Here is a 127,895-nt window from a genome sequence, read left to right as displayed (position 1 = left end):
GGAGAACATTCCTGCATTGTAGGGCTCAGGACAACAATACCTCAAGGACCACCTCTTTCTGAGGTCACCTTCAGAGGCCCTCCTGCACAAGGGGTTTAGAGGGTGGCAACATGAGAACAGGGCCTTCTCTGCAGTGGCTCCCTGTCTGTAGAATGCTCTCCCCAGGGAAGTTCACCTGGCGTATCCCTGATACACCTTTAGGTGCCAGGCAAAAATGTTCCTTTTTAACCAGACCTTTGGCTGATCCGAGTTACATCCTATGCCCTTTTAAAATGTGTTTCTTGGGGGGAGGGGTGGCACTACAGTCATACATATGTTGCTTCAGGTTGCGTTTTTTCCAGGTTGCAGACTGCCAAAACCTGGAATTACCAGAACGGGTTACTTCTGGGTTTCGGAGGTCGCGCATGCGCAGAAGCGCTAAATCGCACTTTGCGCATGCGTAGAAGCACCGAATCACATCCTGCACGTGCACAGATGCGCTGCTGCGGGTTGTAGACGTTGTGGGTTGTGAATGTGCATCCTGCATGGATCACGTTCGCAACTCTGAGCGTCCACTGCATTGGGTTGTTGTTTTTATTTTTATTAGGTATTTTGTTTGTTTTATATCTTGATTTTATTCTGTGAACTGCCGAAACCCCCAGGTATAGGGCGGTATATAAATTCAATAAATAAATAAATAAAATAATGATAATGATAATAGATGACCCTTGGTGTCCCTTCCAACACAGCAATTCTATGCTACTAACAATAGGCTGGGAGGTGGGGGCTGTGTGTGAGCGAGTTTTGGCTGATGCCGGAAGCTGGAGACATAGAGATGTGGCTTGCTTTAGGGTGGACTTGGGGCTCCCCTGGAAACTTTACTGGGGAAGCAAGATGTGTTGTGGTGTTGATACTGTGAGCCCCTGCATCCTATGCTCAGGTTGTAAATATGTGTGCATAAAGCCATATATCCTGATGGAACCACAGTCTCTGATGGCCCATTGTTGTTCACTGTCTTTACTTGGATGCAGTTGTTGTGGGGATGCTTATCAAATCTGCATGACCTTAACAGACTGGAGAACTGGGTGCAAGCTAACAAAAGCCTGTAAACATCTGAAAACCTCTTTAAAAAACAGCAGCAGGATCTTTTGAAATCGACCCTCAAGTACCGCAGATGGCAAAACATCCAGTCTTACAAGTGTAAAAGCACGTCTGTACTTTGGGATAATAAGTTTGTGTAGATATGGGGCCAGAGAATCAAAATGGAGAGGTGGAAAATGAACATACCAAGGGCAGAATTTCCTTATAGTGACCAGGTTGTTCTGATGCTCGATATCTTTTAGACGTTGACCAATTAGACTTTTTGCTTTAGTGGGGCCCATAGTGAGTAGGTGTTGTGGGGATGCGTGAGTTGAATGTATAAGTGGAGAGATGCCTGTACTGTACATAGTGTGGTTCATGCTGGACTGTACACACAGGTTAACTATTAGAGATCTGTTTAACATCCTTGCCACAGATTTTTGGACACATTCAAACCATACATTTAAAGTGCATGGCTTCACTAAAGAATTATGGGAGCCATAGTTTAAGGATGCTCAGAGCTGTTAGGAGGAGAGAGACTCCATCAGGCAAGGCCTTTTCCCACCTGCCTTGCCCCACCCCCTGGCCCTCAGTCCTCAGAAGGAAGCTGGTCCTGGAGGAAGAACTATGAGGGGAGAGACTCCATCAGGCAAGGCCTTCTTCCACCTGCCTTGCCCCACCCTCCAGTCACCGCTTCTTAATTTTTATTTTATTATTTTATGCACTGTGGCTTGCCGTTGTTTCATTGCTTGTACAGTCATACCTCATGTTACGTTTGCTTCATGATACGTTTTTTCAGGTTGCGTCCCATGGCGACCTGGAAGTACCGGAAAGGGTTACTTCTGGGTTTCACCACTCGTGCATGCGCGCCAAATCGTGCCATGCACCTGCGCAGTTACGGCACTTCAGGTTGCGGGCTTTTCATGTTGCGAACAGGCCTCTGGAAGAGATCCCATTCGCAACCAGAGGTACCACTGTAGTTTCGAAATTATTTATTGTAATTGTTAAGAGTGGGTTTCTGTTTAATTGTTATATGATGATGTTATTATTCTACACTATTCTAATGATTGTTGAATGCTACTTTATTTTATGTAGATTACTTATTTTAAAGCCATGTTTTATTATCACATTTTTGTATTGCATTAGATTGTTATAAGGTATACATTCTTTGTCTCTTCAGCTTGTAAACCGCCTTGAGTATTGTAAGATAGAAAGGCGCTATACAAATTAAAAGTGATGATGATGATGATTCCCCTCTCAGAGCTACAATTCCCAGAGTTCCCTGGGAAGAGGGACTGATTGTTAAAGCATTCTGGAAGAATGAGGGTGAGGTCTCCTAATAACTCTCAGCAGCCTTAGCAAACTACAGCTCCCATAATTATTTTGGGGAAGCCATGACTGCTAAAGTGGTACTGTGGTGCTTTAAATGCATGGTGTGAATGTGGCCTTTTATTTGTATTTCTGAAGCATTTCGGCTGGAACAAATGACGCATGCCCAAGGGATTATCAAGGAGTCGGCCATCACCCCCCAAAACAAGGACAGAGAACAGAAAAGGCTTTGTCACACTAAATATCCCTCCCTGTGTGGGGCGGTGGGGGTGGTGGATAACAGACTCACTAATTATAGCCATTTCCTCCTAGCATCTTCCTTTGTTTTACTCCTCTTCCACAATTAGCCTGACAAACACATGGCCTCCGCAATTCATTGAAAGTGGCCTTCGTGGAAATCATTTGCTAGAGGAAGAAGGAGAAATCCCCTGCCCCACCCCCCACCAGACTGTACAGGGTGCCCTTCGGTTGGCATTTTAAAAGGTCCCAGAAGGCCAGTCTGTTGGGGCTGGAAGATGACAGTTCTTAATGTCCCAACCACACAAGAAAGAGAAGGGGACGTCTGGCAAAGTGTGCCCAGCGGCAAAGATGGCAGAAACTGAGAAATATTTGTTTGAAGAAGATCAGAAGGCTTTTCACTCACCACCTCTCGCCATCACCATACGAGCACAGAACAAAATGTCCACTAGACAGAACCACTGGTACTCTGCTCCCACGTTCTGTTCTCAATGGGTCTTCGCCAGAAGCTTCCAAGAAAGCCAGAAGATGGGCTTATTGGAGCTTTTCCCAACCTGGTACCCTCAAAACATTTGAACCAAGCACTTCCAGTTGTGCTGGCTGGTGAACATGGTAGTCTGGAACATCTGGAGGGCAGCCCAAGTTGGGGAAGGCTGGCTTAATGGTATGTCCCCAGAATCTGACACTCTGGGATCACCCACACTTCTGTTTCACTCAACGCTCCCCACCGCCCGGAAAACCTGTAGCACTGATGATTTAGCAAATACCCTCATTCAGCATTTAAGAGCAGGTTTTCTGGGGGAAAGCAGTGAGCCAAAGGCAAAACTGATCAGACTTGTGCTTAGAAAGCGCTCTTTTCTACACTTGAGGTTTGGCCCCATGTGTTTCCGCTGACTGAAGTTCAGCATGTGGCTATCACGTGACAGTATGTGCCAATATGGACCTTTTAAGTGGTTTACTGCTGTAGATCAGTGCTTCCTGAACTTTTTCTGCTCACCACCCCCTGCTTCCATGAACTCATCTTCAGTGCCTGCTACCCTACAAAAGATAGTAAAGGTAAAGGGTAAAGGGACCCCTGACCATTAGGTCCAGTCATGACTGACTCTGGGGTTGCGGCGCTCATCTCGCTTTATTGGCCAAGGGAGCCGGCGTACAGCTTCCGGGTCATGTGGCCAGCATGACTAAGCCGCTTCTGGCAAACCAGAGCAGCGCACAGAAACGCTGTTTACCTTCCCACCGGAGCGGTATCTATTTATCTACTTGCACTTTGACGTGCTTTCGAACTGCTAGGTTGGCAGGAGCAGGGACCGAGCAACGGGAGCTCACCCCGTCGCGGGGATTCAAACCACCGACCTTCCGATCGGCAAGTCCTAGGCTCCGTGGTTTAACCCACAGCGCCACTAGCATTTGTACGAACAACAAAATTCAAAACAGCAATAATTAATAGCACATTTATTCAAAATCCAATTAAAACTAACAAAATTCAACAAAATTGATTAACTTTATCCAGTGATACCAGCTTTTCAAAGTGTGATAGTTCTTTGAGGTCCTTTCCAACTCTACCTCCAGCACCCCTTGCCCCCTACCTGCCCCTTAGCAACCCCCTAGTAATTCCACTGCCTCCCCAAGGTGTAGATCATGGCATCCATACAGCTGCATAATGTGTGTGTGTGTGTGTGTGTGTGTGTGTGTGTGTGTGTACACACACACACACTTCAGGCACCAGGCCCATTGGCAGACCAACTGTGCCCTACTAACTTTGGCAATGGTGATGGATGCTCTTTGCAGCCTTTGTGAGTTATTGGTTTAGACTTTAGAGAAAAGGAGAGGAAGAGAGGAGGTAATAGATGGGTATGCATGGTTCAAGGAGAAGGGAGTTTTTGTCCTGCATTGTTTTAGAACTCCTTGAAGACATCTGGAGAAGATGAATGCCGGAAGATGCAGGACAGACAAAATGAAACAGATTACAGAACCATAGGAATTTTAGAGTTGGAAGTAGTCTAAAGGAAAGGGTTATCTAGTAAAAACCCCTGCTTTGCAGGAATGCTAAAGAATATCCAACTAAGTTCTTCTCATTGAAATTGATGAACCCAAGTTCACGGGCATTAACTTCAATGGCTTAAGTAGGGCCAACATTGGATACAACCCAAAGCACTTCTTCATACAGCACGTATTTAAGCTATGGAATTTGTTCCCATTTGATGTAGAGATGGCCACCATCTTGGATGAAGCAGGCCCGCCAATTGTCCCTATTTTCCAGGGACATCCCTGATCTAGAGAAGCTGCCCCAGTTTCTGATTCAATCCTGGAATGTCCCACTTTTCCTTAGGATGTCCCTATTTTCATTGGATAAATGTTGGACAGTATGGAGTTATCCGACCCCCCCGAGCCATCTGAAGGCAATCCTGTATAGGGAAGGTTTTTTTTAATGTTTAATGTTTAATTATGTTTTTATATATGTTGGAAGCTGCCCAGAGTGGCTTGGGCAACCCAGTAAGATGTGCAGGGTATAAACAGCAAAATTATCATTATGGAATGGGACGTCCCTTTTTTCATCGGAGAAATGTTGGAGGATATGGATGGAGACTCCATGATCACTGCAAAAGGCGACAGCAGTCACAAAATTAAAAGATGCCTGCTTCTTGGGAGAAAAGCAATGACAAACCTAGACAGCATCTTAAAAAGCAGAGACATCACCTTGCTGACAAAGGTCCATATTGTTAAAGCTATGGTTTTCCCAGTAGTGATGTATGGAAGTGAGAGCTGGACCATAAAGAAGGCTGATCGCCGAAGAATTGATGCTTTTGAATTCTGGTGCTGGAGCAGACTCTTGAGAGTCCCATGGACTGCAAGAAGATCAAACCTCTCCATTCTGAAGGAAATCAGCCCTGAGTGCTCACTGGAAGGACAGATCCTGAAGCTGAGGTTCCAATACTTTGGCCACCTCATGAGAAGGGAAGACTCCCTGGAAAAGACCCTGATGTTGGGAAAGATGGAGGGCGCAAGGAGAAGGGGACGACAGAGGACGAGATGGTGGGACAGTGTTCTTGAAGCTACTAACTGAATTTGACCAAACTGCGGGAGGCAGTGGAAGACAGGAGGGCCTGGCGTGCTCTGGTCCAGGGGGTCACAAGGAGTCAGACACGACTAAATGACTAAACAAACAAACATGGATGGAGGAGGAGGAGGAGGCTATCAGTGGCCACTAGCCATGAACACTATGTTCTACATCCACCGTTAGAGACAGTAGGCTTCCAAATACCAGCTGTTGGGAATCACAGGTGGGGAGACAGCTGTTGTGCGAGGGTTCTGCTTGTATGCTTCTCATTGGGTCACCTGGCTGGCTCCTGTAAGAACAGGTGGCTTGACCAGACAGGCCTTTGGCCTGATCCAGCTGCAGAGTTCTTCTGGTATTCTTTAACAACTAGCAAAACGTGTTCCTTGATGCCAGGACTTCAGCTGATTTATCCTCATAGCAAACATATGAAAAGATTGCAGCGCTAACTAAAACAAATGAAACGAAACACAAATTGTCCTTGTTGCTTTAGCAAACAAGATTAGACACTCCAGACACTAGTGCAGCTGAATAGGGAATAAATACACAGAGGTTCAGCTGTGGCATATACCCTACTTTCCTGGAAGGACAAAATGATCTGTTCTTCCAAGGCAGGCAAGGCTGTTGTGTTTCTCTGAGCACTTTGTGGAGAAGAGGGCAGGATCCTGGAAATCTTACAAAGGCAATGTCCCTGCCTCCAAACACACCCCTAACATGTTGATTCTCACAGTTGGGAAGGAAGGATAAAGAAAAGACAACAAAATGAAATGAAAGAAGCTATTGACAGGACAGCTTTGTTCATCTTTTACATTCATTCGACTGTTTTGGGATTAACCGGATCTTTTTTTTATGACTGGCGCTGGAGACACAAAGAGGGAAAGGTCACCAGGCAGCAGACTTCATGGAAAGTGAACAAAAAGGGTGAACTACAGGTTGCACTGGCCTAAGTTAGGTTAGAGTTTTTGTTTTTTAAAAAATAACTATTGATCTTTGAAAGTAACAAACAAAAACACTAGTTTACAGTTATTCATACAATTAAGAACGTAAGAAAAGCCCTCCTGCTGGATCAGGCCAGTGGCCCATCTGTTCCAGCATCCTGTTCTCACAGTGACTAACCAGATGCTCACTGTGGGAAACCTGCAAGCAGGACTTGAGTGCAAGTGAAGCCTCCCCTCCTGTGGTATTCAGATATTCAGAAGCATTGGTGCCTCCAACTGTGGAGACAGAGCCATCATAGCTAGTAGCTATTGGTAGCATTATCTTCTCCATGATTTTGTCCAATCTTCTTTTAAAGCCATCTAAGCTGCACAAAATAAAAAAATTCCTTCCAGTAGCACCTTAAAGACCAACTAAGTTAGTTCTTGGTATGAGCTTTCGTGTGCATGCACACTTCTTTTAAAGCCATCTAAGCTGCACAAGTGAGTTCCATAGTTTAAAAGGGTAAAGGTAAAGGGACCCCTGACCATTAGGTCCAGTCGCGGACGACTCTGGGGTTGCGGCGCACCGAGGGAGCCGGCGTACAGCTTCCAGGTCATGTGGCCAGCATGACTAAGCCACTTCTGGCGAACCAGAGCAGCGCACGGAAACACTGTTTAACTTCCCGCCGGAGCGGTACCTATTTATCTACTTGCACTTTGATGTGCTTTCAAACTGCTAGGTTGGCAGGAGCTGGGACCGAGCAACGGGAGCTCACTCCGTCGCGGGGATTCGAACCGCTGACCTTCTCATCAGCAAGTCCTAGGCTCTGTGGTTTAACCCACAGCGCCACCCACGTCCCTTAGATACCTATTAGGTCCATCAATTACCATATAGCATATATTCAACACCAAAAACCGACAATTTGTTGTTGACAAAGGACAGCTGGACATATAAAGGGCCCCATTACCTTCAGGAGCTTAGGGCCACATCAAACCTAAATCCGACCCTACTTGGGACTACACCTCCCCTCAATGATGGGGGGCGGGCGGGTGGAATTCACTGGAAACTATGGGATAACTGAACTGGTGTGAAGTCATCTAACAATCTTGCAAACAAATCAGAACCAATGCACTGTGAAAACTTGGTGCAAATAAAGCAGGATATAAATAATCAGAAGGTGACTAGGCAGGGTTGCAAGTGGGATTTTAAAATATACGGTTTATATATATAGGGAAAAGAAATTTAAACTGTTGGGAAGCAGATTCTAGGGAGGATTTCTGGAGGCTTTTGTTTCCCATATGTGTTTGTGCTGAAGTGCACAGCTGCCAGTTCTAGAAAGGCATTCCAGTCTTGCCTACAGGGAAGGATCGAAAATCCTGGCTGCTGCGAGGGGCTGGTGTGAGTCACACTTACAGGGAACTTCTAGTGGTTAAAACCAAAAGGGCATAAGGGCATCCACAGAGGAAGTGGAACGGTGTGGGGTGGAGAGACCCATAATTCTGGATGGGGAAGTGGAGAACCAGCTGAGAGAGAGAGAGAGAGAGAGAGAGAGAGAGAGAGAGAGAGAGAGAGAGATTCTTTGCCTTTGGAGTGAACAAAAAACTGGGGAGATCCATCGTGCAGGAAACGATTCTCAAGATTTTGCTGACATACGTTTTCCATCACAGGGTTTCTGCAGTTTCAGGGAGTGATTTATATCAGAAAAATAATGCAAAAGGGGAGGGTGAATTGCTCTTCCCCTCTCTGCCCCTGCCCTGATCCAGTTCTCTGCGCCCTGCTACCGCCACTTCTGGTTAGAATGAAAACACTGGGAGCCCGTCTTGCAGCTCCTGTGTCTCGCCTTCATGCAAGGAGCAGTGGTCAACCACTTTTTCTTAAATAATACATTTTATTGGTTTTAAATAATACGTTTTATTGTATAATAATTTATTATATAATAATAATTTATTGTATAATAATTTATTATTTATACCCCGCTCATCTGGCTGGGTTTCCCAAGCCACTCTGGGCGGCTTCCAACAGAACACTAAAATACAATAACCTATTAAACTTTAAAAGCTTCCCTAAACAGGGCTGCCTTCAGATGTCTTCTAAAAGTTTGGTAGTTATTTTTCCCTTTGACATCTGGTGGGAGGGCGTTCCATAGGGCAGGTGCCACTACTGAGAAAGCCCTGTGTTTTCACAAAACACAGCACATGTCTCCTACTGGAACAATTATTGACCAACTACTTAGAGCAGGGGTAGGCAAACTAAGGCCCGGGGGCCAGATCTGGCCCAATCACCTTCTCAATCCTGCCCGCGGACAGTCCGGGAATCAGCGTGTTTTTACACGAGTAGAATGTGTCCTTTTATTTCAAATGCATCTCTGGATTGTTTGTGGGGCTTGCCTTGTGTTTTTACATGAGTAGAATGTGTGCTTTTATTTAAAATGCATCTCTGGGTTATTTGTGGGGCCTGCCTGGTGTTTTTACATGAGTAGAATGTGTGCTTTTATTTAAAATGCATCTCTGGGTTATTTGTGGGGCATAGGAATTGGTTCACCCCCCCCCCAAAAATATATAGTCCGGCCCCCAACATGGCCTGAGGGACAGTGGACCACCCCCCTGCTGAAAAAGTTTGCTGACTCCTGACTTAGAGCAGAGGACACCCCATGCTCTAACCTTTCGATTTCCTGCATGGAGTAAGGGCTTGCACCAAGAGGTGGCCCACCAGCCTCCCCCAAATCAAAGCTTCTGATTCGGCTGGTTTTGCTGCCAACTGAGCCTGATGCCACAGGCATGCCTGGGCCACCATCAAGGCACCTTGAGCAGCGCCCATTTCATGGACTGGCTGGATGCAGAGGAACGGTGGGAGGCAGCCACGGGGGAACCCCCAAGGGAGGGAGGCTCAGAGCCAGGGGTTGGTGGTGGGATGATGATGAGTGGTCACAGGGACAAGAGGCAGCAGACTGGGGGGAGGAGGAGGTGTGGGAAGCTTAAGAGGCAACAGGGTTTAGTGATTGTGGGGAGTTTGTGGCAGACAGTAGTCCAGAACCAGAGGCAAATGGGGAGGCTGGAGAGGAGGGAGGCCAAGTGGGAAGAGAAGAGTCAGGCTGCTGAAGACGTCAGGGTGTCCCCCCTTCTGCTGCAACAAGCTCTCCTCACTCAGAACCAGAAGAATGAAGAGGCCAGAGCAGAGACAGAAAAGATGTCAGAGTCTCAGACTGCTCAGGAAGGAACCAGCAGAGGAGGAGACTTAGGGAGCTGTGGGAAGGTCCCCACAACTGCCACATAAGGGCAAGATCTACTGAAACACATTGCTATGCTCATTAGACCTGGCCTCCTGAGCTGGCCTTGTTTCCTTGAATAAAGGGTTAACTTCACGGATGCTGTGTGATTTATTGCTGGCCTTCTCCTGGCAACTGCTCCAAACAACCACAGCCCTGGGCAAAACCCACCTTGAGCAGCACCCAGCAGTACTTCCATGTAGGGCTGGGAAAGGCCACTGCATGAGATCCTGGAGAGCCACTGCCAGTCAGTGCCATGAAGAGTATCTTGGTGATGGGTGCAGCCATGACTGGGACCCACTGGGGCAAGCTGCGGCTAGGAGATGGGAGTGTGGGGTTGTGGAAAGTACACACGGGGTGGCAGAGGACGGTGTGGGGGTTAGTGTGCAGGGACCAGAAGATCAGGTCAGGACCCTTCATCAGAGCCACAGAGGCCCCCATCTCCATGCTCAAGGTGGGCTCTGAGACATAGGGAGCAGCAGGAGATTACACTCTGGGAGACTGAGGCAGGCAAGGGCCCCCAGCCCAAGTGGGGCTCATTAGCTCAGGGAGGTGGTGTGTGATTCCCCAGCTGGAGTGGGCTCACAACCAGTGAGGGTCACCTGCCTCGCTCAGCCCAGATGCTACAATCAACAGGGAAGATAGATAGAGAGATAGATAGATAGATATAGATGGATGGATGGGTGGATGGATGGATGGATGGATGGATAGATTAGATAGATAGATGATAGATAGATAGATAGATAGATAGATAGATGATAGATAGATAGATAGATGATAGATAGATAGATAGATAGATAGATAGATAGATAGATAGATAGATATAGATAGATAGATAGATAGATAGATGATAGATAGATGATAGATAGATGATAGACAGACAGATAGATCTATCAACAGGCAAGGTATAAAAGGGAAGCAGAGGCTCTCAGTCTGCTCAACTGCCCATGTTAATGGAACTCGGCTTGGCTGCTCCAGGACTGATACAGGACTGTGCTTTGGGTTTGACTTTGGACTGCATTTCCTGACCGTTGAACTGCTGACTTGACATACTGTTTGCGTTGCCATAATTTGAAGAGCAAAAAAGAGAACAGCCCGAGCTGCTGCCAACCCGAGCTGGGGAAAGGGGTGCATGGGCACGCACTTGTGGGGCTACTGCCACAGCACCTGCACACCTCCTTCTCCAGCTTGGCCTGGCAGCAGCTGCAGCATACAGAGCAGTCCACAGCCTAGCCTGTGCCTGAGCCGCCTGCGCCCAAGCCAAAACACCCCCCCAAAATCTCGGACATTAAAATGTAAAAATCCCCTCAGATGGGGCTGTTGGCCCCCCAAAAGAGGACATGTCCGGGATTTCCCAGACATATAGCAGCCCTACATACTGTGTACACCAGCAGTACTTGCCACCAGGGGGTACAAGACAGTCAGAGTAGACCAATCTATGCTAAACAGATGTCCCCAAAGTAGAACTTCACTCCCCACTTGTTCCCGATGTAGATCTTCACTCCACCCTCTTCTTCACTGATGGGTGAGGGACCATTTTGTGGTTCTCCTCAGGTGCCAAAATGTCCTGGGCCAGCCCTGAGCGGCAACAACAGCAAAAGCATTTACTGCCTGCATAGGCAGTTATGAGCAATGGCAGAGAACAGGGATGCTTTCCCCAGCCTCTTCAATTAAAGGGGAGAACACCCCACGGATCCTAAAAGGCAAAACTGGGCAGGGAGTTTAACAGGGATGGACACAAAAAATTGGCCTGTCTTTGGTTAAAAAGGGATGGATGGTTTGTGGGCCAGGTGTTTGTTGGGGCAAGGGAGCTGTCTGGCAAGCAACTCAGCTGTCCGTGACCTACAGCAGATCAGGAGGAGAAGAAAAGTTTGGATTTCATATCCTGCTTTATCACTACCCGAAGGAGTCTCAAAGCGGCTCACAATCTCCTTTCCCTTCCTCCCCAACAACAAACACTCTGTGAGGCGAGTGGGAATGAGAGACTTCACAGAAGTGTGACTGGCCCAAGGTTACCCAGCCGCTGCATGTGGAGGAGCAGAGACAAGAACCCAGCTCCCCAGATTACAAGACTACCCCTCCTAACCACTGCACCACACCGGCCAGTTGCAGCAGTTTCACAGGACCACCCAGATGCCTCTAAAACCACTTTCCTCCATTGCTGACCCTGTCTACCCACATTGCAATGTGTATGTTGAACCCACAAGCCATGCACACTCCCAAGAGGCGAAGGATCTTTTGCTGGAGTTAAAAAAGGGCACCTGTTATGAATATGTGTCCCCGTGTTCAGCCTTCCACCCACCCCCCAAAGAATTCACATACCAGAGAAATAAAGGAAGCATAGTTTCCTGAAAACTTGCATGAAATGAAAGTGACAGAGTAACTGGGTGCAGCCTTCAGACAGTAATATCACAATATAAGCAGGCAGCACATCACGCAGCACAGGCACGCCTTAAGGTAAAGAGTGAAAAAGGATCCCTAACCCTCTCAGAAACCTAGAGAGCGAATGTGACCATTTGCCATTCTTCCCTACCAGAGATGTTAGCTTAACTTTGCCAGCAATGCAAGATTTGTGTGCTGACCTTTGTTTTAGGCATTAGGAGCTCAGGAATTTCCCCACGCCACCTTTTATTTATTTATAAAAAATATTTATGGACTGATGTTTCATAAACTGCTGTTTTCCTTGTGCCTCTTTGGGTTGCCCCCTTTCAGAAATGGACCAATGGCATTTCTAAGACTCTTCCCACTCAAAAGAATCCTAAAACAGCTGAGAGACACCACACATAGCATTGGAATATCACAACGTAACACAAAACTTCTTAATTACAATGCCTGGGCCACTAAGAGTAGAGCCTACCGAGTCTTCGGAATAGGCTCGGAATAAGTTCGGAATAGAGTAGTTGCTTTGGAAGACGAATGTGAGGCATCCGCACAACATGACCAGTCCAACGAAGGTGATGTAGAAGAATCATTGCTTCAACACTAGTGATCTTTGCTTCTTCCAGTACAGTGGCATTAGTTTGCCTGTCTTCCCAAGTGATGTGTAAAATTTTTCAGAGACACCGTTGATGGAATCTTGGTTGGAGAGTTGGAGATGGCATTTATAAGTGGTCCATGTTTCACAAGCATACAGTAAGGTTGGTAGTACAATAGCTTTGTAAACAAGCATTCTCGTTTCCCTGCAACTGTCATGGTCCTCAAACACTCTGCACTTCAATTGGGAAAAAGCCACACACACAGCGCTCAGTCGATGCTGGATTTCGGCATCAGTGTTGGCCCTTGTGGGAAGATAACTGCCCAGGTAGGAGAAGTGAATGACATTTTCCAGCTTTACACCATTGAGTTGGATTTGTGGCGCTGCCAGAAGGGTTATTTTGTACTTGCAGTTGCAGCACTTTGGTTTTTTGAATGTTGAGTGATAGGCCAAGCTTTGTAAGCTTCTGCGAAGATATTTAGGATGGTTTGGAGGTCATCCTCTGAACGCGCCAACACTACGTTGTCATCTGCATACTGAAGCTCTATGACAGAAGTTATGGTAACCTTACTCTTTGCTTTCAGCCTGTTCAGAATGAAGAGCTTTCCATCTGTTCAATATTTTTCTCCTATATATATATCTGTTCAATATACAGTGGTACCTCGGGTTAAGTACTTACGTAATTCGTTCCGGAGGTCCATTCTGAACCTGAAACTGTTCTTAACCTGAAGCACCACTTTAGCTAATGGGGCCTCCTGCTGCAAAGTTCTTAACCCAAGGTACTATTTCTGGGTTAGCAGAGTCTGTAACCTGAAGCGTATGTAACCTGAAGCGTATGTAACCTGAGGTACCACTGTATGTTTGCTGTGTTCGACACAGCAAAAATAAAACAGCATCTATGAAGGTAAACGTTATTAACATACCAAGTTCCTCAGTAACCATTCACTCTACCCAATTCATTGAAATGCAGAGCCCAAGACACAGAAGGTGACCCTGACCTAAGAATAGGGATGCAGACAACCAGAAGCAGACCAGGGTGTACACAGTTTCATATACAGGGCCTAAACCCCCAGGCCAGACCTTTCCATAATTGTGCTGTTTTCCGATCTTGTGAGGGAAATCCAGGATGGCGGGGCGACTACAGTCCAGACAATACCTGTGGCATCCACCTTTTATACCATTTATTCCCCTTCGAGACTGTGCGCCTCTTAAAGGGATTTCTAATGGTTTCAGGGGATTGGGCTGTATGTAGCTCAGTACCAGGGCACCTGCTCTGCATGCAGAAGGTTCCAGGTTCAATCCCCAGTGGCATGGACGTAGCCAGGGGGGGGGGAGGGACGAGCAGCTGCTCCCCCCTAGATCAAGTAAAACAATAGAAATACTTAACTAACTGGCCAATCACATCAGTTCTGCCTGCCTAACAAAAGTCCTCCCCCCACAACAAAGTCCTGGGTGCAAGTGGGAAATAGACCGGTTCCCAAAGTGTTGTGGGTCTGGTAGAGACATCCTGGCGGAATTGGTCATGAGTGCTATGCCAAAGCAGACTGACATGTCCCTAATAGCACCTCCCAGCAGTGAAGAGCCTTCTCTGAGGTGTGTGGGATTCCATCACATGGTGAGCTGGCCCTATCAACTCTGTCTCCCATCACCAAGGATGTGGACACGGCTGTGCTGGTGCAAACAGACTTGGCAAACTCAGCCTGCTCAGAGGAGTGCCTGCTAGCTTGCTTTCTCAGTTCTGTGGGTGCCAACCATTTCAGGAGCAGAGATTTCGGGGAATGTCTTGGCTTACTCCTGGCCATGTACCTCATCGGTTGCGGCACCCATTGACCTGATAGCTTTGTCACCTGACTTATGTACCCACGTGACTTGTGCATTAAAACAGGGGTCAGCAAACTTTTTCCAGCAGGAGGCTGGTCCACTGCCCCTCAGACCTGAGGTGTGAACAAATTCCTATGCCCCACAAATAACCCAGAATTGCATTTTAAATAAAAGGACACATTCTACTCAAGTAAAAACACCAGGCAGGTCCCACAAATAACCCAGAGATGCATTTTAAATAAAATCACATATTCTACTTATGTAAAAACACACTGATTCCCAGACCGTCCACGGGCCGGATTGAGAAGGTGATTGGGCCCCCGGGCCTTAGTTTGCCTACCCATGCATTAAAACCTTCAGCCAAAATTGGGGGGGGTGTCCCAGTAAGGTATGATTGCATCTTGCATGGGGTGGGGTATGTTCCAGGGATGGCACATAAATGCGTTTACTCAAACTGCTCCCATGCTTGAATCATTCCAGAGCTTGCACACAAGTGAGCAAGGCACAGTGAAGGGGCTATGCTGGGAAAACCTGGCACACACAAAAAAACCCCAAACCTTTTAAGCTCTCCAACTTGCATACATTTAATTTTCTCAATTTCAACAGGCTATCTTCCAACCTGGCTGGAAGAATGCAAGCTAACTGCACACAAGATGTGATCTTACTGTACTGTGTCCTCCTGGGAGGCCAAAGTCTGACTCAGAGGCAGATCTGTAAAATTCATTGCCTCTGTCTCCACCTAGGGAATCTCCCCCCGCCCCCTCATGTTTATATTGTTGTACGCTGCTTCAGTGGCTTCAGTCTGTGAATCAGTTTATAAATATGTGAAATAAATCTAAAAAGGTTAATCAACCCCATGTGGCCTGTGTGCTAATGCTGCTCTTTAAAACCTAATGTATTCTAAGTGGGACAGCAGGGCCCTCTTGTGGACCAAAGTAGGACATTTCTGCAGAAACTTTGGCCACATCAAAGGAGGTGCCCTCTGTGCCAAGTTTTAAAAGCCCGTTGAAAACTTTTTTAATTCCACCAAGCTTATGCAGGAAATAGCACTCCCAAAATGGTTGACTGATGTGTGTTTTTAACACACATTTTTGCTTTAAAATGGCTTTTAATTTTTTTCTACAGCTTTTATTGTGTGTGGTTTTAATCTTTTCAATGTTGTAAACCACTTTGATATGTCTTGTGATTTAGCACTATATAAATACTTTTATTAATAAATAATAATGAATGCTCTTAGGTGAGAAGTCACACAGCCCACTCTTGCTGCCTTGGGACCATTTGTAGGTTGTAAGGCCCTTGGGACAGAGACCTGCACCCTGCAAGTTTTGTTGTTTAGTCGTTTAGTCGGGTCCGACTCTTCGTGACCCCCTGGACCAGAGCACACCAGGCCCTCCTGTCTTCCACTGCCTTCCGCAGTTTGGTCAGACTCATGTTTGTAGCTTCAAGAACACTGTCCCACCATCTCGTCCTCCGTCGTCCCCTTCTCCTTGCGCCCTCCATCTTTCCCAACATCAGGGTCTTTTCCAGGGAGTCTTCTCTTCTCAGGAGGTGGCCAAAGTCTTGGAGCCTCAGCTTCAGGATCTGTCCTTCCAGTGAGCACTCAGGGCTGATTTCCTTCAGAATGGAGAGGTTTGATCTTCTTGCAGTCCATGGGACTCTCAAGAGTCTCCTCCAGCACCATAATTCAAAAGCATCAATTAGCATGATAAATAACAGTAACAACAACAGTCACAACAACAAGAGCAGCAGTAATGGTTTCAGGCTCATTTCAGCTTTTATTTGGGAGGAAAAAGGAACCAACAATCCTCCATGGTCACAGAACATTTAAACAAGTGTACATGTACATACATGAAGAACTTCAAACAAGTTACCAGTAAAAAAATGCTACATACAAAAATGGCATACAAGTGTTCAGATGTAAACCTATTTGGGGAGGGTAAACATATTTGAAGAGGGGAGTCACATAGCATCTTAACCACAGCCTGGGTAGCTCAGGTGCTTAGAACATAGTGGTGATAATGCCAAGGTTGCAGGTTTGATCCCCGTATGAGACAACAGCATATTCCTGAATTGCAGGGGGCTGGATTAGATGATCCTCAAGGTCCCTTCCAACTCTACAATTCTGATTACAGGGGGGAGGGATGCTCTTTGCAGAGACATCCCAAGTCAAAACAGCAGTGGTGAAAAGTGGACGGGATTCCCCCAGCGTTGGTAAAGGTAAAGGTAAAGGGATCCCTGACCATTAGATCCAGTCGTGACCGACTCTGGGGTTGCGGTGCTCATCTCACTTTATTGGCCGAGAGAGCCAGCATTTGTCTGCATACAGCTTCCGGGTCATGTGGCCAGCATGACTAAGCCGCTTCTGGTGAACTAGAGCAGCGCACAGAAATGCCGTTTACCTTCCCACTGGAGCAGTACCTATTTATCTACTTGCACTTTGACGTGCTTTTGAACTGCTAGTTTGGCAGGAGCAGGGACCAAGCAACGGGAGCTCACCGCCTAGCGGAGATTCGAACTGTCAACCTTCTGATCGGCATGTTCTAGGCTCTGTGGTTTAACCCATAGCGCCACCCACGTCCCTCCCCCAGCGTTACATGTCCACAAAACCCACTGTAGCTGCCATTGGTTTTCTGCCATTGGTGGACGATCAGTGATGTCACAGCATGTCTGTGGACATTCTATTTGGAGTGTGATGGATATTGGGTAAGTCTGCCCATATTCAGCTTCTCGTTTTGCCAGGCTTCCATTCCACATTAGCTAGCAATTTAAAGAAAAGGTTGTCATGGAAACTCACCTGCCTTTCAGTTTGAGGGTCTCCCACTATGGATTCAAACGAGAAGAAATGAGATTCTGACTCAACAGCAGGAATAACTTTTTGACGGAAAGAGCTGTTTGACAGTGGAACAGACTCCCACAAGAACTGGTGGGCTCTCCTTCTTCGGAGGTTTTTAAGCAGAGGTTGGATGACCCTCTGTCCTGGATGCTTCAGTTGAGATTCTTGCATTGCAGGGGGTGGAGCTACATGACCTTTGGGGTCCCTCCCAACCCTTAGTATTCTACAGATGCTCTTATGCAATTTTACTTAATATCCACATGTTTTCACAGAGCAATTCCCCCCCAATATAATGCATCTTTTGTATGTTATTTTCACTAATAAGTGCATTTCTATGTATACTTCTTCTCGCTTTGTGCATCTTTGTAGGCAGTCCTCAGCTGGAGAACTGCGCTTTGCAAAATTGGGAGAATTTAAGAGTTTTGAAAGATGGCTGTGTTTTGTTCACAAAATTATAGAGTCATTTGGTCCAACCCCCTGCAAATAGCCGGTTAAAATAACTAGCAACATAAAATAAGCCTACTCCATCTATGTCCTGGAGAAATCCAGGCTTGCTTGAAAACCTCCAACCACCTGATATGAAATGAGAAGTTTATTAGCTGCAACAGCTCAAACAATCCTCCCATATAAGAGGCAGTATAATCCCCAATGTCGTCTGCTTGGCCTTTGCTGTGACTCAGCAGAGATGCTCTTATGAAAACAGGCACAGGTTTAGGAAGGGGGTTCAGAGGTTTGCCCAAAGCCCAGCCACAGCAAAGGAGGAAAGAGCACTCTGCATGAACTCAGAAGTACTCTCCCCTTAAGCCAAAGAGTGTTGGGGGGGCTGTTTCCCCAGGCACATTTTTGGGAGGAGGCATGACCAGGTGCCCCCACAACAGACTCCCACTGGAGCCTGGCTCCAGTGTGCACCTAGCTTGAAGCTCTGCTCCCAGGTCAGGACTGACCCGGGGGTGGACCCTGGGGTGTGTGTGAATGCTTACATTCTGCCGCTGGGTCCAGTATGGAGTACATGCGGTTCCCCCAATGTGGAATGCTTGTCAATGAGTTGTAGATATTCTAAAGATAATTGAGTTGCAGGTACCCTAAAGATAAATACCATTAATCTCCTTTCTCACGTCAAGGAAGAGACTTCTAACCATGGGAAACGGGTCGGACCATCAATACTGGAGTGAAAGCCCCAAATCCACATCCACACTCAGTGGAATGGAGTCATAGGGCAGGAGTTAAAATAAAAACACCAAGCACCACCGGCATTTCCGGTGGGTGGGGTGGGGTGGAACAGCAGCTAATCCAAATCTGGATCCTGAAATGGGTTGGGCTGGAGCAATGCAGGCCTGCACATCAACGCTCCTTTCCCCAGCCGTCAGGAGAGTAAATTGCACCCAATGTCATGATTTCAGGCCTTGGCCACAAGGTAAAAGGGATCCAAGGCCCGATGGCGCAGGGGTGAGAGCAAGGTGTAAGTCGCCACCTTGTTTGCGGCTGCACTGGATCCTGCAAGCTGCTTGCAGCTGGGGCAGGTGGCTCCCTGCAGCCCTGCACAATGTCCAAAGATGGTCTTAGATGAAGGTGGAGTCCAGCATGTTGCTTTCGTGGTGGCTGTGAGCACGCGCTTCAAACAGCTGCTTGATCAGAGCAGACTTCTCCAGCTCCAGCTGGGTGATCCGCTCGCTTTTGTCTGTCACCTCCTGCGGGGTAAAGGCAGAGTTAAGACCACCACATGGCTGGGGACAAGTGAAATCTGTAATGACTGAATGGGCCAGGGATGTGGGGCACAATATTACGATGGTGGACTTAATAGCAGACTCACCATGGTGAGCTGACGGTTCTGCTCCTTCAACATGTTGAAGGCCTGCTGAGATCCGACGAGAGGAGGGGAGGTCGTGAGCGCAGAGGGTGGCGCATGCCCCATTGCAAAACTGGGGTTCAGTGGCTAGAGACAAAGAAAAGCGGTTTGTTCCCGGGCTGCATGTGCTTCGCACTCTCTCTCAAAAAGACAAACCACCACCATTTTCTTAATGCACTTCACCCCTCATTCTCACACACGAGAAAGTCTTTAGGTGACTCCTTGATCTGTCAGGGATTACTTAGCTGTGATTCCTGCATTGTAGAGGGTTGGACTACATGTCCTCTTGGGTACCTCCCACCTGTACAATTCTATGACTGACACCTGACCAAAGGACTCCTGACCATTAGGTCCAGTCGTGGCCGACTCTGGGGTTGCGGCGCTCATCTCGCTTTACTGGCCGAGGGAACCAGCGTACAGCTTCCGGGTCATGTGGCCAGCAGGACTAAGCCGCTTCTGGAAACCAGAGCAGCGCACGGAAACACCATTTACCTTCCCGCTGGAGTGGTACCTATTTATCTACTTGCATTTCATGCTTTCGGACTGCTAGGTTGGCAGGAGCAGGGACCGAGCAATGGGAGCGCATCCTGCCGTGGGGATTCGAACCGCCAACCTTCTGATTCGCCAACCGCCAACTCCTAGGCTCTGTGGTTTAACCCACAGCGCCACCCGTGTCTAACTAACACAGAGCACAGTTAAACTGTGCAACTCCCTCCCACAAGAGGCAGTGATGGCTGTCAACCTAGATGGCTTTAAAAGAGGATTGGACAAATGCATGGATGAGACTGAGCTATGGCAGCTCTGCTCTGCTTCCACAGTCACTGGAAGCCACAGGGCCCAGAGGGTGCTCTTTTGCCTGGGTCCAGATTGAGGGTTCCCACAACAGAAAAGGCCCTCTCCTTTGTTGTCACCTGGTGGGGAGCACTCTGAATGCCCCCAGTGATGTTTGCTAGAACATTAAACCGCCAATGAATTTAGGATGTGGAACTGCAATGCCACATGAGCGAGATGAATAAACCCCCAGCAATAAAAGTTAATGGGAGAGGATTTACCCCAGCAAATTATTTGTCAGAATTACAAATAGCCAAATATAGACGGTCATTTACCCTTGCTAGATTGAACGTGCTGCCATCTGCCTTATTGCAGGGCAGATTCGAGGGTAAACCGTACGTGGAACGAGTCTGCTCCTGCGGCTTGATGGAGGTAGAAACTGTCTCTCATGTCTTGTTACGCGGCCGTTTCTACAGGTATATATGCTCGGTATTTATCACTCCTGTTATACAAAAATCTCCAAATGGGTTCAATGTCTAAAACTCCTGGTAGAGGACAAGGATCTGGAGATTATGCTAAGGGTGGCCAAATTCTGTGCGACTGCCATAAAACTTATTTATTATTTCACTAATTCAACTTAAAAGGTGAAACTAGTGTATGAGATCGACTCATGACATGCAAAGCGAGATGTGCTTCTACTTCTCAGAGGTCCAATCTTGCTTGATTTGCAGTCCTTGTTTTGCTGATTTCCTTGAATATTCTAATTTTCTGAGATGGTTAATTTGGGGTTTTCATAAACTGTGCGCCGTGATCATCGCAATGATAACAAATAAAGGCTTGACATATCTCGCTTTGCATGTCACGAGTCTATCTCATATATTAGTTTCACTTTTCAAGTTGGATTACGGAAATAAAGGAACTTTTCCACGATATTCTAATTTTTTGAGTTTCACCTGTATACAGTACCACAGTTCAGGACCTGCTCTCGGACAGGAATGATCAAATTACCTTAATAGTGGCTGAATTTTTGAGTGCTGTCCATGTAGAAATACTGGGCCATTATAAAGAGATTTAGTGGTTCTTAACTGATCGGTGATGTGTTAGTGTTGCATTGTATTATTTGTGCAAATTGATTCTCTCTGGAGTTAAAGATCTGACTGGGACAAACCTTGTTATGTTGAGCTTGTATTTTGCACAATTTGTATACGGTGTCTGTTTGATAATGTGTGGTTTGCTATGCCTAATAAAGGATATTAATTAATTAAAGAGCCCTGCTGTGTCAGGCCAATGGCCTATCTGGTCCAGCCCCCTGTTCTCACAGTGGCCATCCAGATGCGCCCCCCCCCCCCATGGGAAACCTGCAAGGAGGAACTGAGAGCCTTCTCCTCTCCTGTAGCTTCTGGTGTTCAGAAGCATTGCGGCCTCAAGAGTATGAAGGCAGAGTCTAGCCCTCAGGGCTAGTAGCCTCTGCTAGCCCACTCAGGACCTAACAACTCCCACCACTCCCACTTCCTTGGCCCTGGTCGGTGCCGCAGCTCTCACCTTTGCTGAGAGAGACAATAGCTCACTGAGGTAGTGATTCAGCGCTTGCAATTTGAGCAGGAGATGGTGGCTCAGAGTGCCCTCTGCGAACAAGTCCTGCGTGAGAGAAAGCCAAGGGGGAGAAAGCAATATAAGAGAGCAGCCAGGCCAGCCGTCAATCCACAGGAGCACCCCACCATAGCTCCTTCATGCCTGCAGCCAGCACCCCCAGATAGCAAATAATAGTAGTAGTAATAATAATAATAATAATAATAATAATAATAATAATTTTTATACCCCGCCCTTCCCGGATCAGAAAACCGGGCTCAGGGTGGCTAATAACAAATTTAAAACACTTAATTATAAAAGCAGCATAAAATACAGTATTAAAAACATAAATAACAATAAAATTCAAAATTCAGTTTAGGGAGAATAAGCATTAGATAATCCCCAGGGCTAGCTGGCTGAATTGGTCCTACTTGGGCCTGCGAGGAGGCCAGGGGAGAATTAGCTGTGGGGTCTCAGAGCGGGTGATCTTCATAAAAGGGGAGGGGGAGGGAAGAGAAGGGAAATAAAAGATCAGGCTGAATTCAAATTAAAGGCCATGCGGAATAGCTCTGTCTTACAGGCCCGACGGAAGGAGGTTAAGTCCTGAAGGGCCCTAGTCTCATGGGGCAGAGCATTCCACCAGGTTGGAGCCATCACTGAAAAGGCCCTGGCCCTGGCGGAGGATAGTCTGACTTCTTTAGGGCCCGGGATCTCTAAACTATGGTTATTCAAGGACCTTAAGGTCCTCTGCGGGGCAGAGCAGGAGAGGTGGTCCCGTACATACAAGGGCCCTAAGCCACAAAGGGAAATGCAAGAAAGGATATACCGACTCATCATCAGGAAGAATTTTCTGATGGTGAGAGCTGTGTGACCGTTCCACACGGTCTGAAAGTTCTGCTCTCCTTCCTTGGAGAGCAAGCAAGGAAACTCACTTAAAAAAACAAAAGCAACCCAGCAGCAACCTGTTACTCACAATGTGAACTCTGCCGCTGCCCAGCTGCTTCTGGCGTTCCTGGAGAGCATGGATCTGCTGGTGGTACCACTCGCGCACCTTCTCCACCAACTCCAGCCCTTGCAGCAATAAGTCCTTCTCCTTCTCCAGCTCCTTCAGCTGCTTCAGCTGCCAAGACACAAACCCCAGGCACAGGCAGTGAGTCCTTGCTCACAAAAAAGGCCACCATAGTAGGACCGGCGGGGGGGGGGGGGAGGAAACATCTTGTACATAGTCCCTACTGGGTGTGACCTTGGGCCAGTCGCTGCCTCTCAGCCTAACCTACCTCACAGGGTTGTCATGGGGATTAAATGAGATGGGAAGAACCACAATACGATACAATAATCTTTATTGTCATTGTCCCATACAGAACAACAAAATTGAAAAAATCTACATCAGACTTTCAAAAACCAACAAGCCTGCTATCCCAGCCTGGTTAACCCCCTAAAAACTCTGATATCCCATAATTAAATACACCCACAGAGACTACCTTAAAAGGTAAAGGGACCCCTGACCATTAGGTCCAGTCGCGGACGACTCTGGGGTTGTGGCGCTCATCTCGCATTATTGGCCGAGGGAGCCGGCGTGCAGCTTCCGGGTCATGTGGCCAGCATGACTAAGCCGCTTCTGGCGAACCAGAGCAGCGCACAGAAACACCGTTTACCTTCCCGCTGGAGAGGTGCCTATTTATCTACTTGCACTTTGACATGCTTTCAAACTGCTAGGTTGGCAGGAGCAGGGACCGAGCAGCGGGAGCTCACCCCGTTGCAGGGATTCAAACCACCAACCTTCTGATCGTCAAGTCCTGGGCTCTGTGGTTTAACCCACAGCGCCACCCGTGTCCCTTACACTGCATTTAAAACCAAAATCACATTTGAATAGAAACTGTTTCTCAGGCGGCTAGACCTAGTCCACGCATGCTGCCTTGAGCTCCTTGGAGAAAAAGTTGGGATAAAAATGCATTAAAATAAAAATTAGTTAAAAGGGGTTCATTTCTGATTTCTCTTTCCCCTCTTATTCCAGTTCCAGAATAATTTCCAAGGTGGACTCTAAGCCACACATCTCAGAACTTGGTAACAAGTCCTGGTTTGTGACTTCTAGGGGTTTTCCTGTGCCAGCAAGCACCCCACAGTGACCCGTAGCCTTTTCATGTTTTGTTTTCCTCGTTGAGTTTCCATTCTGGAGGAAAGAGAAATGCAACGACACACAAACACCAGCCGCCACTCCAAGTCCCATCTTTTTCAGCTAAAAACTCTGTGGGGCCACGGGTTCCACATTTCACAGCCCCTACTCTTGACTTCCAATCGTGTTCCAAAGACTCAAGTTGAGCAGAGCCTGTGTCTAGCGCAAGAAAACCATACCTCCGAACTTGCTCTAAAGTGCTTTTCTCCCAACACTCACTGTCACCTGCCTTCCACATATTCAGCTTGAAACAAATTTACAAACATGAGGACTACAAGCTTGGTTTTTAAATGAAAACAAAAAAGCAGCCTTCCCCCCGCCCCATGAAGTGCTGCATTGAACACTGTGCTGCTCTGTTCCCTCACATTGCATGCATGCAGACACCATGATATCTAGCAGCCTTTATTTTTAGAGGTTACCTACACCCTTTGCCAATGTAGATGCTGTAATTCTAAACACCTGGAGGGATTCATTCCACAGTCCTCCGGGAGAGGTAGACCACACCCTTCTGCCAGCAGGACTTTCTAGGTTCAATTTCTGGTTGAAGAAGATTCAGCAGAAATTGATGGCAAAGCCTCGAACCCTGGAAAGCCGGTGCCAGCAAGGGCTCCCAGAGCATGCCTTGCATGCAAGAGACTGCAGTTTCAGATCTGCTGCCAGTCAGTGTAGGCCGTACCAGTGGCGTAGCGTGGGTTGTCAGCACCCGGGGCAAGGCAAGTAATTTGTGCTCCCTAACCCGTGGATTTTAGCACTCGAGCCAGGTAGGGGCAGAGAACTGTGAGTGCGAACCCCCCCCTAGATGTTGCGCCTGGTGCGGCCAGCCCCCCCTGCTCCGCCACTGGGCAGTACTGAGGTAGGTGAACCAACAGCATGACTGGGAATAAGGCAGCCTCCTGTGTTCCTGATCCTTTATCCATAAACCGCCTCCCTCCCTCCCTCCTTCTGCCATCCTGACCCCCAAATCCAGAACCGATACCAGAAAACCCTCAAGGCAGCAACCCCAGATTACAATGATTTTCAAATGATTTGCATGCACAAGGTGAAGCACCCGCCTTCCTAAGCCCACGTGAGGCAGGACATACCCACAGGAAGAAATCCAGAGCTTTGGGACTGTGGAGGCTGCTGGCCAGAGGCACGACGAGGGTGCAGTACGCAGCCAGGGCCCTCATCCGGCTCGCTCAGCCACCCGCAACAGAATGGCCTTCGTGGGTGGAGGTGGGGGTGATTGCCATGGCGACGGGGGGTAGAAAAGGCCAGCATCCCCAAAGCTGGCAAGGGAGCATCGAGCCTGCAGCTGATCGAAGGTTCCCCGGGGGGTGGAAGGGAAGAGAAGATGGGGGCAGGGAAGGAGAACCAGCCACCTAAACAAGCGAGCAAGCGAAGCTGTCTTCCCCCACCCCCACCCGATCAGCCTAGCTGCAATGAGCTATGAGGGACGCCACGAGGGAGATCAATGCGGATCAGAGCAAGGGATGTGTATGTATGCCTCCTGCTCCTTGAAAGCAAACAGGCAGCCATTAAACATGCAGGAGGTGCTCTCCAGATGGGGCGATTTGATGGAAGAGGGGTGAGAGCGCACCCCCCCCCCTCAGAATCTGGGGCAAAGACAGGTCTCCAATCTCCTTTTCATTCCCAGCCCTCCTCATGGGGTCAACATCGCCCCCTTTTAAAATCCACACACATATTCAACTAGAGAGCAAAGAGAGAGATTTGAACAGAAAACCCTATAATTGAGATTATCTCCCACTCCAGTTTATAAGTCAGCCCCAAACAAACCCTTAGTTCAAAGCCCGGGTTCTGACAATTCTCCAGTGGAAGAGAGTTCCACAGATCTGAGGCTGTCATGAGGTTTGTTGACCAGGGGGCTCAGCATACCAGTGAGAAGGACAAGGCTTTAGGCCAAAAGGTTGGGGTGGCGGGGGGGGGGGAACCTTTCTCAGCCAGCAGCCTCATTATCTTTCTGCAGTAGATTTCGTTCTCGCCAGTCAGCACAGCTATCTCTAATTGAAGTCAGTAGTAAGATAAAAACCAGGCCTCAAGCCATTTAGGACTTTATATGCTTGCACTAAATTTTGAATTGGGTCTGGTAGCTCACCGGAAGCAAACACGGTACTTTGAGGACCAGTTACGCACAGCGCCATCAGGCGGTCCAACTTACCAACCTAGCAACTGCATTTTGCACAAGCTGCAGCCTCTGGACTGTCTTCAAAGGCAGCCCAGCATACAGCACAGTGCAGTAGTCCAGACAGAAGCGGTCAGGCTATCCCATCCCAGGAACAGCCACAGCTGCAAGTCAGCCTATGCTATCACTTGAGATATCACTTGAGACTCTAGGGACAAGATGGAATCCAAAAGCATTCTCAGACTGTGAATGTGTTCTTCCAGGGTGCTGCAACCCTTCCCAGAACAGGCTATGCGCCTAATTTCTGGACATAGGAACCTCCCACCTACAGCACTTCCATCTTATCAGGATTCAGTCTCAATGTACTGGCACCCATCCAGTAAGTCACTGCTTCCAGCGTTTTCAGAGCTCCTCCAGGTGACAAGAGCGAGCCGGCAGTAATCGCATCATGCAAACTGGAGTTGCCAAAAACACAACCTTCACAGACATGGCAGAGTGTCAGGCCTAACAAGCAGAGCATCTCATTCCCGGTAGGTCCTGCCCCCCGGATCAGTTGCCATGTCTGAAAATCCCTCCCTTCCCACAGCCTTCTGACTCCCCTCCTCTCAGGGGCTTCCCCCCCAGCAATCTGAGATTGCACCTGTGTGCAGCCAACCTCTGCTCTCTGCCCTTTTCATGTCTCTTCTGGGTCTAGGAGACCAGAGGGGAGGGGAGCTTGTCACAGCAGGAGGGGGAGACCCCCTGGCTTCTTCACCCACCTGGTTTCTTGGCTTCCCTCCTCGCCAGCCTCTGCTTCTGGACTTCCTTCTGCCACAGACTCACCCTGCTCACTAAACCCTGTTACCTCTTCAGCTTTCAACACCCGGTCTCCTTCTTCTTGTCCCTATGACCACTCGTCATTGTCCCACCAACAATCTCCAGGCCCTCAGCCTTCTTTCCTTGGGGGTTTCCCAGCTGGTGCCTCCCACCATACTTCTGCGTCCAACCAATGCGTGACAAGAAAGGGCTCTCATACCATGCTGTAGTCCACCCCGCTGGTGATGGTGTGTCTTCTGTGCTCACCACGGCCTCTTGGCTGCCTCCGCACTTCTGCTACCAGCTTGGAGGTGCTCTCGTACTGAGCCTGCCCTGCCAGCTTTCGGATACCACCACTGCCACCTTTGGTTGCTGTAGATTGGAGAGAAGTGTGAAAGGGGAAGTGATCCAATTAAAGCCATCCTGGATCTCCTCTCCCCTGCTCCCCAGACCAGGAGGAGAGAGGGGGGAATTACCAAGGAAAAACTGCTTCTAGTTTATTTCTGCCTCCCTCAAAGCTTCTCTAAAATTCAGGAAAGTATGCCTGCAACCCTATAGCTACTTTTTATCATTTATTTCCCTCTATACAGTGGTACCTCGGGTTAAGAACTTAATTTGTTCCAGAGGTCCGTTCTTAACCTGAAACTGTTCTCAACCTGAAGCACCACTTTAGCTAATGGGGCCTCCCGCTGCTGCTGCGCTACCGCTGCACAAGTTCTGTTCTCATCCTGAAGCAAAGTTCTTAACCTGAAGCACTGTTTCTGGGTTAGCAAAGTGTGTAACCTGAAGCGTATGTAACCCGAGGTACCACTGTACTGTATTTTCCAACAGTACGGCCACAGTAACCGCAGCATGAGGATGGAGCAGCAGGCAGGTGAGGAAGGAATGCAGGTGGCAGGCAGCCTAGGTGAGCAACTGAAATAGGTGTGATGCATAAAGAAAGGTGCTACAGAGAGCAGTTTGGTAAATGTGTGGGGAGGGGGCTTAGGCTGCAAACCCATAACCACTAACCCAGGGGTCAGCAAACTTTTTCAGCAGGGGGCCGGTCCATTGTCCCTCAGACCTTGTGGGGGCCAGACTATATTTTGAAGGGGAAAAAAAAGATTGAACGAATTCCTATGCCCCACAAAGAACCCAGAGATGCATTTTAAATAAAAGCATACATTTTACTCATGTAAAAACACCAGGCAAGCCCCGCAAATAACCCAGAGGTGCATTTTAAATAAAAAGACACATTCTACTCATGTAGAAACACGCTGAATCCTGGACCGTCTGCGGGCTGGATTGAGAAGGTGATTGGGGTCGGATCTGGCGCCGGGGCCTTAGTTTGCCTACCCATGCACTAACCTCAAAGTAGCCCACTTTGGGGCCAATCACAGGGCTTTTGTGAAGATAAAATGAAGGTAGTGGGTAGACTGTGCCTTAGGCTCCAGGAAATGCATTTCTCAGTAGGCAAGAAGCACAGGGTTGTGCAGTTAGGCTGCGATCCACCCAAAAAGTATACTAGCAGGTAAGTATCATTGGACCCATGTATACATTCTGCAAGGTAAGCATGCATTAGCCTCCTTTATTAATCTACATTCTTATCCCATCTTTCCTCTACGGAGCCCAAAGTGGCACACAGAACTCTCCCTGCTACCTCAATCCTACCCTCCTCACAACAGCCCTGCAAGGTACGCTAGGCTGAGATATCGCGCCCGCCACAGAGTCACCCATAGCCAACTGGGGATTTGAACTGGGCTCTTCTCCATGGCCCGTCTGTTACCACCGCAACACCCACACCGGCTCTCTGTTAGGGCAGTTACTCAACGTGAAGAGGGAAAGGGATTCCTCACATGCTCAGAGGCACTTCTGTGCCCGCGAATTAAAAGTCATGGGTTCTCAGTCTTCGCGGGGAGGGCGAGACCCTTTAGCCTCCTGCGCCTTACCTGCTCTCTTGCATTCCGCCGGCGCGCTGGCGATCTTCTCCTGGGACCGGCAGGCGCACTCGCCGGCGCCGCGTCCGCACCCCCTCTCCGCTTCTCCTCTGCTTTTCGGAGCAGGGGCGCCGGGGCGCCCGGGGCCTTTGTTGGCGGGGCCCGGTGAGGTGCCTCCTTTGTCTGGGCTGAGGAGCGAGGATCTCAAGCCCAGCACGAACCGCTCGAAGGTGAGGTAGCCGCTGGCCGGGGCGGCTCGCCGCAGCCCTTCCAAGACGCCCCGGGGCAACTCCCCAGCTTCGCTCCCTTGCTGCAGCCACCGGGACTCGATCTCCCGCAAGTGCACGTAGCCTCGACGGCGGTCGTCCAAGATGTCGAAGAGGGTCCGCAGGCTGTGCAAGAAAGCCTGAGGCAGACCCTCGGTAGCGCTGCCGCCGGGCTGCGAGCGCCCATCACTTCCGCGCTCAGGCGCCATCGCTGCTCCCGAAATTGCTACACCAAGTTCCGAAGGAACACAAAAGTTATCTTCCGAACGTTCCAAAGAGTTGGCTGGAACTCCGGTCTGTGACGTCAGCGACACTGGCACCAAATCTTCCCGCTCATTGGCCGGCGGCTCAGCGCCCTGGAAGGGGATTGGCTGAGGCGCTTCGCGAGCTGGTTTGATTTCTTCGCCTCCACGCGTTCGATGCCCCCCCTCCCTCAAGCAGCTTTAAAACGATACTTTTCTCCCTTTTTTCTACATTCTCTACAAAGAAGCAGAAATGGCCCCTTAGCTCCCCCAGGACTAGCCCCGGCTGAGTGATCGGGACACTCAGACGCATGGCTTAAGAAACCTCTCCTGCTCCCGATCCTCAAAGCGACTGCTAACACAACAATTAAAAATACTTATGTATCAAACATTTAAGAATCGGATGCATAGAACAAGCACATAGTAAAACATAAAATGTGTTCATACAACAAGAATGAAAAAAAAAGCCCTGCCACACAAATGAGGGTCCCAGAGTTCTCCCTTCAAAAGGGGATGGTTAGTTGTTGCGCCACTGCTGGGCGGGAAAGGGCTCTCAAAGTACCGGTACCTAAAGAAGAGCCTACTGGGTCAGGCCAGTGGCCCATCTAGCCCACATCCTGTTCTCACAGTAGCGGATCAGACGCCTGTGGGAAACCTGCAATCTGAATCGAACACAACAAGAGCCCTCTGCCCCTATGGCTTCCAGTACTGGTATTCTGAAGCGTTGCTGCCTCCAGCTGTGGAGTCTGAGCGTAGTTGTTATGACTAGCAGCCACTGATAAGCCTCTCCTCCTCCATGAATGTGCCCAACTCACTTTTAAAGCCATTCAGGTTGGAGGCCATTGCTATCAGTTGGGTGAATGAGTTCCAGACTATAACTATGTGTGAGGAAATACTTTTATCTGTGCTAAATCTTCCAACATTCAGCTTCATTGGATATCCACAAGAGAGAGTGAGAAAAACCTTTTTTATTTCCACTTTCTTCACGCTATGCATAATTTTATATGCCTCTTTCACACCACCTCTTACTTGCCTTGTCGGATCAAAGAAGTCACTAGCGCTGCTACCTTTCTTCATAGGGGAGTCACTCCAAGCACTTGATCATTTCGGTTGCCCTTTTCTGATCGTTTCCCAACTCTACAATACAGTGGTACCTCGGGTTCCAGACGCTTCAGGTTCCAGACGCTTCAGGTTACAGACTCCACTAACCCAGAAATACTACCTCAGGTTAAGAACTTTGCTTCAGGATGAGAACAGAAATCGTGCTCTGGCGGCGCGGCAGCAGCGGGAGGCCCCACTAGCTAAAGTGGTGCTTCAGGTTAAGAATGTTGTTTAGTCGTGTCTGACTCTTTGTGACCCCATGAACCAGAGCACGCCAGGCACTCCTGTCTTCCACTGTCTCCCACAGTTTGGTCAAACTCATGTTAGTAGCTTGGAGAACACAGTCCAACCATCTTGTCCTCTGGCGTCCCCTTCTCCTTGTGCCCTCCATCTTTCCCAACATCAAGGTCTTTTCCAGGGAGTCTTCTCTTCTCATGAGGAGGCCAAAGTATTCCAGCCTCAGCTTCAGGATCTATCCTTCCAGTGAGCACTCAGGGCCGGTATCCTTCAGAATGGATACGTTTGGTCTTCTTGCAGGGACTCTCAAGAGTCTCCTCCAGCACCAGAATTCAAAAGCATCAATTCTTGGGCGATTGGCCTTCTTTATGGTCCAGCTCTCACTTCCATACATCTCCACTGGGAAAACCATAGCTTTAACCATAGCTTTAACTATTAAGAATAGTTTTGGGTTAAGAACAGACCTCCAGAAGGAATTTAGTTCTTAACCCGAGGTACCACTGTATTCTTTTTGCAGTGAGGCCACCAGAACTGTGTACATGCAAGGAAGCAGGGTTCACCTGTGGTCCACTAAAGTTTACGCTATCATAGATGTGCTAGTCTTTAAGGTGTTAGCATAATTCTTTGCCAGAGACTTGCGTTGTGCTGGAAATCTAACCAAGGGAGGTCTGTAATGCCAGTTCGCTCTTCACTGCTCCACCCTGGCATCTCTTGCCTGTGAGACAGGGTGCCCCTTACTGAGACCCAAGGCAGCCATCCTGGGGGAACTGTCAGCAAAAAGGTCACCTCCCGGCAGTTCCCTGCTCAGTGGAGGCTGGTCCACTAGGCAAATGGGGCCCTGTCCCACCAGCGTCAATCCAGGGGAAGACCCTGGCTACCACCTTCCTCCTCTCTGATCTCAGAGTGGCCCTTGCAGAACTCAGCAGGAAGGAAAATGGGTTTAAAAGCAGACTTTGGCTATACCTGCCATTGGTTTTAGCCTGTCCCCATTTCCCTGGATAGTCCCCGGATTAACAAATATGTCCCCGGACAAAATCCATCCACGGATTTCATTTAACGTCCCCGATTTATATTTTAAGTGTTGCAGATTTATTATTAGGGAATGAATGTTGTGTGATAGGTTCAACGGCACAAGACACATCATATGGGGACTTCTGGTTAGGCAAAATGGCAGGTGCCAAGGTAGCAAGCCGCTCCTGAAGCCAGCCAGAGCCAACTGCACTGCCAGGCTGGCTCTGAGCTGCTGAGACTGCCGCTGCTGCTGCCACTGCCAAGGGAGAACCGGGGACGCCCAGCGTGTCAACTGGGGGAACTCCGCCCCCCCCATGACCCAAATTGAGCTGGGAGGGAGAGTGCCCGGCCGACTGCCCAGCAGCGCTTCGGGGCCAGGAAAACCCCAGAGCCGACACAGGGAGGAGGAAAGGAGAAGGAAGAGAGAGGAAGAGAAAATAGAAAAAAAGAGGGGAGCCCTTACCTTGCCGCACCACTGCCGCTGCTGAGGAGGAGAGGTAGGAGAACACTGGGAGGGCAAGGACACATGGCCGATCCCAGGCCCGACATGAGCCTCTCCATGGCAGATAGTGCTACGAGGGAGCAGGCAGGGCCCACAGGAAGGCCATGCGACAGAGGAGACCACAGAAGAGAAGGTATTACTTCTTCTTTTTTAATAACTTTTTTTCTCTTAAAAAAAAAGTGTCCCCAGATTCTTTGAAAAAAACCTGGTAACCTTATTCTAGCCCACCTACTGTTGACCTCCTCCCTTATACCTTTCCAATTTCAGTATATGGTAGCCATTACTGGGCACTCCTCCCTTGGCTGTCCAATTCCACACAGCAATTGGGTTGGTGGTTGCATTGGTTCTAGAAAATAATGGAGGTGGGGGGAACTTACAGAAAAAAACACAGCTGTGGATTTTTTTTTCTACCTCTCTCCCTCCTCATCACTCTTAATGAGGCACCGTGCAGTTGTGTAAGCTCCTCAAGGGACCTGGTTTTTGTTTTGCCTCTGTTGACTCCTGCAAAGCAATTTATCTCCTACATTGATGCTGCTGTATAAACAATAATTATTATTATTTTATGCCCTTTTAAAATGTGTGTGTGTGTGGGGGTTATTTTTATGATGTATTTTGTGGTTTTGTATTCTGATTTTATTTTGTGAACGGCCCTGAGACCTCTAGGTATAGATAGGGTGATATATAAATTTAATACATAATTTAAAATAATAAAATTATTTTTATTAGGTTACTGAACTAACTTTCTGCCAGTGCAATCACAGTTTAAAACAGCAACTTACAATTCAACAGGCACAAAAGAAGAGCCTGTTCAAGGAAGCCAATGGCCGATTTAGTCTAGCATCCTGTTCTCACAGTGGCCAACTAGATGCCCCACTGCGAAATCCTCAAGCAGGATCTGAACCACTATATAAAACTCCCCATGCATCAGGTGCATTTTGCTACTGGTTTTGCAACTATGCTGAGATTTCTGGGCACCATGTTGGTGACCACAGTTTAAAAACCTCCGTCTTAGTCTAGGGTTACCAGACATCCCCGGTTCCCAGGGACAGTCCCCAGATTTGCAAATCTGTCCCTGGACAAATTCCGTCCCCAAAATGTCCCCAGATCTGCAAATCTGTTCCCGGGAAATGTGGCAGCGGCAGCCTCAGCAGCCCAGAGCCAGGCTGGTAGCGCAGTTGGCTCTGGCTGGCTTCAGGAGCTGCTTGCTGTCGTGGAGCCCACCATTTTGCCTCACCGGAAGTCCCCATATGATGTATCTTGTGCGCAACCCATCATACGGAGAGGAAAAATGGCGGGCGCCACGGCAGCGAGAAGCTCCTGAAGCCAGCCAGAGCCAACTGCGCTACCAGCCTGGCTCTGGACTGCTGACTGCCTCTGCCACCACCACTGCCAAAGGGGAACCAGGGACGTCCAGCGGTACGGGTCTCCTGCCCCCTTCCCCTTTGTTTTGACTGACTGGGGGAGGCTCGGGAGTCATGGGCGGGTGGTTGTTGCCCAGTTTCTTAAAAACTCTGCGCATTTATGTTTCACAGGGTGCGAAAGAAGGGCTTTGACCTTTATACAATATGCATGTGTGCTTCAGCCCAGGGTCTTTGGCCTCACCATCCCCACGACTGACTCCCTGTTGCTACTTAGCTTCCCCCCCCCCAAAAAAAAGTGTCCCCAGATTCCTTGAAAAAAATCTGGTAACCGTAATTTAGTCCATATTTTATTCCATTTCCACTACATGTGTTTCACCTTCTTGCATACTGGGACAAGTGAATTGTTGCAAGAGCAAGATACAGTCAAGCAATGTAGCTGAGATTACAGAGCCATAAAATTGTAGCATTGGAAGGGACCCTGAGGGTCCTCTAGACCAACCCCCTGGTAAACTGCAATCTGGAGCTAAGGTGCCATTTTGCGCTTAGCTGATATATCTTGAGTCTCTAGCACTGAGAGCACCAGAGCCCTCTCCCCTCCTCTGGCTTCAAACAACTGGTATTCAGAAGCATTCCTGTCTCCAACTTCCTCCAAAATCTTTTTTCTGACCACTTTCTCCAGTCCATACCATCCAAAAACTTCTATCATGTCACCTATTTACTTGTCTTTTCTCTACACTTCTCTTTTCTGTGAACCACCCTGAGACATTCAGATTTGGGTGGTATATAAATTAAAAAATAGTAATAATAGTAATAATAATAGCACACCAAAAAGTCCCAAACAATGCAACATTTCCTCAAAGAGGAGTTGCTCCACCCCTTTGGTCATTTTGGTTGCCCTTCTCTGAACTTTCCCAATACCCAACCCTACAACATCCTTTGTACAGTAATGTAAACTACATAGAGGGAAGAGGCAGTGAGGTCAATTCAGGGAACAGATTTTTTCTTTCGGGCCCATTATACCTGGTAAACAAGCATAAAGGTATCTAAAAGACAAACGTGAAATAGTGCTGTTTCCATAGAGGACCATAGAGCCTTTGGAGGAAAAGTGTTCGTTTGCTATGAAAGAGGACAACCTGCTGGAACAAGGCCGTTTTCTTGCACAGTACACGCCGTGCTGTGTTTGAACATCCTGCGGTGGAGCCCGAAGGTGAGGCTGCCAGGGAAGGGCGGGGATTGGCGTTACTAAGACCATTCCGTTAGAGCCTCCGGTTTCTGCAGATTGGTAGAGAAGAGGCTCTAAAGGGTGGTCTACTCTAGTCCATCTCCCCGCAATGCAGGCTTCACAACTAAAGCATCCCTGACAGATGGCTGGAACTTCCAGCGGGCAGAGCGGGCGCTTTGCCTCCAAAGACTCCAGGATCAATCCTTGGCATCTTCGGCTAAAAGGATCCGGCTGCAAGCCTGGAAGTATCCCCAACCCGCTTCGAGCTGAATGAGGACTTATGCATAAACATACACAGCGTTACGCTGCAAGTAAGCGGAATCGCTTCAGCTCAGACAAACAAGTTCGAAGCGAGCGCCCAGTATAGACAGCTAACAGTTTTGCATCCTCGCGGGAAACAGGACGTAGAAGCGGGGGCGTTCCTTATGCCTGGGGGCGGGACTGCGCGCTGGCTGCAATTTCCTCCAGCCATTCCTCTCCTTCCTCCTGAGGCCTGACTCCCACCAGTTGCTTTTTTTAAAGTTTGATCGGTTGCAGTTTTGTTTTATTCCCCGCCCCCTCTGGCTAATGGAAGGGGAACCCTGCGTGGTTGGAAGAGTGCACGCCTGAAATCAGTGCGTTCAGGCGAAGGGGGGCGGGGCGGGAATTTGGAAGTGACACGGGTTTCCGTGCTGTGGTGGTTGCAAGTAACCGACCTTCACAGGGGGAACTAGGTGGAGGCGGCGTTCCGTTTCTTCCCGGGGAACGTTCCACAAACTTTGGCGCGCGCTCCCCAGGGACAGTTTTGTAGCTGCTGCAAATTGCAAAAAGACTCTTCCCCCTTTGCAAAAGCTCAGCGAGCAGCGCAGAGAGAGGAGGTGATGGCGTGCCTGGAAGAGGAGATCCGGGCGCGGCTGGAGCGTGCCGGCCAGTCCCACTTGCTGCGCTTCTGGGACGAGCTGGACCCGGCGCAGCGAGACTCGCTCCTGGAGTCGCTGGCGAAGCTGGACGCCGAGGAGCTGGGCGAGCATTGCCGGAGGGCGGCGGAGGCCTGCGCGCGGGAGGAAGAGCCGCGCCAGGAGAGACTGGGATGCCGGATAGAGCCCGTCCCTCCAGAGTTCTTCGGCAGCGTCTGCAGGAGCGACCCGCGGACTTTGGAGCAGTGGGAGGAAGAGGGTAAGGCCAGGAGAGACCTGGCTTTGGGTAGCCCTTTTGACCTCTGGGGGTTGCAGGTGGAGGAGGATGAGCAAGCAGTTGGAACGTTGTGGGTTACTGTGTCAATTTCTCGCTGTGGAACCTCGGCGCAAAGGTAGTCTACCTGAGACTGCCGGAGGTTGGGTGCGTGTGGTTGTACCTGCCCGCCTATGTGCGCTTCCCAGAGGCACCTGGTTGGATAATGATGGACCTTTGGTCCTATCCATTAGTGCTTTAACTACGTTTTAATTTTCAGAGAGTGGGCGTGTGGAGAACGGACTACTGTACATTATTGGTTCTGTTCTTGTAACCCCGCCTTTCCTTGGTCGGTCACGCCCACTTAATCAGACACACCCACAGACACACCCACCAGCCCCTTTGGCCGCACCTTCTTCGGCAAAGGCCGTTTTGGAATACAGTACTGTAGTGGACGACATACAAACCGGCATATTTTTCTTCTTCATTGTTCCATGTAGAAACAACCTGAATAAAGAAAGGAAGATTGCACAACTTTCGCACACAGTAAAATAAGTTTTGTGCCACCTAAAATTGTACATTTAGACACCAGGAAACTGTTCCCTTGCATTGTCTGTGGCCCCAAATGCAGTTGTTGGGTAAAACATTTTAAGGAGTGATGCCCCCTGTAAGCCAGCCTTCTTCCTCCAGCTTGATAATCTCCTGTTGCCATTGGTGGCAATATTTGGCTGGGGCTGTTGGGAGTTGTAGTCCACCTGTTTATGAAGGGCGCCATGTTGGCAAAGCCTTCAGTGTTTGCAAAATGCAGTTTGGCATGCCTGGGTGCCGTATGTTGTGTGCTTTGGGGTGGGCAAAAACTTGCCTTGGGTGCTGTGCAAACACCAGTTCTGCGTTCAGAGTACTTGTGCACCTGTGCTACATAACTGCTCAGAGGTTTTCTGTCCAATAATCAGTACAATATTTAAATTTTGTTAAAGGTATTAAACAAAATTTAAATATTGTACTGATTATTGGACAGAAAACCTGAGCAGTTTACAAAGAGACTTGGGACTGAGGATTCCAACCAACTGCCTAGAAGACCAAAGAACCTCTGGGCATGTGTAGAGATGAAGTAAAGCACACTCTGACATCATCAGGACCTAGGGCTACTAGAGGCTTTGCCCCCTGCCTCTAAGTACTAAGTACAGTGGTACCTCGGGTTACATACGCTTCAAGTTACAGACTCTGCTAACCCAGAAATATTACCTTGGGTTAAGAACTTTGCTTCAGGATGAGAACAGAAATCGTGCGCCGGCGGTGCAGCGGCAGCGGGAGGCCCCATTAGCTAAAGTGGTGCTTCAGGTCAAGGAGAGTTTCAGGTTAAGAGCTGACCTCCGGAACAAATTAAGTACGTAACCCGAGGTACCACTGTACTAAGTAGTACTGTCTGGGATTGCTTTTTACCTTCTCCTTCCCAGTTCCTTTTCCTTTTGTGTTGTATATTTTTGGTGGAAAGTCTGAGGGAAGAAACAGACTTAAGCTGCTTTGGGCACTTACGAGTTGGAGTAAAAGTACTTCAAATAATTTAAATTCCTAGGCATTGCCTCAGTTTTTCAAGCTTCTTCTGGAGCTGTCAGACCTGTTCAGTGATGAGGGGAAAGAAGGCAGCTGGGTCCACAGAAATTGCAGCATCGCCCCTGTGCCTCTTTCAGATGATTCTTGCTTGGGGTGTGGGTGGGGGGCTTTCGGGGCCCCAAAAGAGCCTCTGGCCCTGTGCACTGTCTCCAAGGGCAGCCACCCGGACTGCAGTTGATAATCTCTTAATCTCAGGGTCTTAATCTCAGGGTTGTGGGTTTGACAAAAGATTGGGCAAAAGATTCCTGCATTGCACTAGACTCGACTGCCCTCGTGGTCCCTTCCAAGCGTGATTTGAACGAGATATATATTTCCTCCAGTGATTTTTCTCTTGTCTCCTTCAAGGGCTCCGTAAGATCTCCCAGAACAAGGTGGCTGTGCTCCTTCTAGCTGGAGGGCAAGGAACACGCCTCGGGGTGCCTTACCCGAAGGGCATGTATGATGTGGGGCTGCCGAGCCGTAAGACCCTCTATCAGATCCAGGCAGAGCGGATCCGCAGAGTGGAGCAGCTGGCTGGTGATAAGTTTGGAACTCGCTGCACAGTCCCTTGGTGGGTCGCTGGCTCCTGGGTCTTAAGGCACTGGCCAATGGTTCTTGTGGTCACTTGGTGTCCCAGAATTCTTTGCTGTTGATCCTTTTGCTGAGTGGCAGGGTGGCTTTACGCCAATCTGATGTCCTCTTCTTGGAGCCAGTGTGGTGTAGTGGTCAAGAGCGGTGGACTCGTAATCTGGTGAACCGGGTTCATGTCTCCGCTCCTCCACATGCAGCTGCTGGGTGACCTTGGGCCAGTCACGCTTCTTTGAAGTCTCTGAGTCCCACTCACCTCACAGAGTGTTTGTTGTGGGGCAGGAAGGGAAAGGAGAATGTGAGCCGCTTTGAGACTCCTTCGGGTAGTGATAAAGCGGGATATCAAATCCAAACTCTTCTTCTTCTTCTTGGTTTGCAGTGTGACTCCCATTGGCAAAGTCTGTTTAGACCAGGGGTTGGCAACCTTTGGCCCATGGGTCACAACCAGCCCACGGGGGTCATTTTACTGGCCCCTGAGCCGCCCCCGAGCTGAGCTGCCCACTTGGCGAGTCCCCGCCTGCTGTGCTAAACCGGTGCAGTACCGAGCTGGGACTCGCTTCTGTAACGCCGGAAATCACATCTGCGCATGCACAGACGCTGGAAATTGTGGGCGGGCGATCCGGCCCACGGAGGGATCTCCGCTGGAGTGAATTGGCCCAGGCGAGGTAAACCTTGCCAATCCCTGGTTAATCATTTAACTAGGATATTTACAAAGCTCCAAAAATATCAGGACTGTCCCCTGAAATCTTTGTCAGATAATCAGCTGAATGCTAATCAGTTGGTTAACCCTACATAAATTTGCATGTAACTGAAACAGTACCTCCGGAGAAGGGGAGAAGCACATTCAGGACTTTTCACTTTAAGAGGAGAGTAAGAGACGCAGGTGGCGCTGTGGGTTAAACCACAGAGCCTAGGACTTGCCAATCAGAAGGTCGGCAGTTCGAATCCCCGCGACGGGGTGAGCTCCCGTTGCTCAATCCCTGCTCCTGCCAACCTAGCAGTTCGAAAGCACGTCAAAGTGCTAGTAGATAAATAGGTACCGTTCCGACGGGAAGGTAAACGGTGTTTCCGTGCGCTGCTCTGGTTCGCCAGAAGCGACTTAGTCATGCTGGCCACATGACCTGGAAGCTGTACGCCGGCTCCCTCGACCAGTAAAGCGAGATGAGCGCCGCAACCCCAGAATCGGCCATGACTGGACCTAATGGTGAGGGGTCCCTTTACCTTTACCTTTAAGGGGGTGACACAATATAAGTTTATAAAACGACATATTCATGGTGTGGGGAAGGTTTCCCTCCCTCCCTCCCTCATAATACTAGAATTCATGGACATCCAATGAAGCTGAATGCTGGAATGACTTCTTCACTCAGCGCATTGTTAAACTGTGGAACTCCCTCCCACAGGAGGCAGTGATGGTGACCAACTTGGGTGTCTTTAAAAGGGGACTGGACAAATTTGTGGCGGAGGAGAGAGCCATCAATGGCTCCTAGCCCCAGTGGCTCTGCTCTGCCTCCACAGTCAGAGGCAGCAACGGTTCTGGACCAGTTCCTGGAAGCATAGGAGGGGAGAGGGCTTTGTGCTCTCAGTCCTGTTTGGGGTTTTCCCACAGGCATGTGGCTGGGCCCTGTGAAAACAGAGCTCTGTTTAGGGCTGGGCGATACCTGGTTTTTAACATTGTCATATACCACCACCTAAACATCACAATGTGTAAATATATCACAATAGCTGAAATAAGGATGGAGCTATGTAGAGGCATTGGTTGGCTTCACGTGGTGTGTGCCCCCCCCCCCCCCGTGATGTGATCTTTGCATGGCACTGCTGTTCACTTCTGTGTTTTTGAATTTTTTGTGCCTGTCCTTGTCATGCTCGCTTGTCATGCCCTGGGTGTGCCCAACTGCATAATAATAATAATAATAATAATAATAATAATAATAATAATAATTTATTTATATCCCGCCCTCCCCAGCCAAAGCTGGGCCCAGAGCAACAGTAAAAGTAACACAGTTTTCATAAAATCACAATCTGTTAATTGAAATTCATTCTAAAATCAATTCAGAATCAAATTAAAGGCAGCCATTGGGCTAGAGTTCTATGAGGATTACCAAAGGAGGGGGTCAGATTGTGCCTTGGCCAAAGGCCTGGTGGAACAGCTCTGTCTTGCAGGCTCTGCGGAAAGATGTCGAGTTCCACAGGGCCCTAGTCTCTTGTGACAGAGTGTTCCACCAGATTGGGGCCACGGCTGAAAAGGCCCTGACTCTGGTTGAGGCCAGCCTAACCTCCCTGTGGCCCGGGACCTCCAAGGTGTTTTTGTTTGAAGACCGTAAGGTCCTCCGTGGGGCATACCAGGAGAGGCAGTCCCATAGGTACGTGGGTCCTAGGCCACATAGGTATTTAAAGGTTAAAACCAGCACCTTAAACCTGACCCTGTACTCCACCGGGAGCCAGTGCAGCTGGTATAGCACTGGCTGAATGTGATCTTGCAGCGAGGACCCCGTAAAGAGTCTTGCTGCGGCATTCTGCACCCGCTGGAGTTTCTGGGTCAGTCTCAAAGTAACGTTCTCTGCTTGCTTTGGTTGTGTGAATCCAACCCTGCTGGTTTCCCTGTCTGGTGCTTCTAATTGCAGTGCCCTGTGTGCCTCCCCTGCAGGTACATTATGACCAGCGAGTTCACTTTGGGACCGACTGAGAAATTCTTCCAGGAGCACAACTACTTTAACCTGGAGAAGTCCAACATCATCATGTTTGAGCAGCGGATGCTCCCGGCCGTGGCATTTGATGGGAAAGCGATCTTGGAAGAGAAAGGCAAGATTGCCATGGCGCCAGGTATACAGCAGTTTTCCTAAACTTGGGGAAGTGTTCTGTCCTGCTTGGGAGCTTCTGAAGGCCTCTCACTAGCACTGTTTTGAATATTTGAGTGAAAAGGGACATTGCGTGTAGCAAATCCTTCACATGTGGCAGGTGCAGAGCTTTCTCGTAGCGGTACAGCTGTATCATTTTTCTTTTTCAGAATTGATTTATTATTTTTTTTAAATGCAACCACAACAAAAGGAAAGAAAACAATAGAAATAAAAAAGTACAGAGTTAAAGCACAGCTCCGAAGGGTTGATACAGTATTAATTCATACAAAGATTCCCTTTACAGATAAAGAAGATTTATAAAAATAAAAGTATTGTCCGCCTGTGAGTTGCATTGTTATTGAGAGTAAAGGTTCTATATAGCTTTAAGTGAGCCAGACATTTGCATATACTGATTGTACTGAGTGACCATGTCCCTCAATATTTGTACGGTATAGGGAATACAATCATGCCACATAAAACATACTATTATAATTGTTTATTAGATCTTTTACCTGCTCCTCACTGTGAAGCTCTAGGATGGGTTTCATTTATTTATTTATTTTTTAAAATTGTTTGTTTATAGTATTTGTACCCTGCTCTTCAGCCTTAAAGACTCCCAGAGCAGGTTACTTATAGTCAAAACAAGATAGTCCCTACCTGCAGGCTTACAATCAAAAATAAAAGACAGAATATTACAATCAAGAGGGTAGGATGTGTCCTAAAATATATATCTCAGCTTTCAAAGGCCAGGGTAAGGCCATATTTCATCAGCCTGAAAGATCAGGGAACCATCTTCCCCTTTGACCTGCACCCCTGAAGGTGGGCTGCCTATATTTTTAAAATTGCAAGTGCCACATGTGCATTTGTTTGGTTATACATTCCTCCGCCACCAGCAGTGGTAAAACTAGTTACAGAGATTGCAGGTGAGAGGCAAAGGTAGGTGGTTGATAGCATGGGTGCTGGCCAGTTGGTGCTGGTCCTAACCCAGTTTCTGTCTAGTAGTTAACTCATTCCTTGTGTGTTGCAGATGGCAACGGTGGTTTGTACCGTGCCCTGATGGACAACAAGATCCTGGAGCACATGGAGCGGTGTGGCGTCCAGTACATCCATGTGTACTGTGTGGACAACATCCTTGTCAAAATGGCAGATCCCGTCTTCATTGGTTTCTGTGTCTCGAAAGGAGCTGATTGTGGTGCTAAGGTGACAGAGAACAAAACGTTGGGCAGGGATGATCGCACAATTCCCTTGTGGGCAGGGCGGAGGGCTGTCATGGTTAAGGATGAGCAAGTGTGTGTGAGAGAGAAGATCTCCATCTCTGCTAGAAGTGACTCATGATCTGATGGTCCTTTCAGCATCCATATGACAATTACATTGCTCATCATGGTATGCCCTGTGGTACCTAGAACCCAAAGCTGGGGTGTAAGTAAAGGACAATTGCATCTTACGCTTGATTAAGTTGTGCAGTTTTAACCTTACGTGGTTGAAATCCAGCTGGCTGAAATCCCACAAATTAATCACACGCAAGGCTTAAAAGAGTTTAAAAGTTGAATTTGCTTCGGGGGTAAGGAAAATGCTTTTAAGTTCTTGCTTACTGGGTTCCGGAAGGCTCTTGTGAGGTTTTGTAGGATTTTGCAGGAGCCTCCCAGAGCCCATCTTCAAAGCTGTTTTCCTTGCTTGGATGGTAAGCATGGTTGTGCAGTGGTGATTCCAAGGGGGCGCTTTGGGTATACACATTTTTGTGCATATGCGCCACTCCCAGAATGTGCTCCCAACACAAGATGCAGTCGTACTGCATGTTAAACTACAGTATTTTTCCGTGTGTAAGACACCCCCATGTATAATACAACTCCTATTTTTTTTTTAACCCAAAATTAAGAAATTAAGTTGTTTAGTTGTGGGGTGTGGGGGAGGTCACTTCTGCCATTCGCTCACCTGCCTGCCCGCCACTGCCGATCACTTGCCACAGCCACTGCCAATTGCACACCTTGCCACCAATTGTCTGTCTGCTCACCACCACCAATAGCCCACTTGCTGCAGCCGCCAATTGCCTGCCCACCTCGCCACAGCCAATCGCCAGCAGGCCTTGCCACAGCCACCAATCACCTGCCCAATCGCCGCTGCCAATCTCCTGCTTGCTGCTGCCATTAATCGCACGTCCTCCCTCTGCATTCACTATCCGTGTATAAGACAACACCCAATTTTTGCCTAATATTTTTTTTTAGCAAAAAGCATTACCTTATACATGGAAAAATATGGTAATAAAACTGTTGTGGATTGGGGGCGGGAAGTGCAATTTGGTCCTTCCACCTGTCGTCGTCCCCCCCCCCCAATCTTTGTTTTTTTTAAGAAGAGCCCAAAGCATTGCTTGTGTCTGGCAGGTTGCAGATGGAATCTGATTAACAATCCCTTCCTGCTCAAATGAACCTTCCCTCTTCTTTGTTGTTGCATTTTTTTAAAGTAGAGCATCTCTCATCTAGATCTGCTTTTGCCTCCATGTAATGTGTTGCGTGTCTTCCGCCTGCCTCTGAACCATAAACATGTTGAATATAGATAGTGTCTGAGATGGACAGTATATGAAACTTTAAGTACCCTTAAAGCAAAATGAAACAAAACATGAAAAGTGAGTTTTTTAGATGAACTTTGAACACCTATGGGCAGTGCCTAGGTAAAATCTTAGAAGGGTATTGGGGGGTGACTGGCAGAGATCCTTTCCCCCCACTCCCTGGGCCTGCAACAGTTGAGTAATCTCATTCTAAACAGGCAAACATATGCACCCAATTAATTGACCATGTGAATTTCTGAATCCAGCATCCTCTGAGCGGAATTGGATTTGATCTGTAGAATCAAGAATTACCTGGACACAGGTATAGCAAGAGAAGATCAGAAAATCAGAAGATCAGAAAGAACTTCCTGACAGTAAGAGCTGTTCGAGAGTGGAATTTGCTGCCAAGGAGTGTGGTGGAGTCTCCTTCTTTGGAGGTCTTTAAGCAGAGGCTTGACAACCATATGTCAGGAGTGCTCTGATAGTGTTTCCTGCTTGGCAGGGGGTTGGACTCGATGGCCCTTGTGGTCTCTTCCAACTCTATGATTCTATGAAATATTCCTCTATGCCACAGGAGCGGCAAGGATCCCAATTGCTAAAAACTGGAAAAAAGAAACTGTGCCAACAAAAAAGGAACGGCAAGACAAACTGTTAGAGTATATTGAACTGGCTGGATTAACAGAGGCAGTTAGAGACCACACTAGGCAAGAGTTTCAAAAAGCATGGGGGAAATGCAGAGAATACTTCACAAAACAGTGCCCTAAAATACATACCTGGGCTTGTTTTGATTAATGTCTGCAGGAGACTTTGTGGTTATTAAAGTTATAATTAGAAAAATCTTAGTAATTATTCATAAAGGAAACAGTTTATAAGAAGTAAATAAGGAGGCCAGATACAGGATAAAGGAAGTATTTTATTTCGTTTGTGTTGTTGTATGTTATGCTCACTGTATGTTCATGTTTAATGAGGATGGATTTTTGTATTGGGGTGGAGTGGGGGGTTTATGTTATGTTGTAAATAAAATTCTAATGAAAATTATTTTTAAAAAGAAAAAAGAATTACCCAGCCCCTCTACCTGCTTGATCCACTCTGCGGTTATTTTACTTGCTATCTGACTTTGGCCCAATTTTTTTTTGTTGTTGTTTCGTTTTGTTAAGGTAGTGGAAAAAGCCTACCCCACAGAGCCAGTTGGGGTGGTTTGCTCTGTGGACGGAGTATATCAGGTGGTGGAATACAGCGAGATCTCCTTGGAAACGGCACAGAGGAGAAACGCGGACGGACGGTTGACATACAGCGCTGGGAATATCTGCAATCACTTCTTTAGTCTTGACTTCCTGAAGGCTGTCACAGAGTAAGTCCTGCAGTTGTGCACGCTCACTTTCCCATGACCTGTTCCTGAGTTTATGAGTGTGGGATCTGCATCCTGGAAGTCAGTCGGGTGGGAAGGGATGCATGCATTTCTGAGCATTGTATCAGGATTGTGACAAACTGAGCTCCTAGTTGTTGTAAACAAAATCTGCCCTTTTTCCCTAATGGGGTATCCAAGAGCCCATATAGAGTCCTTATGTAGGTTCCCTATTGGTAGGAGAAAATAACAGAGGCCAACCAGAGAATATTGAGAAGCAAAGCAGCTAGTAAGCCTGAAATTTATTAAAGCTGTTGCAACAGGGTGCTCCCCTCACACGCAGGAGGACAGAGGAGGACCCCGAACAAAGGTGTGCCTGCCCTTATATTTACATTTTAAATTGCCTTCCCTGGAGCTTAAGACCACCCCTCCATACATCACAGAAGGGGTGTAACCCAAGACCAACCCCCACAAACATCATACCTACATCACAGAAAAGGTGGTCTACAACAGAAATTTGATTGCTGCTGTTTTTCCTGTCTGCCAGGTTATCTGATAATGCCTTATCTGATCGCCTTTCCTGGTAGTCTGGCCATTCCTTTGAGATGGTGATTTCCCAATTCCTGAGACAATGGGAAGGTTCCCTCACCCCCTCCCTCCTTGCAGAGAAAACATTTTGTCAGTTTGGGAGTTAAAATGGTTTCAGGAAGGTCTTCCTGTGCTGCTCCAGACTTGGTACATTTATGAACATTTACTATATATATATATGCTTTCGTAGATTTTCACGGGTACAGGAATGCAGGTTTTGGTGTCTTCGGGTGTCTTCCCGTGTAAGAGTTGGGGTGTCTAGGCGACGTTTCGACGAGGTCTCACTCGTCATCTTCAGGCTGGTGCTTTCGGCTTCTTGTTACTGGAACAGAGCAGGATCTCAGTGTTTGAGTTCCTATAAATACTGTTGAGGGGGTGTGGTGTATAGCCTCCAACGTTCTGGGCAGAGAGGAAGTTCCCAGGTTAGTGTGTCTTTTCTTCTTTTGTTCATTAATTACTTGAGGGATATCTTGAGTGATTTCTTGAGTGATATTCTGAGTACCACTTAGGAGGGTACTCAGAATATCACTCAAGAAATCACTCAAGATATCCCTCAAGTAATTAATGAACAAAAGAAGAAAAGACACACTAACCTGGGAACTTCCTCTCTGCCCAGAACGTTGGAGGCTATACACCACACCCCCTCAACAGTATTTATAGGAACTCAAACACTGAGATCCTGCTCTGTTCCAGTAACAAGAAGCCGAAAGCACCAGCCTGAAGATGACGAGTGAGACCTCGTCGAAACGTCGCCTAGACACCCCAACTCTTACACGGGAAGACACCCGAAGACACCAAAACCTGCATATATATATATATATATATATATATATATATATATATATATATGTAGGTTTTGGTGTCTTCGGGTGTCTTCCCGTGTAAGAGTTGGGGTGTCTAGGCGACGTTTCGACGAGGTCTCACTCGTCATCTTCAGGCTGGTGCTTTCGGCTTCTTGTTACTGGAACAGAGCAGGGTCTCAGTGTTTGAGTTCCTATAAATACTGTTGAGGGGGTGTGGTGCAGAGAGGAAGTTCCCAGGTTATTGTGCCTTTTCTTCTTTTGTTCCTTAATTACTTGGGGGATATCTTGAGTGATATCTTGAGTGATATTCTGAGTACCACTTAGGTGGGTCATTAAGTGTGGATTAGTTGCTATAGCTTTCGTGTCTTGACCTTTTGAGCTTGTGAAGAGATTTTTCTGAGAAGATGGCTGTACTGCACTTAGTTGTGCTCTGGCTTGGCTTCGTGTATAGGGGCGAGCTGTGGTTTTGTGCCCTGTGCCAGCCAGATCTGTGTAGGGATTGCAGGGGGGTGCAGCATCCGGAGGTGCCACTATGGTTTGGCTACCGGATGGAGTCTGTAATTTATCTGTGGAGAGGGTCTGGGTTTGGGTCTGGTGCGGTTGATAGGTGATGGCGTTCTGTGTGCCTCTGGTTCTGGTGTCGGTTTTTGTGGGGAGGGCTAATTTCCAGATGTCTGGCAGGCGGGACGTGTCGTCACGCTTGTTCATGTTGTGAGGGTGTTTCTCTATCTCGATGGCTTCCATGATTATTCTCTTGTGGTGATGTTCCATGTTAAAGAGCAATTTGGAATCTGCAAAATTAATTTCGTGTCCTGTTTCTTTCATGTGTTGGAAAAGAGAGGAGGTTTTTTCTTCTTTTTTGACGGCATTCTTGTGTTCTGCGATACGTGCATTTATTCGTCTGTTTGTTTGTCCAATGTACGTGGCTGGGCAGACTTTGCAGGGTATTTCATAGACCCCTTGGTTTTCCAACTGGATTTTATCTTTGGGGTTTCTGAGGATATTGGCTATTTTTTGGTTGGTGCAAAAGGCTGTTTTGATATTGTGTTTATCACAATATCAAACACAAACCCAAACTTTGGCTCAGATATGTTGACGACACCTTTGTAATTTGGCCACACGGGAAAGAAAAACTAGACAGCTTCCTCACACATCTCAACAGCCTACACCCCAAAATACAATTTACTATGGAAATAGAAGCCAACAACCAACTTCCCTTCCTTGACGTCCTAATCTACAAAAAACCTGATGGCTCCCTAGGACACACTATCTACCGGAAAAAAACACACACCAACCGCTACTTACATGCACAATCACACCACCACCCTGCACAAATAAACTCCGTAGCCAAGACTCTCATCTCCAGAACCAAACGCCTGGCTGACAAAGACCACTTGACAACTGAGTTACAGAATCTCTCAAATGTGTTAATCGCCAATGGATACCAGCAAAACAGGGTTACGAAGCTAATCCAAAAAGAAACACCCCCCAAAAACCAAGACACAGAAGAAAACAATGGCATGGCCCTCCTTCCTTATATCAAGGGCACTACAGACAAAATCAGCAAAATCCTCCATAAACACAATATCAAAACAGCCTTTTGCACCAACCAAAAAATAGCCAATATCCTCAGAAACCCCAAAGATAAAATCCAGTTGGAAAACCAAGGGGTCTATGAAATACCCTGCAAAGTCTGCCCAGCCACGTACATTGGACAAACAAACAGACGAATAAATGCACGTATCGCAGAACACAAGAATGCCGTCAAAAAAGAAGAAAAAACCTCCTCTCTTTTCCAACACATGAAAGAAACAGGACACGAAATTAATTTTGCAGATTCCAAATTGCTCTTTAACATGGAACATCACCACAAGAGAATAATCATGGAAGCCATCGAGATAGAGAAACACCCTCACAACATGAACAAGCGTGACGACACGTCCCGCCTGCCAGACATCTGGAAATTAGCCCTCCCCACAAAAACCGACACCAGAACCAGAGGCACACAGAACGCCATCACCTATCAACCGCACCAGACCCAAACCCAGACCCTCTCCACAGATAAATTACAGACTCCATCCGGTAGCCAAACCATAGTGGCACCTCCGGATGCTGCACCCCCCTGCAATCCCTACACAGATCTGGCTGGCACAGGGCACAAAACCACAGCTCGCCCCTATACACGAAGCCAAGCCAGAGCACAACTAAGTGCAGTACAGCCATCTTCTCAGAAAAATCTCTTCACAAGCTCAAAAGGTCAAGACACGAAAGCTATAGCAACTAATCCACACTTAATGACCCACCTAAGTGGTACTCAGAATATCACTCAAGATATCACTCAAGATATCCCCCAAGTAATTAAGGAACAAAAGAAGAAAAGGCACAATAACCTGGGAACTTCCTCTCTGCACCACACCCCCTCAACAGTATTTATAGGAACTCAAACACTGAGACCCTGCTCTGTTCCAGTAACAAGAAGCCGAAAGCACCAGCCTGAAGATGACGAGTGAGACCTCGTCGAAACGTCGCCTAGACACCCCAACTCTTACACGGGAAGACACCCGAAGACACCAAAACCTACATTCCTGTACCCGTGAAAATCTACGAAAGCAAATATCTCACCTCTACGGGGAGGAAACCTTCCAGCTGACAAGAACCTACGAGAAACTAGAAATCCGAAGAGCCACCATCTTATGTGATCTCTTGTTCCTACGCAACTGCCGGGACAACAACTTAATTCCCACATGCTTCCAACTTAAATTCCACTCTAAAACCCCAGCTACCGAAAGGATCCTGAAACGAACTGAACTATCCCTAATCAGAAACGAAATACATAAGAAAAGATACCTACTAAACCAAACCAACAAAGATCTGCTCACTCTTCACCTCAAACTCTGTAACAAAATCCACCCTGCACTCTGGGACAAATGCAAACAACTAGCCGTCTGGAGAGCTGAAACTGAGACCTCACATAAGACAGACAGACACACCAACAAACTCCACAAACTAGAGAAACGCCAGAAGCCCAGCCACCCTCCACAACAACCCATGAAACAAACAGTACATAACATATCAGACAGGATCCTCACCCCAACTGAAACCAAAGTACTCTCCAAAGGTTTCAACTTTGCAGTCGCCCCGAGACGCATCCCCACGGAAAACATCATATGCGGAGTCGAAGCTAGCCTAACCAAAATCGACCCAGATGAAGCCAATAAAATCAGACTTGAAGTCACCAACATCCTCTGCTCCAGCAAACCACCCAGAAGCAATTTACACAAAGAAGAACAGAAAGCACTCACCAACCTGAAGAAAGACAACAACATAATCATTCTCCCAGCAGACAAAGGTAATGCCACTGTTGTGATGAACACATCGGACTACCAAGCAAAACTATCAAATCTACTCCAAGACCCTACCTACCAACCTATAAAAACAGATCCCACCACCTATCTGGAAAAAACCACCAAATCCAAAATAAAAGCCTCTCCTATCAGTGAAGAAATCCAGCTAAGAATCATCCCCAGAGAAAAATCATCCAGATGCCCCAAACTCTACGGTCTCCCCAAGATACACAAAGAAGGAACACCACTCAGACCAATAGTCAGCTCCATAGGCTCACCTCTACAAAATCTCGCTAAATTTCTCGCTAAGCAACTTCAGCCCTATGCAGAATCCATCGCTTCACACGTTACTAACTCCTTCCAGTTCATAGAAACAATAAAGAAGCAAAACCTACATCCCGATGACCTACTTGTGAGCTTCGATGTTGTATCTCTCTTCACTCAAGTGCCCATTAATGAAGCCTTGACAGCCATTAAAAACAAATACAATCCCCCCAAATACATCCTGGACCTGACCAACCACTGCCTAACCAACACGTACTTCATCCACAATGGACAAAGATACAAACAGATAGAAGGAGCGCCTATGGGATCACCCCTCTCACCGGTCATCGCAAATCTGTACATGGAACACTTTGAAACCAATGCTTTAGACAAGTCAGAACACAAACCCAAACTTTGGCTCAGATATGTTGACGACACCTTTGTAATTTGGCCACACGGGAAAGAAAAACTAGACAGCTTCCTCACACATCTCAACAGCCTACACCCCAAAATACAATTTACTATGGAAATAGAAGCCAACAACCAACTTCCCTTCCTTGACGTCCTAATCTACAAAAAACCTGATGGCTCCCTAGGACACACTATCTACCGGAAAAAAACACACACCAACCGCTACTTACATGCACAATCACACCACCACCCTGCACAAATAAACTCCGTAGCCAAGACTCTCATCTCCAGAACCAAACGCCTGGCTGACAAAGACCACTTGACAACTGAGTTACAGAATCTCTCAAATGTGTTAATCGCCAATGGATACCAGCAAAACAGGGTTACGAAGCTAATCCAAAAAGAAACACCCCCCAAAAACCAAGACACAGAAGAAAACAATGGCATGGCCCTCCTTCCTTATATCAAGGGCACTACAGACAAAATCAGCAAAATCCTCCATAAACACAATATCAAAACAGCCTTTTGCACCAACCAAAAAATAGCCAATATCCTCAGAAACCCCAAAGATAAAATCCAGTTGGAAAACCAAGGGGTCTATGAAATACCCTGCAAAGTCTGCCCAGCCACGTACATTGGACAAACAAACAGACGAATAAATGCACGTATCGCAGAACACAAGAATGCCGTCAAAAAAGAAGAAAAAACCTCCTCTCTTTTCCAACACATGAAAGAAACAGGACACGAAATTAATTTTGCAGATTCCAAATTGCTCTTTAACATGGAACATCACCACAAGAGAATAATCATGGAAGCCATCGAGATAGAGAAACACCCTCACAACATGAACAAGCGTGACGACACGTCCCGCCTGCCAGACATCTGGAAATTAGCCCTCCCCACAAAAACCGACACCAGAACCAGAGGCACACAGAACGCCATCACCTATCAACCGCACCAGACCCAAACCCAGACCCTCTCCACAGATAAATTACAGACTCCATCCGGTAGCCAAACCATAGTGGCACCTCCGGATGCTGCACCCCCCTGCAATCCCTACACAGATCTGGCTGGCACAGGGCACAAAACCACAGCTCGCCCCTATACACGAAGCCAAGCCAGAGCACAACTAAGTGCAGTACAGCCATCTTCTCAGAAAAATCTCTTCACAAGCTCAAAAGGTCAAGACACGAAAGCTATAGCAACTAATCCACACTTAATGACCCACCTAAGTGGTACTCAGAATATCACTCAAGATATCACTCAAGATATCCCCCAAGTAATTAAGGAACAAAAGAAGAAAAGGCACAATAACCTGGGAACTTCCTCTCTGCACCACACCCCCTCAACAGTATTTATAGGAACTCAAACACTGAGACCCTGCTCTGTTCCAGTAACAAGAAGCCGAAAGCACCAGCCTGAAGATGACGAGTGAGACCTCGTCGAAACGTCGCCTAGACACCCCAACTCTTACACGGGAAGACACCCGAAGACACCAAAACCTACATTCCTGTACCCGTGAAAATCTACGAAAGCATATATATATATATATATATAAAAGATATATATATATATATCTTAAAATTCTATTACATAGTTTTCTGGTTAGAAGTTATAGAATCATAGTGCTTTAGACTTGGTAGAGGACCCCCCAAGGGTCGTCTAGTCCAACCCCCCACAGTGCAGGAATCAGAGCTAAGGAATCCCTGACAGATGGCCATCCAAACTCCGTGTGTAAACCTCCAGCGAAGGAACATCTACCACCTTCAGAGGTTGCCCGTTCTATAGCTCTTAAACGATGCTTTTCCATTTTTATAGCAGGCAGCTTCAGCAGGCTTTTAAACTCACTTTATTCAGCAATACTGCATGCAGAAGATAAAATCTATAATGAACACTATTTCATGGAGGATAAAGCTTGGAACGGCTGCCAGCCACAATGACTATGCTCTGCCTTCACATTAATGTTTCTGAATATCAGTTCCTGGAAAATACACAGCAGTGGAAAGTGCTCAGATCCTGCACTTTTCCACAAGCATCTGGTCAGCCACTGTGAGAACAGGACTGGGAGAGCCATCGGCATGATCCAGCAGGGCTGTTCTTAGGTTCTTATTTTGAAGAAACTCTAATGCAAAGGAATTACAGTGGACGCTCGGGTTGCGATTCGGCGCTTCTGTACATGCACAAAGCGCAATTTAGCACTTCTGTGCATGCGCGACCGCCGAAACCCGGAAGTAACCCTACCGGTACTTCCGGGTTTCAGCATTCCGTAACCCCCCCCAAAAAAGCAACCTGAAGTGCCTGTAACTCGAGGTATGACTGTAGTCCTGTAATTGGGAAAACAGCAGAACTCAAAAACTTGATTGCTGTCATCCAGACAGCCAAAAAAGAGATGGCTTATCTACATGCTCTCGTAAACCACGGCCTCTGTCATATAGCTCTTAAACTGCAGTCCTAGGACAAATCTTTGCCTTCTGTTTGAAAGGCAAATTTCAGAAAACCCACAGAAACAACTCCCAATATACCAGTGAATCATTACCCAAAGATTTCCAGGAAGTGTTCAGCGAATTGCCAAAAATAACTTATGCAGAGTCCCCCCCCCCCCGTTTCTCCATGAAAACAGCTCAGCAGAAAGGTCCCCACCAGCAGTTTGTCAAACACACCACCCCTCCTGCAGAAAAGTGGGGAAACAAAATAATCAGGGGAATGAAGCTTTCTTCCCACTTTCCCTCCCCCCCCATTTAAATTAAACTTGTCAATCATAGAATTGTAGAGTTGGGAGGACCACCAGGTCCAGCTCTCTGAAATGCAGAAAGAAGCATGGAGATAGTTGGATGGAACACTGAAACCCCGGATCATCCAAGGGTGACCCATTGATTGTGGCAGTAGATTTCAGGCAGGTGAAAAGGCAGAAGGCGCCGCTCCTTCCCCTTACAGCTGTGCAGTGCAAGGAATGACCTGGGGCAGCCCTGAGCGATCTTGCTGCACAACAACATTTTTTAGCAGAGCAGAGTTTGAGGAAGTCTCCTGTGTGCTTACGTCTCTGTCCTTCCTGCCCACCAGGAAGTTTGAGCCCCGCTTGAAACGTCATGTGGCTGTCAAGAAAGTCCCTTTCGTCGACCAGGAGGGCAATCGGGTGACGCCGCTAAAACCCAATGGGATAAAGCTGGAGAAGTTTGTGTTTGATGTGTTCCAGTTTTCTAAGTTAGTACCAAATGTCTCTCTTTTTTATTTCTGTGTATCCTATTTTTTGGGGCGCGAGTTGGGGAGGCTCACTAAATTGGCCTTGGCCAAACTGGTGCCTGCCAAACATTTTGGACTACACCTCCCATCAGCCTCTGCTGGGCCTGATGGGAGCTGTAGTTCAAAAAATTTGGAGCATACCAGGTTGCTAAATGATAATGGAACCAGCTGCTACGGGGGAGTTGTGACAACACAGTGTGCCTCCCAAACTTCTGATAGCTTCTGGTTTCGTTTTCTGAATCAAAATGGCAGGCACACATACCTGCTGCACCCTAGAGCATTTTCTTTTTTTGAGGGATTGATTATTGCAGTCAGTAGATTAGAACATTACATGTGCAGCTGCTGTAACAGGGCAGAATTGTGTGCCCCGGTAGCCTCTAGATTACTACCATGAGTTATATGTGGGGCTGCCTATGAAAACCGTTTGGAATTTATTTGCCTGGCTGCATTAAGGTAAAGGGACCCCTGACCATTAGGTCCAGTCGGGGCGGACTCTGGGGTTGCGGTGCTCATCTCGCTTTATTGGCCGAGGGAGCCGGCGTACAGCTTCCAGGTCATGTGGCCAGCAGGACTAAGCCGCTTCTGGCAAACCAGAGCAGTGCACGGAAATGCCATTTACCTTCCCGCCGGAGCGGTACCTATTTATCTACTTGCACTGACATGCTTTCGAACTGCTAGGTGGGCAGGAGCAGCGACCGAGCAACGGGAGCTCACCCCGTCGCGGGCATTCAAACCGCCGACCTTCTGATCGGCAAGCCCTAGGCTCTGTGGTTTAACCCACAGCGCCACCCGCGTCCCACCTGGCTGCATTACCATATTTTTTGCCCTATAAGATGACTTTCCCCCTCCTAAAAATGATGGGGAAATGTATGTGCGTCTTGTGGAGCAAATTTAGGCTGCGTAGCTATCGCTGAAGCCAGGAGAGCAAGAGGGATACGTGCACACCGATCCCTCTTGGTCTCTTGGCTTCAGCGATAGCCATGCAAAGCCTCTTGAGCGAAGAGGGAGCTCTCCTGCCTCTTCGCTCAGGAGGCTTTGCGTTGCTTTCTTGTTTCTTGTTTTCCTCCTCTAAAAACTAGGTGCATCTTATGGTCAGGTGAGTCTTGTAGAGTGAAAAATACGGTACTTTCAATAAAAGAAAACTTCAAAATATGTAAATGTGACAATCCACCATGAATTGGAAAAAGGTGGTAGCTCAGTGGCAAAGCATCTGCTTTGCATACAGGAAGTTCCAGGTTCAATCTCAAAGGAGGCCTGGGAAAGACTTGTTGCCTGAAACCCTGGAGGGCTGCTGCCAGTCAGTGTAAGCCATGCTGAGCTAGCTGAACCAAGGGTCTGACTCAGTAGAAGGCATCTTCCTGTGCTCCAAATAACAATGATGTCTCCGCCAACAACAGTGAAATTTTAAGCTTCTTTATTAGAAGCTTTCTGAGCAGTGCTTTACACCAAATATGCTGTAGAGGTATAGTGTGTAGATGATAGATAGATAGATAGATAGATAGATAGATAGATAGATAGATAGATAGATAGATGATAGATAGAGATTGACTGCATTCTGCTAGAATCCAGAGACCCAGCTTGAATGCAGCATGTTTTTCAGATCACCTATCTAGAAATATTTACAGTGGTGCCCCGCAAGACGAATGCCTCGCAAGACGGAAAACTCGCTAGACGAAAGAGTTTTCCTTTTTGGAGGTGCTTCGCAAAACGAATTTCCTATGGGCTTGCTTCGCAAGACAACAATGTCTTGCGAGTTCCTGCTGGGTTTTTTTCCTTTCCCCCCCTTTTTCTAAGCCGCTAAGCCGCTTATCAGCTGATCCGATCAGCAGATAAGCCGCTAAAAGCCGCTAATAGCGCTAATCCACTAATCTGTCAATGGGCTTGCTTCGCAAGACAAAAAAACCGCTAGACGAAGAGAATCACAGAACGGATTCTTTTCATCTTGCGAGGCACCACTGTAGTTCACATCCACACCATAAATTAAAAGCACCCTTATACTGCTTTAACAGTCATGGAGAACCATGGGGACTGTATTTTGTTAAGAGTGCTGGGAATTATAGGCCTGTGCAGTACCCCTAGACTACTTTTGGGGTGGGGAAGGCATGGTGGCTAAATTATTTGTTTATTAATTAAATTTATTAGTCACATGGGGGGGCATGGCAACTTTTAAAAAGCCCACACCGTAGTAGTAGTAGTAATAATAATAATAATAATAATAATAATAATAATAATAATAATAATAATAATAATTTATTATTTATACCCCGCCCATCTGGCTGGGCCTCCCCAGCCGCTCTGGGCGGCTTCCAAAAAAATATTAAAATACTGTAATACATCAAACATTAAAAGCTTCCCTAAACAGGGAATACATTAAAACCGGAGGAGGGGGGAAGAAGAAATACATTAAAACATCCTACCCACTCTAAAAGGCCATAGGTGGTTAAAAGCCAAAGCCCCGATTAAGAAGGAAGGTTTTTGCCTGGTGCCTGAAGATACGTAACGATGGCACCAGGCGAGCCTTGCTGGGTAGAGCTTTCTACATGCGGAAAGCCACCACAGAAAAGTCCCTGTTCTCCTTTTGCCACTCTCCAGACCTCCTGGGCCTCGGATGATGACCGCAGGGTGCAGACTGGTTCCTATGGTATAAGAGTGCTTTTAAATGTCTGGTGTGGATGTGGCTTTAGTTTGCTTTTGCAGTCAAGTCCAACTGGAATTGGCAGCTTGGAGAACAGCTGCAAGGTCTCCCTGCTTCCCTCCAAATGCATTCCTTTCATGGATATGGCAAGCTACGTTTTCCTGGATTCTGGAACGTGCCGTGGCCTCAATGGCTCCATGCTCCACATACAGGAGGGCACGACCGCAACTGAAACTCCCATTTTAAGCCTCCAGTTTCTCCCTTCTGTTAACAGGAAGTTCGTAGCCTTTGAGGTCCCGAGGGAAGAGGAGTTCTCGCCTTTGAAGAACTCCGATGCGGCCGACAAAGACACTCCCATCACGGCTCGCCGGTCACTCCTCTCCCAACACTACCGTTGGGCTGTGAAGGCAGGAGCTAGATTTGTCAATGGCGATGGCCAGAGGATACCTGAAGAACCAAGGTCTGTGAAGGCTCCTCCTATTTATCCTCCCCAAGGGATTGCGGGAACCGTAGTTTACCCCAAGGCGCCAGGGAGCACTAGATGAATTTGTGGCATGGAATGCTGCCACAGTGAAACACTGTGTGTGGCCCCATTGGCACTGCAGTGGTACCTCGGGTTACAGACGCTTCAGGTTACAGACGCTTCAGGTTACAGACTTCGCTAACCCAGAAATAGTACCTCAGGTTAAGAACTTTGCTTCAGGATGAGAACAGAAATTGCGCGGCGGCAGCGGGAGGCCCCATTAGCTAAAGTGGTTAAGAACAGTTTCAGGTTAAGAACGGACCTCCAGAATGAATTAAGTTCTTAACCAGAGGTACCACTGTACGAGTAAAGCGGTATCACACCACTTTAAACAGTCATGGCTTCCTGCAAAGGAACCTGGGAATTATTTAAGGGTGCTGAGAGTTGTTAGAAGACCCCCTACTCCTCTTACAGGGCTACAATTTGTGGAGTGGTTTAGCAGTCAAGCCCTCTTCCCAGGAAACTCTGGGAGCTGTAGTTCTGAGTGGGGAATAGCTGGGGGTCTGGTCAGGACTAACCGTTAAATATCTGTTTAACATCCTTGCAACAGATTTTTGGCCTCATCCACACCATACACTTGAAGCACTATGATACTACTTTAAACAGGTGTGGCTTCTCCCAAAGGATTCTGGGAGCTGTAGTTTGTTAAGGATTCTCAGAGAAGACCCTCCCTGCTCCCAGAGCTACAATTCCCAGAGTTCCCTGGCGATTGTCAAACCACTGTGGGAATTGGTGCTTTGGGAGGGGAAGTGGGGTGGGGGGTTGTCTCCTAACACCTCTCAGCAGCCTTAGCAAACCACAGCTCCCAGGTTTCATGGCTGTTCAAAGTACAGTGGTACCTCAGGTTACAGACGCTTCAGGTTACAGACTCCGCTAACCCAGAAATAGTACCTTGGGTTAAGAACTTTACCTCAGGATGAGGCGGTAGCGGGAGGCCCCATTAGCTAAAGTGGTACCTCAGGTTAAGAACAGTTTCAGATTAAGAAAGGATCTCTGGAACGAATTAAGTTCTTAACCCGAGGTACCACTGTAGTATGATAGTGCCTTAAATGTATAGCGCAGATGAGATCTTCTTGTGGAGATAAATTGTGTCCTCTGGGGTTTACACCAGGGAGGGGAAGAGTGCAAGAGAGCAGCTTTCTCCAAGATGGGGCTGGATTTCAGCCATCTGCTGCAACCACCAAGATGCATGTTGTATTCCAGCAGCATTTGGAAGGCACTAGATTAGGAGAAGTTGTGTTAACATGCTGTGACCAAACTCTTAATATGGCACAGGGAAGGTTTTATTTTGTTTTATTTTAAAGGTGGGGCATAATAATAAAACACAGAGTTCAGGATTCAAAGCTTATTGAGGTCATCCTCTCTGATCTGGGGTGCCTTTCTCCCCGTCCCAGGTGTGTGAGGCCATAAAATAATAGAATTGTATGGTTGGAAGGAACCCAAAGTGTCATCTAGTCCAATCTCCTGCTTACAGAAGTACATTGCAGTTATGCATTCTGGTTGCAATTATTCAGGTGTCAAGGAAAAAACACTCGGCTAATGCTCTGGTGCTTCTGTTTATTGTTTACTTCATTTATGTATGACTTGTCTTCCAAGCACCCATGGTAGATTGCAGTTTTAAAATACCAAAACCGAACAGATGATATAAAATGTGAAGTTGACCTGGGGCTGCGTTGAGCAATTTCTGTTGTTGCCTTGGGCTGCCTGCCTCTCTTTTCTGTGGCTTGTCATATGTTTGCAGAAAGACATTATTTTCATTTTTCTCTCTTTTCAGTTTATCAGGCGATGACGAACCACCTGCTGTATGTGAGATTTCACCACTAGTCTCTTACTTTGGGGAGGTGAGGGCAACATTTTATGTGAACTCCTGTTAAGGATTCAGTATCTGCTTCTAAGGAAATAAGTTCTTATTTCTGAGTCAGTGCAAAGAATATTGGAGATGTTGTAAAGCAGGCATAGGCAAACTCCGGCCCTCCATATGTTTTGGGACTACAATTCCCATCATCCCTAGGTAACAGGACCAGTGGTCAGGGATGATGGGAACTGTAGTCTCAAAACATCTGGAGGGCCGGAGTTTGACTATGCCTGTTGTAGAGCCCTGCGATTGAAGAATGTTCAGCCAAGATGGCAAATATGGGATAAAGCTCCACATGAGCAAACTCTCCCTTCATAAGGGATCAGGCAATAGCATCTTTCAACTGTGGCAGAGTCCATAGCCTGGAACCGCAGAGCTATATAGGCTTTCCTCCATTTGGAATTTGTGATGCTGGTTACATATAATTACAAAAAACACAAAATACTGTTGTGTCAGAATAATAAAAAAGAAAAGCAGCTAAGAATAATTTCTTCCCTATTATTATTACTATTAAAATCTTTTTGATTGTTTTATAAGTGTATGTATGTCACATTTTGGGACACGGGTGGCGCTGTGGATTAAACCACAGAGCCTAGGATTTGCCGATCAGAAGGTCGGCGGTTCGAATCCCCGTGACAGGGTGAGCTCCCGTTGCTCGGTCCCTGCTCCTGCCAACCTAGCAGTTCGAAAGCACGTCAAGTGCAAGTAGATAAATCGGTACCACTCCGGTGGGAAGGTAAACGGCATTTCTGTGCGCTGCTCTGGTTCGCCAGAAGCAGCTTAGTTGTGCTGGCCACATGACCCGAAGCTGTCTGCGGACAAACGCCTGCTCCCTCGGCCTATAGAGCGAGATGAGCGCGCAACCCCGGAGTCGGTCACGACTGGACCTAATGGTCAGGGGTCCCTTTACCCTTTACCTCTGTCACTTTTAGAGTTAACAACTTAGGCAGGTCCTTGTCTCCAGAGGTTTTAAATCCAGAATAGGTAGCAGGGACGTAAGGGAGAATCAGTATGTGACAGGAAATAAAGGCTGAAAGATGGGTTACAGTAGGGGTCAGCAAACCTTTTCAGCAGGGGGCCGGTCCACTGTCCCTCAGACCTTGTGGGACTATATTTTGAAAAACATAATGAACGAATTCCTATGCCCCACAAATAACCCAGAGGTGCATTTTAAATAAAAGGACACATTCTACTCATGTAGAAACACGCTGATTCCCGGACTGTCTGCGGGCCGGATTTAGAAGGCGATTGGGCCGGATCCGGCCCCCGGGACTTAGTTTGCCTACCCATGGGTTACAGCAGCAAGAGGAAACCTCTGGCTCTCCAGCAGCAACTCAGCTCATGCTTGCATCATCTCCAACCATTGGCTGAGGCTGCTGGGAGTTGGCGTCTGACATCTAGAGGGCCACAGGTACCTCATACCCCTGACTTAGGGGCAAAAGTCGTGCTTAGATTTACAAATGGGTGGAGAACCTCAGGCCTGGGAATTTAATGTGACCCATGAGGTTTTTCTGGCCGTTAGGACTCTCTGCAAGCTACTTGCCCCACTGATGTGAGTGCTTTGCCTTGGCTTGAATGTATGCTGAACTGTGTCGATGCCTCTTGACATATTCCGTGGAAGTAAGCTACAAAAGCAAGAGCCTCATTGGTTACTCCATCCACTTCCATCTCTGGCCCTGACCATCACTGTCATGCGAACTCTGAAAGCTTGTCCATAAGGGAATGTGGCCTCTGGCTCAAAATTGTTTTCTTTTGCAGGGACTAGAGAAGTACCTGAAAGCCAAAGACATCCAGTCACCTTTTCTACTCGATGAAACCAAAGCAGAAACATTAACAAGAGCTTGAATGAAGACCCAACTTGGAAGATTGTCCTCTGCGACCATCTTTTTGCTTGATTGTTGCTTTGTAATCAAGAAAAGAATAATTTTGAGAAACTATCAGTGTTTATGATACTATAAAGCCAAAATCTTCTAACTTTTCTGCTTCTGGGGCGGGGTTGTTAGGTCACACTGTGCCTGGAGAGTGATGGTTTCTGCCCTTGATTGTCCCAATAGCATTCTCTGCAACTTTCAAAGAGCTGTCTGAAATAAGACCCACCATCCTTACTGAGAGGCCCCTTGTGTGTAATGCTGAAATTGGAGGCAGCCCCGGGGGACGGAATTCTTTGCTGGTGTCAACACTCAAAGGAACCAGAGAGGCAGGAGATAGCTGAGAGGAACCTCTAAATAGTGCTGTACATATTCCATAGATATGATTTACCAATGCTGGTTGAAGGGGCTCTGTATTATCTTGGAGGAGCATGACTCAGTGGCAGAACAAACAGGAGGACCCATGTTTGATTATGGACAACTCCACTTAAAAGGATGTTAGGTGGTAGGTCTGGAGAAAGCTCTCTGCTTCAGACCTTGGAGATAAGCTTCCAGTGAAGAGCAAACAGTGCTTACCTAAATCTGCATTTGCAAGAACTTTATGCACTCAAAGTTAAAGGCATTGTCTGTGTCCAGAATCTCTTGCCTCATCTTGGAAGTCTTGCCCTGACTGCGGAAGAGACAGGATCTGAATTGCATCTATTTTGGCAGTGCCATCTTGAATCTGGTGTTTTCAGCTTAAGCTGAAAGCTTCCCTCTTCGCAAATCTTTGTGTAGCAGAGTGCATTGTTTTCTTTCTCCTTTTTAATTATCCCCAAACCGTCTTTTGATACTGATTAATGCCCTCCCTGATCTGGTACCCTCTAGTTGTTTTAGGACACTACAGTTTCTCTGTGACCATGCTGACTGGGGCTGATGGGAATCCAACCATAGCTGAAGGCGCCACATTGGGGAAAGCTGCTTTATACATGTTCTGGAAGAAGGTGATGAAAACCCTATATTGCCTGAATTTTCGCATATTAAAAGTGCTTTAATAAGTCTAGCTTGCCTTTTGTGTTTCAAAACTGGCCCTACTCCCGAGACCTGGCACACAGATAGAAAACGCAACAAGAGGAGTTGCAATGCCCAGCCCTAGCAACCCCCAAATCCGTTGCCCTTCCATAGTTTCCTTCCCTAGACGTGGATGCAGGGTGGATGGGTGGAAGCAATATATACACAGGATCACTTGCCTTCTGCACTAAAAACCAGCAGGCACACAGGCAACCCAGATTGGGTGGCAAGGAAAGGCTCAGCTGTGTAAATGACACATCATGACAGCTTGCATAATGTATTTTTTTTTTTTTTTTGCGCAACTTATTCTTTTCCAAACTCTTCTTCTTCTTCTTCCTGCTAGCCAACAGAAGGGCAAGGCTTCTGATGGTTCTTGCCCACTGAAAATCTTGCTCTGCCACTTCTGTCTTCATATATCAGCTGATACTGCCCACATTTATAGAGCTTTTTTTTAAAAAAAAGGTTTGCAGCCATAATTACTTTTTAAAGTTTAAAATCTTAGTTGCCAAAATAAAGCTTTTAAATGTGAGCAATATCAGAAGATCTGCAAATGGAAAACTAAGGTCCTTTAAAGGCCAGACACTGCAGTGCCATGTGAAGAGTTGAGGAGTTTCCGATTTGTAACACGGATCCAGAGCCCTTCCTGTCCATTAGTGGTCCGATTTCTTTTGCAGTATGTTTTCCATGAGCCAATTAGCAGCATTCGGCTAATTAGCAGCATTCCACCATAGTGCCAAAGATGAAAAAAAATTCTGGGCATGTATGCCCATGCTTTCTGGTCAACATAAGGCTGCATGATGGAATGGGCAATAATAACTTATTTTAGGTCAGGATTAACGTGTGACCCTCCAGATGTTATAGACACCACTCTTTTCAACCCTGACGGGTCAGGCTGGGCCGAGGCTGATGAGCATTGCAGTCCAACATGTGGAGGGCCACAAATAAGTCACTCCTGGTTTATGATGAAAGACTGGGTATAGATAAGTGTCTTAACAGATAATAAACATAAAGTGCTGAGTGTCATATTAAAGCAAGCAGTGTGATCCAAAATCCCATTCTGAGGTTTGCAGTTCTATCAACATGGTAAATTCCCATGTTGTGGGGAGTTTTCTGAGATATATACAGTGGTACCTCGGGTTACATACGCTTAAGGTTACATACGCTTCAGGTTACACACTCTACTAAGCCAGAAATAGTGCTTCAGGTTAAGAACTTTGCTTCAGGATAAGAACAGAAATCAGGCTCTGGCGGCGCGGCAGCAGCAGGAGGCCCCATTAGCTAAAGTGGTGCTTCAGGTTAAGAACAGTTTCAGGTTAAGAATGGATCTCCGGAACGAATTAAGTACTTAACCTGAGATACCACTGTATAATTAAAAGCACTTTCATATTGCAAGTTGCCTCAGATACTTCTTAGTAGCAGGTGTAAACAAAATCTGCCCTTATTCCCTTATGGGGTATACAAGAGCCCTTACAGAGTCCTTTGCAGGTTCTCCATTGGTAGGAGAAAATAACAGAGGCCAACCAGAGAATATTGAGAAACAAAGCAGCTAGTAAGCCTGATCTTTATTAAACTGTTGCAGCTGGGTGCTATTTTGTTTACAACACAGGCATATAATAAAATAGCTGAGATTGCAGGGTGTTGGACTGGATGACCCCAGGATCCCTTCCAACACTACAATTCCATGAAATAAAAGTTGTAAAAGACAAGCAGATGAATCTATGTTGCGCTAGTCATGCACTGTCCCGACGTCACCTTCCCGGTTTTGCGGCTCCCCGTTTTTTTTCCTTCGGAAACGGGTCTAAGTGGCTCTTTTTGTCTTAAAGGTTGCAGACCCCTGTACTATACGGACCTTTGTTGGCAAGGTGATGTCTCTACTTTTTAAGATGCTGTCTAGGTTTGTCATTGCTTTTCTCCCAAGGAGCAGGCGTCTTTTAATTTTGTGGCTGTTGTCACCATCTGCAGTGATCATGGATCCCAAGAAAGTAAAATCTCTCACTGCCTCCATTTCTTCCCCTTCTATTTGCCAGGAGGTGATGGGACCAGTGGCCATGATCTTAGTTTTTATGATGTTGAGCTTCAGACCATATTTTGCGCTCTCCTCTTTCACCCTCAATAAAAGGTTCTTTAATTCCTCCTCACTTTCTGCCATCAAGGTTGTGTCATCTGCATTTTTGAGGTTGTTTATATTTCTTCCGGCAATCTTAATTCTGGCTAGGGAACAAAAGAGATATTTACATTTCCCTGTTTCCCAGCCAAGTTAATCACACCCGTTTGTCTTCCTCTGGGTTTGTTATTTCTGGAATGGCTACCTGTCTGGCACTCAGGTATCAGGATGCCAGGAATTATCACTCAGGCAGAGAGGCTGCTGAGTAGCTGAGCTCACATCTAGATGAATTTCTGAAGTTTTCCCTGTGAGCCAGTACACAGATATATTTATCAGTGAATTGTTACATTTGGTATTGTGCAGCAGAGGCCCTTGGGATAGATAGGAGGAAACTGTGATGAAGTGTTTTGTGGGGACAAGTCACAAAAGTGATTGTGCTGATTTTGGTAGTGGGCTGCATGTGCATGATATCTGCTGGAGGGGCAACCCCCCCCCAACCTAAACATAAATTCCAGCAACAGGGAGCCCCATGTCCCCACACCATTGAGATCCTTTGGAGCGGAGGGCGGTATATAAAATGGCAATAAATAAAACAAGGCCTCTAGCGGGCATGATGCAAAACAGCAATGCCCTTTTAAAAAGGCGCTTGTGATTTATTGGCCATGGCAAACAGTCTTTTGCTGGCGGAGCAAAAGACTTTTAACCCTTTCACCGCAGGGGAATAGAGAAAGGCTCCGCGGCCTTTTTCCCAGGCACTCCCTGGGCGCTGTTGCTAAGGAGATGACCATAGAGCTTTCCTCCCCACCCACCCGCGGACGAGGGAGGGAGAGCGCAGACGCGGAAGCGGCCGCTCTGCGCCGTCATCTCTACGGGCTGGGCGGACGCGAGAAAAAAACACACCATGGCAGCCGGCGGAGGAGCGGCTCGCGGATCCTGAGGGGCCATTGCCCGCGCCGCCATGTACTCCTCCGCCGCCTCCTCTTCGACGCCGCTGCCACCCTCCACCAGGCGGGACTTCATCACCGTGACCCTCAGCCCCGGCGGAGCGCTCGACGCAGCGGCGGCCGCCGTCGGCGGCTACAACAACAGCAAGGCCTGGCGGAGGCGCTCCTGCTGGCGGGTGAGGGGAGAAGCCATAGAGTCGGGGCTGGTGGTGAGGTGCGCGGAGAGGCAATAAGGGCCGCAGCGCTCTGCCCTCCTCAGGCCGGGGTGGGAAGTGCCGCGCAGGGCGCATGCGTCAAGCCTTGGCAAGCCAGGAAGCCCCCAGGGTGGGCATTGCATAGCCATAGTCCTTAGGGTGCCTATTACTCTCCCTCTCCAACCTCACCAATCCAACCCAAATGGAGCAGCTGAGAGTCATAGAAGGGACCCCGAGGGTTATCCAGCCGGGCCCCCTGCAGCCGGGCCCCCTGCAGGACAGATGACCACGCAGAGTCCACCACCTCCCGAGGGAGGTAGTTCCACTGTCGAAACAGCTGTTACTGTCACAGAAAGTTCTTCCTGATGTTTGGTCGGAATCTCCCTTTTTGTAACTGGAATCCATGGGTTCAAGTCCTCCCCTCTGGAGCTGGAGAAAACAAGTTTGCTCCCTCTTCCATATGACAGCCCTTTAGATTTAGTTGTAGGGCCAGGTGAGAAAGGCAGGAACTTCCTCTGACCCCTTCCCTGCAGTCTGAAATGGTTGCATTAGCTGCACTGGTTGGATTTCTGTCTCACTTTTCTGAATCATATGTACTGTTGCAGAATGACTGAATGATTGATTGCTTTCATATCCCACCTTCTCCTCCAAGGAGCTCAAGGTACATGGTTCTGAGTGCCATAATAAAGCATGCAGTGTGATCCACTTCCTCATTTAATCCCCACAGCAACCCTGTGGGGTAGGTTAGGCCAAGGTGCAGTGACTGTCCCAAAGCCACCCGGTGAGCTTCATGAGTGAGTGTGGATTTGAACCTTGGTCTCTGAGGTCCTAGCTCAGGGGTCTGCAACCTTTAAGACAAAAAGAGCCACTTGGACCCGTTTCCGAAGGAAAAAAACCTGGGAGCCGCAAAACCGGGAAGGTGATGTTGGGACGGTGCGTGACTAACGCATGCACCGCCCCCATGCGACGTCACAGCCAGTACAGCGCCCGCCACAGTGGGGAGTGTCGGGGCGCACAATGTGCCTCCTCCCCTCGCTAGTATCTGCCCCGGAGCCGCAGCAAAGGTGTAAAAGAGCCACATGCGGCTCTGGAGCCGCGAGTTGCAGACCCCTGTCCTAGCTTGATCTCCTAATCACTACATCAACACCAGCTGTCAATCACCTTGTGGGGAAAGGGTGTGGAAGAGTGCAGCTGGAGGAGGGGCTGGGGTGGATTCTGCTTGCTCTCCTTCCCGTTGTTGTTGTTGTTGTTACAGTCATACGTTGGGTTGAAGCAGCTTCGGGTTGAGCATTTTCGGGTTGCGCTCCACCGCAACCCAGAAGTAACAGAATGCATTACTTCCGGGTTTCACCACTCGTGCATGCGCAGACGCTCAAAATGATGTTATGCGCAGAAGCGGCAAATCACAACCCGCGCACATGCAGATGTGGGTTGTGTTCGCTTCAGGATGTGAACGGGGCTCCGGAATGGATCCCATTCGCATCCAGAGGTACCACTGTATAATAATAATAATAATAATAATTTATTATTTGTACCCCGCCCATCTGGCTGGGTTTCCCCAGCCACTCTGGGCGGCTTCCATAGAAACCAAAAATACAGTAAAATATCACAGATTAAAAACTTCCCTGAACAGGGCTGCCTTAAGATGTTTATTGTAATGGTTGATTGAATGGGGGTTTTTTTAAGGGTAATATTATGGATAGTAAATGTTGGTGTGTTTACCTTTGTTCCTTCAAAGGGCAGGGTTATAAAAAGAACAGGAAGAGTCCCATAGGTGCAGGAAACTGGACTATTAGTAACAATTTATAAGAATATCAATTCCAACATGTTTTGAAAACAAACCTGGAGTTTTCATTTTAGATTAATAGACTCCTGCCCCTGCTGGGTTCCTTCCAGCTTTTAAAGATAGGTATATGAACAAATGTCCATGGAGTCCAGGATCCTGCTTCCCTCAGTGGTCAATCAGATGCCCCCCCCCCGAAGCCTTGGAGGAAGCCTTAAAGGCACGTCGTCGTCCCCCCAAGTTTGATGCTGCTAGTATCTAGTATTCTGAACACAGGTGTTCCAGCCCAGCTCCTCCTATGTTCTTCTGATAATTCAATCAGTCCAGAGGGGGCCTGTCAGGTCAAGCACCCTCTTCCCCCAGTAGCCAGCCACTTACCCAAGTCCACATGTGAGGCATAAATACAACTCCCCTCTCCCATTGTTGCTTCCTAGCAACTGATACTCAGAGCCATGCTGCCTCTGAAATCTGGTGGCTCAATACAGCCATCACAATTGGTAGTCATTGATTGGCTTTTCTCCTATTTATTCTCCCCCCTCCCCTTGATTTTCAGACCAACATTTATTCTCCAAAGCAACTTGCATCAGTTCATGATGCTGGCAGCAGGTGCTGTACCTTCAAGGTGTAGGCAGGGTGCCTTTCTCTCCCCACTGAATCATCACAACAACAAAAGACAGACCTCTGGGGTGCGACAGGAAACAGAGAGGTGGCATTAGCCCTGGCAGCTTCCTTTTCGAGAAAGAAACTTTGAACAGAGAACTGGCTCTGTGTTTTCCTCAGACAGCTGTTGCTGTTAAGCCATGAAAAAGTCAAGAAGCGGCCTTGATCCAGATCTCATGAGCTGTGCTGTACGTAAGAGAAATCTCTGGCATTTTTTGTTTTTGTTTTAGGCAAGATGCTGACAAGAGAGGGAGGTGTCCAAGTGCAGTGAAATCAGGGCAGTTGTGGAGGCGCGTGGGACAAGGAAGGTTCATGTTGCTCCCCTTTATAAACTCTCTTTTCTAATCCCTCCGTAGCGGAATAGCTATGGTGGCTGCATAGACCCTCCATGCTCAGAGGCAGTGTGCATCTTGAGTGCCAGAGGGAGGGGGTTCTTGCCCTCCTGCCCTGCTTGTGGGCTTTCTGGAAATATCTGGCTGGCCGCTGTTGGAAGCAGGATGTCGCACTAGGTGGACCTTTCGTGTCATTCAGCTGGATTCTTCTTACTTCTTTATGGAACTATATCAGTGGTTTTTACTTAGGATCTGTGTTCAGAAGCTGGAGGAGATGCTGGAGGCATACAACAGAGAGAGGCCAGGGAGGCTGTTGTATTTCCTGTTTCGGACTTTCCAGGAGGCTTCTGGCTGGTCTCTGTTGGAACCGAGTCTTGGATTGGTCAGTCTGAGCCAGCAGGACTGGTCATCTGCTCTAACTTTTTCTCCACAGTCACAGCACAATTTAAGTTGTTTAACTGTTTTTGCTTGCAGTTTGTTCCTTTCCCCTTCCCGCCTCCCTCCCAACAGTTAAATTTCAGATTTTAAGTCCTTCTAGAAGGGTGGGTGTGTGTATGTACTGTATTATACTATAGAGCAGAGTGGGGCAGAAAATAAGTCAGGATCTGTAGGTAGATTGGGATCCACTGCTAGATCTCTGGGTAATCTGAAGAACACCAAGAATGATTTCTCACTCCCAGTTGCTTAAAATTTACTGCATACAGTTCTGGTTGCCTTACCACAAAAATGTTATTGTAGAGTTGGAGGGCAACCAAAATTATCAGTTGGGGGGGGTTGGGGGTGGAGTGACTTTCCGATGAGGGAAGTTTGCAGCATTTGGGACTTTTTAATTTAGAAAAAAAGCCAATAAGAGGTGGCAAGATAGGAGTTTATAAAATGATGCTTGGTATGAAAAAAGTGGATAGAGAAAAGTTTTTCTTCCTTTATTATAATACTCACTAAATGTTGCAAGATCCTGTGTTCCTAACAATGGCATCAACAAATTTACCCCAAATATTGCTGAAATACTGAAAACTGGGGAGGCGGGAACCCAGAGAGGATATTTTATGTAGAAGGGCTGTGTGCTCTGCTCAGTTCTGGTGCTCATAAGAAGTTCCTGGGCTCAGAAGTCTTTCATTCTAAGATTTTGTTTTTTGATATGGTCGATCTTGGGGTTCCAGTAAAAAAGCAAAGTGGATCCAGCAAAGCTGAAGTCTGCCCACCCTTATTATAAAGTTTCATATGTGGTAAAGGAACACAGTCTACATAATTGCTTCAGAGAATCATCCTTGCTTTTCTGTGTAGAGTGAAAAGGGAGATACAAACTGGGAAGTGTTTAGTGCAGCTTGTGAAAACTCACACGGAGACCTGTGGTGTCAATGCATGCATGTCATGAGCTAGGGTTCTTTTCTGATTCAGACTTGTGAGTTTTTGGCATTATTTATTTATTGCTATATAAATAGCGCAGTTATTTGCATTTCTGATCTCTCTCTCTATTGTTTCAATCTCAGAAATGGAAGCAGCTGTCCCGCCTCCAGCGGAGCTTGATCCTCTTCCTGTTCGCCTTTCTGGCTGTCTGCGGAGTCATCACTTACGCAAACATGTCCGAACCCTGGAAAAGTAGGTCTATTTCACTTACTTAGCTTTTCTGCAGTTTAGCAAGGTTGCAGATTTGTAATTTTTAAAAAGCAACTAAAGCTTTCATCCTAAACTCAGGAGAGGTTTGGAAAGTTCTATACACAGAGAGGGTTCTGTATGCAAAAGGAAGAGGCCCTTCATTGGTGGGAGGCCAGTTTTAAAGCAGCAACCACTGGAGAAAAATTAAGGGCATCTTTGCTTATTTTCAGAGGCTGTTCTGCTTCTTTTGTGTTACTGTAATCAGTGGTGCTGAATGCAAGTTTAGACCACGGTGAAAATCCCCACCCCATTCCAGGCCTCCCTAATCAAGGGCATATTGGCTAGAAAGTATTTACATGGGATGTAAAACAAATTCATGATCTCATTTGGGTGTCAATAATAAATGTGATGTTTTGTACCTGCTGAGAATGTTAAGATCCTAATGACTTATATCAGTAGTATAAGCATATAAGCATCTACACGATCATTGCTGAACTAGTCAAACACTTGAAACATTCAACTTGTACTTCAAACGGGATCCGTTCCGGAGACCTGTTCGCAACCTGAAAAGAACGCAACCCACGTCTGCGCACATGCGGGTCGTGATTTGCTGCTTCTGTGCATGCACATGATGTCATTTTGCATGCATGCGCGAGCAGCGAAACCTGGAAGTAACCCTTTCCAGTACTTCCGGGTTGCTGCGGGACGCAACCTGAAAAATTGTATCATGAAGCAAACGTAACATGAGGTATGACTGTATTCGCATGGTGTTCACTTACGAAAACCCACATCGTGAGATGAGACTGTGCTGTCATATTGTCAAAGCGTAGAAGCGAATGTTCGTAGACGGTTGGAAATACTCAGAAATCATAGAATCATAGCGTTGGTGTAACATGGAAGGACACTGGGCAACTTATAGAGAATTCTTTGACTTTTCAGAAGTAGTAAGATTTTAAAAAGGAGGGACTCGGACAAGTGGTGATGGATTGGTTACAGTATCATCAAATAAATGATGTGTTAAAACTGGACAAAAGAAGGGGTTTTTCGGCCCAAAGTTCACAATTTGAAAGAGAGATTATTGATAGTAAAGAAAAATAATTTATAAAATGTATAAACTACTATTAGAATGGGAGACAAAAGATGAATTGGTAAAATTTGTTGGGTAAATGAATTGGTAAAATGGGTTAAAAAATATATGATCCATTGGGCAAGGGATAAAGGGCATGATATAGAAATTATGGAAATTATGGAAAAAAGATCTAAAATTTACTGCATGTTTCACACTGAAGGAAAACCATATGAAAATGATCTATAGGTGGTATTTAACGCCAAGTAAATTAGCTAAGATGTATAAAACTGAAACTGATAGTTGTTGGAAATGTAAAGAAAAAGAAGGCACATTTTATCATATATGGTTGACATACGAAAAGGTTAAAAACTTCTGGGAAATGATGAGTTGCAAAAAATGTTTAAAACCCCAGAAGCTTTTCTTTTAGGCATAACAGATGAAAATATACCCAGGGACCACAAATCTCTTTTTATGTATGCTACTACAGCTGCATGGATGGTAGATAGAGGGAAGATAAAATACCAACAAAGGGAGAATGGCAGACAAAGTTAATAGAATATATAGAAATGGCAATGGGGGGGGGGGAATCATAGAGGTGGAAGGGGCCACAAGGGTCATCTAGTCCAGCCCCCTGCAGTGCAGGCTCAAACTCGCAACCATTGGATTAAGAGTCTCTTGCTCTGCTGATGGAGCTAACTTACTGTTGATGCTTAGTTCACTGCAAAAGTTTGCAAGCTATTATTTTGGAATTGTGCGTGCTTTGAAGATGAAATACATATTTTGTTAATATGTTACATAAAACATGTTCAAGTTAGTGAGTCCCCCCTCTGGACTGCCGGGCCCCAGCTGCACCTGCTGCCCTGTCATCAGCCCTGACTGCAATGATGAATGAATCGAAAGATCAAACCCAGTCTCAGCTCTTTGGGCTAATTTGTAAGGAAAAAAGAAATTATGCCAGTTCTTCTTGCTGGGTGATTTTTCTTGTGGGAGCAAGATACATTGGACAGGGCGCAATGATTTGGTTTCCATGGTTTTGTTTATTGTTCTGGTAAGCCTGAAGCCAGCATGTAAACATGTTTAACTGGATGAGATCTTACCAGGAGTCTTGGACATTCATTTCATTATGTTGCATCAGGTGGCATTCACTGCAGTTAATTTCTCTTTCCAGGTCTAACCAGCAGAGCTTCAGAGGAACAAAAGACTTATATGGAGGTCCCTGGGTTGAAGCCAGCAAATCAGGCAGTTCTTCCAATTCCACAAAACGCTGATGCCAATCAGGGGGATTTTTCACTTCAAGTAATTCTCTCCCCAATGTCTTTTTTGGAATCTAGAGGGTTGGGGGGTAGCAGCCTAACACACAGCAAGCACCCTCTGTATCTAAGCGTATGGCAATATTTTATTATTTGGCGAATTGTGCTGTTTAAAATGTGTATTTTACATTGGACTTCCTTTAGTAATGCTTCCTTTTGAAAAGGTGAGTAAGAGGTGACATGATGAATGATTATAAAACGATGCATGGCTTGGAGAAAGGGGATACAGGAAAGTTTTATTTCTCCCATACCGCTGGAACTCATGGACATCCAGTGAAACTAAATGTTGGAAGATTGAGGAAGAGAAAATAAAGTACTTTTTCATGCAGCTAATAATAATAATAATAATAATAATAATAATAATAATAATAATAATAATAATAATAATAATAATAAATTTATCACTTGTACCCTGCCCATCTGGCTGGGTTTCCCCAGCCACTCTGGGCGGCTTCCAACAAAGACCAAAAATACACTAAAATGTCACACACTAAAAACTGAACAGGGCTGCCTTCAGATGTCTTCTGAATGTCAGGTAGTTGTTTATCTCTTTGACATCTGATGGGAGGGTGTTCCACAGGGCGGGCGCCACTACCGAGAAGGCCCTCTGCCTGGTTCCCTGTAGCTTGGCTTCTCACAGTGAGGGAACCGCCAGAAGGCCCTCGGAGCTGGACCTCAGTGTCTGGGCAGAACGATGGGGGTGGAGACGCTCCTTCAGATATACTGGACCAAGGCCGTTTAGGGCTTTAAAGGTCAACACCAACACTTTGAATTGTGCTTGGAAACGTACTGGGAGCCAATGTAGGTCTTTCAAGACTGGTGTTATGTGGTCTCGGCGGCCGCTCCCAGTCACCAGTCTAGCTGCTGCGTTCTGGATTAGTTGTAGTTTCCGGATCACCTTCAAAGGTAGCGCATTGCAGTAGTCCAAGCAGGAGATAACTAGAGCAGTGTTTCCCAAACGTTTTTGGGCAACGGCACACCTGTTAGCCGGAAAAAAATCTCGCGGCACACCACCATTAAAGCCCCGCCCCGTGACGTCAGCGCGCAGCGTCACGCTGGGAGGGACGCACAAAAGCGAAAGTTTTTTCCCTCCCCCTTGCCGGGGTGGGAGGAGGCAGCAGAGCGAGGGCAGCTGAGGCGGCGGCGGCTGTTGTGGTGGTGGCGGCGATAGCGGGCGGAGGAGGGGGCGGCGGCGGGAGTTGCTGCTGCTGTTGTTGCTGCTGCTGCCCGGACATGCCGGCCTCCTCCTCCTCTGCTGTCTCGCGCTCCTCCCTTTTGCGCGCGCTGCCCCGCCGCTCGGCACCACCACCGCGGAGCCGCCCCCGGCTCGACGCGGATCCTCGCCGCCGCCGCCTCTCGCCGCCCGACTCGCCCGCCTCCCTCCCACGGCACACCAGCCGATGTCTCACGGCACACTAGTGTGCCGCGGAACACCGGTTGGGAAACACTGAACTAGAGCATGCACCTCTGGCAGTTAAACTTTGGAACTAGCTCCCACAGGAGGAAGTGCTTCCCACGAGCTTGGATGGATTAAAAAGAGGATTAGACAAATTCATGGAGGATAAGGCTATCATTAGCTACTAGCCGCAACAGCTATGCTCTGCCTCCACAGTTGGATACAACAAATTTTCTAAATGCTGGTTGCTGCAAGCTACAAGGGTGGAGGAGAGTTCTCCTGTGCTCAAATCCTGCTTGCAGCGGGTAAGAGGTGACACGATAGACGTTTACAAAATCATACACGGCACAGATAGAGAGAAGTTTTTCTTCCTTTTCTCATGACACTAGAACTCGGGGTCATCCAGTGAAGCAGTAATTCTTCTGAATACCAGTTGCTAGATGCCGCAGAAGGGGAGTGGGCTCTTGCGCCCAGATCCTGCTTGTTGGTTTCCCTTTAGGTCACCTGGTTGGCCACTGTAAGAACAGGATGATGGACTAGATGGGCAATTGGCTTGATCCAGCGGGCTCTTCTTAGGTTCTTATGAGTACCTAAAATACAACAACCCTACCACAAAGGAAAGGGACGCGGGTGGCGCTGTGGTCTAAACCACTGAGCCTCTTGGGCTTGCCGATCAGAAGGTTGGCAGTTTGAATCCCCGCGACGGGGTGAGCTCCCGTTTCTCAGTCCCTGCTCCTGCCAACCTAGCAGCTTGAAAGCACGTCAAAGTGCAAGTAGATAAATAGGTAGGTACTGCTCTGGCGGGAAGGTAAACGGCATTTCCATGCGCTGCTCTGGTTCGCCAGAAGCGGCTTAGTCATGCTGGCCGGAGCTGTACGCCGGCTCCCTCTGCCAATAAAGCGAGATGAGTGCCGCAACCCCAGAGTCGGCCACGACTGGACCTAATGGTCAGGGGTCCCTTTACCTTTACCACAAAGGAAGAACAGGAGAGGGTGGCTTTCATTTGTCTTCTACCATTTCCTGTCTTCTCAAAGCTGTCTGGAACACAACTTGATTAATCATTAATCTGAGGAAATGCCAGACTCGTAACTAGTCTTCTCTGCCAGCACCTTTGTTTCTCAGAAAGGAGACTGAGGTTTACGAAATGCCCTGTATGATTGCTTCACATCTTTAATCTTTGACTCCCAGCCGAGGACTCCACCTTGTGTCTTTTGCAGGTTGCTGACGAAGTCTTGCATGCTTACCACTCATATAAGCAAGTCTCTTTGGGTGGCAGCCCTGTCTCAAGCCCTGGGCCACTGGTGTGTCCACCTATTGTGGTCAGAGGTTGCTGCTGAAGGAAGCGCAGGTCCACTTGGGATACCACCTCTCTGGCAAATTGGGCGAGAGAAGTGGTCTATGTCCTGAATTTTCCCTGTGTCTGAGGTTTGGCCGGATTGCTGGGGCGGGGGGCAAGCACCCTCTCCTGTCTCATTGGGTGGTGCAATTATGACTCTCTTTTGCTTTGGAGGCAGGGCTGTGCAAATGGCTTCATGCTTCATCCCTTTTCGTGGGAGGCACATTCCATTTTCCAGTCTTGCCTGTACTTCCAGGCAAGGGGACCCTCAAAGAGCTTCAGATCCTTTTCATGGCAGTAGGTGGTGTTAACGGAGAAATCTGAGGGCTCCCTTGGACAAAAAACAAGGGCACCAGCCAGGAATACCAGAGCAAAACAGAAGCCAGTAGGCTTGGTCTTGATTGAAGACTGTCGCGACTGGACTCACACCTGCCACAAGGTGGAACAAGATGGACACCCCGAACAAAAGAGAACCCAAACTTTTATTAGCTGCTAATCCCCATGTTACACCCACCCCCAAACTGCATCTCTCATACATCACGGTTACATCATGAAAGGGGAGGTCTGGTGGCAATAATCTGAGCATCCTGGACCCTGCCCCATGGTTCCCCTTGCTCTCCACCAAACACCCATCAAGTGTAACAAAAGAGATATTTACATTTCCCTGTTTCCCAGCCAAGTTAATCACACCCGTTTGTCTTCCTCTGGGTTTGTTATTTCTGGAATGGCTACCTGTCTGGCACTCAGGTATCAGGATGCCAGGAATTATCACTCAGGCAGAAGGGCTGCTGCGTAGCTGAGCTCACATGTCTAGATGAATTTCTGAAGTTTTCCCAGTGAGCCAGTACATAGATACATTTATCAGTGAATTGTTACATTTGGTATTGTGCTTCAGAGGCCCTTTGAATAGAGAGGAAGAAACTGTGATGAAGTGTTTTGTGGGGACAAATCACAAAAGCCACAAAGGTGATTGTGCTGATTTTGGTAGTGGGCTGCATGTGCATGATATCTGCTGGAGGGGCAACCCCCCCCCCAACCTATACATAAATTCCTGCAACAGTGGCATCACTATTACTGGCCTGTTTTCTTCTGACCTGATGAGAGAAGCCTCTCATCTTAAAGAAGCAAATGGAGGCTAGTAATGAGGCCAGGACTCAGTGGGGCTTCCTGTCCTGAGAAACTAGGAAATAGCTGGATTCAGTTCCCTGTCAACAGATGAAAGGGGAGAGCTGAAGGTGGGGGCAGTTTCAGTTTATCCCAGCCCTGCAGATATGGTCACAGACATGGGCATCGAGCCAAGTCTCCCCTTCCTTCCCAGTCTTGTCTGCCAAAGGTGACAAAGCAAGTGGCTTTTTACAGGTATGTGTAGGTGTGTATGGGAAGGTGGGAAGTCATTGTTTTCTTCCTCTACTCCATTTCCTTAGAAACCTCCGAAGCAGCTTCCTGTCCGGCGGGGACCTCCTAACCTGCAGATCAGGCCACCATGGAGAGACTCGAGGTTGAACTTCCCAGATGAGGCAGTCAAGGAGGAGGGAGAAGCTGGCCAGGCTGGTAAAGAACAAAAAACGGAGAAGTCCGTCATCAGGTAGTTGGCTGGAGGAGCATTGCTTGGTTGCAAGAAAGTTATAACACACATTTCGACTCTTTAGGAGAGACAACCGCAGGAGCAGCAGGAATGGAGATGTGAAACTAACATGGAAAACATCTAGTGACAGATGCCTGGGCTTCAGTTCAGCTGGGGGTTAAGTTCTGAGACTAAGGAGAAGCTACACGCTGGCACCACAGAGACCTGGGAGTATTCTGGGCATAAGGGGCAGTAAGGGAGAACCATTTAAGAGACTTTTGTGTGGAGAAATCTGCACCCCCGGGAAAAGAGGAGCACCTATATTTGGGTATGCAGCACCCCAATCCTTGATTGAGCCTTTGTTGTGCATCTTTCTGACGTTGCTGTGACAGCAGAACCCAGACAGTTTTCCTTGAATAGTTCTCTTTTTGCAGCTGGAGAGGAGCAGTTATTGAGCCGGACCAGGGCACAGAACCTCCTTCCAACAAAATAAAGGAACCAGACAGGCCCTTGCCTGTGGAATCCGAAGATACTAAAGAGCCAGGTAATGAGTCAAGGGGAACCCCCATCTCTGGTGAGGTCAAAGCTTATTCCTGCCATGCAGGCAGTTGCTGGTTACTGCTACACAAAACAGACAGGTCTGAAACAGACATGTCTGTTGGGTTCAGAGACTGTTGGGGAAATATCCAGGTTCAAGCCTGATACCCTGGGCTGCTTGGAACGGTCAATAGAATCCAGGTGCCAGTCATCAGTAAAATAGGATGTTTATTTAGGTGTTGCAGGGCCGATGCATCACAGTCTCATCCAGCAAGTAGTATGGGGGGCGGCACACCAAATATGAAAGAAGCACAAGCAGGTATACAGTTACAAACAAAGGGTCAGGTCTGTCCATATATGGCAATAACTTCCACCTTCTAACTTCTGTCAGCTTCTACAAGAGATGGCAACAGGCTTCTAACTTCCTTATCTCTTCTCCTACAACAGTTTATAATAACAAGTGTGGTGTAGTGGATAACTCGTAATCTGGTGAACCGGGTTCGTGTCTCCGCTCCTCCACATGCAGCTGCTGGGTGACCTTGGCCTAGTCACACAGAAGTCTCTCAGCCCCACTCACCTCACAGAGTGTTTGTTGTGGGGGAGGAAGGGAAAGGAGAATGTTAGCTGCTTTGAGACTCCTTTGGGTAGTGATAAAGCGGGATATCAAATCCAAACTACTTTTCTTCTTCAAGTTCCTGCTTATGTGCTACTTTGTTCTTCTCTCACGGTTCTGTTGTGAACACAGCCTTCACATTCCAACCTTCACTAGCTCAGTCCTTCACAAACACTTTTCAATTTCCATTCTTTAGTTTATCTGACATATTAGTGAAGATGTGGGCCCAAGCTTTCTTCCTGCCATTTCCCCTTTGTTTCAGACAGTATGGCTGCATGTAACATTCAAATATTGTTTATTTTAACCTTTTTTAACACTCATGGCGCTGTGGGTTAAACCACAGAGCCTAGGACTTGCCGATCAGAAGGTCAGCGGTTCGAATCCCCGCGAAGGGGTGAGCTCCCGTTGCTCGGTCCCTGTTCCTGCCAACCTTGCAGTTTGAAAGCACATCAAAGTGCAAGTAGATAAATAGGTACCACTCCAGCAGGAAGGTAAACGGCGTTTCCGTGTGCTGCTCTCATTCGCCAGAAGCGGCTTAGTCATGCTGGCCACATGACCCGGAAGCTGTACGCCGGCTCCCTCGGCCAATAAAGCGAGATGAGTGCCGCAACCCCAGAGTCGGCCATGACTGGACCTAATGGTCAGGGGTCCCTTTACCTTTATGGTTTTGTTTTAGCCATGGTTTGTTGGAACAAACTAGGATCAGTCTTGTGGATAAACAAAGCAACCATGCCTAATTTTGCCTAATGCTGATTTCACGTTTCTAATGGCTCTTGCCTCACATCTCTGGCCATGTGAGCGTCTGGGGAGGGGTGCTGGAAAAAAACCAGGTTCATGCCAGTACATTGCATTCAAAAAGTAATGGGAAATCATGGTTGCACAAGCCATTGTTTGTAAGCCAGCTTCAGTCCATGGTTTCACATTCTGAATTGTTAATTTCCCCTCCCCCCTCAAAAAATTATCAAACTTATTAGTCACTTGTCCCCTGACAGTCTCCAAACAACTTGCACTAAAAATAAATACACACACAACAACAAGGGAAGGGGGAAAAATAAGGGGATTGTATAATATATTAATATATTGTCTAACGAAACACTTATGAAAAAGCAAAAAAATTAAATTGCCTTATAAATAATAACAGTGTTAACTATACGCTTAACTAATAAGTTTGATAAATGGGGAAAAAACAGTTTGGTAGTTGACTAGAGTAGGCGAATCATGCAATGTCAGAGGGGGCCCTTGCCTAAACAGAACCCAGAGAGCTGGTCCCAGCAGCTAAGTTCCTGTGTCCTACAGCTGAGTTCTTTTGCTTTCTGATTTTAGTACCTCTCAATGAGCGCCAGATGGCAGTGATAGAAGCATTCCGCCACGCTTGGAAAGGCTACAAGGAGTTTGCCTGGGGCCACGACGAGCTGAAGCCCATCTCTAAGTCGTTCAGCGAATGGTTTGGCCTTGGCCTAACACTCATTGATGCCCTGGACACCATGTGGATCATGGGCTTGAAAGAAGGTCTGCCCCATTTCTCCCATGTCAGCTTTTTTACTTGGCCTCATTTACTTGATTTATTTTACCAAATGTCTATACCACTTCATCGGAGCAGAACCTCTTGAGTGGTTTATGGGAAGTGTTGAAATCACCAGTAAGACAATTAAAAGCAAATAATGAAAAGCATTTATAAGAGCAAAGTCAGTAAACAGAAAGAAGAGATTTAAAACATGCCTGCTTTTATGTGTCTTCATAGGCTTGCTCAAACAAAAATGTTTTAAGCAGAAAAAAATACAGTGAAGGCACTTGCCTGATGCCAATAGACAGGGAGTTCCAGAGAGCAGGTATTGCTGTGCCAGAAGAATGATTTATTGCAGCTGCAGAACAGGTATTACGTGGCATCTGCAACAGTGGCAGATCTGCAGATCAGAGTGGTCAAATGGGCACATTCGGAGTGAGGCAATGCCCTCCTTTCCATTGTTTCGCTTGTTCCGCCAGTGTTATCTGAGGAGCAAGAACCTTTCTTCCAGAGCTGGCACATTACCTTGAATATTAGCACACTTTGCTGTAGCTGCAGAAGATTTTCTTTTTTGTCTTTTGTTTGGGGGAGGGGATTTAGTTTGGGCCCCCAGCCCCAGGTTAACCATGTCTGCTGTGGAGAGCATCACCTGCCCCCTACCCCCACTCACTTCCACAGGCATGAATGGTAGAGAGCTATATTGGGCAGGGGCCATAGCTGCCGCGGAGCACGCTCTGCAGATGCAGAAGGCACTGGCATCATCTCCAGTTAAAAGGGTCCAGGTGACAAGTGATGGCAAGTACACTTTTCTGCATGAAAAGCTCGACAGCTGTTGCCAGTTAGAGTAGGCAGCACTGGATTAGATGGACCCATTTCATGAATGGGCATAAAGGCAGCTTCTCCTGCTCCTAGGCCAACAAAGGAAACCTGTCTTCAGCAGCTTGGGGGGGGGGCGGCGGCTGCTCTTTCACCTGACATCCAGGTGGGCAGGAGCCACTCCCAGATGTGGCCTTAAGAATGAGGGTGGGGGGCTTTCCTGAGTCTTTCCTTCCCCAACAGCCCAGAAAACCTTGGTCCAGGGTTTCCGTTGACAGTCTCTTGACTCCCTTCCCCAATGCAGAGTTCAAAGAAGCAAGGAAGTGGGTTGCCACTGACCTCAACTTCAACAAGAATGTGGACGTCAACCTATTTGAGAGCGCCATTCGGATCCTTGGGGGCCTGTTGAGCACTTACCACCTCACAGGGGACAACCTCTTCCTAGAAAAAGCTGTAAGTAGCCCTGCGATCTTGCAGTCCAACAACAACCAATGTCCCCCACCCCACTGCTGCCGCCGCCAAATTCCCGCAATAATGTCTGAACATTTTTGGCACTCTTGAGAAAGTAGCAGCCCTGTGGAACTGAAAACTGAGGGAAGCCAGTTTAAAACCAGTGTCTGTTTACAGTGGCTAATTGGATGTTTTCCATACCCACCTCTGCCACCTTGTCATGAGTCCCATAGAGAAATTGTAGAGAGAGCGGTCAGACCAGGAGAGGGTTGGGGTGTTGGAGGAGCTGCCTGCTGGTGACCCTGGGGAGACAGGCTGTGCCTGGGCCTTGAGAAGCTGGAATCCAATCTTGGGGAGGGTCCCGGTGGTGTAGCCTCCCAGCACTCTGCTCTGTCCCCTTCCCACGTCACCTGGGAGTGCTGCATCTACTCCACAACCCCCAGCTCCAGTGCCAGTCTCACCTCTGATCCTGACACCTCTGCTGCACCACCAGAGTCCACTCCAGCTCATCCTCCTCTTAGGAGAGGTTAGGCACTCATCAGGAAGAAAGGGTATTCAAGGAAGACTGGAAAACGTTTATTGAATATATGAAGAATCATTGTAAACAAATTCAAACATTAGCAGGTTTAGAGTAAATTTCAGCAGTATAAATTACGTTGAGATAAAATGGATAAAATAGGATACAGAGTGAATGGAATATGAAACAGCAAGGGAAAGTTAAAAGAAGCCATGGAAAGCGGGGAAGGGAAGTCGATGTTTAATGCATTGTATTTGGTGTATGTTAATGTAAAAAAACGTAACAATGAAAATCCCACATAACTGGAACCAGGTTGTGTTTGTGCTTGTCTTCATTTGCTTAGCCAGACATAGCACCTGTTGTTTCTTTGAACCCTGTTTTGTACCACACTGATTTGAGCATTGAAGATATTGACAGAGACTACACTCTGAGTTCGAGTTCTCAATCCAGTGAGAGCCAGGAGGACACTTGCTGATAAAGGGCTCTGCAAATCCAAGGATTGGGGAAATCCTTTTGTGTGCTGTGGATGTCATGAGGGAGACCCTCAAGGGCAGCCTCCCCCAACCTGGTGCCCTCCAGATGTTGTGGACTGAAACGGCCAGTGGTCAGGCACGATGGGAGCTGCAGTCCAGTACCTGAGTCTGGAGAATATTGCTTTGCTTGTTCTCCTCCCAGTGACACTTCAGAGCAGCCCACCCGTGGCAGATCTAGCTGTCAAGCAAAAGATGAGCATTAGTGACATTCTGTTTGGTTGCTGAGCTTGGATGCAGCAAACCACTTAGCTTCTTTGATATCCCTGAAAGAGTTGTTCACTTTTGCTTCTTGAATAGCTACCCTCTCCCCCTACCCTTGCCTTGTTTAAAGGCAAGCTGTGTTTGAAACTGAGGGAAATGTCAAAAGCCCTTGGTAACATTGCGTAATATAGAGGGGGTGTGGGTCTGTTCTAAAATGTCAGGCATGAGCCCTTAGGTCCTTCTGAAGCAGCTCTTTGGACCCCAGCAAGTCAGTACTGGCTTTGGCAGCCCCAGAATGCCCCTGCCCCCTTCAGAAAACAGGCTTCGTGATGGAGGGCCCGATCTCCAAGGCTGGCTAGCTCAGTAGTTCTGAAATGGCATGACAGGGATTGTGGGGGATTCTCCAGGGCAAGACAGGAGATGGTAGATAGCTTTCCATGAAAGGCAGCGAGCACATAGCTGCTGACCGCATTATAGAATTGTAGAGTTGGAAGAGACCCCTAGGGTCATCTAGCCAACCCCCTGCAATGCAGGAATCTCATCTAAAGCATCCATGAAAGATGGCCATCCAACCTCCTTGAAAGCCATTGGTTCGAGTCCTAATCTCCAGATCAGGAAAAAACAAGCTTGTTTCCTTGTGACAGCTCTTAATATATTTGAAGATGATTGTCATACCTCCTCTCAGTCTCCTATTTTCCAGGCTAAACCTACCCAGCTCCTTCAACGGTTCCTCATAAGGTTTGGTTTCCAGACCCTTGATCATCTTGGTTGCCCTCCTCTCCACACCTTCCAGCTTGTCAACATCCTCCTTAAATTTGGTGCCCAGAACTGGACACAGTATTTGAGGTGTGGTCTGACCAAGGCAGAATGGAGTGGGACTAGTACTTCCCTTCATCTGAACACTACCTTTGTTGATGCAGCCTAGAATCGTGATGGCTTCTTTTGCTGCTGCATCACGCTGTTGACTCACATTAAATTTATGATCCCTAGGTCATTTTCACGTGTACTGCTAGCAAGCCAGGTGTCCCGTCTTATATTAGTGCACCTTGTTCTTCCTGCCTAAGTGCAGAACCTTACATTTGTCTTTATTGAAATTCACTTTGTTAGTTTGGGCCCAGTTCTGCAATCTGTTATAAGGTCATTTGAATTACAATTCTGTATTCTGCAGAATTAGCTACCCCTCCCAGGTTGGTGTCATCTGCAAATTTGATTACCATCCCCTCAATTCCTTAGTCCTAGTCATTGTTAATAAAGACACTGAACAACAATGAGCCCAGGACAGAACCCTGCAGCACCCTTCCTGTCCCTGTTCTTCAGGATGACGAGGAAGCACTAATGAGAACTCTTTGGATTCAGTCAGTCAACCAGATACAAATTCACTTCACAGTTACCTCATTCAACCCACATTTTATCAGCATTCTCGCAAGAATATCATGGGGGACTTTGTCAGCACTCTTACTGAAATCAAGATACACTATGTCCACAGCGTTCCTCTGATCCATCAAGCTTGTGACTCTCATCAAATAAATGTGATTCATCTAGCATGACTTGTTTTGAGAAACCCATGCAAAATCTTAGTAATCACAGCATCCTTTTCTACATGCTCACAGACCAACTGTTGAATTATCTGTTATAGGACCTTTCCTGGTATCATTGTCAAGCTCACCGGTCGGTAGTTTTGTTGTTGTTTAGTCGTGTCCGACTCTTCGTGACCCCCTGGACCAGAGCACGCCAGGCACTCCTGTCTTCCACTGCCTCCCGCAGTTTGGTCAAACTCATGTTCGTAGCTTCGAGAACACTGTCCCACCATCTCGTCCTCTGTCGTCCCCTTCTCCTGGTGCCCTCCATCTTTCCCAACATCAGGGTCTTTTCTAGGGAGTCTTCTCTTCTCATGAGGTGGCCAAAGTATTGGAGTCTCAGCTTCAGGATCTGTCCTTCCAGTGAACGCTCAGGGCTGATTTCCTTCAGAATGGATACGTTTGATCTTCTTGGTCTGTAGTTACCTAGGTCTTATTTCCCCCCATTTTTGGAGACATTTGCCTTCCTCCACTCTGTAGGGACCTCACCTGTTCTCCAAGATTTTTCAAAGATCATAAACAAAGGCTCTGAATTTACATCCGCAATCTCCTTTAGTTCCCTTGGGTGCAACTCATCAGGCCTTGGAGATCTGAAATCAATTAAAGTACCTAGGTGTTCCCTTACTACCTCTCTTCTTATCTTGGGCTGCAGCTCTCTATTTGCATCATTTATTCTGTTATCACCAGGTTGGGCATCACTTTCCATTTGTGTGAAGACAGAGGCAAAGTAGGTACTGAGTAGTTCCGCCTTCTCTTTGTCACCCAGTAGCATTTCTCCGCCTTCCCTACTTAGAGGACCTACAATTTGCTTGTTTTCCTCTGGCTTCAGACATAGCAGAATAAACATTAATCATCATCATCATCATCATCATCTCTCTCACAAGCCTGAGCTCATTCTGAGCTTTAGCCAGCCTGACCTTCACTCTGCAACTGTTGGCTACTCTTGTTTACCCCTCCTTTGTGATTGCCCAATTCTTCCATTTCTTAACTCTCAGCTCATCTGTAAGCTCCTTTTGCAACCACACTGCTTTCCTTAGATGCCTCCCACTTTTCTTTCTTGTTGGTATTGTCTGCATTTGGGCCTTCGATATTTCTCCGTTTAGAAACTCCTATCCATGTTGGTCTCCCTTCTCTTTGAGTATTTCTGACCATGGGATCTCACCCAGTAGCTCCTTCAGCTTTTCGAAACTGGCCTTCTTAAAGTCCAGAGTGCATGTCCAACTACACTCAACTTTCCCTTGCCTCTGTATCATGAAACCCAAGAGGACATGATCACTTCCTCCCAAGTTTCCCAGTACTTCCACTTTGTTGATCAGTTCCTTCCTGTTGGTGAGGGCCGGGTCTAGAACAGATGATCCCTGTGTTGCTTCTTCCACCTTCTGGGAAATGAAATTGTCAGTGGGGCAATGGAGGAATTTGTTGAACCTTTCATTCATGGCAGAATTTGAGTTCCAACAGGTATCAGGGAAGTTGAAGTCTCCCATGACTACTATCTCTCTCTAGTTCTGTATTGCATTAGGTGCCTTCCTTCCTTGTCAGGTGTGACAGTGAGGTCCAGTGGGTCAGGCTGATGGCAGCCCTATTAACTGAATGCATGACTGGAAATATTCCCCTTTGGTACATACAGCAAACCAACTCTGGTGGCTTGTATAATAGCAAGTTTGAACCTGCACAAGGCAAACAAACTCAATGAAGCACTCGGATCCAGGTGGCAATCCCAAGTCCAACAGCAACATGGCAATGCCTTGCAAGACTGATTTAGCTGCCAATTTAGCTTATTCCTGCATTGCATGGGGTTGGGCTAGATGACCCTTTGGGGCCCTTCCAACCCTACAGTTCTGTGATTCATCAAAGTGGTTTTTGCTCATGGTGAATAATAAAATGATATTGGCTGTTCTCTCTCCTCCTCCTGTCTCTTCCCCCACCCCACCCTGCCAATATCACATATTCTCGACTGTTCAGAAAGATATTGGGAGCAGGCTCATGCCGGCCTTCAACACCCCATCTAAGATTCCATTTTCGGATGTCAACATTGGTCGGGGCACAGCGCATCCTCCTCGCTGGACATCGGATAGCACCGTAGCAGAGGTGACCAGCATCCAGCTGGAGTTCAGGGAGCTTTCGCGCCTTACTGGGGAAGAGAAATTTCAGGTATAGCTGTTGGTGAGCTCTTCTCTCCTTCCTTTTCTGATGGCATGCAGGGGGGGGGGGACCGTTGGCCATCTAGTCCCACCCCCTTCCATCTCTTGCCAGAAAACGGGAATGTCAGTCCATGCCATCCTGACTTTTGCAGGCCAGAAGTGGGAATAAATAGCCTCTGGGACATATATCATTCCTGTGCTATATAGACCCGGGCACTTAAGCTAAGACACCCAGAATGGAACAGGTGGGAGGGAGGGGTTGGAGAGACAATTGTCTGATATGATCCCAACGATTCCAAACCACCCCCAGTACTTCCAGTAACCAATGCGGCAGGATTTAAGGTTCTATTAAAATGCAGTGTAAAGTAGTTTCTCTTTTGGCAGGGTAATAGTTACTGTTTATGCCAGGAAAATAAATGAGCATGGAGAACAGGCTTGTCTATGCCTATTAGCCCAGCTAGCAAATGCAGGCCTTCTTGTTTAGACCTGGTATACCTCTAACTATTGGATTCTGAGAACGGGCAACCGGAGGCAACTGTTGCCTAGGAAGTCTTGCGGCCACTGAGAGAGAGGCACTTGGCTGGCCACCATTGGAAGCAGGGTGCTGGGCTGCATGGATTCTTGGCCTGGTCCAGCAAGGCTGTTCTTGCATTTTCGCTTGTCTCTGAGAAATCAAAATTTGAAATTCAGTCCATCTGTTTTTGTACTTTTCCCTGGGGGGGTGGGGGTTGTGTAAGCGTACAAATGAGTCTCCCTTGTTTGTACATGTAGAAAGCAGTGGATGGGGTGATGAAACATGTCCACACCCTTGCTGGCAAGAACGACGGCTTGGTGCCTATGTTCATCAACACCAACAGTGGGCAGTTTACCCACTTGGGGGTCTATACTCTTGGAGCCCGAGCAGACAGCTACTATGAGTACCTGCTCAAGCAATGGATCCAGGGAGGGAAGAAAGAAAATGAGTAAGTCCTTTTTACTTTCCCCCATCGCCTCCTTTCTTTTTTTTAAACTCTAGATTACATTGAACCTTGCTGGAAGTGGGGAATAGGTGGGCATCAAGGGGCCTGTTGAAGATCTGTGCCTTCCGTATGGAGGCAGACTATTGAGTGACCTGGATGGAAATGCAACAGCATGTTGGAAATCTGTCCACTGCCCCAGGCATTTCATAATCCTCCTAAACCAGACTTCCCTAGCCTAGTGCCCTTCGGATGCTTTGGACTACAGCTCCCATCATCCCCAGCCAGCATGACTGTATGATGCTAGAGCTGGTAGTAGTGCAGCTGGGGCTGATGGGAGTTGTAGTCCAAAGCATCTGGAAGGGTGCCAGTTTGCATAAGGCTGTCTTAAACTAATTTTTTTTCCTGTTCTGAAAAAGCCATTTTGCTCTATGACCTGTGACAGTTCATTCACAGATTGACACACACAAGGTAAATGTGAATGTCACACAGGCTGGAAGTGTGAAAGGGCTCTGGGTGGTATCTTGTCTGCCTCTGCTGACAGCAGTCACAGTGCTTAAAAAACCAAGCCCTCCTGATGTGTGTGTGTTTATAATTGTCAGGCTTTTGGAAGATTACGTGAAGGGTGTCGAGGGGGTGAAGATGCACCTTCTCCGGAAATCGCAACCAAGGAGACTGACTTTTGTTGGTGAACTTGCTCATGGCCGCTTCAGCGCTAAAATGGTGGGCTTGCTTTCCATGGCTGGGAGAGCTATTTGTTAACATTGTTTTCTCTTGACCGCTCTGTTCTGTAAAGAGGTCCAATTCCTTTTTCCATTTTGCTCCTCCCTGAACCACCAGACGTCACCCTTTTTTATCTGTAAGGGTGTCCTGGTCTTTGACTTTGTAAAAGGCTTGCACCTCTCCTCCTTTTTTCATGAAAGTTAGGCAGCAATCCTGTACATCCTTTCTTGACTGTGATCTCCACTGAATACAATGGGATATAGTTCTGAGTGTGTGTGGACTGCTAGCCAAATTTTTCCTTTCTATTCCCCAAATTCAATTCCACTGGATAAAACGAGCTGAATTTGTCAATGCACTATCAAATTTTGGTGGGTGCCCTCTTAGTGTTGTAGATCTGTCTTTTTCTAGGCTCTGGGGCACCTCATAAACTTTTCACCGGTTCATTCAAGGAGTAGCTCCCATGAAAACGGTTGGGCCTTTACTCCTCAGCCCATTGCACAGCCACAGGGAACTGTTGGCTGCGTCCTAGGGTACAATCTTCAGCTCATGTCTGGCAGCATTCTTCCTCTTCCCTCCCTATCCTCGTTTCATTCTGGGTTGTCTCTATTAAGATCATAAGCCTTTATTTTTAATTTACACCCCCAAGTGCACTGTCAGGAAAGCAGTATACATAGTTAAAAAAAAACCCCACATTGAAATGCAGGGACCCAGTCGACCTGTCCGTTACCCCATCTAAATGGAGCACATGCCCAAGAACCCTTTTCAACATCCTCTGGTTCTGTATCAGGGCTCCTTGCAGGTAGATTGCCAGAGAAGTCTCCCCGCCCCAGCATAGACTTTGAAAACTCCTAGAGAGATTTGGTTCTTCCTAACTCTTGTCACGTGTTTCCTGAGCAGGATCACCTGGTCTGCTTCTTGCCCGGAGCCCTAGCTCTTGGTGCCCACAATGGGCTCCCCGCGGACCACATGGCCTTGGCAGTGGAGCTGGCAGAAACCTGCTACCAGATGTATGCGCAAGTGGAGACGGGCCTGAGCCCAGAGATTGTCCACTTCAACATGCATGCGCAAAAGGACCGGAAGGATGTGGAGATAAAGGTGAGCAACTCAGCAGGTGGGGGGGGGGGGATCTCAGCCCTGAGTGAATCTAACACCCTTTTCCTCCATGGACCCCCTTCCTTTATAAGCAGCAGGACTGCTGTGTCAACTTGACTTCAGCAAAGTTTCCACTCTCCCATCTCTCCACCCCAGCAAGCTTACAGGCCCAAGGCCCACCCCCAGCACCGCCACTTACAAGCGCGGCAGAAAGCAACCTGAGGCAGGGGCACGGCTGCTCAGCCTCTGGTTGCTGCTGTTGCAGGCAGAAGTGGGACAAGGTTTGACGGTTGGCCCATGTGTTCCATCTGTCCTTCTTACAACCGCATTACTCCGATATTGTTATTTTTTGGGGGTGGGTGGGGTGGTCTAAAACTGAGAGGTTCTGCTTTATTAAAGACCATCTAGAGAGAAGATACAGTGGACACTCGGGTTGCGAACATGATCCGTGTGGGAGGCACGTTTGTAACCCGCAGCGCCACGTCTGTGCACGCACAGGTTGTGATTCGGCACTTCTGCGCATGCGCAAAGTGCGATTTAGCACTTCTGCGCATGCGCCCAAAACCCGGAAGTAACCTGTTCCGGTACTTCAGGTTCAGTGCAGTGTGCAACCCAAAAATGTGCAACCTGAAGTATCTGTAACCCGAGGTATGCCTGTACATGAGACAGTGGCGGAGCATCTCTGGCACCAGGGGGTGGAGAGCAGGTGGCGGCAAGGCTGGCACGTGTCCTGGGGACATGGCACACTCCCTGCAGGGGTGGGGTGCCCAGTGCATGCCGGGGGGGGCAGCCATGATGGCACCCCACCAGGATCGCACTGCCACTGAGGGCGATGCTCTCTCCCTGCACTGAGAGTCCCAGTTTGTAGCTTTGAGTCTCTTAGCAACTGTTCAACTTCATGGTAAGTACCAGTGAGAGGGCCTTTGAAAGTCTTCCCTGGGCAGCTTGCCTGGCACCATTTTTGTGGTGTTTTAATGCCATGAGAAGCTTTCTATTCAACTGGGACCTATTAAACGGTTAGCTGGTGTCACCTGGGCCTTGTGATTCTTAGCTCTGTGTCGGGGTACAACTGAGTTTTGCTTTTGTGGTTTCCTGACTTCTTTGCATTCATGTTGTTTTCTTATTTATTAAAAGGCCAGCTAAGAGAACAATGTTATGAGGTGACAAATGCAATAAAATGAATAACTTAAGAAAATAAATAAGCAAGCTACTAGCTGTTTTGTGCTACAAGCACCTATTAGGGACGTATACTCTGGCATGCATAGATACATTTTAAAAACGGACCTGCTCAGTAGGTATATTGCAAACATTTAGGATCAAGAAAAGTAAGGATATGGTAAAATGGAGGAAGGAGAGGCCAACACACACACACACACACACACCTCAGGGATGTGGGGCTACAAATGGCCCCTTTCTTCTTCTATAATTCTTTATTTTTTCCCCCTACCCCAGGCAGCGGACAGGCACAATCTTCTGCGCCCTGAGACAGTGGAGAGCCTTTTCTACCTGTATCGATTCACTGGTGATAAGAAGTACCAGGATTGGGGCTGGGAGATATTGCAGAGCTTCAATAAATACACACGGGTAAAGCAGATCTCGGGGGTGCGCTTTGGAAGTTCTTGGGCAGCCTTGGTCCACATCTTCACACGATGCACAGCTGATTTGTGGAATTTGCTGCCACAAAATGTGAAGGCCTCAAGCTTAATTAACTTTAAAGGCTGTGTGTGTGTGTGTGTGTGTGTGTGTGCATGAGAAATCCAGAGGCTATTAGTCATAGTGGCTAAATGAAGCCTCCATGTTCAGAAGCAGCATAGTTCTGAAGACCACTTGCTGAGGAGCAACAGCAGAGAAAGCCTGTTGTCTTTATGCCCTGCTTGAGGACTTTACCTAGAGGCAACTGGCTGACCCCTGTTGGAAGCAAGTGGCTGGCCTTGATGTGTTCTTTGGTATGATCCAGTAGGGATGCTCTTAAGGCGTTTGTTTTTAAAGATTATCACCTCACTTTTCCAGCTTGTGTTAGCTGTCCAGGCCAGCCTCTGCCAACCTGGTGTCCTTCAGACATTTTGGGCTGCGACTCCCATCAGCCTCCAGCAAAATGAGTTGTAGTCTGGAACACTTGGAGGACACCAGGTTGAAGAAGGCTGGCTTAGAACATTCAAGGCAGTCATATGCATAACACCAGGCAGTGCAGGAAAGACGACATTCTTGGAGGCTGTCCTCCTGTGCACAACCCTCCCCCAGTTTTTCTCATGACGTAGGAAACTTGGGATTTGGAAACCTAAACCTAAGTTTAGGGAAGCTTTTAATGTTTGATGTATCACAGTATTTTAATATTCTTTTGGAAGCCGCCCAGAGTGGCTGGGGAAACCCAGCCAGATGGGCGGGGTATAAATAATAAATTATTATTATTATTATATTATTATTAACATGGAGGGGGTGGGGAATGGCTGGTGCAGGTGTGTGTGTCATTACACTTGCCAAGCAATAACCAAATGGCTCTAGGCAGGGAGCAGTCCCATGCTCAGGTTTCTTTTCTTGGGATCCTTCTGCCCAGGTCCCCACTGGTGGCTACACGTCCATCAACAACGTCCAGAGCACCAGCAACCCGGAGCCAAGAGACAAGATGGAAAGCTTTTTCCTTGGGGAAACGCTCAAGTATCTTTTCTTGCTCTTCTCTGACGATGTGGACTTGATAAACCTCGATAAGTATGTCTTCAACACAGAAGCTCACCCTCTTCCAATTTGGCCATCAGCATAAAATGAAAGATGAGGCACCAACCATTCCCGGTCTTGATCGTGTCCCAGCTTGTTGGGGTCTGAAGGGAGGTGTGCAGAGTTTTGTGGGTTCATTTTTTTGCTGGCAGCACGTCAGAAAGGTTTACGGAAGGGGAGCTCCAGACATACACCCCCTCCCCCACCACACTACCCTTGCGTCTTATTTCTCCGTCCACAAAGACTTGGTTGGGCAAGCAATGAAGTTCAATGCTGAATCCTGCCTGGAGCACGAGACATTTGAGAGGAGAAACAGGGATCACATTTATTTGACCTGGTGAGATCCACCAAGCCTTAGATTTCGTATTGGTGTCCGAATGAACGTCCTGGTGAGAGGAGACTCATTTGGGAACGCCAGGCTGCTCTCACTTTACAGCATCGTTCCACTGTATGAGCCTGTGCCATGTCTGTATGGTAGAGGGAACAGAAAGAGATAGGCATCCTCATCCCAGATTTAGAATCCTTGTTGCTGGTGCAGTTTGCTGATTTTCCACTTACATTCCAAGCCAGAGGGCTCTACCGCTGGCCACACAAAAAAAGCTGACCTTTTTTAGCAGTGTTACCAGTGGCGACATCTTCATGGCTCTCTGAATAATCTTGTGATGCTCGTACCGTTGTGAACTGTGGGGCAGTTTAAATGCAGAGGCTGCTGGTTTGGGTGGAGGGTTGTGTACACTTCTAGGTGTGTCACTCTATATTTAACTTATCTGCAAAAATGCAGGAAGACAATGTGAAAAAGAAATTTTACATTCTAAAAAAAAAAAGGGTTATCTGTGCAGAAGTTTATATATGTATAGTTAATGTTTCAGCTCAGGTATTCCAACTGAAAGCTGCTTCCTGAAGCTCCAGGAGTCCTGAATAAATGTGTGCGGTCGTTGCCATTTCCTCCCGTGGATTGGAACCCATGCCTGAAATAAGCAGGCTTGCTGTTCTTTCCTTCGCTGTGTGCTGGCTCAGCTGGGCCTTTGCTGGAAAAGAGGGTTCTTGTTTGGTGTACACAGCTAGGAAGCAGTTGCTTCCAGGGTCCAGTTTCTATGGTGAAGTCAAAGAGAATGGTAATGATTGTGACTGTTAGGAAATGGGTTAGCACAGAGGATGTATTGATTTGTATTGATTCTCCTGAAACAGTAGGCTTGATAAGAAAATGCTGTGGTGGCTTTTTAAATACAGGTCAAGGAGTAAACCTAATGTATTAAGTGCAAATGTATTAAATAACCTAATGGGGTTTTGAGGTCTTGAAAGCTCTTGCTAAGGGGAAAGCTTAGTTTGAGGCAGTAGGGGGCTCTTTGGCAGTATTCTGGCTCTGATGCTCCTGCTTCCTGTTCTTCGTCTTGCTGGCCACCTCCAGGGTTAGCTCAGGGTGGTGAAGGGCCTTGTGCAATAACCTGAGTTTAGGTCAACTAAGGAGCGGGGGCATTTCTCCTTTTCCCAGGTCTGTTGCATGTGCTACCCTTTCATTTGCCCTTGCTATGGCTTCAGGTGGAATTCAGGGTACATGTTTCAGAAATGTCTTGTCTGTAGTTCTCTTTTTGCTTATGCTTGCACAGCACCACCTCTCCCTTATAGTTTGTTAGCCATTATTTCTTCCACCTCCTCCTGCTTCCACTGAATCCCAAACTCCAGAAGAGGAATCCCAGATTGGAGGGGTGGAGAGGGTGCTGGAGACTATCCTCTCTAGTTTGGGGGCTGACCAGTCACCCAGCAATTTTCATTGCCTGCCGTGGAATTCCCAGCCTCTGTTGCTTCCTGTTTTTCTCAGTAGTACATTCTGTCAGGCCTGTCTTGTAACCGCTTAGTCGCTGTTTTTGAGCTGGAACAAATTATTTAAATATCAAGGGGTAACAAATTAGTGGGAAGATGCCCTGTGGCTTCCATGTCGGAATGAATAAGAGAGCAGAGCTTGGACTGGCACGAGAATTTCCTGCAATGAATTATGTTCTTGGTAGATCCTACTTGTCTTTTATTTTTTAGAATTCTGACAGAATTTCAGAGTGTATTTTGCGAGCTGTATCAAATCTGGCACATATGGTGTTGGTGGTGGACTCGCTTTGCCCAGAACAAGAGCTGAACAACAACAACTTGTCTTAAGACTTTCCAATAAAAAAGCAAGTTTTCAGAGACTGAGGTTTGGCTGCTGACTTAATAGCTGGAGCAGCGCAGTGGACAAGACCCTGCGGGTGGTGATCCAGTTCCAAGTCTCACCACTGCTAGGTATAGTCTCAGCCTCAAGCTTCCCTGCAAAAGTGCATGGATTGCAGCAGCCCTACCTTGCAGGATGGCGGCTAGGATCTCAGAGATAAAAAGTGCAATATAATTGCTAAGGATTAATAATTCCAAATTTTGCTGCTGTAACCTTGGATTTTCAGAGGAAGGCACTGGATGCCAGTTGTTTTACACGAAGCCTGTCTTCCCGGTTGTAGGGCAGTGTCTCCTGAGTGGCAGCAGAAAAGCAGCCACAAGCCACATGACCCTGCCTGCCCTGGGCAGTACTGGAACATTCGTCCAAGAAAGATTTATGTGTGCGTGTTTGTGTGTGTCATTTAGAATACTGTGGTGTTCCTGTTCCCCACTCTCCTCACCCAAGTGCACCCTGGAATTTAAAAGCCATATTCTAAAGCTGAACAGTTGCCCCATCTTGGGAAGGCCAACGCTTAAACTTTGCACTGGGGCCTTCTACACCCAAGGGTAAAGGGGGGGATGAGTGGGTGTAGGAGCTGGAGGCGAGTGCTTTCCCTAGGAAGGAGGCAGAAGCTGGTAGACAGGTGATGATGTATCCCTTGGTAACATGCAGCTAGCCAGGCACAAGGTGGAGTCTTTTTGGCACTGAGCAACCTACCGTGCTGGAACACGCTCTCCAACTCTTGGGCCCCCACCCAGAGACTAACAGCAGAACAAATAAGCTGCACCTGCAGAATGTGGCTTTTGTTGGTGCAGAATCCTGAATTCTCACTCCCCTCACATGCAGAATATTCACAGCTCCCCAAAAAAGCCAAATCCTCTTCATTCTCTCGTCTTTCAAAGCACTTCCAAAAAAGAAGAAAAAAACCCCTGTATTGTCATTTTTCTCGCTCTGCAGTGCCACAGGTCTGCAGACATTCCGTGTTACATCTTCCATGGTTATGTGTAGGCAGGTGGGTTATGGGTACAGTGTTGTGAATAGGAACATGTCTTACTGTGAAATGCTGCCTATGAAGATTGCCAGTTCTTTCTCCAATGTCTTAAAGGAGGGGAAACAGGAGTTTCCCATCCTCTTCCTCCGAGCAACAGAAACAACAACCAGGAGTCTAGTTGGCAACTTGCTGCAAACTGATAGGAAGTGAAGGCCAGATCTTCCAACCACCAAACCTCATGCCTAGATGCTCAGTTGCTGCTGCGTTTACTCCTCCGTTTGGCACAGGAGCTGCAGGGTGGAGGAGCTTCCAAGACTTAGCCTATTCCCTTCCCCCATGCAGCTGCTCTAAAGCTGACTGCCTTCCTTCTCTTCCCCTGCCAAAGAAGAAAAAAGAATGAAGCCTTGCTGTGTTTGTTATCTGGTCCACCATATTTGTTACATAGATGAGCCCATCCCATTGTGAATGTGCAAATGATTTTTGGTGTACTTCACCTTTTTAAGAAGTGGAAGAAATATATCTTAAATATGATTTAAATAAAAAAAAAAACCCATTGTATTTAGTCAAGCTAATCCACAGAATTCTATTCCACTTTAATAAACTTGTAATTTATTTTGAGACGCTGTTTTTTTCCTGGTTTCCTGGTGTTCTGGTTTACTGCTTATGCATCCTCACACCCTCTGGGCTGCTCAGCACCTGACTTTGCTTGATCTTGCACTGAACTAAATGGGGCACAGGTGCCACATTTCAGTCAAGCTGCAGGCAGTGACCAAAACAAACAAACAAACAAACAAACTCATTGACACTAGTGGTCCGCAGAACAGCTAGAGAGCAATGCCCATCCATGTGTTCCTTTAAGGCTGGCTGCGAACACCCTTGGGGGGGGGGCGTAGCTCTGTCGCAGGATACCTGCTTTACATGCAGAAGCCCCCAGGTGCAACCCTTGGTGTCTCCACAGTTAAAAGGTGCACGGTGCAGGTAACGGGCCCGAGATGGGGGGGAACAACTGAGTACTGGGCTAGACAGGCCAACGCTCCGACTTGGTGTGCGGGAGCCTGAGCTTATTCCAAGTGATTTCAATGAGAGGGTAGAATAATCAGCATACTTGCCTCCAACACTTGGGATCGGTTATAAGCTCCATTAAGACACAGGCTGTTCTTCTTGTTCTCAGCAATGGCAACGAGTGAGCTTGAAAGCCTCATCTAGCGAGAGCAGTTAATGGCAGAAGTCCCTGTTCCTTTCTCCGGAGAGAGCTGGCTGTCTCACTATAGGAAATAATGTCTGTCATGTATACCTGGACCCGATCCAATGTTCAGGAAACACAAACAAAGCAGGATAGAGCTCCTGAGGGAATCTCCAGTTTTATTCTTGTTTTTACAATCCTGTTGCAGAGAAGTGTCATTGACTCAGCAGCCCAACAACCAACTGGCAAACCGTAGGCAGGACTCCTAGCTGGTTTTGGTACCCAAATGCTGCCTTGACGACTCCTGCTAAAGTCTGGCTGGATGGTGGTTGGGAGTGAGCTGCTTCGAGGCCCCAGCTGCTGCCTTGACCCAGTCACGGATGATGTTTGCTTCTTGGAGACGAGCCTCTCTGGCGGAAGGTGGATCTGCTGGGTTGGAACCCCTGTTGGGACACATAAAGCCCACAGGAAGCAGATGCCAAATCCAGGGAACCACAGCTGGCAGTTTTTCAGTTCGGCTATTTTGGAGCTCTTTTTGGGATGAAATGACCCCTCTGGTTTACACCTGCTCCCCTGGGGTAAACTGCCTCTAAACACAGAGGCTCTATTTATCTATCACAGGTGTTGGTCCTATCTTCTGTGAATTTATTCAAGTGGCTGCTAAGATACTAACAAGGGCTGGTCTTGCACTGGAGAAGAGAGAACGAGGAGCTGGGGATCTTAACATACCTGCACTGAAATAGCCCAGATTGAATTGCTTAATGCAATATACAGTGGTGCCTCGCAAGACAAAATTAATCCGTTCCGCGAGTCTCTTCATCTTGCGGTTTTTTTCGTCTTGCGAAGCACGGCTATTAGCGGCTTAGCGGCTTTAAGAAAAAGGAAACAAACTCGCAAGAACTCGCAAGACGTTTCGCCTTGCGAAGCAAGCCCATAGGGAAATTCATCTTGCGGAACGACTCAAAAAACGGAAAACTCTTTTGTCTTGCGCGTTTTTCGTCTTGCAAGGCATTCGTCTTGCGAGGTACCACTGTACTAACCTGGTACCCTCCTGATGTTTTGGATGTTAATGGCTGTTGTAGTTCAAAACATCTGGAGGGTGCCCAGTTGGGAAAGGCTGGCTGAATGGCATAAAATAAGTGAAGAGTTAAAAATGTATTTACCACATTTTTCACTCCATAAGACACACTTTTTTCTTCCTAAAAAGTAAGGGGAAATGTCTGTGCGTCTTGTGGAGCAAATGCGTGGACCCTGGAGCCAAATTGCCCAGGGGCGAAAAGCAGATCATGCTCATTTTTTTGAAAAAGGGAAATGGGTGTTGAAACAAAGCCGGTGATTGGCAAGCGATCAGGGAGGGACATAAGGGATGCTAACAATAAAGGAGGCTGCCTGGGAGGGGGGAGGTAAAGACAGCGAACTTGCAAGGAGAGGAGACAGGAAGACTAAAGCAATGAGAGAAATTGGAAGAAAAGGAGGCACAAAAAACTGCTCCAGCTAAGGAAACGACACTAAGGCAAACGAGGGAAGGGAGTGTTGAAAGGAAGCAGCTGATTGGTAAGCGAGATAAGGGATGCTAACGATAAAGGAGGCTACCTGGGAGGGGGGAGGTAAAAGCCCATAGATCCTCAGGATTTTTGCATTGGGCCACCCCAAATTCACCATCAGATTACATAGCATGTCCATGGCTACAGCCTGCACCAAAAACCCCCCACACATCCACTGTTTTGTGGGGCCGCAATGGCGCAAAAGCGTGGTTACAAAGCACGGATCCACATGGATTCTCAGGATTTTTGCATTGGGCTACCCCAAACTCACCGTCAAATCACATGTCTGTGGCCACAGCATGAACCACAAAAATCATACATCCACTGTTTCATTTGGAATATTTTTTTTCTTGTTTTCCTCTAAAAACTAGGTGCATCTTATGGAGCCACAAATACGGTACTTATGGGTTTTTAAAAGGACTTCCTGCCTGAAGGAGGATCTTGAAGGATTCATTAAACCTTCAGTGGTGGCACCCATGTTGGTTACATAGCTCCTGACAATTTCTGCAAATACATACCTGAGATCTAGGTGGTGGGCACCTCCCTTGATGAATATCGCTATCAACGAGGAGCTCAGGTTCTTTCTAACCTGCAATGACAATGAACGGAAGTCAGACCTTTCTGGGGCCAGGCAAAGTCTTCAAGCTGACAGCTATAAAAGAGCAGGCAGAATTTGGAGAGGGTGATAACTTACTCCGCCACTGGCCCAGGGATCCAAGTCTCCGTTTGAGAAGATGATGTTGCTTGCAGCAGTCAGATCTGAGGGTATTAAGCAAGATACTAAATAAGATGATTCGCTTGCCTGGTAGAAACTCTTTAAATTGCACCAAAGCAGCTGCATGATGAGCTGAAGCCCAGTGGCAGAGCTCCTGCTTTGCTTGCAGAAGGTCCTAGGTTCAACCCCTGGTACAGCTGGGAGAAGCCCCAGCCGGAAATCATGGGGAGCCCTTGCCAGTCAGTGTGGACAATACTGAGCTAGATGAGGCAATAGTCTGACCCAGTAGAAAGCAGTATGGTGACAACTCATGAAATAGACTCCCAAATGTAATGCCTGAAGTCTTTCATGGGCTAGCTGAAATTCAAGGGGAGGTCTGCATTGAAGGCAGTCGAGGAAAAGGACGTGCTCTAGACTGGGGAGGGGAGGGAGCTGCCTTGTTACAGAGTTGGACCATCTGTACCTCAAACCAATGTTGGCTACTCTGGCTGGCAGCAGCTCTCCCATCAGGGCACCCATCGGGAGGTGACAAGGTTTGCTGAAAAGGGTTTCTGCTTGCCGATCTCACCAGTGAGGTACAATCCCAAGCCAAAGGGAGAAGGAATGAAGAAAAACCTGTCTGCTTACCACCACCCCAGAAGCTGGTCCGTAGCCATGACGGCCGAGGGCGGACCCCCCATTTCTGAAAGCAGTACTGCTCCCTGGCAGCATCTGTGAAGGGGATCTCTGGGAACATGTCGGTCACATTGTTGCTGTTGAAGGTTAAGTTGATTTCAGTGCAGGCCTGAAGAAAGAACTGATATTTCAGCAGCGGTACTGGTCCCAAAGAGGGCAAAAATGGCAATGAAATGTGAGCATGTGTGTTTCGTTCTGCACCAGAGGTGACTTTCTTGGAAAAGTACGTGCTGGGCCAGAAGGTGGCTTCCCTTCGTGAGGATGCTTGAGACTCTCAGTGCAGTAGGATCACATATTACCTGCATTGAACTTGCACAATTTCAGCCATATGCTGCTGAAGGGCACTGGATGGAATCCCAAAAGTTAAATGCAAGCAAGCTGGCTCTTTTTGCACTGGGAAGACCTAGCACAAAATAGCTTTTAAGCTCTCTGCCTTGCCTGGGAGCAAGGCCCTCTCCATGTCTTGCGTCTGGGATGCTCCCACAAGATTTTGTGGGAACTAGGAAGGCCTCATGAACTGTTGCGAGAGCATTCAGAGCCTGGTACACAGAGAGAACCCTGCTCCCTAAGCAAGGCAAAGATCTTAAAAGCTCTTTTTTGCGCTGGGAAAAACTTGTTTGGGAAAGGGGAGGCAAGCCCCTATCCATGCCCTGGCTCTGAAGCCTTGAGATGCTTGAAAAGTACCTCCCGGTACTAACGCCTCCCAACACTACCATCCTGAACGGGGGGCACCAGCTTGGGGAGGTAGTGCCTCCCAGCACCCCGTTCAGGGTGGTAGTGTTGGGAGGCGGTCATGCAGTGCTCGGTTCTGAATATAAGCTGCACTTTAACTTTTCACAGTCAGAATTTTTGGGGGGAGTGCAGCTTATATTTGGGCCAATACGGTATCATGCAATCATATGCTTGTGTAAAATCAGTGTGAAATGAAAATAGCATGATTTCATGATTGTGTGATACCATTTCATGATTGCGCAATGTGATTTCATGATTGTGCGCTATGACTTAATGAAATCATAGTGCGATATCAAGGTGTCATGATTCCATGATTACGCTGATTTCATGAAATCATAGCGCGTGATCAAGGTGTCATGATTTCATGATTACGCTGATTTCATGAAATCATAGCGCGAGATCAAGGTGTCATGATTCCATGATTACGCTGATTTCATGAAATCATAGCGTGAGATCAAGGTGTCATGATTCCATGATTACGCTGATTTCATGAAATCAGCGTGAGATCAAGGTGTCATGATTCCATGATTACGCTGATTTCATGAAATCATAGCGCGAGATCAAGGTGTCATGATTCCATGATTACGCTGATTTCATGAAATCAGCGTGAGATCAAGGTGTCATGATTCCATGATTACGCTGATTTCATGAAATCATAGCGTGAGATCAAGGTGTCATGATTCCATGATTACGCTGATTTCATGAAATCATAACGTGAGCTCAAGGTGTCATGATTCCATGATTACGCTGATTTCATGAAATCATAGCGTGAGATCAAGGTGTCATGATTCCATGATTACGCTGATTTCACGAAATCATAGCGCGAGATCAAGGTGTCATGATTCCATGATTACGCTGATTTCACGAAATCATAGCGCGAGATCAAGGTGTCATGATTCCATGATTACGCTGATTTCATGAAATCATAGCGTGAGATCAAGGTGTCATGATTCCATGATTACGCTGATTTCATGAAATCATAGCATGAGATCAAGGTGTCATGATTCCATGATTACGCTGATTTCATGAAATCAGCGTGAGATCAAGGTGTCATGATTCCATGATTACGCTGATTTCATGAAATCATAGCGTGAGATCAAGGTGTCATGATTCCATGATTACGCTGATTTCATGAAATCATAGCGCGAGATCAAGGTGTCATGATTCCATGATTACGCTGATTTCATGAAATCATAGCGCGAGATCAAGGTGTCATGATTCCATGATTACACTGATTTCATGAAATCATAGCGTGAGATCAAGGTGTCATGATTCCATGATTACACTGATTTCATGAAATCATAGCGTGAGATCAAGGTGTCGTGATTCCATGATTGCGCTATGATTTCATGAAATCATAGCGCGAGATCAAGATATCATGATTCCAAGATTACGCTGATTTCATGAAATCATAGCGTGAGATCAAGGTGTCATGATTCCATAATTATGCTGATTTCATGAAATCATAGCGTGAGATCAAGGTGTCATGATTCCATGATTACGCTGATTTCATGAAATCATAGCGTGAGATCAAGGTGTCATGATTCCATGATTACGCTGATTTCATGAAATCATAGCGTGAGATCAAGGTGTCGTGATTCCATGATTGCGCTATGATTTCATGAAATCATAGCGCGAGACCAAGATATCATGATTCCATGATTACGCTGATTTCATGAAATCATAGCGTGAGATCAAGGTGTCATGATTCCATGATTACGCTGATTTCATGAAATCATAGCGTGAGATCAAGGTGTCGTGATTCCATGATTACGCTGATTTCATGAAATCATAGCGTGAGATCAAGGTGTCGTGATTCCATGATTACGCTGATTTCATGAAATCATAGCGTGAGATCAAGGTATCGTGATTTCATGATTGTGTGGTATCATGATATCATGATTCCATGGTATCGTACGTGGAATGCAATCGTATACAAGGGGTGGTATGTGGTGTTATGGGAGAGGGACCGTATTGGCCCGAATATAAGCTGCACCTGTAAATACCGTATTTTTCGCCCTATAGGACGCACTTTTTCCCCTCCAAAAATGAAGGGGAAATGTGTGTGCGTCCTATGGGGCGAATGCAGGCTTTCCCGGGCTTCTTGCAGCTCCGCGCCACCCTCCCGATCCCGGCGCGAAGCTGCGCGGAGCTCCGAAGGGTGGCGCGGAGCTGCCTGCGCTCCAGGGCTTCTTGCAGCTCCGCGCCACCCTCCCGATCCCGGGGCGAAGCTGCGCGGGGCTCCGGAGGGCGGCGCGGAGCTGCCTGCGCTCCAGGGCTTCTTGCAGCTCCGCGCCACCCTCCCGATCCCGGCGCGAAGCTGCGCGGGGCTCCGGAGGGCGGCGCGGAGCTGCCTGCGCTCCAGGGCTTCTTGCAGCTCCGCGCCACCCTCCCGATCCCGGCGCGAAGCTGCGCGGAGCTCCGAAGGGTGGCGCGGAGCTGCCTGCGCTCCAGGGCTTCTTGCAGCTCCGCGCCACCCTCCCGATCCCGGCGCGAAGCTGCGCGGAGCTCCGGAGGGTGGCGGGGAGCTGCCTGTGCTCCAGGGCTTCTTGCAGCTCCGCGCCACCCTCCCGATCCCGGCGCGAAGCTGCGCAGGGCTCTGGAGGGTGGCGCGGAGCTGCCTGCGCTCCAGGGCTTCTTGCAGCTCCGCGCCACCCTCCCGATCCCGGCGCGAAGCTGCGCAGGGCTCCGGAGGGTGGCGCGGAGCTGCAAGAAGCCCTGGAGCACAGGCACCTCCGCGCCACCCTCCCGATCCCGGCGCGAAGCTGCACGGAGCTCCGGAGGGTGGCGGGGAGCTGCCTGTGCTCCAGGGCTTCTTGCAGCTCCGCGCCACCCTCCCGATCCCGGCGCGAAGCTGCGCAGGGCTCTGGAGGGTGGCGCGGAGCTGCCTGCGCTCCAGGGCTTCTTGCAGCTCCGCGCCACCCTCCCGATCCCGGCGCGAAGCTGCGCAGGGCTCCGGAGGGTGGCGCGGAGCTGCAAGAAGCCCTGGAGCACAGGCACCTCCGTGCCACCCTCCCGATCCCGGCGCGAAGCTGCGCGGGGCTCCGGAGGGCGGCGCGGAGCTGCCTGCGCTCCAGGGCTTCTTGCAGCTCCGCGCCACCCTCCCGATCCCGGCGCGGAGCTGCGGGGGCTCCAGAGGGTGGCGCGGAGCTGCAAGAAGCCCTGGAACACAGGCACCTCCGCGCCACCCTCCCGATCCCGGCGCGAAGCTGCGCGGAGCTCCGGAGGGTGGCGGGGAGCTGCCTGTGCTCCAGGGCTTCTTGCAGCTCCGCGCCACCCTCCCGATCCCGGAGCGAAGCTGCGCGGGGCTCCAGAGGGTGGCGCGGAGCTGCAAGAAGCCCTGGAGCACAGGCACCTCCGCGCCACCCTCCCGATCCCGGCGCGAAGCTGCGCGGGGCTCCGGAGGGTGGCGCGGAGCTGCCTGTGCTCCAGGGCTTCCTGCAGCTCCGTGCCACCCCCCGGATCCCGGCGCGAGGTCCTGCGGGGTCGCAAGGCTTGCAGGCAGCAGCCTGCAGCCCATAAGCTCGGGGGATAGCAGGGAGGCGGAGCGCCGCCACCCCGCTATTCCCGGACCTGATCTGGAGGCTGGCGGGGGGGGGGGGAGAGAAGCAAGCTTGCTTCTCCCCATCGCCAGCCCCATAAGCTGGGGGACAGCGGGGCAAGCCGCTGCCCCACGGAGGCTAGAGATGCTGTCCCTGAAGGCAGAAGAGGGAGATGGAGCGCTCTGTCTCTCTCTTCTTGCTTGGGGATGGCTGCGCAAACCTGGGGGGGAAATAAATTTTTTTCCCTTGATTTCCTCCCCAAAAAACTTGGTGCGTCCTATGGGCCGGTGCGTCCTATAGGGCGAAAAATACGGTAAGCTGCACCTTTAAGATTGAAGACTTATTTGTGGGCTCTACCCCACTGAACAGGGGGAGGGGGTGGTGGCACTCAGTTCCGAGCACACTGCATGCCCGCCTCCTGGCACTTCCTCCCCAAGCTGGCATCAGCCTCCCTCCCCGTTCCCTATTTACCAGGGGTTTGAGTACCTGCGTTTTTGCATATATGCAGAACCCTTTGAATCAAACCCCTGCATAAGATGCAAACGTACTGAACAGAGACACTGAAGTCTACACTGCAATTAAAGGGGGGGGGATTAAGAAGACTTGCTCAAAGTAGCAAAGTGGAAAGGGCTATGGATTGAACAGCTGTTTAAACACACTCCCATCTGCAGAATGTAAATGCTTTTGTATAATCTCTGGTGGAGCTGCATTTGGGAAGCTCTGTGATTGTCTGGCTACCCCATCTCAAAAAGAATTAGCGTAGATCTTGGGAAAGCACAGGAAAGGGCAACCAAAATGATCAGTCTAGACCAGGGGTCCCCAACCTGCGGCCCATGGGCTGGAAGCGGCCCACGGAGGCCGTTTAACCGGCCCCCGAGCCACCCCCGAACCGAACTGCCCGCTCAGCAATAATGGAACACTCCTGCAGGCCCCATGGCCACCTCCAGCAACTGGAACAGCTACGCAGCATTCCTGGGAAGGGGTCCTGGTGTTCTGGAACTCACAGCTGCTCTCTTGTAAGCACCTGGTCTTAGCAGAGTAAAGCAGCACAGACGGAGGTGAGGAGGTCTCTGGGCATACCTACTTTATTTCTACTAATTACAGATTAAAGAACAAACATGTGTGAGAGGAGCAGCCCTCATACAGACGTCCTGTCTCATCGCAAAACAGAGCAGAAAGAAAACTTCCTCACGGAACAGAAAGTAAACAATAGGATCAGATGATCCTTGCAATGGGAGGAGTGAAATACTAATAGGTAAGTTCCTGCGTGCAGTGCTAAACTAGGGACTCTCTTCCACAGCTCCGGAAATTGCTTCTGCGCATGTCTGCGGCGCCGGAAATTGCTTCTGCACAGACGCCAGAAATTGCTTCTGCGCAGGCACGGTTTTTGGCGTCTGGGCATGTGCAGAAGCCATTTCCAGCGTCGCAGACATGCGCAGATGCGATTTCCGAAGTCGCGCTGCACTGGTCCGGCCCACAGAGGATCTCTGTAGGAGTGATCCAGCCCATGCGCAGTAAACCTTGCCAATTCCTGGTCTAGAGCATCTTTCCCTATGGGCAGCAGCTGAAGTGTTTTGGATGCTTAAATTTAGTGGGAGGGGGGGAGCTCATTAAGTGTAGAAGGGAAAATAGGATGGAAGATTGTAAAACTACATACAGTGGTACCTCTGGATGCGAACGGGATCCGTTCCGGAGCCCCATTCGCATCCTGAGTAGAATGCAACCCACGACTGCGTGTCTGCACATGTCGCGATTTGCCGCTTCTGTGCATGAATGTGACGTCATTTTGAGCGTCTGCGCATGCACGAACGGCAAAACCCAGAAGTAGCACGTTCCGTTACTTCTGGGTCGCTGCAGAGCATAACCTGAAAACACTCAACCTGAAGCATATTTAACCCTAGGTATTACTGTACGGTATGGATATCCTGAACAAAGGGAAGTTGTTCTCCCTCCGATTGATTTATCAGACTTGTTCGTTTGCTGTTGTTATTGGCTACTGCAAACCAGTTTTTATATTGGAAGGCAGTTTAAGAATCATTAAATACAACTAATTGTATTTAATGATACGATTAGTATCACTGGGCAGAAGATTTGAGATAGCGAAAGAAAGAAAAAAGCATGGGTAGGCAACCTAAGGCCCGGGGGCCGGATCTGGCCCAATCACCTTCTCAATTTGGCCCACGGACGGCCCAGGAATCAGCGTGTTTTTACATGAGTAGAATGTGTCCTTTTATTTAAAATGCATTTCTGGGTTCTTTGTGGGGCACAGGAATTTGTTCATCCCCCCGCTTCAAAATATAGTCCGGCCCCCCACAAGGTCTGTGGGACAGTGGACTGGCCCCCTGCTGAAAAAGGTTGCTGACCCCTGCCATAAAGCATGCAGGGTGACCTTTGCCAACCTGATGTGCTTCAGACTTTTGGACTAAATCCCCATCTTCGTTAAAATATATTCATTTATACCCTGCCTTTCTCCCTCACAGGGACTCAGAGCAGCTTGCTGATAAAAATAAGAACAATTAAAAACGTGGGGGAGGGGGTTTCCATTAAAAAACAAACACTGATATAATTAAAACACATAATCTGTTAAAACCATACAGCACAGCACCAGGCCTTTCATTAAGAGCAGGGATTTCCCCAAAAGCCTGTTGGAACAAAAAAATAAATAAAAAATCTTCACCTGCTGGTGGAAGGACAACAAGGAGGGAGCCAGTCTGGCTTCTCTAGGGAGGGGATTCCAAAATCTGGGAGAAGCCCGTCATCCAGCAGGGCTGGTGGTAGTCAGAGTCGACACAGCATCTGGCGGGCACCAGAGAAGGTGGCGCTCTCGTTAAATTTCACTCCTCTTCCCCCAGGCATACCTGATAGTCCCATGCAGCGGCATCTGATCCTGTTCCACAACCTGTGGGGTCAGCGCATTTCTGGTACAGCTTGTAAATATCGAAACATGGAACTATCCCAGTGGAGTTATAGAGCAGCCCTAGTGAGTAAAGGGGAGGAGGTTATGATGCTGCTCATTTCAAGGGGCCAGATTAGATGGCTTATTATCATCAATAACATCAGTATGTTTAATAATAATAATAGTGATGATGATGTTTGATTTATTTAATATGTGTACAGTCGTACCTCCGGTTGCGAGCATGATCCATCTGTGCAGGAGGCACGTTCACAACCCGCAGGGCTCGTAGCCTGAAGTGTCGCGTCTGCGCACGAGCATGATGCGATTCAGCACTTCTGCGCATGCACATGACGTCATTTTGCGCTTCTGCGCATGCGCGAGTGCCGAAACCCAGAAGTAAATCGTTCCAGTACTTCTGGGTTCGGCGCGGTCCGCAACCTGAAAATACGCAACCCGCAGCGTTCATAACCCGAGGTATGACTGCGTTTTGCTTTTTCCAGCAACATAAATTGAGATCAAAGTGGCTGACAATAATCACAATAGCACAGTGAGGGGAAGGGGGGGAACCCCATTGTAAACACTATAATAACAAATACAGTAACATTAATAATAATAATAATAATAATAATAATAGCAGCAATTAATTTGTTGTTGTTGTTGTTGTTCTTGCTGCTGCTGTTTTTGTTGTTATATGCCACCCATCTGACTGGGTTGCCCAAGCCATTCTGGGCATCAAACAAAGCAAACCACAGCAATAAATCATCGAAACCCTTAATATAATTTAGTAAAATCATAGTCATTCAACAGTAATAATTAAATTTACATCCTGCCCTTCCTCCCCAAAGGAACCGAGGACATCAGACAACAAGAAATAAACAATAAAAACACTTGAGAATGTAAGAATAGCCTGTTGGATCTGGCCAGTGGAACATCTAGTCCAGCATCGTGTTTTCATGGTGGTCAAGCAGATTCTTCAATGGGAAACCCACGAGCAAAACGTGAGCAAAGAGCCCTCTCCCTCCCCTCCTGTGGTTTCCAGAAACTGGGATTCAGAATCATTTATTGCCTCCGACTATGGAAGCAGAGCAGGGCCACTGTGGCTAGTAGTCATTCATAGCATTGCCCTCCTCCATGAATTCATCCAATCCTCTTTTAAGGCCATCCAAATCAGCAGCCATCGCTACTTCCTCTGGGAGTGAACGCCATGGTTTAACTTTGCCCTGCAATAAGAAGTCCTTTCTTTTCTCTGTCCTGAATCTTCCAACAATCAGCTTCACTGGATTCCCATGAGGTCTTGTGCTGACGGGGGCGGGGGAGGGACTTTTCTGTCCCCTCTGTCCATGTCATGCATGATTTTATAAACATAATAATAATAATAATAATAATAATAATAATAATAATAATAATAATAATAAATTTTATTTATATCCCGCCCTCCCCAGCCAAAGCCGGGCTCAGGGCGGCTAACAACAATAAAATAATCAAACAGTAAAATAGTCACACAATCTAAAAATATTTCATTATAAAAATTAATTAAATCAAATTGATGGCAACCAATTAAGCAAAATTCTGTGCAGGTTGCCAGAGGAGGGAGTCAGGCTGCGCCCTGACCAAAGGCCTGGCGGAACAACTCTGTCTTGCAGGCCCTGTGGAAAGATGTCAGGTCCCGCAGGGCCCTAGTCTCTTGTGACAGAGCATTCCACCAGATTGGAGCCGCAGCCAAGAAGGCCCTGGCTCTAGTTGAGGCCAGCCTAACCTCTCTGAGGCCTGGGACCTTGAGGATGTTATTATTTGCAGATCGTAGGTTCCTCTGTGGGGCATACCAGGAGAGGCGGTCCCGTAGGTATGAGGGTCCTAGGCCGTATAGGGCTTTAAAGGTTAAAACCAGCACCTTAAACCTGATCCTGTACTCCACCGGGAGCCAGTGCAGCTGGTACAGCACCGGATGGATATGATCTCGCAGCGAAGACCCCGTAAGGAGTCTTGCTGCGGCATTCTGCACCCCCTGGAGTTTCTGGGTCAGTCTCAAGGGCAGCCCCACGTAGAGCGAGTTACAATAATCCAGTCTGGAGGTGACCGTCGCATGGATCACAGTGGCTAGGTCAGGGCGAGAGAGATAAGGGGCCAACTGCTTAGCTTGGCGGAGATGAAAAAATGCCGCCTTTGTTATAGCTGTAATCTGCGCCTCCATAGAGAGGGAGGTATCGAAGATTACACCCAAACTCTTAACGGACGGTGCTGGCACTAATTGCACCCCCGCAAGAGATGGGAGTTGCCCCCTCGATCCCATATCATCCCGCCCCAACCAGAGGACCTCTGTCTTCGAAGGATTTAACTTCAACCGGCTCCCACGTAACCATCCAGCCACAGCTTCCAGACATCTGGTCAGTGTGTCTGGGGCCGAGTCAGGATGGCCATCCATCAACAGATAGAGTTGGGTGTCATCAGCATACTGATGGCAACCCAAAAACTTCTATTATGTCACCTCTTAGTTGCCTTTCCTCCAAACAAAATAGTCCCAAATGCTGCATCTTTTCTTTGTAGGGGAATCTCTCCACCCCCTTCATCTTAAAAACATCTTGAAAGCAATTCTAATATAGATACCATCTGGGAAAGATCTGAACTTGTGGGAAGACAGAAGTCTTTAGTTGGTGTCAAAAAAAAGAAGAATTCTATTGAATATTCTTTCCAGGGCAGGGGAGATTCCAAAAGGGTAGGTGCCGCAACCCAAGAGGATTGCACAGAAAGGACCTGTTAAATTAGGACCTGCAGAACACAGTATACAAGGGGTGAGACAATCCCTCAGGTGTTATGGTCCCAGTGCTTTGTTTCTGGGGGGGACGCAGGGGCACGCGTACCCCTAAACATTTTGTGAATCTCAATTTGGCATTATTGAGGGGCAGTATTTCAATATGGGATGCGGGTGGCGCTGTGGGTTAAACCACAGAACCTAGGACTTGCCGATCAGAAGGTTGGCGGTTTGAATCCCCGTGACGGGGTGAGCTCCCATTGTTCGGTCCCTGCTCCTGCCCACCTAGCAGTTCGAAAGCACGTCAAAGTGCAAGTAGATCAATAGGTACCGCTCCGGCGGGAAGGTAAACGGCATTTCCATGTGCTGCTCTGGTTCGCCAGAAGTGGCTTAGTCATACTGGCCACATGACCCAGAAGCTGTACGCCGGCTCCCTCAGCCAATAACGCGAGATGAGTGCCGCAACTCCAGAGTCGGCCACAACTGGACCTAACGGTCAGGGGTCCCTTTACCTTTTTATTTCAATATGAGTAGGAAAATGAGAGTACTCCTAAACATTTCTTTTAGAAAAAAACCCACTGCCTGGTCCCAAGCTACACATCAAAACCAGCACCTTGAACTTAGCCAGGTATTGTAACTGGTAGATGCTAGAGAAACAGCTGGAAGCAGAGCTTTCCTCTGCCTATGCTGCCACCTAGCAAACATTCACACGCAAGGCCAGTGGGTGCAGCAGCCTGATCCTAGGCAAGGACTCAAAAAAACCTGCAGGCAGGTCTGGACTTGCTTGCCTGGCCCGCTGCAAGCCACTTCAGGCATGACCAGGAAGCTGAGTAGATACTGCACCTTTGTGGACATGAATAGGCTCGTGGTTGGTGGGGGTAAGGAAATGGTGTTCTTGGAAATGACATGTCAGCTGACCTGCTCTCATAGTAGCCCAAACAAAAACTTCAGGCAGCCCCACTTCTAGAGTAAGCACCAGTTGGAGTTCTCTGTTCAAGAGGCATGCCTTTAGATTTTAAGGACAGCCTCTGAACTCTCTTTCCATTAGAGGGTGCCTGGGGAGATCTTCTAAGGCTACCGCCAGTGGATTACCAGACTGCAGCTTTGGAAGGGATGTATCTTGCCAGCCCAGTCAGGGCCAAGAGCCAGAGTCTTTGCTCAGACACCTACCTGTCCAAACTTCTAGAGGGCCTCAGGAATCTGCGCACGAAGAACATCTTGTGCGATGTCACACTGGAGGCAGAGGGAGTCTCTTTCTCTGCGCACAAAGTCATTCTGGCTGCAGCCAGCAACTACTGCAAGATGCATTTTTCCAGAGATGCTGCAAGTCACAACAGTCACATCAAGCTGCCGCGCGTCACCGCCCAGGGCCTGCAAAACATCCTGTCCTTTGTCTACTCCAACAAGCTGGAGCTGACACTCCAGAATGTTGAGGAGACCTTCCAGGCAGCAGAGATGCTGCTGGTGCGCGATGTGATGTGCTTGTGCTTCCGGTTTCTGGATGAGGGCTTGGATCAGAACACCTGCCTAGCAGTCCTCGAGATCGCAAAGAGGCTTGGCCCGAAAGAGTTGAGGCAGAAAGCTATGAGCTGCGTGAGTCGGCACTGCAGCAGCATTTTGGCAGATCCGGCGCAGCTGCAGGAGCTGGATGCAGCTACTCTGTGTGAGATCTTAGACACTGCAGACACCGAGGAATTCAGTGAGCTGGAACTGTTCCATGCAGCGGAATGCTGGCTGCGCCACAACAGCACACACCTGGAAGATGCAGCCGAGGTTTTGCAGCACATTCGGTTTCCCCTCATACCTCTCCACGACCTGCAGAAGTTCGTCCAGGACGTGCCCTTCATGAAGACAGAACCCACCTGCCGCCAGTACCTCCAGGAGGCCTTGGATTATAACTCCCGGCTGCATGCTCAGCCGACTCTGCAGAGCGAGCGAACCAAGGTCCGTGCCGGCGTTGACATGCTGGTTGTCCTTGGTGGCAGATCTGCGGACAACACCATCTGTGGCAGCATGTGGGCTGCTGATCGGAACTGCCTTTTGTGGAAAAAGATTGGGCAACTTCACAGGCCCCTGTACAACCACTGTGTTGCTGTGATCCAAGGCTTTGTCTTTGTGATGGGGGGCCAGGACAGGTTTGACCCTACAGGACAATGTCCTTCGAACCAGGTAAGCACAAAGCTTAAAACGAAGAGAAGCCTACAGCAGCTCATTCACACACAACTTAAGTCTAGAAAAGGACAAAGGTAGATAGCCCAAATACGTATCATTGTTCCCTATCTGTTCCTATTAGGGTCTCTGCTTCTAGGTCACTCATTGTGAAAGCTAGTTCCTCAGAAAGCCAACGCTAACCCTCTCATGATGCTTTTTCGTTTGTTTGTACAAATGCATTGGAATAGCCTTTGTTTCAGACACTGTCCCACCCCCCCCATTCTGTTCTCAGAGGTTGTTTTTTTTTAAAGACAAACTTAATCTGTGTTTCTGCATCTCCACCTAATCCTTGCTTCCTTTATATGTGCGTGTGTGCACAGTTTGCTCTAAACCTTGCACAATCATTGGTGGCAGCACAGCTCCAGAGATACCAGGGGAGATACCCTCCAAACCCACATCCCAGCAAAGTTATGAGTGCCCATAGGTGGTGTTGTTGTTTAGTCGTGTCCCGACTCTTCGTGACCCCATGGACCAGAGCACGCCAGGCATTCCTGTCTTCCACTGCCTCCCGCAGTTTGGTCAAACTCATGCTGGTAGCTTCGAGAACACTGTCCCACCATCTCGTCCTCTGTCATCCCCTTCTCCTTGCGCCCTCCATCTTTCCCAACATCAAGGTCTTTTCCAGGGAGGTGGCCAAAGTCTTGGAGCCTCAGCTTCAGGATCCGTCCTTCCAGTGAGCACTCAGGGCTGATTTCCTTCAGAATGGAAAGCTTTGATCTTCTTGCAGTCCATGGGACTCTCAAGAGTCTCCTCCAGCACCAGAATTCAAAAGCATCAATTCAAAAACGTGATCCACCTGGATCAGGAACTGGCAAGCCACTCCAGTATCCCTGCCAAGAAAACTCCATGGACAAAGGCAACAGGCCCATAGGTGTATGTGCAAGCAAAAGGCACCCCAGTCCCCAAAGAATGAGCCCTTTAATCCTCAGAGGAGGAAGCACCGAAGACAGCAGTCTTAGTACATAAAGGGACAAAGAGTGACTGCTGCAAAAATCAGGCTGCAATAAAGGGGTACAGGTGGGAATCACAACAAGCACGATCATCTGAGTGAGTGGAAAGCTTACCCAGTTGGGCACTTAACGAGTCTCATCTCTGACATGGTAGTTCCATACTCTGGTAGCTTCCAGGCTGGATTACCACAATGTGCTCTACATGGGGCTACCCTTGAAGACGACTTGGAAACTTCAGTTGGCCCAAATGCAGATTACTGGTTGGGGTTCAATTTATAATTTATATAATTCCCATTTAAAACAATTGCATTCATTTTCCTGGTTCAATTTAGGGTGCTCATGCTAGCTTTTAAAGCCTTAAACAACTTGGGATGCAAATATGTGAAAGACCGCCTCCTTCCCTATAGACCCTCTTGGGTGCAGGGAAGGCCCTCAGAATAATTGCTCCACTATCAGAAATGTGGGTGGTGCTGGCGTCCTGGGAGGTAGGCCTAAACACCTTCATTATGCAGCTTTCATGGTACTGAAGACACACCGCTCTACCCTGGCCGTTGACACCTGAGATAAATATTTTTAGGACCCACTCTAGTTGTGATTGTAATTTGCTTTAAACTGTTTCTAACATTGTAAAGCGGACACTCGGGTTGCGAACATGATCCGTGCGGGAGGCACGTTCACAACCCGCAGCGGTCGCGATTCAGCCCTTCTGCGCATGCGCAAAGTGCGATTTTTAGTGCTTCTGCGCATGCGCAAGCGCTGAACCCCGGAATTAACCCGTTCCGGTACTTCCGGGTTCGGTGTGGTGCATAACCTGAAATTGCGCAACCTGAAGCGTCTGTAACCTGAGGTATGACTCTATCTTACATTACTGTTACCCTTCCTGGGACCTTCTGGGTGGGTAACAGTAATAGAATTCTTAGTTCTGGGCTTTCTGAAGCAACAGCATTGAGTCTGCAATGTGGACCTTCCCAGAGACAACTAGGCAGTTTCCAAGTGCCAGGCCACTTAGCAATGCAGTGGACGCTCGGGTTGTGAACGTGATCCGTGCGGGATGCACGTTCACAACCCACAGTGTTTGCAACCGGCAGTTGGGTTGCGATTCGGCGCTTCTGCACATGCATGACCGCCGAAACCCAAAAGTAACCCGTTCCGGTACTTCTGGGTCTTGGTGCTCCATAACCCGAAAAAACCCAACCTCAAGCGTCTGTAACCCAAGGTATGACTGTACCTCTTTCTCCCAATTAAGTGAACAAACTGCATGGATTTCACAAGCTCTGCCCATGTTGATAGGTCCACACTCTTGGTTCTTTATAACCTCAGTCCTCCTTTGATCTATCTGGGAGACCTCTCTTGTGTGGGTGTGTATTCCTTGTCTACCTACTATCAAGGGGAGACTTACAACAAAATGCTGTAGTTACCCCAGTTACCCAGTGGGAGTGTTCCTGCTCAGGACTTTGGTTAACTTGCAGCCTTTGAAGCACTGTTTGGGGCTTGTAAAAGGCCACACATTCTTCTGGAATGAGAGTAAACACCTCTAGCTGAGTCACATCGTTTTGGTTACACTTGCAAACGCTCAAACATTTCCCCTTTCAACTGATGGAACTCCAGCCTGATAACATTTAAGAGTTGCTGCCCCCCCCCAAGGTCCTATGCAAGAATGATGCCCCAAAGACTTGGTGCTAGTAACTTTTTTGTATTTCCCCCCCAACCCCAGAATGCAAAAGGGAGAAGGAAAGACTTGATGCTACTGATTTTTTATTTTATTTTTGCATCTCCTCCCCACCCCCCAAACCTGGAATGCAGGAGGGGAAAGGCTGAAAGAATAAGTTTGGGCTGGTGGATGAAGCAAGCGCAAATATTTCAGATGGGCATAGTATAAATTGGTGTGACATCTGAGGGGCAAGATGGGTTCTGCAGCCCACAACAAAGCCATCCTATGTGGAATGCCACATTACTACGGCAGTCACAGGACCCGGCAGGGATATAAAAGATCTGGGGCCCAGAGGCACAATTTTGCAGAGTTTACATGTGCTAATACAGTCATGCAGTCAGTTGGGAAACAGGTGGCGCTGTGAGTTAAACCACAGAGCCTCAGACTTGCCGATTAGAAGGTCAGCGGTTCGAATCCCCGTGACGGGGTGAGTTCCCGTTGCTCGGTCCCTGTTCCTGCCAACCTAACAGTTTGAAAGCACGTCAAAGTGGAAGTAGATAAATAGGTACCACTCTGGTGGGAAGATAAATGGCATTTCCGTGCGCTGCTCTGGTTCACCAGAAGCGGCTTAGTCATGCTGGCCACATGACCCTGAAGCTGTCTACGAACAAACGCTGGCTCCCTCGGCCTATAGAGCGAGATGAGCGCTGCAACCCTAGAGTCGGCCACGACTGGACCTAATGGTCAGGGGTACCTTTACCTTTAATACAGTCATATCTCGGGTTAATGACGCTTCGGGTTAAATGTTTTCAGGTTGCGTCCCACGGCGACCCGGAGGTACCGGAAAGGGTTACTTCCGGGTTTTGCCGCTCGTGCATGTGCAGACGCTCAAAATGACGTCACGCGCATGTGCAGAAGTGGCGAATCACAACCCACACAAACGCGGGTTGCGTTCTGCTCAGGTTGCGAACGGGGCTCGCGAACGGATCCCGTTCGCAACCAGAGGTACCACTGTAATTTATATGTACAGATGCAGATTTAGAATTTAAACATCACAGAAGGCATGTTGGCTAATTTCCCAAACTGCCACATAAAAGTCCTTCAACTGATTTGCCCCCCACTCCACCCCAGATCATCTCAGATCAGTTCCTCTACATTTGCAGCCAAACCATTTCCCAACGATCCCGTTCCCTTTCACCTGCCCCCATTCTGTTGTCCTCCACATCGCTTCTACATAATGAGGACATCTTAATCTGGGGAGCTATTTAGTCTCCTACCTAGTAACTCAGGTCACACTCCAGTTCCCTGTCATCCATCACACACCCCAGAAACACTAGGGGCACTTTGGAAAGGGCTTGGGGCAAGGAAGGCATGCTCCATGGACTCAAATCTGCCAAGGAGTGTGGTGGAGTCTCCTTCTTTGGAGGTCTTTAAGCAGAGGCTTGACAACCATATGTCAGGAGTGCTCTGATGGTGTTTCCTGCTTGGCAGGGGGTTGGACTCGATGGCCCTTGTGGTCTCTTCCAACTCTAGGATTCTATGATTCTATGAAATCTGTGCCCCACAGAATCCTTGTCAAGCTGCTGAAGGATTCCACAGCCAAGTTGCTCGCAGGGGCAAAACTGTTTGAGAATATTACACCCGACTGCACTGGCTGCCAATCCGTTTCAGGACCAACCTGGTTTTGTCCTATAAAGCCTTTAATGGCCAAGGACCACAATACCTGAAGGACCACCATGTGAACTGACCCAGACCCTGAGATCATCCTCTGAGGCCCTTCTTTGTGTGACCCCTCCCCAAGAGGTCCAGAGGGTGGCAACATGAGAACAGGGCCTTCTCTGCAGTGGCTCCCCATTTGTGTAACGCTCTCCTCAGGGAGGTTCGGCTGGTGCCTTCATTATACACCTTTAGGTGCCAAGTGAAAACGTTCCTCTATAAGGCTTTTAATTATATGCGGCCTTTGAGAAGTGGATGGGTTGTGGTTTTTTTGTATTTCTTTACCCCGCTTCATTTAAATGTATCTACATGGGGGTTTTGTGTGTGTTTACGTGGCTGTAAGTCGCTTTGGGTTGCCCTGGGCAAGATAAAGCAATTTATGAATTTAGTAAATCATCAGGATCATCCTCATTCACAAGCTTGGAATAAGATCAGCTCAGCATTAACCCTAGCAATACAAACCTGCCAAGCAGCAGAGATGAAAGTGAGCAGGGCTTTTAAGACAGAGTTGTTCCACCTGGCCTTTGGATTGGGATCAATTTGATTCCCTCCCCCTCTTCCTTTTTTCCTTTCTCCTGTGTTGCAACTCCTATTTGGGGACTTTCCTGGCTTTTTTTCTGGCCTATGTAGGACCAGTCTGGATAGTTAGCCTTGGTGAAGACTTGACGTTTTTATCCCCAAAAAAGTTTTTGATTGAGTTCCACTGAAATGAGGCTGCATTTTAATGTTGTATTTTAATTTTGTTTTTTAAGCTGTATTCTCATCAACTTTTTATATTTGGTGTTAGCCACCCTGAGCCCGGTCTTGGCTGGGGAGGGCGGGGTATATAAAAAATATTTTATTATTATTATTCTCGCTGAAGGGGTCTCCTTGCCTGCTTCTGACTTGGCTACTAGCTGCTGAAGGATAGCCCTTAAACACCTCTCCCCCCCCCCCAGACTGCCGAATGATCCCCAGCCTGCCAGCTGGAGAACAAGTCCAGCATGGCCCTGTAATCCCTTTCCCAGGGGCGTACGAAGTGGGGGGCGGAGGGGGCAGGCCTACCCAGGTACCAGTGGGGGGGGGGTTTGACAAGATGGCCCCTGCCTTCCCCCAGCTGTAGAGTGGCAGAGGGTGCACACAGTCCATAAGGGTGCTGCTTCGCTGCCTCTTGCACAGTGACCGTATGGGCTGCCGCACATGCACACTCCATATGGGATGCCACACATGCGCACTCCGTACGAGCTGACGCACATGTGCACTCCATACGGGCTGCCCCGCCCCGGGTGCCAGAGGGGGTTCCTCTGCCATTGCCCTTTTGTCCTTCTGGCTCCAGGTGTTCAGGTTTGACCCACGACACGGCAGCTGGCTCCAAGCGGCGAGCATGCTGGGACGGCGGACTCGCTTCCACGCAGGGGTGCTGAACGACTGCCTCGTGGCTGTGGGCGGGGGAGCCCTGCTGGGGACGCTCACCGACACGGCAGAGGAGTACCAGCCAGCTGAGAACAAGTGGCAGCTCATCACGCCCTTCCCAATGCCTGTGGCAGACCACGCGGGAGCCACCCACAAGGGGATCCTCTACGTCTCAGGTGAGAGACCACTGGTGGCTTGACCATCAGAAGTCTTGGCTCAGGGTGGAGGGAGGGGGTGGGAGGCTGGATGTTGGCCATTCTAGAATGCAGACCACTATCAAGCATAGCTGTCAATGTTTCCCTTTTTTTAAGGGAAATTCCCTTATTCCGAATAGGATTCCTCACAAGAAAAGGGGATAGTTGACAGCTATGCTATCAAGGGTTGCTGATTTTAAGGGGGCATACAGATAAAGCATAAAAGGATGGTTCCTGGTGATGTGGCAGTGATCTATGCTCCTGTAAAATCCAGCTTAGACTACTGTAATATGCTCTACTAGGGGCTGCCCCTGAAGAGGATCTGGAACCCACCATTAGCTCAGAATGCAGCTGCTGGGGTTGCAAATTAGCTTCATGTATTCATCCTTTGCACTTCTAAGTTTTCCCTTTATCAAATGGACCCAGGGCAGGGTGCAAAAGTATCTCACTTGAAGTATAAGGTAAAGGTAAAGGGACCCCTGACCATTAGGTCCAGTCGTGACAGACTCTGGGGTTGCGGCGCTCATCTCGCTTTATTGGCCAAGGGAGCCGGCGTACAGCTTCCGGGTCACGTGGCCAGCATGACTAAGCCGCTTCTGGTGAACCAGAGCAGTGCACAGAAACACTGTTTACCTTCCCGCTGGAGCAGTACCTATTTATCTACCTGCACTTTGACATGCTTTCGAACTGCTAGGTTGGCAGGAGCAGGGACCGAACAATGGGAGCTCACCCCATTGCGGGGATTTGAACCGCCAACCTTCTGATCAGCAAGTCCTGGGCTCTGTGGTTTAACCCACAGTGCCACCCGCATCCCACCACTTGAAGTATACTGTACATTAATTAAGAGCATAAAATAAAGACCTCAAGAACAATGGCAGATGGATGCACTGGCTTAATTAAAAGTGCTGGCTCTGACCTTTAAAGCCCTTTCCATCATTAGACTGACATACTTGAAGTATGTTAAGCTCTTTTGTATGCAGGTTCCCCCACTCCTCAGGTGAGGTTGAGTTGTGCGGCCAGCTGGAAGAGAGAGAGGTCCTTTTCAGTGGTGGTGCCCCAATGATGGAATGCCCACCCCAGAGAAGGCCAGCAGGCACATACTTTGTTCGCCTTTCAGTGCCAGTCAAAAGCCATAATGTTTTCCCAGGCTTTTTAGACTTAAAAGCAATCTAGCTTTAAAAATCTTGTTCCCTCTTTACTCTTCACGTCCCTTATTTTGTTTGGATATGTATTATTTGCGTTTTAATTATTTTTGTATCTTCTGCTTCTTATGGAAACTGCCCTAGGGATTTATTAAAATTGAAGGGCGGTATTAAAAAAAAAATCTGTACAGTGGTACCTCTGGATGCGAACGGGATCCGTTCTGGAGCCCCATTTGCATCTTGAAGCGAACGCAACCCTCGTCTGCGGCAATTCGCCGCTTCCGCGCATGACACCATTTTGAGCGTCTGCACATGCATGAGCGGTGAAACCCGGAAGTAACACGCTCCATTACTTCCGGGTCGCCGTGGGACGCAACCTGAAAACGCTCAACCTGAAGCACATTTAACCCGAGGTATGACTGTACTGAATTTGCAGCATGAACAAGAAAAAAAGAGGCAGGAGTAGGTATATGAGCAAGGGAAAGGAAGGGCCCCACAATGGAGTGCTTGAGAAGAGGGTTGAATAGACTCCCTTCCTATCATGCTCAACCGACTGCCGGGGGCACGAGGGGAGGGCCAAGAGTAGAGAAGAGGGGACAGCCATGATGGGGCAGCCAACCACTGGAGAACAGCGTTCAATATAGTGAGATGCTACAGACACAGAAGGGAGGCTCTCAGCGCTGTGAACACACTTTGCACCCCCTTTTACGACCCAGTCTCTTAAGACTTGGGAGAGGCCTTGGCTAAGTGGTAGGCAACACGCTCCACAGGGACACTTCGACTCCGGAAGGACCTTGAGAGGATCAGGACAGGAAAAGGCTACTGTGCAACCCAAAGGGAAAACCGCAGCCACCCAACCCAATCTTCTATCGCCCGTTTCCACCAGGGGGATTCGCCGCTGGCAAACCTTTACGCGACACATACAGCTATCTCTCCCGCCTGCGCCGCTGGGTCAGGAACCAGCCAATGACTTTTGCCCGGTGTGACCACGGAATGGCAATTGCCGGAGACAGAATCTTCTGCGTAGGAGGAAGGGCCCTGGCAAACGTATGTTGAGCTTCATTTATTTAATGAGTTGTGGTGGTGCCCAACGCCAGCCCCAGGTGTCTGGTGTTGCCCTGAGCTACACAATGTTCTCTCGTTTCTCACTTCCTGGTTCCTTGTGGCCAGGCTCCCTTCCCAGAAGGAGGAGCATCCCCTTCTGTACAGTCTGACAATGGGAGCAGCCTTTCTCAACCTGTGGTTCCCCAGATGTTGTTGAACTACAGCTCCCATCAGCCATAGCTAGCAAGGCCAGAGCTCAGGGATGATGGGAGTTGTAGTCCAACAACATCTGGGGACCCACAGGTTGAGAAAGGCTGCTCTAGAGAGAAAGCAGAGTGTCCCTCCTAAGACAGCATCTGGCAGGTGCTGACCTGTCGATATTCACACGTGGGGAAGAGTTGCTGTTGCACTCAGGTCCTGCTAGTGGGTTCCCTACAGGAATCTGGGTGTCCACTTTGAGAGCAGGATGCTGGACCAGAAGGAACCCTCTTTGGCCTGACTCAGCCGCAGGGCTCTTCTTGTGATCCATGGCAGCCTTCCTCAACCTGGTGACCTCCAGATGTTTCAGTCTCCCACCTCCCATCACCAATGACCACCAGTTATTTTGGCTGAGACTGATGGGAGACATGGTCCAATATATGTGGGGGGAGGGTACCTGGTTGGAAGAGAATGCTTTCTACACCACAATATTCTAGGTTTCCTGACAGGGCATTGAAGCATTTCTTACTTTACCACACACACACACACACACACACACACACACACACCCCAGGCACATGGAACTAGCAAGCCCTTTACAAAATAGAAACTCTTCATGCCCCTTCCAAATTTTCATTTCTATGTAGCTGGATCATGTGGCAAGCCTAATATATTTTACTACCTGGGGCTGAAAGGCCAGGTGGCTCCCCCTTATTTGCTAATTAACAAGGCTGCCAAGTTTAATCAAACAGATTAATATATTTTTTAAAGGTGCTGCCAACTAACTGGCCAGCAGGTTTTTTAAAAGAGAGGAATATCTGGGGGGGGGGGGGGAGAGAAATGGCCTGTCCATTATGTGACTGATTCCCTATTTGACCCATACTCTTAATGTTTGTTTAACCAAGTAGCATTCCTGAGTTAGACAGATTGGGTTCCATGACTGAGAAACAGATCCCTGTCAGTTTTAGATGTTTTATTTGCCCAAAGGGTTGGCCTTTTTGAAAATAATAAACCTAACACGTGGACTGAATATACAATCATTTGGGGAAAATGCTGGATCCCTGAAACACACCTACATGGTCTGTCTCCTGATGAAGTCAGAAAAGTCTTCATTACAATCTTGGTCTTTAAAATTTGTTGGAAGCCACCCAGAGTGACTGGGGCAACCCAGCCAGATGGGGGGGCATATAAATCATCATCATCATCATCATTCCTCTGCATATGCTCAGGTGTTCCCTTGAACTAAAACCAGAGCAGATTGGTAGCATTCCTACTAACTGATTAACACAGGGGGAGGGGGTGGGGGTGGCAGCTGAACAATGCATTGCGAAGGTCTCCTGTGCAATTAGTGGGAACTGCACACCAGCACAGCTTCTACACAAACTGACAAGAGCTGCTCTCTGACCTCTTTAAAGCCGGGGTGGCTCACATGCAACCTTCCCAATGTTTCCGGAATACTGGCTAGGCGGGTCTGGCGGGAGTTGCATTCTGAAATATCTATGGGGCACCAGGAAGGGAAAGGCTGCCTTAAAACAGCTTCTGTGCCAGGTCTGTCTGAGCAACCGGCAGGCCATGCTGTCTCCTGGAGCTACAGCATACCTCCCTCACCCTCCACTGAACAGGGACTGGATCCACCCCTCTGATATTTGGTTCTTTACAGGCTCAGGAATGGGTTCCTGTGAACGAGACAGAATACTACTGCCCGGTTAGTGATCAGTGGACCCTGCTCAGTCTCTCGCCCTTCGAACTTTGTCAGTTTGGTCTCGCTGTGCACGGGCAGCAATTGTACATCACGGGCGGTGGATCAGTGAGACAGAAGAGGAAAGAGGACGGCGTCTACATCTGCAACCCTGGTGGGAAAGTGTGGGAAAAGGCGGGCTCCTTGCCCAAGCCTTTGGTGGATCATGCCTCTTTCTTTGTTCAGCTGCCGCGTCACCTGGTCACAGGTGAGCAGCAGCAGAATGGAGAGGGGCCTTCAGCTGCTGGCAGGAAGAAATCCACCCTCAACCTGTTCATCACGAGCAAGACTTCATCCCAGCCTGCTCTTCAGGCAGAGAAAGAGGCTTTGGGCAAAATCCAGGAGGAAGATCTCTGGTAGAAGCCCCACTGAAATGAATGGAAGTGGCACATGATTTTTTTCCAAGCCTGTGGCCACATTCAGATGGCCTCCCAGTCCACAGCCTGGACGATTGGGAATGAGCCTCAGGTTCGTGTACTCTATCCTCCACATATGAGGGATTAGAATCTCTCAGTAGCTTATCAGTCTGTCTAAATGATAGCTTGAGCAAACCATAGTTTGCCTGTAAGACAGAATCCAGAGACATGCTTTTATCCTGCTTTATGTGCAAACCAGAAGCAGAAATGTTCTAAGCTTCCTTTGTGCATTGAAGAAAGGCTGGAGGGAGATGAGAGGAGAGAGAAGGGAGCATGCAAGCTCAAGGCTTGCCCCCGCTCCCCTCAAAAGTGTGGCTTAGGGGATTGTCCGAATGCAGCCTAGATAACTTGCACATTTTCAGGCCCGACACAACCTGAGAGAAAGCACAGTGCGCATGTACACTTTGGAAGGAAGTCAGATGTCTTACAGTCACTCACCACTAAGAGCTGCCAAGCCCCTGATCCGGTCCTTGTTCTCCAGCATCAGCTCACAGCCAATCTGAGTTAAACACACAAACACACACAGCAAATTAGGTTTTCCGAGAGCCAAAGAGAAATTGGAAGAAAGTTACAGGATCTTAGCTGGAACTAAAAAATACATTGGTCACTGCAAAAAAATGAAATAAAACAATGATGGAAAAAAGCTGCTTACAAAGGTTAGATATGGCTAAGGTGAAAGTTCAAAAGACGGACAGAATAACTTCTGGGTTTCCAGTTCATTTTCAGCCTACCAGACCTAGAGTCAAAGGGGAGTTCCAGCATTAACATCCTGCAATTCCACCCTAGCAGATAGTCATAAAATGATCCCATTGCTATATAAACAGTATACTTCTTATATTATGTACCTATACAGTGGTACCTCTGGTTGCGAACGGGATCCGTTCCGGAGGCCCGTTTGCAACGTGAAAAGCCCACAACCTGAAGCGCCATATCTGCACAGGTGCGCGGCACAATTTGGCACTACTGCACATGCGTGAAGGGTGACTTAGCGCTACTGTGCATGCACAGGTAGCAAAACCCGGAAGTAACCCTTTCCGGTACTTCCAGGTCACTGTGGGATGCAACCTGAAAGAACGTAACATGAAGCAAACATAACATGAGGTATAACTGTATTATATTAGGACTCTCCTTCCTTGGAGGTTTTTAAGAAAGGTTGGATGGCTATCCGTCATGGGTGTTTTAGTTGAGATTCCTGCTTAGCAGGGGGTTGGACTAGATGACCCTTGGGGTCCCTTCCAACTCTACATTTCTATTATTCTATGTTTATCATCTGTAACATGGCAACAAACACCCTCCTCTTCTGTAATGCCCGCTCAGTTTCCTCCCTGTTGAGCAGAGGAGTGTGGACAGACCAGACCAGAAATACTTTTGTGCAGCCTTTGTTTGAGGGGGCACCTGCAAACACTTGCAACATTAACCAGGCTCTCTTTGCAAGAAAAAATGAGGAACCCAAGTTTATAACTACGTTAACCTGTGTCAGGTATAAATCAGCACCAGGCAGGCAAGCTCCACAAAAGGCGGCTGGCGGTAGTGTGGTTTGAGATTTTAAAAAATAAGCAAACATTCAAATGGCTACTATAGGTAGGTGTGCGTTAATTTTGTATACCTGGCCTATAGACATGCTGCGAGAGCTTTAGCCCAGCCCAGTGGAAACCGGTGGAGGTGGAGGAGTCGAGTGTTCTCTGGTTCATGAAGTTGCCTGATCTGTGCAGGCCTCACCTTGACAGGATTTGCTGGAAAGTGGCCCATAAAGTCTGTCTTGTAAGGGTAGTCCATCATGGCTATCATGGTGAAGGCATTCCGGGCAAATCCGAAGAGCTGGTAGATATCATCCTTAGACGAAAGCTTTTGGCATGTAGACATCCCACGGCTGATCCTCTCGTAAGCTGAATGTGGAGAAGAGAGGTGTGTAGTGTGTTGCACGATTAAGTGCATCTCACCAATTTCATTGAGGCTAGTATGCTTTAGGACAGCAGCCTAAAAGTATAGTGTTTGGGCTACGCAGTGCTTGGATGAGTGAGGTTTTCTGCTTTCATTCAAAAGAAAAATCAAGTGCCTAGACCTCATGGTTTTAAACTGCAGTGCTTAGTCAACTGACTGCTTACACTGGGGGGTGGGGTGGACGGACCATTTGTATTAGCTATAGAAGTGCTGCCCAATTAAAGTGGGCACATTTCCTTCAAAAATTGTTTATTTTCTTATGCACACACAAGACGGGAGCGGTACTGCTTTCCTAAAACCATTTTAAAGCAATTTGTTTATTCTATAGCTGCTCCAGAGGTCTCGTAGCTTAAAAGTCCTCTCTCCCAAGGGGCTGTTCCTTGTCTGACAGGTGAGCTCACTTTACCTCCAGCCAGGTACAGGTCTTTGATTTCCCTAAATGCTTCTCGTACAGCCGTGGCACAGTCCGGATTGTAGTTCTGAAAGTCCTGGAAAAAAGAGGGTTCTGATTTAAGTGAATTGCATCTTTGAGGGAGCCTGAGACTTTCATACGGCTTCACAGGTTCAGGCACACAATTTTACGTTGAAGTTTGGGAGGTTTGCCTAGTAAGAGGAAATGAGCCCACTCAAAAGTTTCCATCTAAAACTTACCGCTGTGACATCCTTGAAGAACTGATTGGAGTCTCCAATCCCAGCTACAGACAACACAGGCGCACTGGCAGCGAGTGCGCCAGACACTATGTTGGGATACTTCATTCTCATGTAGGCACTCAGCATCCCTCCATAACTGGAAGAAAAGAGAGAGAAAAAGAAGCAAGTTATATTCTTTGACACTATGAGACATTCAGGTGGACTGCTCGCTCACTGGAAAGGGACAGTCGTCTCTTCAAATTGTTTGCCTGAATTAGTCGGCACAGATTTGCCATTATCAAAGAGTCAGAACACAAGAGCCACAGGTATGAGGCAAGAGGAAGTGGACAAAATGGCTGAACTTTGGCTTCTTCCCTTCCCTAGTAGCTCGCGCCAAACTCAGATCCAATTGCTCAGAAGGAAAGGGTATTATTGGCCCCAGGTAAGAGGGGAAGAGGGACGCGGGTTGCGCTGTGAGTTAAACCACAGAGCCTAGGACTTGCCGATCAGAAGGTCAGCGGTTCGAATCCCCATGACGGGGTGAGCACCCATTGCTCGGTCCCTGCTCCTGCCAACCTAGCAGTTCAAAAGCACAAAGTGCAAGTAGGTAAATAGGTACCGCTCCGGCGGGAAGGTAAACAGTGTTTCCGTGCGCTGCTCTGGTTCGCCAGAAGTGGCTTTGTCATGCTGGCCACATGACCCGAAAGCTGTACGCCGGCTCCCTCAGCCAATAAAGCAAGATGAGCACCGCAACCCCAGAGTCGGTCACAACTGGACCTAATGGTCAGGGGTCCCTTTACCTTTAAGAGGGGAAGAAAAGTGTGCCCCCTGCTCAGTGTGGTTCTTGAGGCAAAGGATCTTTTTACTTCAGAGAAGGGACAGCTATTATCCTAGGGGAGGGGCTATAATTTCCCTGCAGACTTTGGGGTGTTTCCCGTTGGAGTGTTGTAGAGAACAAGCACATGACAAGATCCGCCAAGGCATGGCCTGTGTCCAGGGTGGCCCACTAAGCATGCCATGAAGCATACCCCAGAGAGAATACAATTCAGGGCACTGAAATTCCAACCTAAACAGTCCCAAAGTAAATGAAATACTTTATTGTCACTTGTACAACTTGTATACAGGGAGATTACAAAATTGGGAGCTCAGAGCCGCAGCGTATGAACGTGGCCCCATCTTGGAACAAGACAGTAAATACTGATTCAAGTGACCCACAGTTATGGGGGAAAGCTAGCATTGCCCTCACCAAACATACTGGGGTACAACCTTTTCATACTTCAACTTCTCTTGGCCCGTGAGCTCTCCTCACCTTCCTTGGCCATAGTTAAATCAACCCTTTGGAGAAATCCTGGTTACTATCAAGTTTAGGTGGTGGTGCCTAAACATTTGAAATATCTGCCTCATTCCCTGCTCAGAACAGACCCCCTCCCAAAGGCAGCTGGCGCACAGCAACTTGGAAATATTTTGCCAGACCTGCACGAAAAACATTGCACACATCAGATGCAGGTAACTGCTAGGAGGAACAAGCGAGCGAGCCCTCACCTGCCTCCAAATGCAATGACAGGTGAGTCCTGTGCTGCGTACTGCTTCTTTAGTGCCATGATGAGAACTGCATAGTCAGCGAGGGCTTGCTCCACACTCAGCAGGCCAGCGTTTTCCCTCTGCAGCGACGCTGCCCCAAATGGAAGCGACTTCCCATAGTATCTCTGAAAAGCCAGCAGAGGAGCACAAGAGACATCTCAGACAGCAAGGTCACCGTAATCCCCATCAAGCACGCTGCCTCAGGCAATAGGGACATCTTTGCAAAAACACTCACATGCTCCGCAAAGACCACCAGGGCGTTCTGCTGCTCAGCTAGCTCCAGGATGAAGCCGCTGTTCTGAGCAAAGGCCCAGACATCTCCTTCATTCCCGGTGTAGAAGAAGATGGGTCCAGCTCCCCTCTTCCAGTATTTATCTGTGGGGCAGCAGAAGTACATTTAGGCAACCAAGAAGAATCCAGTTTAAGAACAGAGAGACCTCTAAGAAACTTGCAAGAAGGACGGTGCCTGTATTAGAATTGCAATCTTCTTTTCCCCTCTACGATAGCACAACCCTCAACTTTCTGACTGGTCTTCAGCAATGGAACTGGCACTACTTGCACCTTTGGGTGCTGCCAGAGCAAAAATGGAGAGGCTGGGGCCCAGCCGCTGGGCCCTTCATATATTGTTAGGACTACCATAATCCCTGTCATCCGCTGTGCTGGCTGAGGCAGAGAGCAGGAGCCCCACAAGATCTGGGGGGCCACGCATTCCCTCATCTGTGTGCCACAGCAATCAGCCCTGAGGGAAGGCAGGCTCTTTGAAGCACTGCTTTTTTCCACAGATTGTTAATCACTCCAGATAAATGAACACCTGTTCAAATTAACTAAGGAATGGAGGCAACATGGGACGAGACGGGTCAGAGGCCTAACTTGGTATGAGACAGAATGGGTCATTAACACACAATTAATTTATGGAATGTGCTGGTGACGCTAGCTCTTGGATTCCCATAGAATTTATTTATTTCGTACACATATAATAGGAAAGTAAGGCTGTCGTCATGGTGCAATTTGCTTGGCCATCACAAGAGCTGCTTTGCCATCACAGCAGTGTTGGACTCTAAGTAGAAAGGAAGCAGAGGAGGCAGGAACAGGCTGAGGCAGGTGGCCCAGGCAAGCCACTGAGGAACTGTCAGCACAGGACACAGGAGAGGGGAGATCTAATAATACCTCTGAGCCATGGTTACAATATGGAACCTCCATGTTCAGATGCAGTATACCTGTCCTTCTCTGTTGCTGCCGAGCAACAGTGGGAGAAGACTATTGGTCTCATGTCCCGCTTGTGGGCCTCCCAGAGGATCTGGCTGGTCATTGTGGTGAGACAGGATACTGAACTAGATAAATGCTTGCTCCAATCTAGAAGTGACCTTTTCATGTTTATATATATTTTCATCACCAAATGCATACCTGTGATGAGGTATCTCTGCGCAAAAGTTTTGTTGCTGTAGGTTTCGAAGTTGAAGTGATCTATCCACTGCTCAAAATATTTCTCTTTGAAGTCAAGCTGGGGGTTTCTGTAACCTTAAAAGAAACAAACCGCGTCACTTTCAGATAGAAGGGGGTTAAAAATGGCATTGTCAGTCTACTGACCATGGGAAAGAAGAGGTCAACTACTCCAGTATCTGCTCCGTGAAATCTGCTCTGCTGTGGATTCTATTGTACAAGAACAGCTAGGCTTTACAGTCATACCTCGGGTTACAGACACTTCAGGTTCCGTTTTTTCGGGTTATGGACCGTCGAAACCCAGAAGTACTGGAACGGGTTACTTCCGGGTTTTGGTGGGCGCGCATGCGCAGAAACACTAAATCACACTTTGCGTATGCGCAGAAGCGCCGAATTGCAACCTGATGTGTGCAGATGCGCTGCTGTGGGTTGCGAACATGCATCCCGCATGGATCACGTTCGCAACCCGAGTGTCCACTGCACGTACTTTCCTCTGCCACTCCAAAATGCTGGCTGTATTTCTCTGATACTGTCAAACAATTATTCAAGGCTGCAAATTTGGTGAAGAATGTGCTGCAGAAATTAAATCATTTTTAAAGTAAAAAACATGGCATTTCTGGTCAGGTCTGGACATTAAGAAATGTAAACATAAGGTGAGGAGGACAGAAGTAGGGCTGGAACTGTTTTTTTGTTGGTGGGGCTAAAACCTGCAACATGCAAAGTAACTAAGTGAGCCTCACTAATATAACGAGATGAATTGGGGTGGGGAGACAGAGGAAATACTTACAAAGCACAGAAAGTTACATTTCCACCCCACAACCTCCATTAAGTAACCACACACTGCTAGAAAGGGACTGATAGCTTTGTAACGAATCTGATAACTGAAACAAGGAAAAGGTGGCGAGTAATTTCTAAAACATGAAGTTGTGGAGCTCAAATCTTCCCAGGAAGCATGTCCACTAGCCCTTTGACACACAATATTGCTCAAAACTGTGGAAGTGGCATGATGCTCCAAGTGATATATTGCTTTATTTCCAATATTTCTATTGCAAAACAGAATTACAAACTGCAACCAGCTGATTTGAAGTTACTGAATGAGAGGGGTGGTGCTCTCTGCAAATGCTCAGAAGCACTCTTACTCAAAACAGCCCCAGAAAACACTAGCAAAGCAGCTTTATATGTTCTCCAAGTGGACCGGGATGGGGGGGGGGGTTCTGAGTTGTGGGGATTAGATTAATTATAAAGAAATTGCTCCTGAGCCTGTGAAGACTGTACTTCTCCATCACATGCTTTCTGCCTCACAAACCAACTCCAGCCGGGAAGACCCTGAAATAAGGATTTAACGAAGAACGAATAAATGCATTCACAAAGGAGAGTGCCTCTATTCCTGTGCAGTCTTGCATCCCTTCCCTCTGATTGCATCTGAGCATGTGCAGAGTTGCATCCCTTCCCTGCGATCACCACCACCGATTTCCGCTGACCCTCTCTCTGGGAGCAGCGGACCCGAGGCCCGCCGCCGCCTTACCTGCAAGGACCCCCGGCAGCAACGCCAGAGAGACGAGGCGCAGGTAGAGCGCGGGTCGCGTAGCCATGACCACAGGCGCGGCGGTCCCTTCTTCTGCAGCGTGGGCACGGGTGGCGGTGGTGTCACGTGAGAGGAGCCCAGCGCGTCACGTGAAAGACCTGCCGGCAGAGGGGCGGGGCGAAGGGAGGGCCATGTGGTTTGCCCCGAAGGGGCGGGGAAGGAGAAAGGGGCGCGGCTCGCCTCTCGGCGCCCTGCCGCCATCTTGGACATCAAAGGGCACTGGCCCCGCCCCACTCCCTCTCCACTGCACTCTGCACATGCTCAAGGGCACGCCTTTCTTATAAAAAAAGGGGCAGCCTGAAGGCCGGACGCGTATTTAAATTGCTTTCCTGGACCCTGTAATAAATTGTTTGCTTATGTAAATATAATTTACTAGTTTATTTATATTACATTTATTTTCTTGGTTTTTTTTCTTGATCTTTATTCTTATTTTCATGTTTTGTAAAATTTTTGTGCCACTTGATTGTAACACACACAAACACTTCAGACACTTCAAAAGCAGCTTGCAAAGAGAATAACATTAACAAACTTCAAAGAACAGTAATAGACTGAAAACACAGCAGCATTCTGAATTTATATCCCACCTGCATTCCCAGGAGCTCATGGTGGCCTGTGTGGTTCTTCCTTTACCCATATTATTCTCATAACAAGCTTCACTAACTATGAATCCTGAAATTTGGGTTCCCCTCCAGTGCCAAAGTTTTGTGGTGGTTTTTCAGCACACACTCAAACTGAATAACTGATACTCAAACTGGAGGTGATGGGTGTCACCCCCAAACCCAGCCTTGTTTGATGGCTATGACCCCTGATTTAAGTATCAGTTGTTCAGGTTGGAGGCCACTGCAGAGCATGGGGTTTTCACTGCAAAATGATTGCAAAACTTTGGGAGCAGTTTGGAGGGAGTCCCACATTTCATAGTTAATAAAGCTCCCACAACAACCCT

The 127,895-nt window shown here is 48.0% G+C and overlaps 5 protein-coding genes across 6 annotated transcripts; 3 read left to right on the top strand and 2 right to left on the bottom strand.

Annotated features, from left to right (window-relative positions):
* Positions 1-18,451: 18,451 nt before the first annotated feature.
* On the bottom strand, positions 18,452-29,215 carry SAPCD2 (suppressor APC domain containing 2). Its single transcript, XM_081179823.1, has 6 exons — positions 28,696-29,215; positions 26,988-27,139; positions 22,651-22,797; positions 21,651-21,746; positions 19,302-19,424; positions 18,452-19,179 (listed from the first exon to the last, which is right to left on the bottom strand). Exons 1-6 carry the CDS (start codon positions 29,156-29,158, stop codon positions 19,051-19,053), a joined length of 1,110 nt encoding a protein of 369 aa, XP_081035949.1. The 5' UTR covers positions 29,159-29,215; the 3' UTR covers positions 18,452-19,050.
* A 5,854-nt stretch (positions 29,216-35,069) lies between these two features.
* On the top strand, positions 35,070-61,247 carry UAP1L1 (UDP-N-acetylglucosamine pyrophosphorylase 1 like 1). Its single transcript, XM_081179781.1, has 9 exons — positions 35,070-35,780; positions 37,734-37,938; positions 40,600-40,775; positions 41,817-41,989; positions 44,489-44,682; positions 53,147-53,287; positions 56,236-56,421; positions 58,259-58,325; positions 60,098-61,247. The coding sequence occupies exons 1-9, from the start codon at positions 35,486-35,488 to the stop codon at positions 60,182-60,184; spliced, it is 1,524 nt and encodes a 507-aa protein (XP_081035907.1). The 5' UTR covers positions 35,070-35,485; the 3' UTR covers positions 60,185-61,247.
* A 2,980-nt stretch (positions 61,248-64,227) lies between these two features.
* MAN1B1 (mannosidase alpha class 1B member 1) lies at positions 64,228-89,984 on the top strand. 2 transcript variants are annotated; one of them, XM_081179733.1, is made up of 13 exons: positions 64,229-64,481; positions 68,765-68,873; positions 71,108-71,235; positions 75,406-75,566; positions 75,980-76,089; positions 78,019-78,204; positions 79,320-79,468; positions 84,256-84,444; positions 85,206-85,396; positions 85,993-86,113; positions 87,011-87,208; positions 88,658-88,789; positions 89,760-89,984. In XM_081179733.1, the coding sequence occupies exons 1-13, from the start codon at positions 64,320-64,322 to the stop codon at positions 89,961-89,963; spliced, it is 2,040 nt and encodes a 679-aa protein (XP_081035859.1). In that variant the 5' UTR covers positions 64,229-64,319; the 3' UTR covers positions 89,964-89,984. The 2 variants fall into 2 exon arrangements, with proteins under 2 accessions (XP_081035860.1, XP_081035859.1); XM_081179734.1 differs by lacking the exons at positions 85,206-85,396; positions 85,993-86,113 and having other exon boundaries at positions 64,228-64,481.
* A 1,517-nt stretch (positions 89,985-91,501) lies between these two features.
* On the bottom strand, positions 91,502-127,047 carry DPP7 (dipeptidyl peptidase 7). Its single transcript, XM_081179785.1, has 13 exons — positions 126,893-127,047; positions 125,332-125,445; positions 124,163-124,302; positions 123,889-124,052; positions 122,368-122,503; positions 122,123-122,204; positions 121,495-121,661; positions 120,214-120,274; positions 104,337-104,455; positions 97,157-97,313; positions 96,509-96,573; positions 96,333-96,403; positions 91,502-94,713 (listed from the first exon to the last, which is right to left on the bottom strand). The coding sequence occupies exons 1-13, from the start codon at positions 126,957-126,959 to the stop codon at positions 94,578-94,580; spliced, it is 1,479 nt and encodes a 492-aa protein (XP_081035911.1). The 5' UTR covers positions 126,960-127,047; the 3' UTR covers positions 91,502-94,577.
* On the top strand, positions 107,637-120,207 carry LOC308579016 (kelch-like protein 9). The gene is made up of 4 exons (XM_081179754.1): positions 107,637-109,292; positions 114,967-115,219; positions 117,266-117,426; positions 119,282-120,207. Exons 1-4 carry the CDS (start codon positions 108,237-108,239, stop codon positions 119,717-119,719), a joined length of 1,908 nt encoding a protein of 635 aa, XP_081035880.1. The 5' UTR covers positions 107,637-108,236; the 3' UTR covers positions 119,720-120,207.
* Positions 127,048-127,895: the final 848 nt, after the last annotated feature.

This window comes from Podarcis bocagei (assembly GCF_964188305.1).
Source record: "Podarcis bocagei genome assembly, chromosome: Z".
In the NCBI taxonomy this organism is placed as follows: Eukaryota; Metazoa; Chordata; class Lepidosauria; order Squamata; family Lacertidae; genus Podarcis; species Podarcis bocagei.
Note: the sequence above shows the minus strand (reverse complement) of the source record. Positions and strands in the feature narration are given on the sequence as shown.

Coding starts and splice junctions, on each gene's coding strand:
- SAPCD2 (XM_081179823.1), bottom strand. CDS start 29,158: ATGGCGCCTGAGCGCGGAAGTGATGGGCGCTCGCAGCCCGGCGGCAGC. Junction 19,425..21,650: donor TATTGTCTCTCTCAGCAAAG/GTGAGAGCTGCG, acceptor CTTTGTCTCTAG/CCACTGAACCCCAGTTTTGC. Junction 19,180..19,301: donor AGAACCGTCAGCTCACCATG/GTGAGTCTGCTA, acceptor TTTACCCCGCAG/GAGGTGACAGACAAAAGCGA.
- UAP1L1 (XM_081179781.1), top strand. CDS start 35,486: ATGGCGTGCCTGGAAGAGGAGATCCGGGCGCGGCTGGAGCGTGCCGGC. Junction 56,422..58,258: donor AGGATACCTGAAGAACCAAG/GTCTGTGAAGGC, acceptor CTCTCTTTTCAG/TTTATCAGGCGATGACGAAC. Junction 58,326..60,097: donor TAGTCTCTTACTTTGGGGAG/GTGAGGGCAACA, acceptor TTTCTTTTGCAG/GGACTAGAGAAGTACCTGAA.
- MAN1B1 (XM_081179733.1), top strand. CDS start 64,320: ATGTACTCCTCCGCCGCCTCCTCTTCGACGCCGCTGCCACCCTCCACC. Junction 75,567..75,979: donor ACGGAGAAGTCCGTCATCAG/GTAGTTGGCTGG, acceptor CTCTTTTTGCAG/CTGGAGAGGAGCAGTTATTG. Junction 84,445..85,205: donor CTGGGGAAGAGAAATTTCAG/GTATAGCTGTTG, acceptor TTGTACATGTAG/AAAGCAGTGGATGGGGTGAT.
- LOC308579016 (XM_081179754.1), top strand. CDS start 108,237: ATGTATCTTGCCAGCCCAGTCAGGGCCAAGAGCCAGAGTCTTTGCTCA. Junction 109,293..114,966: donor GACAATGTCCTTCGAACCAG/GTAAGCACAAAG, acceptor TTCTGGCTCCAG/GTGTTCAGGTTTGACCCACG. Junction 115,220..117,265: donor GGGGATCCTCTACGTCTCAG/GTGAGAGACCAC, acceptor CGTTTCCACCAG/GGGGATTCGCCGCTGGCAAA.
- DPP7 (XM_081179785.1), bottom strand. CDS start 126,959: ATGGCTACGCGACCCGCGCTCTACCTGCGCCTCGTCTCTCTGGCGTTG. Junction 122,205..122,367: donor TCTTCAAGGATGTCACAGCG/GTAAGTTTTAGA, acceptor TCTTTTTTCCAG/GACTTTCAGAACTACAATCC. Junction 97,314..104,336: donor CCGCTGCATGGGACTATCAG/GTATGCCTGGGG, acceptor TTCTTTCTTCAG/GCCTGCACTGAAATCAACTT.